At 38.9% G+C, this 144,179-nt stretch overlaps 1 protein-coding gene and 1 non-coding gene across 7 annotated transcripts; one reads left to right on the top strand and one right to left on the bottom strand.

Annotated features, from left to right (window-relative positions):
• Positions 1-26,462: 26,462 nt before the first annotated feature.
• Pls3 (plastin 3) lies at positions 26,463-122,217 on the bottom strand. Of its 6 annotated transcripts, XM_048439227.3 has the most exons (18): positions 122,061-122,142; positions 112,836-112,932; positions 70,879-70,959; positions 56,136-56,299; positions 47,490-47,619; positions 46,882-47,014; positions 44,590-44,671; positions 43,685-43,850; positions 42,455-42,597; positions 41,475-41,501; positions 41,107-41,202; positions 39,307-39,502; positions 38,215-38,293; positions 37,552-37,666; positions 37,151-37,284; positions 35,270-35,393; positions 34,950-35,074; positions 26,463-27,669 (listed from the first exon to the last, which is right to left on the bottom strand). In XM_048439227.3, exons 3-18 carry the CDS (start codon positions 70,949-70,951, stop codon positions 27,537-27,539), a joined length of 1,920 nt encoding a protein of 639 aa, XP_048295184.1. In that variant the 5' UTR covers positions 70,952-70,959; positions 112,836-112,932; positions 122,061-122,142; the 3' UTR covers positions 26,463-27,536. The 6 variants fall into 6 exon arrangements, with proteins under 6 accessions (XP_048295184.1, XP_048295183.1, XP_048295182.1 ...); XM_048439226.3 differs by lacking the exon at positions 112,836-112,932 and having other exon boundaries at positions 122,061-122,217; XM_048439225.3 differs by lacking the exons at positions 112,836-112,932; positions 122,061-122,142 and adding an exon at positions 121,409-121,547.
• A 9,895-nt stretch (positions 122,218-132,112) lies between these two features.
• LOC125403728 (small nucleolar RNA SNORA40) lies at positions 132,113-132,243 on the top strand. The gene has a single exon (XR_007233030.1). It is a non-coding gene; the product is annotated as a small nucleolar RNA SNORA40 (small nucleolar RNA).
• The last annotated feature ends 11,936 nt before the right edge of the window (positions 132,244-144,179 follow it).

Below are 144,179 nucleotides of genomic sequence, written 5' to 3'. Positions count from 1 at the left end.
AGAGAATTAACAGCTGAAGCAGAAAAGGAACTGACAATGGTTGAAGAAAAATTACAGGAGGCACATGCGGGTAGGGTGAATCCAAAGCTTAGTTGTATTCTCCTCATATTGCCTTCCAGAATTTCTCCTACAGGAATCTTAATGCAGAGAGATGATATTATCTTAGAATGGATCTTTTTACCTCGTAAACCAAGTAAAAAATTAAAAATTTATGTGGAAAAAGTTTTAATTATAAAAGGTAAATTGAGACTTCGTCAACTAGCAGGCATAGACCCAGCAGCAATTATAGTGCCTTTCACTATTGATGAGATAAAAAAAAAGTTATGGGAAGACAATAAACCATGGAAAAAAGCTTGTGCTAATTTTGGGGATAATTTAATAACAACTATCCCAAAAGCAATAGGTTTAACTTTATAAAGAGAACTTCTTGGATTCTTCCTCAAATTATCCGTGATGCTCCGATAACTGGAGTCCATACATTTTATACTGATGCTAATAAATCAGGGAAGGCAGGTTACAAATCAGAAGAATTGAGTAAGGTGGAACAAAGTGTTTATGATTCTGTTCAGAAGGCAGAATTATATGCCATTATTATGGTGCTAAGGGATTTTTAAAAACCTCTTAATATAGTTACTGACTCGCAATATGCAGAAAGAGTTATCTTGCATATTGAAACTGCTGAATTTATACAAGATGATACAGAACTGACTTCATTGTTTATCCAGATACAAGACATGATCAGGAATAGGCTTTGCCCTATGTGCAAAACACACATCTGATCCCATATGGGTCTGCCAGGTCCTCTAGCACAAGGTAAAGCAGACATTGATCAATTGTTGATTGGTAGTGTGTTGCAGGCCTCTGAATTTCATAAAAAAAACATCATGTCATTAGCAAAGGCTTGAAGAAAGAGTTTTCTATTACGTGACAACAAGCTAAGGAGATTATTAAGAAATGCCCTACTTGCTCTTTCTATAACTAAATACCACTGCCTGCAGGGACTAATCCAAAGGGTACTCAAAGGAATAAAATCTGGCAGATGGATGTGTTCCACTTTGCAGAATTTGGAAAATTAAAATATGTACATCACACCATTGACACTTATTCAGGTTTTCAACGGTCAACTGCTTTAAACTCAGAAAAAGCTGATTCAGTAATCACTCATTTATTGACACTTATTCAGGTTTTCAATGGGCAACTGCTTTAAGCTCAGAAAAAGCTGATTCAGTAATCACTCATTTACTAGAAGTTATGGCCATCATAGGTATACCTGCACAAATAAAGACGGATAATTGTCCAGTTTATGTCTCTAGGAAAATGAAACTTTTTTTTACTTATTACAATATTAAACATGTTACAGGTATACCATACAATCCTACTGGTCAAGCAGTCATAGAAAGATCAAATCGAATTAAACAAACAGAAAGGGGTGGAAAATACCCCCAGAAATAGGTTGCATAATGCTTTATTAACCGTGAATTTTCTTATCGCTAATGAGAAAGGGACAATGGCCGCAGAAAGACATTGGATAATGGCAAAATCTGTTGAATTAAATCAACCAATTTATTTCAAGGATGTGCTGACCTCACAATGGAAGCCAGGCGATGTGCTGCATTGGGAAAGGGGTTTTGAACTTGTCTCCACAGGAGAGGAAAAATTGTGGATACCATCAAAATTAATAAAGGTTCAGTTTGAAGAAAAGAAGCGTCTTGGAAAAGAATCATTCTTGGAAACCAATTCATTCACAAGGATAATAATCATACCAACAGTAAGAAGAACTTATAGGTTGGGGGCAAGGTTCTCTTCTTATCTTCACAGGAAAACACTCATCTTCAAAGAATTCAAGGGACCCTGGATATTTGAATACTGATGGATGGAAACTAGTTACAGCCCAATATGGATCAGCAAGAAAACTGAATAGGTTAAGTAAGTACAATTATTATGTACATATTTTAAAATATATATTAATATGCATTTATCTGCAAATACAAAGAGATGGTTTTGAAGTTGGATTCTGGCTCAGTCCTTCTCCAATTCCAAGCCTGTGGATAAGAGATATCTCAGAGTTTCTGTCTCATGTCTGGAGTCATGATATGGGGCAGAATAAGAATAATAATATTAATAATAATTGATAAACTTTCTTTGTCTTTCCTCATATTTGTTTCTGTCTTTATTATACCTTTCATTGAATATATATGTCTGTATATGTCTTTGTAGATAATGTTTAACTTTCCTATAAGAAACAATAAATTTTCCTGCAGTAATCTTTGAAGTTTCCAGGATGAAGATGGGGCCCCACAACATCAACTCTACCTGGTTGATATGATGTCATGATGTTGATAGCACTACTATTAGACCTGTTTTTGGTACCAGCTGCACAAGACAGGTCCAAATGGTGCACATCTTTGACAACACTCTGGTCAGACCTCCTCAAAACACTCAGAGACTATTTACAATTTTCTCAGACCAAATATTAATCTTGGAATTTTACCATCATTTACTTTCACAGGACCCTCTAAGAAGAATGTCGCCCCCATGACAGCTGGAAGCAATCTTAGAGGACAACGTCCCCTCTCCCAACAGAGTTTGCCCTCAGATTTAGGGACATCATTTAGGGGTAGGTTATAGGGCTGAGGGGATGAGGGAGGTATTTTATAGGCTCATGGGTGTTTATTGAAAACAAAGAGGGATTAATTGGTGATGGGATAATAATATATTGGTATTTGTGACTTACTGTTTTTAGAAAATTATATGGCATTGATTCTTGTATATTGATACAAAAGTTGAAGTATATTGAATATTGTATGTGAGTATGTTTCTAGCACTGTTTAAAACATTTGTTATGTATTGATATATATGTATATATATAGTATTGTATTGATATATATACATATATTTACCATATTGCAGTGTACATTTCTACCACTGATTAAGAAACTTATATATTATTTTTGTAATGATATACATTGTTTACATTTGGAGGTCATTGTCCTCATTTACTGCAAGTTGTTTATTCTCTTAGTCTTCAAGTTAGATAGGTGTCGAGAATTATAAATCAATAGTCATATATGTTTGTCATATTTATATTTAGGCTAATCAGGTTCTTTAGATACATAGAGATTATATTTAGTATGTATAGCATAATCTTCAACCTCTTTGAAGAGCTGTAGAAAATGGCCTTTAATCTAACCTAGTGAGGCACAATCACGTCTGGCAACACCGCTCTATTCTGGAGAGAACATTGAGCACACAAGACACTCCACTTGGAGCTTGTCTTCTTCTTGGCAGATGTGGCCTTTGGGCAAAGAAAAACCCGTACATCCACCACTGAAAGAATTACCGAGTATCCATAAATGGATAAAACCAGGATGGTCTTATCCTGCCAAGATAGGGTAAGATAGTTCTAAAATGTTTCTTGCCTATGAAAATGGCATGTCAGTTATATTAGGCCTTAGCCAAAGTTGATTTCCTCAACATTGCAAATGAGACTTTGGTTGATTGCCCAGGTAGTCAGTTGTCTCTGACATTTGTTGCACATTTTGGAAGTTTCTCGTTTGTACTTCCTGGTTGCTCAAGTAATATTACTTCCCTTCTCAGATCTTTGATGGAGTTGAAGATTAGATAATTGTAGTTATCCTCCTCATGATTTAGCTAAATTCAATTTCAATACATTATTTAGACTCCTTGAAATAGAATGCTTAGTAAAATTTTTCTTATATGTTTCCTGCTTAATATTGTTTGTTGTTTGTAATTTTATATTTGGTATCTGTTCCTATTGTATATAGTTGTATTGTGTTTGTTTCGATCTTGTTTAGACAAAAGGGGGAGATGATGGGGAAGCTCAGCCAAACACATTCTGTTTAGGGTGTGGCCCCCTGAGGCCAAGAAAAAAGGATAAAAGCTTCCAGGTGCGCTTGCATCTCTCTCTTTGTTCTCTCAGCACTCCTGGTGTTCATTGGATCCTTGGTTGTGTAAGTTTTCCTTTTCCCCAATAATTAAATCTTTTGTATTAAGCTGGTCTGGTTAATTCTAACTTATTGATCGACCACACCCATCAATTCAGGATCAACTTACCCCAGGATTCAGCAATACCACTATTGGGAATATACCCAAGAGATGCCCTATCATACTACAAAAGCATTTGTTCAATTATGTTCATAGCAGCACTATTTGTAATAGCCAGAACCTTGAAACAACCTAGGTGCCCCTCAATAGAAGAATGGATAATGAAAGTGTGGAATATATATGCATTAGAGTACTACTCAGTGGTAAAAAACAATGACATCTTGAATTTTGCATGCAAATGAATAGAAATAGAGACTATTTTACTGAGTGAGATAACCCAGAACCAAAAAGATGAATATGGTATGTACTCAATCATAAGTGGATTCTAGCCATAAATAAAGGACATTCAGCCTATAATTCGAGATCCTAGAGAAGCTAAAATAGAAGATGAACCCAAAGAAAAACATATAATTATCTTCCTGGATATTGGATGTAGACAAGATTGCCAGGCAAAAAATGGAAGCTTAGGGGTGGGGGTCGGGTGGGGTAAGGGAAGATGGGGAGAGTGAAGGGAGAAGGAGAGGATGGGGAGCTTTGTTGAATGGGATGTTTGGGATGGAGGAAGGGTGGATATGTGAGCAGGGAAGTATATATCTTAATTAAGGGAGCCATTTTAGGGTTGGCAAGAGACTTCACTCCAGAGGGATTCCCAGGAAGGTGTCCAAGGAGATGTCCCCAGTTTGTTCCTTGGGCAGCTGAGGAGAGGGTTCCTGAACTGGCCTTATCCTACAGTCACCCTGATGAATATCTTGCATATCACCATAGAACCTTCATCTGGCGATGGTTGGAGATAGAGACAGAGATCCACATTGGAGCACTAGACCGAGCTCCAAAGGTCCAGATGAGGAGCAAAAGAAGGGTGAACATGAGCTAGGAAATCAGGACCACGAGGGATGTACCCACCCACTGAGACAGTGGGGCTGATCTAATGAGAGCTCGCCAAGGTCAGCTTGGCTGGGATTGATAGAGCATGTGATCAAACCAGACTCTCTGAATGTGGTTGACTATGAGGGCTGACTGAGAAGCCAAGGACAATGATACTGGGTTCTGATTCTATTGCATGTACTGGGTTTGTGAGAGCCTAGTCTGTTTAGATGCTCACATTCATAGACCTGGATGGAAGGGGGAGGACCTTGGACTTTCCACAGGGCAGGGAACCCTGATTGCTTTTTGGACTAGAGAGTGGGGTGCGGAGTGGGAGGGAAATGGGAGGAGGGGAGGAGGTGGAAATTTGTAATAAACAAAAAGAAAAAAAAAGACGAGCTTTGCTTTTTTTGCTCCTTCCTTCCTTTCCTTCTTTCTTTATTTATTTCTTCCCTCCCTCCTTCCCCCTCCCCTCCTTCCCTCTCTCCTTCCCTCCTCCCTCCCTTGATCCTTTCTTCCTTCCTAGGTTGCTGAGTCATGGCCAAATGGGCAGTTGGAAGATGAAAGAGAATTTTCATTGTTTTAGGTCCACCGCAAAATGCATTAGCTTGGAAATATTTATAATGTTTTAACAATTTTCTGTAACATCTCATCTAGTTCCAGATTGGTCTCTTGGAAGGTAGTAGCAGGATATTACTAGTGATTGAGAGCAACTCTACCTTCCACACACCAGTTCTGTAGAGGATCACATTAACACCTAACCATGGCTACTTTACTAGACTCCATGGTAGGTGTCATTAGTGTCAAGATGTGTACTGGCATTTCAATTGTATTTTAATAAATAAAGCTTGTCTGTGGATCAGGAAAGTAAAACAGCCACACTGGCCAGCCTTACAGACCAGGCAGCAATGACATACACTTTTAATCCCAGTACCCACACTAGTTGCCATAAAAACCAGGTGATGCTTGTCTTCAATCCCAGTGGTGCACACCTTTAATCACAGCCCTAGAGAGGATTATAAAATGGGAGGAGACAGCTCTCACACACAGTCTCATTCCGAGATTCCTGAAGGGAGGATTGACATTTTCGAACTGAGGTTGAGGTAAAAGCTGTATTGTTTTTCGAGTTTTCAGGTTGAACCTCAATATTTCTCTCTGCATTTATGTCAATCATGCTTCAAAGCATGAATCATACTTGGGTCCCTCCCATCTGCAAAGAACCTTCTTCTGTGTGTGTGCACACATACAAGCGCTTACATATGCATGTTGTAATTTGAGTATTTTTAACAGTTTAGCTAACCATTAAAATGAGTGGAATCTCAGAAAAAAAGAATCTATGAGACAAAGAGTTGGTTCTTTGAGAAAATCAACAAAAATAGACAAACCTTTATCCAAACTAACCAAAAGACACAGAGAGAATATCCAAATTACCAAAATCAGAAATGAAAATAGGGACATAATAATAGACATGGAGGAAATATGGAGGGTGATCAGATCATATTTTAAAAACCTGTACTCCACAAAATTGGAAAACTTAAAGGAAATGGACAACTTTCTGGATAAATATCATTTACCAAAATTTAATCAAGACCAGATAAGCAAATTAAATAGAGCTATAACTGCTGAAGAAATAGACATAATCATCAAAATCATAAAAAAGCCCATAACCAGATGGTTGCAGCTCAGAATTCTACAAGACAGTCAAATAAATAATACCAATACTTCTCAAATTATTCCACACAATAGAAACAGAAGTTACACTGCCAAACAGGTTTTATGAGGCTACAATTACCTTGATACCAAAACCACATAAAGATATTACTAAGAAAGAGAATTTCAGACCAATCTCACTCATGAATATTGATGTAAAAAATACTGGATAAAATACTGGCAAATTGAATCCAAGAACACATCAGAACCATCATCCAACATGATCAACTCGGCTTCATCCCACAGATGCAGGGATGGTTCAACATATGAAGATCTGTCAATGTTATCCACCATATAAACAAGCTGAAAAATGAAAACCACATCATCATCTCATTAGATGTAAAAAAAGCATTTTAAAAAATTCAACACCCTCCATGTTCTTGGAGAGAACAGGGATACAAGGAATATGCCTAAACATAATAAAGGCAATATACAGAAAACGATCAGCTAACATCAAACTAAATGGAGAGAAACTCCCAGAAATTCCACTGCAATTAGGAACAGAGCAAGGTTGTCCACTCCTTCCATATCTATTCAATATACTTCTTGAGGTCGTATTTAAAGCCATAAGACACCAAGAGACGATCAAGGGGATATAAATTGGAAAAGAAGAAGTCAAACTCTCACTGCTTACTGATGATATGATAGTTTACATAAGTGATCCCAAAAATTCTACCAAAGAACTCCTACAACTCATAAACACTTTCAGTATTGTAGCAGGATACAAGATTAACTCAAAAATCAGTAGCCCTCCTGTACATAGATGATAAAAGGGCAGGGGAAGAAATCAGAGAAACAACACCCTTCACAATAGCCACAAATAGCATAAAATATCTCAGAGTAAATCTAACCAAACAAGTGTAAGACTTGAATGACAAGATATTTAAATCTTTGATGAAAGAAAATGAAGAAAACACCAGAAAGCAGAAAGATCTCTCATGTTCTTGGGTAGGCAGAATTAATACAGTAAAAATGACAATCTTATCAAAAGCAATCTACAGATCCAATGCAATGCTCATCAAAATCCCAGAAAAATTCTTCACAGACCTCAATAGAACAGTACTCAACTCATATGGAAATGCAAAAAATTCAGCATAGCCAAAACAATCCTGTACAATAAAAGAACTTCTGGAAGCATCACAATCCCTGACTTCGAACTCCACTACTGACCTACAGTACTGAAAACAGCCTGGTATTGGCATAAGAACAGACAGAAGGAACAATAGAACTGAATAGAAGACCCAGATATCAATCCACACATCTTCTAACACCTGATTTTTGATAAATAGCAAAAAATATCAAATGGAAAAGAAAATGCATATTTAACAAGTGGTGCTGGCATAACTGGATTTCAACATGGAGAAGAATGAAAATAGAAGTGTTGGGGGACATTTCTGTATTCTGTCAATTACACTTTAAATCAATGCTGATTGGCTAGTAGCCAGAAAGGAAGTAGAGGCAGGGAAATGAGAACAGGAGTCTGGGAATAAGGAAGCTCCATCGGGAGTTCTGCCCAGATCACTAAAGAAGCAGGATGTGATTTGCCCCACTGAAAAAGGTACTGAGCCATGTGGCTATCATATATAAAAATAAGTTATAAGAGTTAGCAAGAAGCCTGAGCTAATGCGTCAATCAGCTTATAATTAATATAGTTCTCTGTCTATTTTCTTTGGGATTTATCGGCTGTGGGAACCAGGCAGGAAATAAACCCTAACAAGCAGAGCGTAATGTTACATAGACCCATATCTATCACCATGCACAAAACTCAAGTCCAAATGGATCAAAGACCTCAACATAAAGCCAGCTACACTGAACCTTATAGAAAAGAAAGTGGGAAATACACTTGAACTCATTGGCAGAGGAGACCACTTCCTAAATATAACCCTAGCAGCACAGACCCTGAGAGAAACAATTAATAAATGGGACCTCCTGAAACTGAAAAGCATCTGTAAAGAAAGAACATGGTCAACATGACAAAATGACAACCTAAAGAATGGGAAAAGATATTGACTAACCCAACATCAGACAGAGTTCTGATCTCCAAAATATACAAAAAACTCAAGAAATTGTTCAACAGAAGAACACATAATTCTATTAAAAACTGGAATACAGGCCTAAATAGAAAACTCTCAACAGAGGAATCTAAAATGGCTGATAGAAACTTAAGGAAATCCTCAACATCCTTAGTCATCAGAGAAATGCAAACCAAAACAACCCTGAGAATCCATCTTATACCTGTAAGACTGGCCAAGACCATGAACACTGATGACAATTTATGCTGCAGAGGTTGTGGAGAAAAGGGAACAGTTCTGCATTGCTGGTGAAAATGCAAGCTGGTACAACCCCTTTGGATGTCAGTGTGGTGATTTCTCAGAAAATTAGGAAACAACCGTTCTCAAGGCCCAGTAATACCAGTTTTGGGTATATAATCTCAATCATGCCACAAGGACATGTGCTCAACTATGTTCATAGCAGCTTTGTTTTTCATAGCCAGAACCTAGAAACAACTTAAATGCCTCTCGACCAAAGAATGGATAAGAAATATGTGGTACATTTACACAATGGAGTGCTGCACAGCATAAAAAAATAGTAACATCTTGAATTTTTGCAGGAAAATAGATGGAACTAGAAAACATTATTTTGAGTGAAGTAACCCAGACCCAGAGACAATGATCACATGTACTCACACACAGGTGGTTTTTTAAACATAAAACAAAGAAAATCAGCCTACAAACCACAATCCCAGAGAACTTAGACAACAATGAGGACACTAAGAGAGACTATTCTCCATGGAAAGTAGAAAAAAACAAGATCTCCTGAGTAAAGTGAGACCATGGGGACCTTGTGGGAGGAGTGAATGGTGAGGGGAGAGGCAGGAGTGGAGCAGAGAAAGCAGTAGAGTTCAATAAATATCAAAAAAATAATTATTATTATTTGTATATGATATTCCACAGTGGGCACGTGGAAGGCAGAAGCCAGCCTTGTGGAATTGGCTCTCTCTTTCCACTTTTACATGGGTTCCAGGAATTGAACTCAGACTGTCAAGATTGTACAGCATGTGCTTCACTAGGGAACCATCTCACTAGCTCACATAGATTGGTTTTTATTGGATATGTAGCAAGTTTGAATCAAAGTATTTATTGCTGTACATACATAAATCATTTCATTAAATATGTATGCCAACTCTGTAAGCCCAGTATTGGGATTCTTTCTTATATAACAAAAGCATGAGATGCCAAGAGGTAGGGTGGTTGTCCAGGACCATGCAGCTTACAAGTGAAAGAACTAAGACTCGAAATAGGTCCATCAAGTCAAACGTGGTGGTGTATGCCTGTAATCCTAGCATTTAGGAGAATCAAGAATTCAAGGCCAGTTTTGGTTACACAGCAAGTGTGAGGCAATCCTGGGATACATAAGACCTGTTCTCCAAAACAACGACAACAAAACAAAAGCAACAAACCAAAGCAAAAGAAAACAAAAGTCCTGCTGATTCTTGAAGCCAGGGAAAACATCTTCTCTCCTGGAAATGATTTGGTGAGCACTCTAAATTGCTTTAAGTGGTCATGCACCAAGTTCATGCTGCACCTTTCTTCCACTCGTATTACATATTAATAACATTATCTGAGTATTTTATGTGAGCACACATTATTTCTATGGCTTACAAATGTACACCAAAAAGTTAGTATCAGTCTTGCCATTTGGAAAATATGTTCAGAGAAGCTAAGTGACTTGCTTATGTCCACATAAGGACTAGAGATAGATCTAGGTTTAAAATTCAAATCTAGGGCTGCTGACACGGTCAAATAGGTAAAGGCACTTGCCACCTGAGTTTCATCCTTGTGACTCACATGGCAGGAGAGAACCTTCTATTAGTTGAAGATGTGTTACATTCATTTATGCTGCACAATATTTGCTTAATGATGCAAAGATGTGCTACATTCTCTTATGTTGCATTTGTTTAACTTTGTAAAGCTGTGTTACTTTGTGTGACTAAAACATGCGGTTGGTCTAGTAAAAAGCAGAATCGCCAATACCTAGGCAGGAGAGAGATAGGTGGGGCTGGAAGGCAGAGAGAATAAATAGGAAGAGAAATCTAGAGAAGAGCCAGGAGAAAAGAAAGGAGGAGAGGAGGACACCAGGGGCCAGTCACCCAGTCACATAGCCACCACAGAGTAAGAAGGAAAGAAAGATATATAGAACAAAGAAAGAGTCATGCCTTTAATCCCAGCACTAGGGGGCAGAGGCAGGCAGATCTAAGAATCAGACTCCGTGTCTTTATTTGAGAAAAAAAAAACAGCTAAAAGAACCAACTCCACACATGCCATGAATGGCACATATACACACCCCACCACAACCCTTTCCACTCATTAGATGAAAGTGATACAAAATTTCAAATGTGTCATTTGATACCAAGTCAAATCCTTTACTTTCCCCACCAAACAGCACTTCCTTCCCTCACTTTACATTGAAATTATACATATGTACTTGTGTTACTCAGCACACCAAGGGGCCAGAATGTTGTCTTGATCAGCATATTAGACGGTAGTGGGGTTTTGTGGGTGATGCAGTTTCTACTACAGCTATTGGACTCTCATGCACTATTGAGAAGCTACCATAGATAATACAGAAACAAAGGAGTGTGGTAGTACCCTGGTGAATATCCATGAATACTGAAATTTCATTTCCTATATCTTGTGTAGTGTGCTAGACATGACTAGGACCATGCCATATACTGCTAACTCCTTAAAGACAGAAGGCCATCTTATTCATCATTTTCCCAGGAAAAACCAGTGCTCCTGGTTAGAACCCAGGAAGTATTTGCCTAGAGGCTGTGTAGAGGACATGGACTCATACATCTTACTATGTAACATTTAATACAAAGCTAGGCACATAGCAATTACTTACTAGTATATGTTGAATAAAATATCAAGCACAGGGGGGCTGAAGATATGTATCAGCATTTGTTGCTCTTGCAGAGGATCCAGGTAAAGTTACCAGCACCCATATTGTGGCTCACAACCATCTGTACTCCAGGTCCAAAGGATCTGAATCCCTATTCCGTCTTCAATGAGTCCCAGCCCCATATGTGGTACACATACAGATGTAAAGAAAAATAATCACAAAATAAAATGAATGCATCTTAATAAAATACATGATTTATATTAGCTGATTGTGGAAGTGCATGTTTTTAATACCTTTTTTTATCTCTGCGTTTGAGACCAACCTGGTCCACATAGTGAGTTTCAGGCTAGCTATGGTTGTGTAATGAGAACATGGAGATATATGGAGAGAGACAGAGAGAGAGAGAGAGAGAGAGAGAGAGAGAGAGAGAGAGAGAGAGAGAGAGAGAAAGAGAGAGAGAGAGAGATTTCAAGAAAGGAACATAATCCACATAGCTTGTGATGGTGTTATTGAACACAAAATAATTATGAAAAGCGCTCTCAGTTCTGAAAGGTGGCAGACTCATGTCATTTCAACCCTTAGAAATACAAGACAGGAAGAGCAAGAATTCTATGCTCTTGAGTAGACAGACCCTGTCTCAACAACAACAACAACAAAAATTTATGCCAGGCTACATAGTAAAAACTTGACAAAATAGAAAAAGAGAAAGATCAGTTAGAGTCCATCCTATTCAACTTTTAATATCATGTGAAACTCCCATTGAAATCATTAAGGCATGCATTAACAAACTGCAACCCCAAGGCCAAATGTAGCCAGTTTCTTCTTTTATATAGACTAGCCAATAATGTTTGTATGCTTTTACATCACTGGAAAACAAAAAGGATGGGTTTTTTTTATTTTTGCGATGCATGAACATTACATGACACATAGCTTCCTCCTTCTTTGTTGACACATAGTCACTCTAATTTAGCTACAATTGGTCTTTTGCTGACATCATGCTTTGACAGCTGTGTTAAGTAACAGTAACAGAGTGTATGGCTTGAAAAGCTTAAAATGTTTGCCATTTAGCCCTTTACAGAAAACTATGGCAATGCATGGACTGGGAACCTATTACAATGTGTAAGTTGCATGGGAAAAATCTCAGAATGAGGTAGTGTCTGTGATCAGTACTCAAACTCAGGGTTTATTCTTTGACCTGTATAAGAAAAGGATAAATCAAGACAAATTGTAGAAGGGAAAGAAAGGAAGGTGAATGAAATGAGAATGTGATCAGTCCAAGGTAAGGTTGAGGAGGATTTTATTGTAGATAAGAGGGAGGGTACAGTCAGAAGCATCTGGAAAAGTCCAGAACAGGGGGAGAAGGCAGTAGACTGATCATGGGCAACAGAATGAACCAGGCTATGAGGTGGGGGGGGGGGGCTGGTATATCAAGAGACAGGTGCAAACAGATCAAGAGAGAGAACCAAGAGCCAAGAGAGTACATGGCAGAAATATAGGAATGAGAAGCCAGGGTAAGAGAAGTCCGTGGGCTGGAGAGATTGAGGGCAGGATGACAATGCTGAGAGGAGTCAGGATGCCATCAGGTACTTGCTGAAAGAGCCTAGATCAGCAAGTGCTTTGGTATATTAATGGGCAGCACATTATTCCTGAGTTCCTTTTGTCAGGTCCAAAGCAAGTTTCCTTGATATTTATGGCCCCAACTGTGAAGTCATCGTGAGTGGGAGCCAGAGAAAGTGGACAGTGGTGTTTAGGAAACACCTGGCAACTGATGAATACGGGGGAGCAGCGTTGCAACTGTCCTCTGAGTCAAGCAACTGATATCTTGGGTAGTTCAGCTGTGCCCACCTGTCAAAACTGATCACCTGTTGACTATACACACCCCCTCATCATGGGGTGGGGGTGCGGTCACAAGCGCCACACCTGAGTACCCAACTCCTTATCACTCGCATACTCTGCCTTAATCAGACATGACCTCAAAGAGAGGCTAGAGTATATGGGAAGTGGTGGTGAGGCTTCATTTATGAGGCTATGTAAAAGCCCACACTTCCTCGGTAATGGTTTTCTAGGTGTAGTCTGTGGTGGGGACACCCACACCTCTGTAAGCAAACCCTCACCTATGCTCTGTAAGGCAGCCAGATAAACTCATTTGTTCCCCCAGAATACACTATGGTGGAAATGTGCTTCTATTTGTCAATTGGATTTAGGAGAGGGGGTAGAACTTGGTGATTATATCTCCCTCCTGGGAAGGAATTTTATCAACAAACGGGGTGGGGAGGATGGGAACTGGCCATACCGCAATGAAATAGAAGAGAAAGCATAGCCTCCTGTTCACAGTTGCTCCCTGTGGCTGGACATTGTAGAGCATGGAGTCCACAGAAAGTAGGGTGGCAGCGAGATGCTGTGGAGGGTGGCAAACTTCCCACTGTGACTCCATGGTGATTTACTGTGGGGATGCCTACAAATGCTGAGGCATAGCTGCGAGTTGCTTGGAAATTGAGCATCCTGAAAGTCCAAGGTTCATGGAGGCTCAGGGCAGGGAAAGCACTGGGCTAAAGCATCTCATTTCTGGTTACTATACAAATCTTTGATCTCATCCTTGTAAATCTTCCAGATTCACATTTAAGTCCTCAAGAAGACTTTTCCTTTGAATGCCCTTTGTGAGTCTCTTACACTCAACACTTGATGTGTGGCATTTTGGTCCTTCCTGCTCCTCTTTCATATGCAGGCAATGCCATAGCTAAGGGCCAGAGCTGAGGATCTTGGAAGAGCTGCCTTATGTTCTTATGGCCTCCTTTTGCTTCTTTTGATTGCCTGGAAGGCAATCTTTCAGCATGTCTGCACACAGCCAGCTCTCTTTTCCTGCCCCTGTGGCAAAGGATTCCTGCTCCCCAGTGAGTCACCACCCACTAAGAAACACCACGTGTCTTTCTCTGTCAGCAGCCCTACGCTGTTTTTTTAGAGGTGAGGAGATGGAAAAGAGGACAGGCATAAGGAATGAAAGAAAGTGAGCACACCACAAACCAGAAAGGGTAGCTCTGGTCTTCTACTTCCTGTTTGCCTACAGGACTCTGTGATGTGTTAGGCAACCTTCCATTCAGTGCTCAGTTTCATTTCCCTTGTTCTTTAATTTGTACTCAATCCCTTGTAGATTCGGCAGTTTGGGGTTTCTTATAATGGTTCGGTTCCACGGAGACTCCCAGAGTCACCAAAAAGAGATACAAGACAGCCTTGTGAAAGTTCTCACAGATGTAAGTAAGTGTAGTCTATGCTTAGGGTGTTAAAGATAATGGAGGAACAATATGCAGGCCATTGAAGTGCAAAGACAATGTTCAAAACCCACAACACTTATGAGACAGAATGTGCACAATGCATAACACTTATGGGACAAGACATTTGAAACATGGGTGATGTGGGATTCCCCTCTGTATGCTGGGTGTCCAGGAGACAAATGAGCCATCTCCACTTATACCTGGGTCCTGATGATGATGATTAGGAGGAGGAGGATAATGAGGAGGTGGCAATATGCTCGGCCATTGCCATTAAAGTTAAGACCATTTGTTGCTCTTGCAGTGTCTTAGGGTTTCTATTGCTGTGATGATGCTTCATGACCAAAACCATTTTCAGGAAGAAAGGATTTTATTTGGCTTACACTTCCATGGCACTGTTCATCATTGAGAGAAGTCAGGACAGGAAGTCACACAGGGCAGAAACCTGGAGAAGCACCTGATGCAGTGACCATGGAGGAGTGCTGTGTCATGACTCACTCCTCATGGCTTACTCAGCCTGCTTGCTTATAAAACCCAGGACCACCTGCTCAGGGGGGCAGCCTGACCCACAATGGTCCTCCCCCATCAGTCACTAATTAAGAAAATGTCCTAAAGCTCCTTACATCCCTGACTTATGGAGGAATTTTATCATTTGTGCCTCACTCCTCTCTAGTGACTCTAGCTTGTGTCAAGTTGGCAGAAAACGAGGCAGCACACAGATGACCCTATTTCATTTCCCAACATTAGCATTGGGCAGCTCACAACCAGCTGTAGCTCCAGTTCAAGGAAATCTGGCCCTCTCCTCCGGCTTCTGTAGACTCCAGGAATGGACACAGTCCGCTTATGTACATGCAGGCGGACACTCATACACATGAAAAAATTGTTGAAATAATAGTGAAAAAGTTAGTATTATTAAGATTTATTGATCTGTTCAAAAATTATTTCCGAGTAGACATCCATCAGAGGGGTGAGTTTGCTCCTGACCCATGCCAGAAGCCCAGCAAAGAGGAGCTCAGACATTCCCCGACTTCTTTGACTTCCTGGTCACTTTGCAGGGGCCTCTCTGACCTGCTAAGCTCTCTCGCCTCCTACCCCATCCCAGACTTTACCCAGGTACCCCTTCCTTTATTGCTCTTTTCCACCTGGGGCCATAAAATTCCCCAGCTCAGCTGCCTTGCGCGCTGGGACTGGGCTACAGCAACCCGGCAGGAGGGAGTTCCTGTGTTTAAATAGCCTGCCTGAGGAAAGGTAGGCCTTCTGTCAATGAGGTCCCTGCCCAACAAGGGAACCTGATCTGGTACCAGAAGATCCAATAGAGAGTATTTGAAGGAAGAGATGGGCAGGCACCAAGGCAAGAATTCCTCCAACAATCTGAAAAACAACATGGAAACACCAGATCCCAGCGACTAGAACAGAAGGACTTGAACACCTTAATCCAGAAGAAGTAGGAAAAAGTGCCATTATGAAAGTAATAGAGTCACTTAAGCAGGATATGAATAACTCCCTTAAAGAATTGGATGAGAAGTATAACAAAAAGTTTGAAGAAATGAGTAAAGAAATGAATGAGAAGTATAGCAAAAACTTTGAAGAAATGAGTAAATCCGTAAATGATACCCAGGGAAACCAAGAAAAAACAATCAAACAGGTAATGGAAACAGTTCAAGAATTGAAAACTGAAATGGAGGCAAAGAGGAAAACACAAACCGAGGGAAAGGTGGATATGGAAAATCTAGGTAAACGAACAGAGACTACAGAAGAAAGCATAACCAATAGAATAAAAGAGATAGAAGAATGAATCTTAGATTCTGAAGACGCCATAGAGAAAATAAACGCTCTGATCAAAGAAAACAGCAAATCCAACAAATTCTCATTACAAAACATTCAAGAAATCTGGGACACAATAAAAAAACCAAACCTAAGAATAATAGGGGTAGAAGAAGGAGAAGAAATGCACATCAAAGGCCCAGAAAATATATTCAACAAAATTATAGAAGAAAACTTTCCCAACCTAAAGAACGATATTCCTATGAAGGTTCAAGAAGCATACAGAACACTGAATAGATTTGATCAAAAAAAAGTCAACTCGCCATATAATAATCAAAACACAAAACATACAGATTAAAGAAAGAATATTAAGAGCTGCAAAGGAAAAAGGTCAAGTAACTTATAAAGGTAAACCTATCAGACTTACATAGGACTTCACTATGAAAACCATGAAAGCCAGAAGGTCCTGGATAGAGGTACTGCAGAAACTAAGAGACCATGGATGCAAGCCCAGACTACTATACCCAGGCAAGCTGTCGTTCACTATCAGTGGAGAAATCAAAATATTCCAGGAAAAAGCAAATTTAAACAATTCGTAGCCACAAATTCGGCCTTACAAAAGTACTAGAAGGAAAATCGCAACCCAGGGAATCTAACATTGCCAACATTGCCTACAAGAACTCAGACATCTAGTGACCATTCACAAGCACAACTCAAAAAAGGGAAACACACAAACTCTACTACACAAAAAAAAAATTTAAAAATAACCAGAGTCAAAAACCACTGATCATTAATATTACTTAATATTAATGGCTCAACTCACCCATAAAAAGGCACAGACTAAGAGATTGGATACGAAAACAGGATCCAGCATTCTGCTATTTACAAGAAACATACCTCAACCACAAAGACAGACATCTACTCAGAGTAAAGGGTTGGGAAAAAGTTTTTCAAGCAAACGGACCTAAGAAACAAGTGGGTGTGGCCATTCTAATTTCCAACAAAATTGACTTCAAACTAAAATCAATCAGAAGAGATGGAGATGGACATTTTATACTCATAACAGAAACAATACATCAGGAGAAAGTCTCAATCCTGAATATCTATGCCCCTAAAATAAAAGCACCCACTTAGGTGAAAGAAAAACTTTTAGAACTCAAGGCAGTCATCAAACCATACACACTAATAGTAGGAAACTTCAACACTCCTCTCTCACCAATGGACAGGTCAATCAGACAGAAACCCAATAGAGAAATAACAGAATTAATAGAGGTAATGAATCAAATGGACCTAACAGATATCTATAGAACATTCCAGCCAAATAGGAAAGAATATACCATCTTCTCTGCAGCTCATGGAACCTTCTCAAATATCGACCACATACTCGGTAACAAAGCAAACTTCCACAGGTTTAAAAAAATATTAGTAACCACCTGTGTCCTGTCGGATCACCATGGAATAAATTTAGAATTCAACAACAATTCTAACCCCAGAAAGCCTACAAAATCATGGAAGCTGAACAGTCAACTACTGAATCACCCCTGGGTCAAGGAAGAAATAAAGAAAGAAATTAAAATCTTCCTTGAATTTAATGAAAATAAAGACACATCATACTCAAACCTATGGGACACTATGAAAGCAGTGCTAAGAGGAAAATTCATAGCACTAAGTGCCCAATTAAAGAAAACAGAGAAAGCACACATTGGAGACTTAAGAGCACACCTGAAAGCTCTGGAAAAAAAAGAAGCAGATTCACCCAGGAGGAGTAGAAGACTGGAAATAATCAAATGGAGGGCTGAAATCAACAAAATAGAAACACAGAAAACAATCCAAAGAATCAATGAAACAAAGAGTTGGTTCTTGGAGAAAATCAACAAGATTGACAAAGCCCTATCCAAGAAAGAGAATTACAGGCCAATCTCACTCATGAACATCGACGCAAAAATTCTCAACAAAATACTGGCAAACCGAATCCAAGAACACATTAGAAAAATTATCCATTGTGATCAAGTAGGCTTCATCCCAGAGATGCAGGGCTGGTTCAACATACGCAAATCTATCAATGTAATCAATCATCATATAAATAAACTGAAAGAAAAATGCCATATGATCATTTCATTAGATGCTGAAAAAGCATTTGACAAAATTCAACACCCCTTTATGATAAAGGTGTTGAAGAGATTGGGGATACAAGGATCATACCTAAATAAAATAAAAGCTATTTACAGCAAGCTGACAGCTAACATCAAACTGAATGGAGAGAAACTCAAAGCCATTCCACTAAAATCAGTAGAACGACAAGGTTGTCCACTCTCCCTATATCTCTTCAATATAGTGCTTGAAGTTCTAGCAATAGCAATAAGACAACATAAGGGGATCAAGGGGACCCGAATAGGAAGGGAAGAAGTTATACTCTCATTATTTGCAGAAGATATGATAGTGTACATAAGCGACCCCCAAACTCTACCAAAGAACTCCTACAGCTGATAAACACCTTTAGTAGTGTGGCAGGCCACAAGATCAACTCCAAAAAATCAGTTGCCCTTCTATACACAAAGGATAAAGAAGCAGGGAGGGAAATCAGAGAAACATCACCTTTCACGATAGAATAGCATAAAATATCTTGGGATAACTCTAACCAAGGAAGTGAAAGACCTATTTGACAAGAACTTTAAGTCTTTAAAGAAAGAAATTGAAGAGGATACCAGAAAATGGAAAGATCTCCCTTGCTCTTGGATTGGAAGGATCAACACAGTTAAAATGGCACTTCTACCAAAAGCAATCTATAGATTAAATGGAATCCCCATCAAAATCCCATCAAAATTCTTCACAGACCTTGAGAGAACAATAATCAAGTTTATATGGAAAAGCAAAAAACCCAGGATAGCAAAAGCAATCATATATAATAAAGGAACTTCTGGAGGTATAACCATCCCTGACTTCAAACTCTATTACAGAGATACAGTATTGAAAACAGCTTGATATTGGCATAAGAACAGAGAAGTGGACCTATGGAATCGAATAGAAGACCCAGATATTAACCCACAAACCTATGAATACCTGATTTTCGACAAGGAACTAAAGGTATACAATGGAAGAAGGATAGCATCTTTAACAAATGGTGCTGGCATAACTGGATGTCAACCTGTAGAAGAATGAAAATAGATCCATATCTATCATCATGCACAAAACTCAAGTCCAAATGGATTAAAGACTTCAACATTAATTTGACCACTTTGAACCTGATAGAAGAGAAAGTGGGAAGTACTCTACAAGACATAGGCACAGGAGACCACTTCCTAGGTAGAACCCCAGTAGCACAGACAATAAGAGAATCAATGAATAAATGGGACCTCCTTAAACTGAGAAGCTTCTGTAAAGCAAAGGACACTGTCAGTAAGACAAAAAGGCTAACTTCCGACTGGGAGAAGATCTTCACAAACCCCTCATCAGACAAATGTCTGATCTCCAAAATACACAAAGAACTCAAGAACTAGATACTAAAACTCTAATTACCCAATTAAAAAATGGGGTGCTGATCTGAACAGAGAATTCTCAACAGAAGAACTTTGAACTGCCAAAAGACACTTAAGGTCATACTCAACCTCCTTAGCGATCAGGGAAATGCAAATCAAAACCGCTTTGAGATACCATTTTACACCTGTCAGAATAGCTAAACTCAAAAACACCAATGATAACCTATGCTGTAGAGGATGTGGAGTGAGGGGAACACTCATCCATTGTTGGTGGGAATGCAAACTTGTGCAGCCACTGTGGAAATCAGTGTGACAGTTTCTCAGGAAACTGAGAGTCAACCTCCCTCAGGACCCAGAAATTTCACTCTTGAGAATATACCCAAGAGGTGCCCTATCATGCCACAAAAGCATTTGCTCAACTATGTTCATAGCAGCACTATTTGTAATAGCCAGAACCTGTAATCAACCTAGGTGCCCCTCAGTAGAAAAATGGTTAAAATGTTGTGGAACATATACACATTAGAGTTCCACTCAGTGGTAAAAAGCAATGACATCTTGAATTTTGCATGCAAATGGATGGAAAGAGAAAATGCTTTACTGAGTGAGGTAACCCTGAAACAAAAAGATGAATATGATATGTACTCACTCATAAGTTGATTCTAGCCATAATTAAAGGTCTTTGAGCCTATAATTCATGATCCTAGAGAAGCTAAATAAGAAGGTGAACCTGAAGAAAATCATATAGTTATCCTCCTGGATATTGGAAGTAGGCAAGAGAGCCAGGCAACCTTGGGTGCACGGTGGGGGGGGTGGAAAGAAAGGGAGATGGTTAGAGAGAAGGGAGTAGGGGAGAATTGGGTAAAGCTTGGGGGAATGCGATGGGGGGAGAGAGGAAGGATGGATAGGGGACCAGGGAAGTATATATCTCAACTAAAGGAGCCATTTTAAGGTTTGCAAGAGACTTGATTATAGAGGGGTTCCCAGGTCCAAGGAGAGATCCCCAGATTGTTCCCTGGACACCAGAGGAGAGGGGGCCTGAACTGGCCTTGGTCCATAACCATACTGACGAATATTTTGCATATCACCATAGAACCTTCATCTGGTGATGGATGGAGATAGAGACAGAGACCCACATTGGAACACTGGACTTAACTCCCTAGGTCCAAATGAGAAGCAGAAGGAGGGAGCACGTGAGCAAGGAAGTCAGGATCAGACGGAACCTTCATCCGATAGTGGATGGAGATTGAGACAGAGACCCACACTGGAGCACTGGACTGAGCCCCCAAGGTCCAAATGAGGAGCAGAAGGAGGGAGAACATGAACAAGGAAGTCAGGACCGCGAGGAGTGCGCTCACCCACTGATATAAGGAGTCTGATCTAATGGGAGCTCACCAAGGCCAGCTGGACTGGGACTGAACGAGCATTCGATCAAACCGGATTCTCTGAATGTGGCTGACACGGGGACTGTCTGAGAAGCCATTGATAATGGCACTGGGACTAGTTTCCTCTGCATGTACTGGCTTTTTGGAATCCTAGTCTGTTTGGATGCTCAGCTTCCTAGTCCTGGAGGGAGGGGGGAGGAACTTGAATCTCCCACAGGCCAGGAAACCCTGACTGATCTTAGGACTGAAGAGGGAGGAGGAGAGGGAGTGGGGGGAATGGGAGGGTATTAGGAGGAGGAGCGAAAGTGGAAATTTTTATGAATTAATAAAAAAGGTGTGGGAATTAATGGAATCAAGATATATGATGTGAAAAACACACAGAATAAAATTTTTAATGAATAAATTAAAAGATAAAAAAATTATTTCCATTTTTAGTGATTGTGAGTGTGTGTTATATGCACATCAGTGAAGGTACCTGCAGAGCCCTGAGGTATTGGATACCCCTGGAGCTGAAATTCCAGGTAGTTTTGAGCCTCCTGATATGGGTGCTAGAACTTGACTCAGAGCCTGTGGAAGAATGGTAAAATCGCTTGACGGCTGAGCCATTTGTCCAGTCACCAAATTATTCTTAAAACACTGATTTAGCTGGGCAATGGTGGCACATGTCTTTAATTCCAGCACTCTAGTAGCAGAGGCAGGAGGATCTCTGAGTTCAAAACTAGTCTGGTTTGCAGAGGAGTTCCAGTACAGCCAAAGCTACACAGAGAAACCCTGTCTCAAAAAAAATACACCAACCAAACAAGTAAACAATATAACACAACGGGCTGGCTTGTTGGGGTATCTGTCCTGCCCAGTACCCCACAGCCAGCAAGCCCCAAAGAAAATCACACGCAGTCTACATTAGGTTATAAACTGATTGGCCCATTAGCTCAGGCTTCTTGTTAACTCTTATAGCTTATATTAACCCATTATTCTGATGTATGTTAGCCATATGGCTTGGTACCTTTTTCAGCTGTCAGCTCACATGTTGCTTCTTCGGTTATCTGGGCAGAAATGGAGACGGAGCTTCCTGCTTCCCAGAATACTACTGTTCTCTTTGATCCACCACTACTTCCTGTCTAGTTTTCCTGCCTATACTTCCTGCCTGGCCAATCAGAATTTATTTAAAATATGATTGACAGAATACAGATAATTTACTGCACCACTTCCCCTTCTTTAAAAAAAAAAAAAAAACAAAGGAAAATATCCATAGTCCATTTTTTCTGAAAAACAAAACAAAAAAAAATTGGGTGAAGAGAACCTAAAGGTACTCACACATATCTTCAGTTTGGAGTATACACCAACTTAAGAGACAAGGCTGTGTGTGAAATGTATCTAGTTCCATGCATTGTTCCAAGACTAAATCTTGATAAACTCTGTTGGGTTGCAAAAATTGAAATGGAGATCTATCTTGTTTTCTATTGTTTTTTATGTTAGTTTTTTCCTTTATCATTCTAGAGTATAGACGAAGCTTTAGAATTCCTACGGATGAGTGAAAACAAAGTGCAAAAAAACCAAAAGTCATGGTCGAATGTGAGCATATTATTCATCATAGTAAATAAAGTGGGAACTATATGATATTTTGCTTTTCAGAAATTCTATGTTTTCAATAATTTTGCTTTGGAGAGTACTGCTTCGGGATGATTAACAAGAAATGCAAGGATATATAGGAACATATACCAATAAAGACAAAGCTGTCGTTTGCATTTGGCCTAGTTTTTAAATAGGACTTGCTCATCCTAGCTATATTATATATTCTTACAGAGTTTGGTATCTAAAATTATTTCTTTCATAAAAAATTTAAAATTTAAGCTTAATTACCTTTTTAAGATCCCTGGGAACATGTGACTCTATGACAGGGTAGTTTTATTTGTACAAGCAAGGTGCTAGTATCCACAATCAGTGCTGTAAAATCTTCCTGAATATAATTTCATTTCTTCTCTCGTTCATAAAACTCTAGTGCCTAGAATCTGGATCAGTGAAAGTGTGAATGACCTTTGGTGTGTGTCTTTCATTCCAGCAGTTGAGAGACTTAGGAAGAAGGATCTCTGTGTCGGAGGACAGCCTAGTGTGCAGAATGAGTGAGTTCCAGTACAGTCAGGACTACACAAAGGCAACCATGTCTTGGAAAACTACAAAAAAAAAAAGTGAATGTCCCTGAAATTTTGTGAGAACGGGCCAATGCACATGCAGAAATGCAGCTTTTTTGCTACTTTCCCTGCCCCCACAAAGATCCTCCAAATTAAAAGTACTTCCCAGTAATTTTGGGGAACAAAGCCATTAAAATCTTCTGCCTGCATGTCTGCTTGCAGACCAGAAGAGGGCACCAGATCGTATTACTGATCTTTCTGAGCCATGTTTTGGTAGCTTGGAATTGGACTCAGGAGGGATAGGGCTCTTAACTTCTGTGCCCTATCCCTAGCCCTCTGCATATATTCTTACATTCCAGAAGAGGGCATCAGATCCTATATAGTGAATCTGAAAAACACAGTTTACAATTCATAGTTTCTAAGAGAGAAGTTGGCCTCATTGGGAAGCACTAGGGTGGACTGAGGATGGAGGGTTGATATAAGGAAGTGATAGGTTAGGGAGTAATAGAAAAGTCCCCTTATTGTGATTTCTGTAGGTAGGAAGGATATTAGGCTAGGTGAGCAGGTTAAAGACTGGGTAATTTGAATGATTTCAGTGGGTGAGTCCAGACTTACCTAGTAACTGGCCCTGGTGAGGCTAGGGCTAGGGAAATACTCATGAAGGGGGCGGAGATGGAGGGTGAGATGGCTTCTGCATTTTTGCATGGGAAAGGCACTAATCCAAGGAGTATTTATTATGTCTAGGTCTTGGGCAGGGCATTGTCTCCAGGATCAGCAAAAGCATATGAGATCATACGATCAGAATCACACAGATGAAAAAGCCTGATTAAAACAGGCTACTGTAAAATATTTCCTTAATTTGTTTTTCTTACGAATGTCTGATTCAGGAGTATCCTTTTGAGACCAGATACATGGTAGAAAACAGAGGAGTAAAGACACTGAAATCCCAAGGCAGGAGTGGTTTAAAATGGCCTTTGCTATCTAGAGCTGGGGGTGGAATCTATGCTCTCAGACTTGCCAAGCAGGCTCTAACTGCTGAGCCACACCAGCAGTCTTGCAACTGACTTTTAAAGGCCACCATCAGTGTGGAGTTTGCTGCCTCTGTTTCCTGCAATCCACAGCCCCAGTATTCTTTTCCAGTTGAGCTCCTCTTATGACCACTTGCATGCTTCTGGATTCAGCCTTGGGTCAAAGGTCCAGACTTCACTGGTTTTATTTAACCTTCACTTATTTTCTGGCTACTAAAGTAGAAATAGTATCAGAGGGAAGGGGAAGCAGAACAATAGAGCCCATGATATTCTTTATCCTGACCAAACAGGTGACTTTGTACTTCAGGTCAGCAATATCATCATTGCCTTTCCCTGGAAAGGGTTCATTCCTGTTAGTGATTAAATATCTGTTTGTCAGGGATTGTGCTATGCTTTCATACTTAGCTGTTATTCTTGTTTAATGTAGTCTTTCTATTTCCTTGTGTATTTTTTCCTATTCACTTGTTTTTCTAATTTATTCTTAGAGGAAGAATCTCTGTCAGTGACCTGCAAGTATTCTGTTAAGATTCCTAGCTAGTGAATTCCAATAACAACAAAAGAAATAAAATAAAACCCTTTAATTGTTTTATTTTGTGTTTTGAGACTGAGTCTCTCTTTGTAACCTTGACTGTCCTGGAACTCACTCTGTAGATCAGGGTGACTTCAAACTCACAGAGATCCACCTGACTCTGCCTCTTGAATGAGAAGAATAAAAACATGTGTCACCACCACCCGTTCTTTTTCTTTCCTTCTTTATGAGACAAGATTTCTCTAAGCTGCTGAGGTTGTCTTAGAAATGATCATCCTTATGCCTCAGCTTTCTAAGTGTTGTAACCACAGGTGTCTATCACCATGCTTATTCCTACTATTATAAGATGTTGCCATGTGAGTAGATTCTAAAAGGACTGGATTTCATGTTATCAATCACACAAAACCTTAAAAGGGCATCCTAATTCTGTGATTTCCTGATAAGGCTCATTTGATATCCCAGAAATAAATTGACTCTGATGGATACAACCAGGGGTATGGTCTTTGTATCCAGTAGACAGTGGCTACATAAGGCTTCTAGATGCTTCTATTCTTCCTGTAGTACACAGGATGGCCCACCTTACCTAACCTCTCAGAGAAAGTAATCCACACCCAGTGACAACTGTAAAGAGGTTAAGAAAACCTGCCTTAATTATTTCTCCTCCCTGGCCAGTCAGATTCTCCCCTTTCAAGGTCTGTACATTAAAGAACATTGAAAAGATTAAAGGTGAAGAGGGAAGGGACTCTGGATAAAATATTTTGAGGGGGTTAGGGTTGAGCCCAACACCTTTTGAATATAATGTTCTCTTCTACTGATTGATATACTCCCACTGAAAAATATCTGGTAAGTTTGAGGAAACCATTACATGTACAATTTTTTTTGTTCTGTCCTTAGTTGCACACCTCTAATTCAACCTTCATAATCGAATCTAATACAAATGATTTTATAGAATGCAACAGAAAAAGGAGGAAATTTAGGTCAACATAGTCTTACTGGTATGGGGCAGAAGTACCAAGACCTAAGGCAGGCATACCTGCAAAACTGACACTAGGGAAACTGAAGTGGAAAAACTCAAGTTCAAAACCATTTTGAAGTACACAGGGAAACTTATCTCAAAAACAAAACAGTGAACTGGAGAGATGCCTCAGTCATTAAGAGCACTTAGTGATCCTTCAGAGGATCCAAGTTTAGGAGACACCACCCTCAACAAGCAGATCACAACAGCCTGTAACCCTAGATCCAGGGGAAACAGTGCCCTCTGCAGGCCACAGGCATCCACCCCCAAACACACAATAGGAATAAAAACAAACATTTAAAACCAAACAAATAAAAAAAAACAGAGACGAATTATTATGCAAATGCCTTTATTTGAACTAAGTTGCTACCAAATTACATCACTTTTCAGAGTTAGATTAACATAATAATCTCAAGAACTATAGCAAAAAGCTTGACAAAGCAAGATAACATCAAGTCCGACATACATACTTTCTCTTTCTCATAACCACATCTTTGTTATAGGTGTTGAATTTAAAAATCTATTGTTCATTTGGCATTCTTTGCTTATTGAATCATCATCTAAATTCTGAGCTCACTTCCTCCTCCTAAGTGTCATGTTCAGCAGAATTTTAGATTGAAAGAGAGTTCTGTGATTAAGTTTCAGACCAAAGAAACAAGTGTCGAACTGACTCATTGAAGACAAAATATTCCATTTGATTTGAGCCTGGGTGTGAGGGGAAAATATAACCTTAGGGTCCATTTTCCTCCACCTATAGTCTATGCTTATTTTCATATTTACTTGAAGCCCCTTAAAAAACGTAGCGAATCAGCAGACTTGTTGACTGTAATCAAAATATTCTTAAATGTACAAAAAATAATCATGTAGAAAGAATACTGTAAAAAGATACTGATTTTAAGAATAAACGAATGAGAAAAGCTTCTAGTACATTCCGCACAGCCAGTTACTTCAGATTTTCAGCACTACAAAGTAAGCAAAGGACACTTCCTCTCCACATAGAATCTGACCACTGATAGTAAGAAAGCAAAATGGCAAGCTAATCCTAGTCCTATCTACCCATGTAAGCAAGTCTCAAGAGATGGACATCCTAAGAGTGAAAAGATACACAGAGAGATAATACACAGTGACAGGAAATATCAAGGGCAGCATTCTAGGAGGAGAGAGCAGATGGTCTGTTGTGAGCATGTTCAGGTGTGCTGGACAGATCCAGCTCGAAGGGAAAGAGGAATTGCTTGTTACTAAAAGTCTTTCCAGAAGGCTGTCATGATGAGCTAGTCTTGTTAATCAAAACTGAAAGTCCTTTAAATGACCACAAATTCCTTAAGTCATGAACACTTCACCTGGCAATAGCTGACTGGCTAATCATGCACCTGTGAGTAAGGTTGGTTCTATTCAGATTGGTTATTTTACACTCTCTTCATCCCCCTGCCCATCAAACATGCAAACACGGTCATGACCATCTTGGGTTTTACTTCCACAAGGTCTTCAGGGAGAGCATATACTCTGGCTCCGATTCTTCTAGCCATTGACACTGCATACCTAGGTTTGGAAGAGACAAAAATCAAGATGAGAGTCTTCTTAGTCAAGGGTACCTTTGAATTTTTTTAACCTTTGAATTTTTTAATAAATTTTTTAAATTTTTGTTTTATGTGCTTTGGTGTTTTGCCCACATGTGTGTCTGTATGAGGGTGTTATATATCCCGAAACTGGAGTTAAGGAAGCTGTGAGCTGCCCTGTGGAGACTGGGACCTAAAGCTAAGTCCTCTAGAAAAACAGCCAATGTTCTTAATCACTGACCCAGGTCTCCAGCCCAAAGGACACCATCTATTTCCTCTTATATAATCTGGTGACTGGGATACAAAATTTCTGTATTGAAAGTACAAATCAGGGAACTGGGCATGGCGGCTGGAGGCAGAGGCTGAGGTCCAAGGGTCCATGTATGTTTGAAAGTAGCCAGAACCACACAGTGAGACAGTGTTTCAGAAAAAAAGAAAGTACCTATTAATAATTACACATTTGTTTTCTGTTTTATTTTTGTTTGGAATTGATTTTTGAATTCATACTAAATCAAAATAGGAGATTTATTTATTTAATTTTATGTGTATGAGTGTGTTCTCTTCATGCAAGAATGGGTACCACATGTATTCCTGGTGGTTTAAGAGGTCAGAAGAGGGCATTAGATCTCCTGGAAGCAGAGTTACAGAGGTTTGTGAGCAACCATGTGGGTACCGGGAACTGAATCCAGGTTCTCTCTAAGAACAGCAAGCATGGAGCCTCCATCTTTCCAGCTCCAAGTTATACTAAAATTTTACTGTCTACTATTTTGAACTTTATTTACTCATTTCTTCCAAATATGGATGTGGAGTGAAAAAAAAAAGCTTGAAGCACTAATGTCATATAAAAATGAAGTGTGTGTGTGTGTGTGTGTGTGTGTGTGTGTGTGTGTGTGTGTGTGTGAAGGCATAAGTCACAAACAATCCTACACCAGTTTGGAATTATGATTAATAGAATGGTTATTTATTTAAAGGGGAAAAACCTACGGATAACTGTCCCAGACAACAGCCCTCTGTGCAATGAGGAAAGGAGTCTAGGAGCCGGAAGTGGAGCTGGAAGCAAGAGAGTGAGCACAAGGCTACCGCTGCTTTTTAAAGCAAATGAGACCATGCCCAAGTGGGCTGGTATCTTAAAGTCTATTGGCTGAAGGAGTGGAAGCAGCTCCCACAGCACCTCCCCCTTTTGTTTAAGTAAGAGAGTTCTAAACCACTACAAAATTACATATAATAAGAACAAATATCCTATTCTAACTAGTTTAAGTCTTGTATAATAAATAACTTGGCCAAGTCACGAGAGGAAAGTAACTACATTTATATAGTCTTCAACCCCATCAAAGATTTGAGAAGGGAAATAATGTTACCTGAGTAATTAGGAAATGCAGTCAAACAACTTCCAAAACATGCAACAAATCACAGAGACAGCTGGCTACCTGGGCAATCACCCAAAGTCACATTTGCAGCGTTGAAGCAACCAACTTTGGCTAAGGCCTAACGTAACTGACATACCATTTTCAAAGGCAAGGAACTTTTCAAAACTATCTTACCCTGTCTTGGCAGGATATGACAGTCCTGTTTTATCCATTTACGGATACTCTGTATCTCTGTCAGTGGTTGAGGTATGGGCATTTCTTTGCCAAAAGGCCAGTTCTGCCAAGAAGAAAGGCTCCAGGTGGCGTGTCTTTGATGCTCAACATTCTCTCGGGAGTAGATTGGTGTTGCCCAGAGCAATTGTGTCTCACTACCATGGAACTCTGAGTTAGATTAAAGGCTATTCTCAACAGCTCTTTGAAGAGGTTGAAGATTATCTATCTATATTGAATATAATCTCTATGTATCTAAAGAACCAGATTAGTCTAATAAATGACAAACATAGATGACTATAGATCTATATAATTCTCAATACCTATCTAACTTAAAGACTAAGACAATAAACAATTGTGCAATAAATGAAGACAATGGCCTCCAAATGTAAACAATGTACAAGTATACATTGGAATATGGTAAATATATATAAATACATAAACAATATACAAGTATCTTAATCAGAGGTAGAAATGTCCCCTGCAATATGGTAAATATACCATGTGTGGTATACATATATGGTGTATATATATATACACACACACACACACCACAGAGTGACTGCCCAACATGGTCTGCTAACTCCATATAAAACCTGAGAAAGCTTAAAAAAGAGAGAGAGTTTAACACAGTTTTTTGCTGTTTGTGGGTGGTGTGCTGCAGAGAGAAATTCCTGACTCAGCAGCCTTATAAAGAAAAAAAAATGAAAAAGTCATGCCATTTTAAAACGCGGCTTCCTGGGCTGTGCCGCCAGTGCTAACTCCGGCTATACAGCATTTCAATGACTTTTGTGGGACCAAATGTTTGTGTGCCTGCTTGGGATTGGGAAGAAAGTATTCTGAGACCATGTTAATGGCTCAGAGCTCCCCGCCTGCACCTGGACAGATGGCAGAATCAGGCTTAGGCAGGCAGGAGAGCATGGCAGATTTCTGCCACCATTCAGAGAGATGTTTCCAAGCTGCGCAGTGCTCTGCGTGTCAGATTTGGCTGTAACTTGGATGAAAAGAGTTTCTGTGCAGCACGCTCAGCCTCAGGGTTAAACTGCTGAGTGTGGCTCCTATCTGGCAGACCCAGAGCTAGGAGAAATGGTACGCTCACCATTTTGAAATTGGAGAGAGGTGGAGCCAACATCCAGAGCAGCCCGCCACTTTGCAGCTCAGAGGCACAACAGATTCAGAGTCACAAGTGGCTCCACCATGTTGGACTGGGTGGGGCAAGCCCACCGTACCTATTTTTGACCTAGGAATGTCACAGCTTAGATTCTTAAGCACTTAGTGATTTAAAAGTGCAAAGCAAAATGTTCCTGACAATGCAATAGGACAGATTCAAACATAAAAGACCTCTAAATGGGTCATAGTGTTAGATAGATGTATGTAGGCTTGGAAGAGAGGAGAAAATGAATATAGAGAATAAAGTTAATGCTTTTAAAAAAAGAGGTAAAGTCTTTAAAGAGAAAGAGTACAGATAGTTATAGATTAAAAGATATAAAGAAAAATAAGCCACGTAAAAATGAAAAATTCACAGAGAGTTTGGATTTTGTATATTGTATTTTCTTTGAATTTTTTGACTGTGAAGGAGCTAAATACAGAGAGACATTTCATTGAGTATTTTAAAAGTATCTTGATTTCAGAATTTGGATCTAAGGATATGATGCTTTGGAAAAGTTCCTTTGTTTTCACAGAGGATGAGACCCTGTGGATTGCTTCTACCTAAATATGGTATGATAGACCACACCCTATTGAAAGGTTGCAGTGAACCCCTTCAGAAAATCACTTCACACAACTGCTGACTGAGAGGAACCTAGCACACAGGTTATACCATGAAAGACCTGAATAACAACACCCCCATACAGCATGAAGCAGTTTGGAGAGAAATAACGGCATCCATATTCCCAGATATTGTTTATAAATGTTCTTTTACATTTAAAGGAGGATATGATATAGATATGACTAATTTACATCGGTATAAATTTTACTCTATTGATATAAATTTTAAGGTAAATTTTGTTATATGTATATGCATTTCTGATATTGATTAAGGTATTGTGATTGTGTAGTTCATTTTAAAATGTGATGTATAATTAGGAAATATAGGTTGTTAATGGATAATCATCAATAATAATCAAGCTTGTAGTGATGTTGGTTAGATTTTCTAGATATATAGAGATATATTTCAGTTAGATAGGCATTCTTCATATCTTTCAAAGACTATACAACATGGCATTTTAAATGTCTTAATAACTTAGGGCTTTTCATGACAATGAGACACGTCTGCTCTTGGCAGCACCAGCTACTTCAAGAGGAGGATGGACATCAAAAAGGCTCCTTATGGAGTTGGTTAGCCATTTGGGCAAGAAACTGCTCTTGCCTGGACTGCTTAATTGGACACAAAGAACCCACAGAGAGAGGACTGCTGAACTTGCCTAAAGGTGAGATGATCTTTTGGGGTTCTTGTTTCATGAAAGAATCTGTGAGATATTCTACAGGATACAAAAGAAAGTGACTGAACTGCCTTTGAAATTTCCTACTTCATGGAAATGTCTGCTGGATACTATGGGCCTATAAGCTGAAGATGGATGCCCCAACAGTACAAAAGAACTTTGGGTGACTGTCCAGGCGGCGAGATGTCTCTGTGATTTCTAGAGTTTGGAAGTTGCTTAGTTCTTGTTTACTTAGGTAATATTATATAATTCTGGAGTCTTTGATGGAGTTGAAGAATGGTTAGTTATAGTTATAGTTTTCCTTAATTATGATAAAAGATAAAGTAGATATAAATATTATAACTGTAATTCTTGCTTGATAACTGTTTTGTTATATGTAATTTTACTATAAAAAGAAAGTGAAAGCCTTTCTTTTTTGTTTAAACAGAAAAAGGGGAAATGGAGTAGGAGGGCCTTCTGCCTATGTGTTACTTTCATTGATCAAATAAAGAAACTGCCTTGGCCTTTTGATAGGACAGCAGCTTAGATAGGTGGAGTAGACAGAACAGAATGCTGGGAGAAAGAAAGCAGAGTCAGGCAGATGCCATGGCTCTCCTCTCCGAGACCAACGTAGGTTAGACTCATCCTGGTAAACCATAGTCACATGGTGATATACAGATGATTAAAAGTGGGTTAATTAAGATGTGAGAGTTAGCCAAGAAGAGGCTAGAGCTAATGGGCCAGGCAGTGTTTAAATGAATACAGTTTCCATGTAATTATTTTGTGTAAAGCTAGCTGGAAGCCGTGTGGTGGGAAGCAGCCCCGTTGCTTTTTTTTACAACATATGTGTGTGTGCAATTACCCAGGATGAATGCACAATCAATTACAAAATTCTCTATTTCATGTAATGAGATAACAAATACTTTTCTTTGGTGAGTGTGGTGCTGGGAGTGGAACTCAGGGACTTTTGTATGCTACTTCCCAACCATTAAGTGCCTAATGTAAAACTCAAGTGCTAAGGTCAATGCACCAGGTACTTCCAGATACTGAAATAAGAGCTAGATGTGAGGATTTCCATGCTACATAGAGAATTGTTGGGCCAAGGACAGGCAAAGTATAAGATAAAATGATTAACATGTGCACCTAAGAGAACAGGCAGAATCAAACCTCAAATGATTCAGAAAGGATTTCTAAGATACTGCTACAGGAATCTTTATGGATATTAAAATACAACATTTTCAGTATAAATACTTCTCAAAGATAAAAGAAATGATGTTATAATTTCTGCGATTTTTAAGGCAGCATTTTTGCTCACCTACAAAGCACTGCTGAGGACTGGTTATCAGCATGTATTGGTAGAGTTATCATGGGTCCCTCAGTAAACTAGAGCACAGTCTTGGTCTTTAGTGAAGAAGGGAAGAAATGGTGGAAAGACCTACATATTGCTATAATGTAAGAAACTTCCAAGATTCAGGCTTCTAGTAAGGGATAGCAAGTGTGCCCTGCTGATTTGGGACTGAAGAAGGTAAACTCAACATATATTGCAAGAGTGCTTGACTCATAGCAAGTAACAGAGGCATAATTGGATAATGTGTTGAAAAAAGTTAAAAGATATAGACAAACACTCTAAAGTATGGTAAGCCATCCTTGTACGTGCTTTCTTTGCCTTGTTAAAAGTTTGTACATATTTGCATTAAATTGTCCCAATAATCCCCTAAAGCAGGTGTTTAAAATCTTGAAGGTCAGACACATTACTAATTTCCTTTTGTTTATTTGTTGATTATTTGTTTCTTGACAGTGTCATACTGTATAGCCCAGGTTGTTGTTGAAATCATCATCTTCCTGCCTCAGATGGCAGAGTGCATAGATTAGTGCTATGTCACTATCTCCAACATACATAATTCTTAAAATGGGGTGAGTGGGGTCTAAGGATGGAGCCCAGTGCCTTATTCATTCATCCCAAGCGCTATACCACTCAGCTACACCCCATCCTTTCTTGTGTGTTTTCCTATTTTGAGACTGAGTCTTGCTATTTTGCCTAGGTTGGCTGAGAATCTGCCCTTTTCTTGCCTTACTCTCCTGAGTAGTTGGACTTCTAGGCTTGTATCACAATGTCTTGTTTCTTAATTTTGTTTTTATATATTTAAATCTTAAAGATTGTATTTATTTATTTGTGTGTGCCTGTGTATGTGGAATGCATACTTATGGTGTATGCATGGAGGTTAGGGAACAACTTGTAGGAGTCAATTCTTGGTTTGTACCATGTGGGTACTGGGGATCAGATATTGTAGTAAGAGCATTTACCTGATGATGCATCTTGGTGACTCTTATCATTTTTCTTAAATTAATTTTAAACCTTTGAACCCTGTAAAATAAAAGTTTTCTTCATCCTTTTTTTTTTGTGTGTGTGTGAGATGAACTCTAAGCTTAAAAATATTTCTCTTATGGGCTAGAGAGATGGCTCACTGGCTGCTCTTCCAGAGAACCCAGGTTAAATTCCCAGTACCTACATGATGACTCAAAACAATCTGGAAGTCCATTTTCAGATGATAAGACACAGTCTTGTGGCCTATTCAGGCAACAGGCTCACAAGTGGTACATAGGCATACCTGTAGGCAAAACGCCCCTACACATAAAACAAAAATATAGGTGGAAAATGATATTTCTCCTCACAGAATTAAGATCACACCATATTTGTATTTTTGTGTTTGACATTCAACATCATCTCCATAGTCACCCACACTGTTGCAAATGATAGAATTGCATTCATATAGAGGCTATATATGTTTCATTGTCTTGTGTGGGCTCCACAAAGCTATTCTCACTAAAGGACAGAGGCTTGAGTATTTATGTGAAGGGCTAAAATGGGGAGATGTTGGTGACAGGGATATATAATTTATGGTAAATAGTGAAGAGATGAAATGGTCAAGAATAGGCAAATACAGAGCTAGAACCTAAGTTGTTTGCTGCACGCTCAGGAGTGCTGTGACAATGACGAGTGAGGCTCAGAAAGGTTCTGTCACTATTTGTTAAGTGTTCTAAAATTGATTGTGGTGATGGATATAACAGCATGAACAAGGTCAAAACCATTAGATACTGTACTTAAATGAGTAAATTGTATGTCTGTGAACTGGATCTCAATAAAGCCATCAATAAAGAGATCGTTTCCAGATGCCATAACTATCCAGGGAGAGAACCCAAATTAGAGTGGATTCCCTGGGTATAATATCAGTGTTCTTTATATGACATGGAGCAATTGTTCTTACTTGGCATTATTGTGCTTGTCATCTTCAGTAAGATTTCCGCTCTTAACAAGGTCATAGTTAATGCAGCCTGGCTGGATGGCATCAATTAAATCCACAACCGCCAAACTGGAGCTGATCGTCTTGTCCTATTAAAAAAGGGGGAAACAAAAAAACCTAAGAATTTCAATACTTACAAATTATGTGTTCTTGATGTAAGCCTGGGCAAGGGAAGAAAAATCTTGGCATAGCTCAACAATAATTCTTACAAACAAACCCAAAGTTATCCTTAAAATAATTGCTACTATCTAGCAAATATAATGTATAATAAGCAGTATACTGACCTTAAAACTCTGAATGGAAGTTGACTTTCCAGCTTCACTCAATGTTCGGTTCACCCAGTTTACAATGATGTCATCATTCGCTTTCTGACCTTCTCCAAGATCTTCCAGAACATTAAGGGTGTATCTAAGGGAATTAGCAAAGAACATCAATTTATTCTAAGAAGAAAAACGCAAGCAACAGAGAAATGTCTCATGAACACTTTTATCATGAAGAGTTCATGGGGGCTAGCAAGACGGCTTATTGGGTAAAGCAACTTGATGCCTGTGTCTGACATCCTGAATTTCACTCCCAGATCCTACAGTGAGTGACGAAAGGTGATTCTCAGCAGTTAATCTCTGACCTTCATCTGAGCTGGTATGAACCAAGCTATACTCAGTTACACACATACGCCTCATACCCTGTGCTTTGGCTGGTACCTAGGCAGAATGAATGCTCTGGCTGTTATTTTTAAGAGATGTTCATTTTCCAAGTGGATGGGAAGACCGCAAGGACCAGAACTCAGAAAGGAGTGCTGAGAAACAGCGTCATCTGGACCTGTTGCCCTTAGAACTCGACAGTGGCTGTGGTTGCCTGCAGAAGCCCCACAGAGGATCATTGGCAGTTTATGCCACTGGGTGACAGACAATATTCTATCATGGTGTGTGGCTCCTAATAGTATCCCATGCTCCAGATGACTGTCCCACACTGTGTACATATGGGCAGCATTAATCGAACTCTGTGGGCTATTTTAAAAAAGCATTAAAGTAGGAAGGGGAAGTGGGGGAAATCCAGCAGGAGTTTGAAGGGCTAGAAGTGGGGTTGGATATTATTAGGGCTCATTGTATACATATATAAAATTCTCAAGGAATTACTAAAAATATACCAAAATAAAGGACTCTTTAATTTCTTAAAAATTATAGTTATTATATGTATGTGGATACATGTATGCCAAAGTATACCTATGGAAGTCAGAAAACAGTTTGCAGGAGACAGCTCTGTTCTTTCACCACATGAGTTTCAGGGACAGAACTCAGGTCAGTCAGAGAACAGTTTGCAGGAGATGGTTCTGTTCCTTCACCATGTGAGTACCAGGGACAGAACCAAGGTCCTCAAAGGCCTTTAACCAGTGAGCCATCCTGCTGGCCCAGATCTTCATTTTCAATTAGATACATATAAATGTCCCTATTTCTTCTTATATTTTTTGGGAGGGATTGTTTCTTTGGGGCAATTTTTCACTCTATAGTTTAGGATGTCCTGCAATTCTCTATGTAGCCCAAGCTGGCCTCCAACTATCCATCCCTCTCCTCAGACTCCTAGGTGCTGAGATTTCAAGTATAAGTCACCATTCTGGTTTCTGACAACTTATTTGTTTTGGTGGTCTGAAAACAGCCTCCATGCCAGCTAAGTATATCCTGGACCACTGAGCTAGAGTCGTACCCCAACTGACAATTTTGTTTGTTTGTTTTCGATTTTTGAGACAGGGTCTCTGTGGGTAGCTTTGGAGCCTGTCCTGGAACTCACTCTGTAGACCAGACTAGCCTTAAACTTACAGAGATCTGTCTGCCTCTGTCTCCTGAGAGCTCGAATTAAAAGTGTGTGTCACCACTTCCAGGCCCATCTGACAATTTCTTGAGTGACCCTGCATCAGACTGAAGTCTACACAGCAGACTTCTCTGAAAGATTGGCAACAACTACAGTTCTGTCTAACTCACAAGGAGGTATCTCCCAGTAAAGATCCAACATACACTCACAGAAAACCCATTGCAGAGCCTAAGCACAATGAGCTCAGAAATGTATTTCATGAACTAAATGATTAATTAAAATCTGTGAAAATATACTAAGGGTGAATTCATAGATCCATATTACTATGAAGCTTCAATGGCTAACACTGTACACAATACCTTCTCATCAGCTGCCAGACTAAAGCCAAGGTTAAAGTTGGGTTCCCATCATTCAGGTCTTGTCCTCCAATGCCAACAAGGGAGAATTTAGCTGGATGCTTCCCTAATTCAACTGCATAGTTGCAGTTTTCTAACTGCAAATGTTTAAAAAGAAAGAAATGGTTAAAGATTGACATTTGTTCAACCTACATGAGCTCTGTCTCCCACCCCTCTGTGAGTGTACGTGCACAGTGCATGCGTGTGTGCGTGCCTGTGCATGTGTGTTGTGTAATGGCAGGAATCTGTTCAAAATCAAGATGCAGTTCCTATCCTCAAGAAGCAGCTTATGGTCAAGAAGTTTTAAAGCAAAAAAAAAAAGAAAGAAAGAAAGAAAGAAATGAAGACGATTCCAGATGTGCTACCTTTTTCATGTTGGCTCCCAGCTTTGGGTATGGAGGCTTGTTAACTTTACTCCAGTCCACAGGAACTTTAATTCGTTCATAAAGCTGTAAGATGACCAGGGCATCTTGCAGGTCACTAACAATTCGAAACATAACTTCATCAATAATTGTAAGGAGTAACACAAATCAAACAAGATCTATAAAGTCACAATACCCACGACTCATACTTTTCTCAATCAGTAAATGCAATGAACAAAACTAATACTAGGGTTAGTAGGTAGTGAATGGCAGAAGGTAGGAAAATAGTGAAGAAAAAGAATCCAGTTAAGATACACACCATTGCATGTCAGCAAAAACAGTACAGGAAGCTAAAGGCCTTAGGGAATCATGGGTAGTCAGCTACAACTATTCCCAAACTGTTTAAGAAACTCAAAGTACCTGTTCCCTAAGGTACCATCAAGAAATTTATATATTTTATTTCTTGCAGTCCATGATCAGGCAAAGAAAGAATTTGGACTTTCATGCATTAGGAAAATAATGATTGAAATCACTAATATGAAATATTAATAAGCAATATGAATAGTTGCTACAAATGATCATGCAGAAAAATTTCAGAGTTGTCATAATTTATGCTAAATCCATTCATGATGTTCATAACTTCATAATAGCAGTAGGGTAGCTTACGCATAGAGATGGTTTACATGAGGATTAACACCAAGAGAGTTCATCCAGTTACGAAAGGTTCTTTCTTCACGAGTTTCTCCTATTAAAACATCCACAAAAATGCATTCAGTCATTAAATGTCTTCTGTATAAATAGAGAGGACCAGTGCATATATTCACTTATTTCATGGGCTTTATTCTCATCTAATAATTACCACATGATAGTGTGCCACTGTGACTGTGGGTAACTGAAATACACTTACTAAAACATAGGTTAAATTCAGCATGTAGTCGTTATCTTTCTGGTTAGAGGTTTCAAAAGATAATCTAGTTAGACATGGGACTCATGTCTATAATCTCAGTCTTCATGAGGCTGAAGAAAGAATATCGCCAGGAGTTCGCGGCCAATCTTAGACTACGTAGTTTGTTTCAGACCAGTTTCCACTATAGGATAAGACACTGTCTCACCGCTTCCGAGGCTCTGGGGAATGTAACTACTTTTGTAGAGTGCTTGTCTAGGGTGCATGAAGTTCTGGGTTTAAACTGTAACACTCTTAAAACTGCAGATGATACCTATAATCCCAGCACTTGGAGGCAGGAGAATCAGAAACTGAGGGCCATTCTTTATGACATAGTGAGTTTGAGGTCAGTCTGAGACACATGGAATGCTTGACTCAAAATAGATGACTAGGTTAAAAAACTCAAACAAACAAAACAGAAGACTCTTTTCTCCAAATAAATAAATATGGGGGTTAATAAAACTCAAACCCGCATTACCAGAAAAAAAAAGATATATCAGTAAAAACTGAAACAAAACATTTGTTTCCTAACTGGTCTCATGATAGTACCCTGGATTTTTATTTTTCTTTTTAGTCTTGGCTGTGCTAGACAAGAGTGCTGGCTGGCACTGAGCCACACTAACAATTTTATTTGCAAATTTTATTTCTGTCACCATCTCCATCCGGCAGTTTCCAGTTCTCACTCAGCACTGCATCTGCTTTTAGCAGATTCTTGCAAAAACCAAATGAACAAAACAATTCACTGGTTGGCATCACAGCATGTAGGTTTTTATGCCACAGACTGCACATTAGCGTTACAGAAACTTTTACATTACCTTCTAGTAGAGTCCAGTCAATGTCCTGGTTTTCAGGCTTAGTAAGTGCTGGGTATTTATTAAAGAGGTTAGCTACAAAAGCTAAGTTCAGTTTGGGGTTTCCGCTGACAACATCAGCAGGGGTAACGAACTGTCTGCAACCCAATTTATCTGCTTGTTGAAGCATACTTTCAGCTCTCTTTAAGTCATCTGTTTCCTGTTTAAGCAAAAGAAGACAGCTTTGAAAGGCCATCCTAAAATATATATAAATTGCCCCTATAATCATAGGCTGGGAAATGGATTGTACTTTCAGTTAACACATGGTACTTTTTATACAATCATTTATAAATGTAAAACCTGCCGGCACAGGTTTTGTAGTACCTTTAATTTCCCCAAGATGGCGCCAGAACACACGTCTAAAGAATGAATGAAGCACTTACTTCACTGAGATTATTTCTCATGCCAAAATGCAGAGGAGGAAAAAAGCTGTTACTCATTTTTTGAGCCATAATTCTTTGAAGATTCAATTTTAGATATGTATAGTTTCAGAAAAACCTTTTTTTAAAAAAAAATCACTTCCACCCCCATATGTCTGAGCACGATAAAGATTGTTGTGAGCTACTTGAAGTGGGTGAGTGTTGGGGCGATCACTATGGTCTCACCAAGAGTAGCAAGCACTCTTAACAGCAGAGCCATCTCTCCGGGCACTTATTTCTTACTTAAAGAAACATATCTGAAAAAACAAGCAAGCACACCCTTGGAGTTAAAAGGGATGTTGGGGCTGGGCAGTGGTGGTGCATGCCTTTAATCCCAACACTTCAGAGTCAGAGGCAGGAGTGTCTCTGTGACTTTAACTTCAGCTTTGTCTGCAGAGCAAGTTCCAGCACAGCCAAGGTTACACAAAGACACCCTGTTTTGAAAAAAAAAAAAAAAGAACAACAACAATAAAGTAAATAACTAAAAAAGGGAGCGGGTGTCTGGAGCAGTAGAAGACAGCTGCATGAAGGTGGGAAGAGAGGTTTGTAGGGGCCAATTGAAAGAAATGGGCAATATTTTGTAAGAATTTAGGTCTAAGAAGATCAATTTAGCCCAAATTCTAGAGCCAGTGACGAATCCTGGATGGCTATTCAGGGAAGACACAAAAGAATGTAGTAGGAAAAATCAAATAGGGAGGATTTGCTGGTGGGATGGCTATTCGGGCAAGACACAAAAGAATGTAGTAGGAAAAATCAAATAGGGAGGATTTGCTGGTGTGATGGCTCACCTTGACTGTCAGCATGACTTAGAGTGACCTAGGAGACATACCACTGAGCATGCCTGTGATTGTATTTCCAGAGAGGGCAGTATTCCCCAAATAGTTCCTCATAATGAATAGACGGGCCTTTAACCATACTCACGGTGAATAAACCAGAGTATGTATTTCTCCATACTCGCTTTGAAAGTGTTACGTCATTCATAAAATCCAGTATCACCATAATTATGGAACTCATAAATGATCTAAATAAGTCAGGATACTTTGTCTCTTGTGAGTCACATGTACCACATCCTTTAAAAAATTCTTAAAAGTGTCAACACCACTATATGAAGGTACATAGAAACTTTAAACAAAATTATTTGGGTGTGGCACTTGCATTTAATCCCAGCAGTCAGAAAGCAGAGGCAGGTGGACCTCTATGAGTCTGCCAATCCGCTCTACATAGCAAGTTCTAGGCAGGGTAGGGCTACATAGCAAGACCTTGTCTCAACAAAAAAAAAAAAGGAAAACAAGAAACAGACAACACTAGTATAGGACGGTAGAATTTAAAAAATACCCGTACTTACATTGAAACCTGACATGTTAATGTCTATCCGTGGTTCACCTTCCTTCTGTCCTTTTGGTGCAATTTGGTTGAGCAGATGGAAATAGGCTTTAGAGTCCTACAAAAGAGTTGAAGATATCAGTGTGATCACGTGTGCTGAGAGGAACTACATCTTACTGTCCTGTGGTGACAAGGACATTTGGATCGTGTGTGTGTGTGTGTGTGTGTGTGTGTGTGTGTGTGTGTGTGAAAATAGATAGCATTCTTCTCTGTCTTCTTATTTGAGAGATCTTTACCAAGAAAAGTCCATCTGTCTTGAATTTGATTTTGTTAAAGCTTTCCAATGTATTGATGTCATCAACACAATAAAGCTAGTGCGTGTTTCTGTACCTTCACTGAATTACTGAAGTCAAGAAGCTTGACAGATAAGACAAGCATGAAATAGAAGAGCAGACATCCCGGAAGCATAAGGAAAGAGAAAATAAACACATTATATCACTACAAAGCACAATAAATAGCAACCTCTAGAGACAACATCTGCCATGCTAATTATATATTTAATTAAAAGTAGAACTGAAAGTCTTAAAAGAGATACAAATATGGTTGGTAAAATAACATTTAACCTTTTAAGATTGGAATACACGTAGCAAAACAAATTCATTTCTCCCCCTCACCCACTGTGCCAGGTACTGAGGTTAAGGCCTCACATGACCAACAAATTCAATATTTTTTTTGCTTTTCAAAAACATTTTAAAAAGAGATTTCCACTGACTATGCACATTGGTAAATGTCTGTATATATTCTTTAGGAAGATGCAGGAAAATTGCAAAATCTGAAGCCAGCCTGGCTGACACAGTGAGCTACAGCCCCACCTGGAATACAAAGCGAAATCATATCTGAAAAAAACCCAACTGGACTCAGTTACTAGAGGGCTTGCCTGGCATGTGTGAAACCCTAGGTTTAATTCAGAATCCCTCACAAAACTGAGTATGGCAACTCATATCATCCTCAACTACATAGCTGATCTGAGGCCAGCCTGGGCTACATAGCTGATCTGAAGCCAGCCTGGGCTACAGAAGACCTTGCTTCAAACAACAAACACAAAACAAACAACAAAACCAAGAAAAATAGAATCATATAGCTATGGTGGCACGTGTCTGTATGGCAGTACTCAAGAAGTAGAAACAGAATCGCAGTAAGTTTGAGGCCAGCCTTGTCTACAAGAGTGATGCCCACTACAGCAAGAGTCTTTCTCAAAGCATAAGAGGCAGCAAGGCTTGGTGACACCGAATAATTTTTGCTTTGTTAAAATGGAATAAAATCTCCTGAGTCATTACAACTCCCCAAATGCTGGTACTTTGCGTAGTTACCTTGATGTCAGCACTGAAGTTGTTGATCTTTTGCCAGCCTGAGTTTTCCAGATGAAAGTTGGCCCATCTCAGCAGAAGCTCTTCTGGAGACAATTTCATAAGCTCCTCCAAAGTCTCACCATCTCGAAGCAAAGCCGCCAGTGCTTGTAGACATAAACCCTTCAGTCATTATGTGAAGTGCTAGTGGCCATGCTCCCCCCTACTTCTTTCTCTCTCTCTGAGTTTTTCTTTGAGACAAACTCATGTCAGCCTCAATCTCATGATCTCCCTGCCCCAAACGCTGGGGTCACAAGCAGAGAGCAGCATACTTAACTTCACCCAGTCTTTTGACGCTTTGTTCAGTGGTAATAGAGATGTAAGTTCTACTACCAGCGATTTCTAGCTTTGAGACAGCCAGAATCTGTGCTGAGGAGATGGGCTCAGTCAGCAAAGGAGCTCTTGTGAAAACACACAGGGGCCCGAGTTCAATCGCTAGCACCTACAGGAAAAAGTCAAGTATGGCGGCACAAGTCTGTACCCCTAGAACTGCAGAAGTGGAAGCAGGGGCTGCTCTGGGGGCTTGCTGCCCAGCAGTCTAGCCAAACTGGTGAGCTCCAGATTCAGTGATAGACCTTGTGCTGGGACTGGAGAGAGGAACTTGTTGGTAGATTGCTTGCTGTGCAAGTATGAGGACCAGAGCTTGGATTCCGCAACACTGGAGAAAGCTGGCTGCAGTGGTGTGCATCTGTAATCCCACTTTTGGGGAGGTGGAGACAGAAGGATCCCTGGGGCTTGCTACCAAATTGGTAAGCTGGCGATTCAGTGAAAGACTCTGTCTCAAAAACTAAAGTGGAGAGTGCTTTAGGAAGGCACCCTATGTTGATTTCTGGCCTCCACTCACATATGCATACACACTTGTAAATCACATGTCCTCATCCCCATAAACACATGTACTCACATGTACTCACCCCTATGACCTCCCCACACACACACAGAAAAAAGCCCTAGGTGGAAAGAGACTGAGGTAGACACCAGTGTCAATCTCTGCATTGTTGCATCTTTATAGTAAAATCAAATGTGAACTGTCATGCATATGCTCGCAACAACTAAAGAACAGAGGTCTACGGGTTGTTTTCCTGAATATCTCTGTGTTTGCTCTACTTAACATGTGCTCACTTCAGCTAAATGCAAGAGAAAGAGGAAAAAAATCACTCATAAATATCTTGCAAAATAACAACTGGGTTCCATTACCTTCATTCCTGCTTAATTCAATGTCAGCGAACAAGCCAATCTTAATAATCTGCCAGAGCAGTCCCAAAACCAGATGAGGTTTCCCCGCCCGCAAATCTTCAGCTCCAATGTTCACAACGTGACACCCAATGGCAGAAGCGGAGTTCAGTGCCAAGTTCAAGTTTTCCTGCAAGACAGCCAAATTATACCCTTCTTGACCTTTCTTCCCCCACTCAGTCTACTTTTGCCTTCACTGAAAATAACAGTAAGAAATCAATACGAGGTATTAGTTCCATCCACCCAACATTCACAGCAAACAGAATTCTGAATTAAAAAGCAAAGTGGCAAATCTCCGCCTTTTTCCTATTATTTTTGTAGAATACTACAGGAAGTGGACTTATATATTTTTTTTGGTCGACTTGAATTCTGCTGATTTTAAAGTAAAAAGTCAAGTAACCAAAGTAAATCTATCCATGTGACTAGTGTCACGTTTCTAAAATTGTTTAAATGTGAATTCAGCAGCACATGGCATACAACTTGCACATCTCAAGGGACAGTCCTGCTCCAAGAAACTTAGGTATACTAATCTACTACTCACTCGCGAGAAAATGAAAAATGTTCCATCCCTTCAGCACACGAGATAAGTAATACCTTATGTCATTTTGTTTATTTCGGCAATATCTTAACACAATAGGTAATAATAAAAGGAACATAGGACTTTAAGTTCAATGAGGATCTGCGCCTCTGTGAACTTCAGCAAGTTCTCCAAGCCTTTCTGAGTCCCAGCTCGACGTATAAAATATCCAGAATCATTCCCCACTCAGTGCTGCTCTTGAGGATTAAAGAAGAGCAGATAGAACACAGAAGCTATGACCTCTATTTCAAACCATGATATCATTTAGGAGGACTCAGGGAACATGGCAGACCTGAATGATGAAGGGCGTAAGTTTCTTCTTGTTGATTGCTCTCTCATCAATTGTATCAGGAACTGAAAGGTTAATCATTTTGCTGAAACAAACAAACAAAAGTTGATCTACTTTTAGAGTCTCTAAAGTTAGGAGAAGTAGTTCACTTTTTAGAGTGCTTAACTAGCTAGCATACATGAGGCCATGGGTTTGATCCTCCAGAACCACATAATTGGGAAATGGAGAAGCTTTGATTCCCAGCACTGGAGCATGGAGGCAGAAGAATCAGGAGTTCAAGGTCATGTGTAGACTATGTAGCAAGTTGGAGGCTAGCTTGAGACACAGGAGATCCTGTCTCAAACAACAACAGTTTGTAAATCTTCATCATCGTTAAAATTTATTATAAAATACCCCTCATTCAGTCTTAAAAATACAGTAGATTTGGAACTGAAGAGATAGTTAAGATCATTTACTACTCTTGCAGAGGTCCCTGGTTTGCTTCCTAGCACCCACACTGAACAGCCCACAACTGCCTGTAAGTGCAGATTCAGGGGATCCTATGCCCTCTTTTGGCCTCCACAGGTATCTTTACACTTTTGGTACACATAAACCCATGTAGACACACACACAATAAAAATAATACAAAATGTTGTATTTTGTATCCATCATGTTCACCACAAGAAACTACATGTGTCCAAAATGCATATTATACATACATAATGACATACTGGGGTATCCTAGTTCAAATAAACATTTTATTCATATTTAATATACATATACACACATACACATATACAATTTGAATATAAATTTTGCTTTTTGTGTTTTTTGTTGTGCTAATGTTCTGTTGTTGTTTCTCTTCTTTCTTTATCTTTTTATTTTTTTTCTTTTGAGACAGGATCTTTCTATATTTCCCTGGATGTCCTGGAACTCACTATGTGGTCCACCAGGCTGGCCTTAAACTCACAGACATCTCTCTATCCCCACCTCCTGAGTGCTGTGATTACAGGCATATGCCACCACGCCCAATGTAGTGCCAAGTTTGGAAACCAAGGCCATGAACATATTAGGCATACACTATGTCACTGAAGGCAATTTTATGCAGTATTTTTGGAGCACCTATGTTTTGACTATCATTTGTCACCTGAGGCCAGCTGTGGAGTATTCCACTGTGGCATCATTATCAGAACTTGAAAAGTTTCCTATGTTCCTGTAACTAACCTTTAACCCTTGTCCTGTAAGTAAGCCTGTTGAAACTCACTGGGTCACTAAAAAAAATAAGATAAGAAAGTAGAAGGGGGTGAGATGGGAAGCAGAAGGGATCAGTAGGAGTGGGAGGGGGATAGAATAGGAAAGGACAATATTTAGGAATATGATCAAAATTGATTGCATATATACTATATGTATATGAAATGTTCATAATGAAACCCGGTATCATGTATAATTAGCATATGCTAATAAAACATAAGCAAAAATTACACAAAATTTCAGATTTGGGTTTTTGCATTAGGGATGCTCAAATTGTATATGATACTATGACGCTCACAGCAGCAACTGAAATGTAAAGGGTTTGACTATCTAAACTCCAGCCACAGGGTTACTGAGCGGGAGGGTTTGCACAGAAACCCAGTATTTGACCAGGCCATGGTGGTGCATGCCTTTAATTCCAGCAGAGGTAGGGGGCAGAGGCAGGCAGATCTCTGTGAGGCCAGCCTAATCTATAGAGCTAGTTTCAGGATGGCCAAGGCTATACAAAGAAACCCTGTCTTGAACAACCAAAATGAAAAGAAAAGAAAAAGAAACCCAAAATTTATCATGGAGCATATTTTAGACCACCGTGGAAAGCTGTCTCTGAGACCAGGAGCCGTAATGGACAGTGTTGATAATCTTACACCATTTTTGCCAAGATACAGCTGGCTCTGGGGCAGCAACAGGGACAAAAGCATTTCTTTCAGAATTAGGGCACTGAAGAATGAGAACTGAAAGCTAACCTCTTTTTTCCCTTTGGAAGTCAAGGTATTTCAGAATAAATAGATACTGACATACTTAAGTTTGACAAAGTTGCAATGTCCTGTTTGCTCAGTGATGAGGAGAAATAGGAAGCTGAGAGTTCTATCTTATAAAGACGTCTCTACATTACGGCTGATTTTTACTTTTACAGACAGCTTTAGATATTGAATGAAAAAGACAAAACCTGGGTAATTGTCCTCTCTCCTTTCCGGACATCAAACAGCCAAGCATGCATAACCAAACACATTCATTCTGTAGAGGTTGTCTTTGGAAATCTGGAGACAAAACTAACTCGCATCTTACCAGAGCACAATTCCATCACCAACTGCTTTGAACAGATCATCAGTATTTGGGTTCATGGGTATAACATGTCTGCAATCGGGATCATTTTCCAAAGCTTTGTTTATCCAGTTCACAAAAGCATATTTTTCTTCCTCTAAAATTACATTAAGTAACAATAAATCAGTTCATACTGTTAATTAACTCTCTGTTAATCATTTGGCCTCCAAACCTACGATTGCTGGATAGTTCTGCTATCAGATACCACAAATATGTGGTCATACTCTTAGGACACTTGGAAGCAACACAGTGGCTATAAGGAATAAATTACAAAATTAGTGAGAACAAAAAAACAGGCTAAACAACCTTTAGGGAAGTTACAAAATATTTAAAAATATTAATATTACCACATAACTCCATGATAATAAGGACTATCATTACACAGATTTCACTATGTGACTTACAAGCTACAATTTTCTATCATGACTTTCTGGCAAATATCTGACCCAAGACCAATTATACCATCAAGACTACTTAGAATATTTAATCAGAGAAACAAATTTTTTAGGGCAACATAATATGTACCTGCTAAGTGCACTGTATTGACCTAAGCACACCCATTCCATTATTACCTGAGTAAGAATGCTGTGTTCCTTCACTGGACAACTCTGAAGTTCCTCCCAGAGCACAAATTCCTTCTTTCCTGTTGATGGCTTTGCGGAAGGTTTTAGCAATATCACTGCTCTTTACCTCTTGGAAAATCTATCAATTAAAAGAGTTTCATTGATTCACAGTTTTCAAGGCAGCACAAGAAGAAGCACATTTAACTCCTTTTTACCTGTCCATCAACTACAGCGTTCTCCACAGGCGGTGACATGTTAAGAAGGAAATTGGCTGTTTGTGCAATGCTACAATACTGCCTCTAAAGATGAAGCGTCAATTGCACACACTTGCCAAACACATTCAGTGCTGCATGCATTGAATCCACTTTAAGTTTTTTTAAAAAGTGTGGGTCAAAGGCGCGAGTAAATCTGTTAATTTCCCACTGTGAAGCAAGGCTTTGTTCTTTTCTTAGAGAGAAGCTGAAGAACTTCCCCTTCTTCAACCACAATTCTTAGCATTAAGACAAAGATTCATGAGTCAACTAAAAAATATTCTGTAGTATAATGTGGTAGCTCAGCAGTTCACTCAATGAAAAGCAACAGAACAAATAAAAAATTGTTAGGTTGGTGGCAAAGATGACTATCAAAAAGATAAATAAGTACTAAGCAGGCAATGGTTTTGATAGTACAGAGTTCATTGCACTACTGTGGCAACTCGATTAAAATTCTGAAAAAATAAATAAGGATGGAGACAATAAAAGCAGCACACGGTAGTGCACATTTGTATTCGGGAAGCAGAAGTAAGAGGATCTGTACAAGTTTGGGATGAACTGGGTCTAAAAAGGGAGCTCCAGACTAGCCAGAACTACATAGAAAGACTTTATATTAAGAAAGAGGAGGCCGGACAGTGATGGTGCACACTTTTAATCCCAGCACTTGGGAGTCAGACACCTGTGGATCTCAGTGAGCTCAAGGCCAGTCTGGTCTACTGACAGTTCCAGGACAGCCAAAACTGTTACACAGAGAAACCATGTCTCAAAAATCAATAAAAGAAAATGAGGGGATTGGGAATAAGGGTGTAGACACTAAAAAAGAGCTGGTGTGAGCTGGGCGGTGGTGGCGCACACCTTTAATCCCAGTAACCGGGATTAAATCCCGGATTAAACCGGGATTAGGCAAAGACAGGCAGATCTCTGTGAGTTCGAGGCCAGCCTAGTCTACAAGAGCTAGTTCCAGAACAGGCTCCAAAGAGAGAAACCCTGTCTGAAAAACCAAAAAAAGGAAAGAAAGAAAGGAAGGAAGGAAGGAAGGAAGGAAGGAAGGAAGGAAGGAAGGAAGAAAGAAAGAAAGAAGAGCTGGTGTGAAGTAGAAGGATTGCAAGTTCATAGCCACCTTGAGCAACACAATGAGATCTTGTCTAAAAATAAAAATGAAATTAGCCTGGCAAAGGTTGCACACACTTTTAGTTCCAGCACTCAGAAGGCAGAGGCAGGTGGATCTCTGTGAGTTCAAGACCAGCCTGCTCTACAGAGTGAGTTCCAGGATGGTCAGGGCTACACAGAGAAATTCTTGTCTTGAAAAAACAGAATCAAAACAAAGAAAAGGTGAAATTAGAACTGTGAAGATGGGTCAGCAGCAGAGCACTTGCCCTGCACACACAAGTCCCGGAGTTTTGTCCCAGTTACGTGAAGAAAAATAGAAGGAGGAGGAGGAGGAGAAGAGATACACATAAAAGGCTTTTTATTAGTTGTCCTTTTAGAACATTTGAATATGACTCTTTTTCTCATCAAAGAATCTGGACAACAGGGTAACTTTTAAGTTCTAATTGCATAATAACAAATTAGAAGAATGCAAGTTTCATATCCTGGTTTAATAATGTGAATGAATGAGCATTCTAAAAGAAATCTGTCTCTATACTTTGGAAATTCTCGAATTTGCCTCACCCCAAATCTTTCTTCTGTTTGCCAATGCACATGCCAAAATTCGTCACTGTCAACTAGGGACAAGTCTGGCAACTTTCTACATTGGAGGAATACGTGCGTGGAAGTCTCAGGACAACTCTGAGGAGTCAGTTCTCGCCTTCCACCTTTACATGCATTGTGAGAGATCAAATTCAGGTCAGCAGGCTGGCTAAGCAAGGGCTTTACCCATTGAGCCACCTCTCAGGCTCACAAAACTTTCTCTAAATGCCTTTAGAACTTCACTTTATGTGAAACAACGTAACAAAAATTGCTGAACAAAGTATAACACATGTCAAAGGCTTTTAGCTTGCTGCCTCCATTCTCCTCCCTAGGGGAGGGCACCTCTAGCTGAGGTTCACACTATGTGGCAGTTCAGACTGGAACAATCTAACCCGTGCAACACTAGCCCAGCTTTAGGTAAGACACTTTAGGAATTAAGTCTTTCTAAGAGGTGCCCCTTTTGTAATTAGTCTACTTAAAGAAAGGGACGTTTTTGCTGTTTGTTTGATTAGACTGCCTCTGTTTCCCAAATGCGAGAATTAGAGGCATGAACCAGAAAGCCCAAGAAGAAAGGGATTTTTGAAATGGATATTGTCACTGATGATCACAGACATATTATCCCATTGCCATTCTCAAATCCCAACTTTTTTTGGTCTTATAAAATACTTTCATTTAGGAAAATACTATTCTATCAGGGTTTCTCTGTGTAACAGCTCTTGGCTGTCCTGGAACTCACTCTGTATAGCCCAGGCTGGCCTTGACCTCACAGAGTTCCACTTGTCTCTGCCTCCCTAGTGTTGGAATCAAAGGTGTGTGCCACCATGCCCACTTTCTCTATTTTTGATGATCTGTCCTCAAAACTTGAAACTTTATGCTATATCTACAATTTTACGAGATTACAAGATGAACAAATGTATAGGTGATTATCACAGAAAGGGTGGCTGAGCATGTAGGAAAGCCTAATTCACGCATTATTGGAATGCTGTCCCTGCCCTTTTTAGAATACATCTGCTGGGCAGTGGAGAGATGGCTCTGTGGTTAAGAATATTTGGCATTCTTCCAGAGGACTCAAGTTCCATTTCCAGAACCACATCAGGTGGTTCACAACAGCCTGGAACTACAGCTCCAGGGTGTCTGATACCTTCTCCTGGATTTTGTGGGAGCCTGTATTAACATATGCACAGGCACACATACACACACAATTCAAAATAAAAACAAACCTTTAAAAAGGTCCCTGAAAACACACATAAACTCACAAACACACATCACAACAAAGAAAATAATACGTATCTTCTGTGGCTGGAGTTAAGCAGTTAAGACCACTGGCTACCTTTTCAGGGGATCTTGATTCAATTCTCTGCACGCACATGGTGGCTCACAGTCATGCACAGCTACAGTTCTAGAGGGTAAGATTCTCTTTGCCCCCAAAACTTCTACAGGCACCACTTATGCACATAATGTACATATGTGCATGCAGATATAATACACTCACTCATGAAAAATAAAAAAAAACTAACAAAATGTTGGCAGACACTTGCAATCCCAGCAAATGGGAAGTTGATGCAAGAGGATTGCTGTGAGTTGTAGGCAAGCCTAGAAAACAGAGAGAGCATGAACTACGTAATGAGCTCCTGTCAAAAAAAAAAACACTAAAGAAACATAGTTTGGCATGGAGGCTCATACTTGTAATCCTACTCAGGAGACTAAAGCAGGAGGATTGCCAGGAGTTCAAAACCAGCCTGGTTTACAGAGTGAGACCCTGGATCAAACAAAATAAAACAAAGTGACGTAAAAAGAAAAGAGTGATTGTGACCTCCACTCTAGTTCAAAATAATGTGGAATACATGAAAACTGGACAGGTGTGCATTTCCTCATACCAAGCATATCACACATCACTGCATGTTCCAGCTTCAGAAGAAAACAGGAAAAGCTGTTTTTCTTAGTGTGTGTGCATTTGCTTCAATCATCAGAACCTTCGAATAAATTAAGTTGTTTAAATTTTCATGATTCTAGCTGAATGATAAATTCAAACTTATACACATTATGGGAAAGTGGGATAATTCAATTGAAAACATCTTTGTGATAAAATACCATATTCTTTCATGGGACCTAGAGACTGCTTGGGAATAATGTGGAAAGTCTAATTAAATTTGTTAAGTGTCTTTTTTTTTTTTGGTCCTGAGGACTGAGTCCATGTTTACCACTGAGTTATATTCCTAATCCTACATTCCAAATATTTCTAAACAGATTATGTCAGCCAAACTCAATTTGGTCCCATAACATTTTAGCCTGTCTCTTAGAATAAAACTTTTAAAAAATAAGAGAATTGAAAATACATTCATCAGATTGGTTCACCAGATGGAAAATCTGCCTTTTCTTTTCTACTTCAGTAAAGACATTACTAGATCAAATTTTACAGGAATCTCAGAAATCAGAGCCAGGCAAGACTGTACTAGTCTTTTCAATGAATCTTTTCAAGGTTGACTTGTGATCCTAATGAGCTCAATGTGTTCCTTCTTCTGGAAACTGTTGCAGGCCTCAAGTTGGAAAAAAACATTATTACTTTTATTATTATTACTGTTATTATTATTATTATTATTATTATATGTATATTGGTGTTTTGCCATGTGTGTTGGGTCTCCGGAATTGGAATTACAGACAGTTATGAACTGTTGTGTGGGTATCAGGAATTGAACCCAGGTCCTCTGGAAGAGAAGTCAGTGTTTGTGATCCCCCTACTTTGCTTTGTAATAGGAGAAATATCAGAGTATGAGGGGGCCTAGAGTCCCACAGTTGCCACAAAGTTTGAGCACAAAAGAATCATTGAGCCCTTGAGGTTTGCCAAGTCTGGGTAACTTGGTGAGACCCTGGCTCAAAAGATTCAATCAATAAAAATAGAAATAATTTTTCAAACACTAACATTTATGGAACATTTATTCCATGCCTAGCACTGTTTTAAGTACTTTGATTGTTTTAAATGATTAATCCTGTGGGTCAATTCTATTAGTAAAAGATTAAAGATTTATTACCATTATGTAAAAGCAAATTTCTCATTGTGAAAACAAGAAATTAACACAATCATTTCTGTTTAAATATATATTGGCCCATCAGCCTTTTACAATTGAAGAAAACAATTGTGTTAGTTTCTACCTATAAAAACCTAGTGTTCAGGATACATGGCTCAGTGGTACAGCATTTACCTAGCATGTGCAAGGCCCAGAGTTTAATCCATAACACAAGAAAACATAACACAAGATAGGAAAAATAGCAAAAAATAGAAAAGATCCAATAGCACAGCATGGTAGCACATGACTTTAATCCTAGCACAGGGGAGGGAGATAGAGGCAAGCAGATCTGAGTTCAAGGTTAGCCTGGTATAAGGAGTGAGTTCTAGGACAGCCAAGGCTACACAGAGAAACCCTGTCTTGAAAACCTAAAATCTAAACACGTAAACAAACTATAGTTTCAGCTTTTAATACTTAAAATGAAAACAAATAATTAATTATAGTTCTGCCTTTGAAATTTGTATACAATATTTGGAGCCTTTTCTGTCATATATATATATATATATATTTGAAAATTAATAGAAACTAATTTTGTTTATACTTAGTTTACAGTGAATACTCCTTTAAATCTTCATCCACATAAAACTCCAAAACCTAGCATGTGAGAATACATGTCTTTCTCTTTCAATATGCTAATAGCTGACAAGAATTATAGTCTCCATCTCTTGGTGAGTTAAGCCATAGTCTAAATTCTGTAACAACTTGCAAGGTGTCATATTGGGGGCAAAGCCCAGGAAAGCAGAGAGTCATTTCAATGTCCCCTTTTCTTTAAACAGTCATGGCAGCAGCATTCTGAAAGATTATGTGGGTTACTTTACCATCATAGCTCAAGTTTTAAAACACTACTGTTTCATGTGTATGAGTATTTTGCCTGCATGTATGTCTGTGTACTACATATGTGCTTGATGTCCTTGGAGACCAAAAGACAGCATCAGATTCCCTGGAACTGGAGTCACGGATGTTTGTGAGCTGTCATGCGGGTGCTGGCAATCCAATCTAGGACCTCTAGGAGAACAGTCAGTGTTGATGAGCCATTTAGCTAGGACACAGCTCAAGTTTCTTGATTACCAGAGTCTAACTAGAAAGGGCTACTCGCCCTCTGGACAATGCTTGTCAGTTCACTTTTTTTTTCAAGACCCATACATGCTTGTTTTAAGTTGAATCAGGGCAGATTGGTCACACTTTTAATTCTAGCACTCAAGGTCAAAGCAGGCAGACCTCTGAGTTTATATTAGCCAGGACAACTTAGTCTGTTACAGGACAGTCAGGGCTGAGATCCTGTTTCAAACAAAAGTGAGTGTAAATCCTTGTACTTCTAAAATATTACTTTGACCTAAAATGTTCTCTTTAATATTTTAATATGTAATAGGAATTCTAGAAAATTCCTACTGTTGCCCAAATTATTTTAAAGAACATACTAAGAAAACTTCAATTATTGATTAAAAGTCACTAAAAATGTGTGGAAGGTGCAGTGTTTCAAAATATACAAAACCGAACGTTTTCCCAACATTATTTTCTTTGTAAACATGTTGATAATTTTGTCCTCAGCAATCCCAGTTAGAATACAAATCCTAATAACTTAGGCTGCTTCTTCCTAGCAGACACAAAGATTCTCAGTGTAAGTTGTATCAAAAGCAACTGACCACACTTCCCTGCTGCTCTGGCCTGCTTTAAATTCTCAGCGACCCATGCAAGTTACATACAGAGACATGCAAGTGCTCAAATCACAAATCATTTGTAACTTACTATTGAACACAGAATTCAATGCAAAAGACTTTGGCCAGAACTGGAGACAGAAATGACGGGAGGAAATCAGTTTCTCAAAAGAAAATGGCAAGAAATTTTAATGGTAATGATGACATGCGCCTATAGTTTTCAAACAACAGCAACCTTCCCTCCCCCACCTCTGATGATTGATTACATAGTCTATTTGTTTCTGACCATATGGTGTGTTCTTTGAGTTAGCTCTAATCAGAGGGAACATATCTGAAATTCACTTGTCATAGTGAGTCATGGCAACTCATAATAGCATATGTTCTAATAGCAGCTGTCTTGCTGCCAAGATAAAGTATAGAAAAGGAGGGTAGGCATGTCGAATCTTGGTGCCAAATATTAAATACAAATCACTAGTTTGCAGTAAATTGAAGAGAATGCCTAATAACATCTAGTCAAACTGAGACTTACAGTAATAAATACTCAGGCAGTATGGTATGCTACTGTAACCCCAGCACTGGAGATGCTCAGGCAGGAGGGATCACAAATTAGATGTCAATCTGAGCTACATAGCCAAAGGTAGTCTTAAAAACCAAGTAAATCAGCTGGACAGTGGTGGTGCACACCTTTAATCCCAGCTGTCGGGGAGGCAGAGGCAAACAGATAGCTGCAAGTTCAAGGCCAGCCTGGTCTACAAAGCAATTTCAACAGTCAGCGCTGTTACAAAGAGAAACCTTGTCTTGAAAAACCAAAAAAATAAAATATGCCAAGTAAATGAATCAATAAATAGTAATATTCATAAAATCTTAGGCCAGTTACTGTAGTACATGACTTTCTTCTTCAGCTCTCTGGAAGCTAAGGCAGGATAACCATGATTTTATAGTTAGACTGTCTCAAAAACAAAACAAACCCTAACCCAAACAAAAACATAAAACATGCATGTTTGTTTTTTGAAACAGGGTCTCACTTTGCAACCATGGGTGGCCTGGAATTTGCTATGTAGACCAAGCTGACCTTGAACTCACAGAGGTCTACCTGCCTCTGCTCTTAGAGCATTCTTTTTCTAGAATTACAAACAGCCTGAGCTGCCATGCCTGTGCTGGGAGTTGAACTTAGGTCCTCTGAAAAAGCAGTCAATACTCTTAACTATTGAGCCATTTCTCCATCCCCTTAAGGGTGTTCTTATCTATAGCTCTTTAAAGGCATCTTACAATAATTTCTTAACAAATATAGACTGAAAATCTGTAAGTCAATAAAATCTAGACTGTAATTGCTAGCAGCCAAAATAGTTAAATCTTGATAAAGAACCGCGTGCCTGTCACACACGCTGAGCTAAATGCTTACAGGGGAGAACTGTTATGCAATCAGCCAAGAACCTTGAATATTTGATGACACTAGACAAGAAAACAAAAATTGTAAGTGCTTCTTCCAAGAGACTGAAGGAGTATGCTTCTAGCTGTTAATTATCACGATGCTCACCCTGGAGAAAACGGTACAGTTAATACTACTAGTACAGGGCTTAAGAAACACCTTTCAATCAGAACGTTCAGCTTAGGAAACTTCTAAGACTGAGTCATATGATGTCATTAATCTTGTGAAGCACTCTGCTCTCTACAGGGGAGAGAAAGAATGCTTCAAAAATGTCATTTAGCACCTTGAAAGATGCCCTCTAATGACGTTCCTGAAGGAGATTTTGTGCCCACTGTGAGCATTGTGATATAGCTTCGTTTCTGTCAATGTACCTTCCTTGATGTTTTGTTAAGTATTCGGGTGGCTGTAAGAATTAAACTGAGTAAGCAGAATGACAAAAATGTTACTTGGTACCAGAGTATTAATATGAGGTATTTAACTATTCAATACAATAGTATTTACATTTTAAAATTCCCACTAGACAATGGAACAATGACTTTTAATAATCAGATTTTTCCCATACTTACATAAACAAATTCATTAAAACTTATCTTCCCATCTTTGTTTCTGTCACCATCCAGCATGAGTTTTTGAATAATTTCTCTCACTTTATATCCTGGCAATGGCATATTAGCTTCCTTGAAAAGCTCATGAAGTTCATAGTCGCAAATGTATCCATTGCTGTTGAGATCTTTGTAGAAAGGAAGAAAAAACAGCCAAACAAACAAACAAAAAGAGAGAATAAAAAAGGTTAGAAATAAATTTTTGAGATTATTATATCAAAAAGAATATTATCACTTCACAAGCTTGCCTAATTGCAATCTTTTTTTCATTATTTGAAATATAAAAATGTTTGGAAGGGAAATGTCTATTTTAACTGAAGGGCAATGCTTTGTTTATATCATGAGTCTTGCATTTTAATTAATGTGTACACAGCTTTACCTAAAAATAGCATTCCTGATTATAAGAAAATATAGTTTCTGGTTAATAAAGCTATTATTAAATCACAGAACCAAGAGGAGTCTTAAAAACAATAACTTATATACCAACAAAATTTTGTCATGGCATAGCATAATTTCTACTGTACCTACACAGGAGTTTCTCATTTTTTTTTCTTTTTGCAAAAGAGGTTTTATGGCATAGCAGTGATTCTGTCTCAAAGCACATCTGATGTGAAGCAACTGCTTTCAGAGTCAAGTTTGTTTAGTTCATGTAAACAAATGTTAATCTAAGACAATAGAGAGTTCACAGAATAAATTCAGTACTAAGTAAAGCAGATGTTTAAAATGGCTCTATAAATGTCATTTTTATTTTGCGGCCATTGCAGTTTTAATAGGATATGCAAAACACTGATAAAAGAATCATGCTTATTCAAAACCATGAAAAAATGAATGCAAAACCATCAACAAATGATTACAAGCTGGCTTTTTGAAAAAGATGCCATGTGTATGCCTGTATGTATGCATATGTGTGAATAACTTTTTACTTTCACCAGAAATAGCAAATAGGTAAATTGAAATCTAAAGAAAGAAACAATCTGCAAATAGCCCAAGATGACCATGCCATGCCACTATTTATGGAATTGCTTCATGACCAGGGAATTTACTTAAAAATTCTGCCAAGGCACGGTGAAGTGGTGCACACTTTTATTCCCAGCACTCTGGAGGCAGAGGCAGACAGATTTCTGTGAGTTCAGGGCCAGCCTGGTCTACATAGTGGGTTCAAGGACAGCCAGGGCTACAGCCCTGTCTCAAAAACAACAAGGATAACAAAGGCCATGCCAAGTATCGTTCTTGGAACCAAAGATGCCACAGAATGTCTTGCACTTTTGGATCTCACAATCTAACCAGACTGCATACATAGAGCAGCAAGTGTGACTGTAAGACACAGAACAATATAACAGTGCAAATATTACTTAGATAAAGAAAATTAGAAGCAGACAAGAGGATTAGACTAGCAAGTATTCTCCTGACTGTAGCTGAGAAATTCAGAAATATCTTTCCAATTTTGCATTGCTTGTGAGACAGGATCTTACAATGGTGTCCTGGCTAGACTAGAATTTGCAGTAGTGATCTATCGTTCTGTCTCAGTCTTGTACGAGCTGGGATTACAGTCATGTACCCCAACACCCAGCTCAGGTTGAAGAAGAGGCACCTGGTATCCAGTGAGTAAAGTCTAAGGATGCCATGAAATCTACAGCACATAGGACACCCTTGCTCCACTAAGCAACACAGAATTCTGCAGCTCAAAACGTAAACAGCACTGAAGTTGAGTGACTCTGGGTTATAATGATATTGTGGGGGCTGCTGTTTAGACAGAATGGTTAAGGAAGGCCTTTGTGCTGAGGTTCTATTTGAATACAGACTTGTATGAGGCAAAGGCAGACATCTGGAGTTAAGAGATTTCAAGTAGGAGAAAGAGCCACCACAGTGTGTAATGCAGACGTGCATGTGGTGTGCTCTGGGAGATTTAGCATGCCTCCAGCAAAGCAAACAAAGATAAAACAGGGAGGGTCATTCGGTGGGTTATACACATTCTTCTAGATTGCAGTACATACTAACTAAAATATTAACTATTTTATGTCTGCACTTTAGTTTTGTGTTTGAGTTAGGATTATAGTTATAGTTTTGGCTAGTCTTGTAGTATAGTGATTCTCCTTCCTCTGACTCCCCAAGTGCTGTGCTTATAGGTATACGCCACCACCACTTACAAAAAAAAAAAAAAAACATTAACTATCTTATCTGAGACACTTCACCAATCATTTGAAGGCTGATGAGTAATTTTGTCTTTTTGGTTGGTAACTGGGTCCTAAACCAGGGCTACATGCTAGGCAAGAACTTCGCCGCTATCAATAGCAGCACACTTAGTCCAAAACCTCTTGAAATTCTGTTTAGTTGTAATACAGTATATCTTTACATTTCTATTGATTTTTGCATTGGTAAAAATTGATCCAAGACTTCATGCATGCCAAGTACGAGCTCTACAACTAGATCCCAAGTTCTAGTATTAAATGCTTTTAAATACTGATTACAAGTTTTTTTACTTATTTTTACACTTGAAAGACTATTTTCTCTGTGTTTATGTGTATGTGGTCATGCATACCATGGCAGAGGTCAGGATAACTTGAGGGAGCAGCATCTCTCTTAGCACTATGTGGGGTTCTAGGAATTAAATTCAGGCTTGGCAGCAAGTGCCTATACCTGACGAGCCATTTCACTGGCCCTTATTTAACTGTATTAACCTTAGTTTGTGTATATGGTAATGAGGAGTGAATTTGGGGACATATTGCTTGCTACATAAGCACTTCCTTCATTGAGTTATTGACATACCCAATGTCACCTTTTCGCTTGTCTGTTCTGAGACAGAATCTCAGTAACCAAGACCAGCTTTGAACTTATACCATAGCCCAAGTAGTCTCTGAACTTGTGATCCACTTTCTGCACACAGTACTCCAATGGAGTTGATATCACAGGCCTTCACAATGGTCCAAAAAGCATTTAGAAATCTATTGGATGGCTGGGGATGTAGAGTAATTTGTAGAGTATTTGCCTACCATGCATGAAGTCCTGGGTCTAGTTCTTGCCATTCTATAAACCTGGGCATTGTGGTGCATGCCTGTAATTTCAGCACTCAGGAGGATCAGAAATTCAAGATCACCCTAGGCTACACAGGGAGTTTGAGACCAGCCTGGGCTGTATAAATCCGTACCTCAAAAAAAATCTACCAGCAAAAATATCTGTATTTTTAAAGCACTCAACATTTGTGCAATCATTTATATTTCTTCCAAGGTAAAACAATTTTTGTTTTTGTTTTCTCTTGCTAAAAACTTTATAATTTTTAAAAATTCAACATACAAACTAGTAGGCTTCTTTATGGTACTTGCATGTACAATATTCATTATACTTTGTTCTAATTAATTCCCCTTCTCCTTTTGGGTGGTTCTCTCCTCCCTGAAATAATACCCACACTTGGTAAAATAATTTCTTTATGGCCAATTCTCACGTACTTTGTGTTGAATTTAAAAGTGTCAAGCACTGAACTAACTCTTTGCTTATACATATGAACTACTTATATACAGAAATGAAACCAGAAACATGTACAGTTTCTAAAGAAAACAAAGCAATTTGAATGGGACTGTGGAAGAATTTGTGTAACTGAGGTATAAGAATATATTGGATTTAGATGTGTCTGCTCTTGAGCATATATTCATCTGATTCTACTTCCTTGATAAAGTTAATATGGAGCTCAGTACTATGGACTCCATTAGACATAGTGAAAAGTACATTGCATAGTTGAAGGGCAATAATTTAATATAATAATTATATAATATAGGATCTGACTGGAACTTGGCCACTAATTTGAGTATCATCTCCTCAGGTTTTAGTGTTTGCCTGTGTTTTATTCAGTATTTCAGATAGCATTTGTATAAGTCATACTCCAGATTAGAATACATGGGAATTCATCATGCTGACTGAGAACAAATTTCTGAAGCCAGAAGTAGAAAAATAATGCTTACTAAATACAGACATAGATGCCAACTATATACTACCTACTACTTCTCATGACCTAAATACAATATTCTTACCTTGGCGACTCTTCCTTGAGAAATCCACACCCATATTCTTGGGTGTGTCTTACTTTCTCACAAGTGCCTCTCTTTTTCTTAACTCTTTCATTTAAAACTTTACATTCAAATATTGGTCCTTTTCTTTCCGTTTTATGAATTGTTTTCTCTTTTCAGTGCTGGAGATGGAACCCAGCACCTTGCACATACCGGGCAAGCGCTTTGTCACTGAGCTATATTTCTGGTTCGTGTGTGTGTGTGTGTGTGTGTGTGTGTGTGTGTGTGTGTGTGTGTGTTTGAAGATGAGATCTGTGAACACAGTCCAAGATGACCTTGAATTCATGAGTCTTCGGCCTCCTGAATGCAGGGATTATAGGGGTTATAGTAGTATGTCACCATACCAAGCTATCTACTCATTCACTTACTTATATCTCATTCACTTATTTATATATTGTGAGACAAAGTTGGAATTTCTTTCTTTTCTTCACATTTTTTTGAGACAGGGTTTCTCTGTGTAAAAGCCCTGACTGTCCTGGAACTCAATCTATAGACAAGTCTGGCCTCAAACTCACAGAGATCCTTCACCAGTGCCAGGATTAAAGGCGTAGGCCATCACCGCTTGGTTAAAATTGGAATATCTATTTTTAAAATTTATTATTTTTTATTCTTCTCATATATATTACATAAAGTTGGAATTTCATTTTATCTATCTATCTATCTATCTACCTACCTATCTAATTATCTATCTATCTATCTATCTATCTATCTATCTATCTATCTATCTTGCTTTTTCCAGACAGGTTTCTCTGTGTAACCTGGGCTGTCCTGGAACTTATACTGTATATCGGGCTGGCCTTGAACTCACAGAGATCCTCCTACCTCTGTCTGGGATTAAGGGTGTGCGCCACCACTGCCCAGCCTTGAGAATTTCTTAAAAAGAGATTTTAACGTACTTTTAATAACATAGTGTTTGTCACTGCCTTTTATTTTCTGTATGTGTACACATATATGGACTGGTACATATGCATGTGGAGGTGAGAGGTCAATGTCAGGTAACTTCCTCAATCATTCTCCATATTTTTTAATTTTTAATTACATTTTTAGTGTGTGTGTGTGTGTGTGTGTGTGTGTGTATACTCATGTGTGCCCTCAGTCATAGAACAACTTGTAGGAATCAGCTCTATCCTTCCTCAATGAGTGTTATGTGAGTTGAACTCAGGTTATTTATTTATTAGGCTTGGCGGCAAATGCTTTTACCTGCTGAGCCATCTTGCTGGCTAGAGATTTTCAGGAGATTTAAGTACAGGCATTAAGGAAAGGAGGGAGGTACTTAGGTAAAGGCCAGAGGACACGGAGTACATGGGTGTGGGATTCTTGGGAATCAGCCCAAGTCATTTTTCCAATACTTTTGGAGAAAGAAAGAACTTGCTCCCTTTAACTAAGAAAACTCTGGCCTCTTCAGTGTTTGAAAGGAAAATATTTTGAAATGTATTTTTCTTTTCTCTGACTTGTGAAAGAGCATTAATCAGAACACAATTTAACCTTTTATTCTTGTTTTCTGTTTCCCTCCCCCCAAGGTGAGGACTGAACCCAGTGCCTTGGGCTAGCTAGACAAGCCCTCCACCACTGAGCTAAGTCCCCAAACCCTTAAACTTTCATTCTTGATACCAGTTTAGAGTTGGCATACACCACCAGCTACTCCAGAAGTGTTCTTTTGGTATCATAAAAGCAGAAGACTGACAGACTTAAAGATAAATGTCGAAACCATTATATGGATTCATAGCATCGTGAAGTTATCCTGAAAGTCTGTCTGGCTTTTCTTTTATTAGGTGGAAATGGATATTTGAATAGCACAGAGAACCGCTGTTTGCGTAAACTCCATCTGTAATAACATCTGGATAGCACAGCGAACCACTGTCTGTGTAAACTCCTTCTGCAATAACATCTCTTGAGCATTAATTAGAACACAGGTCAGCGATGTGATTAAAAGACGCCGGGAAGTAGCCACCTCCAAATATAACCACAAAATAACCACACATGGAAACTCCATTTCAGAGTTGGGTAGGAATAACAGACAATTTTAGCAAAGGAGAGGAAAATTTAAAAGGGGGGTTGGGGGAACAAAAATTTGCCATTTTATGGCAATTCTCCTTATTAGGTTTCACACTTCTTGACAAGTTTTTTTTTTAGCATTAATCTCCTTATCTTTCTAAGCATTTTGCATACCACAGTCCCTTGCATATAGCCAGCAACAGGAAGAATTCTGCCTAAAGAAACTAATTCTCAGACATTAACCAGAAAAAAAATGCTCTAATCCTAGATGAGTGATTTCAAAACAAAACTAAGCAGCAAAGACCAAAAATACAGAAATAGCACCAAAAAAGATGGAATGCCAGTTCATCAGGAAACCAAACCTAGACAGAAATATCTCTTAAATAACATTTAATCTCTCTCCCTTTGTTCTAATCCTGTCCCCACCAGGCAAAGTCAGATCTGTAATTTGGTTTGCTAAGTGACCACAATCATCAAACGGGACCTAAGTGCAGAGAGCACAGACTACTATCAGGGTCTCTTTTCCAATGCAGAATTCGGCTTTGCCTTTTGTCAAGAAGTATCACTGAGCTAGGGGACTTTGTGGCTGCCTATAATCCTGGCTACTCACCTGACTGGTCATACAGAGGTGTCACTTAAGTCAGGAGTTCAAGATCAGTCTGGGAAACATAGCAAGACACATTACAAGTCAATTTATGCTAATCTGTCACAGACACTAGCCTGGAACCAAATGAGAGAAGAAAAGAATCAGAAAATAGCCATGGATTTCACTTAAACCAATGGCTTTCAAATTTTTGTAAAGCTTTGGAATTCCTGAGGAAGTTTATCCTTTACTTCTCCCGAGATTAGAATGCATATCATCTTTCTTTCATAAATTCTACTTGGCTACCTCAGTTGATGTTAATCCTATTTACACTATGGTATTTTAGTGTTAGCATTAGCAAATCACATTGATCCTTCACTAGGACATGGAAGTTCTACATTGGAAGAGAATAATTTCAGTGTCATTAAGAAGGCAGAGCTATCCTTAGATCAAAAGGGAGGGGAAAAAAGCAGAGCTAGTCTGAAAATGGCAGCAGCTAGTAATTAATTTTACAAAACCTCCCAGCTGGTAAAGTCCTTGGAAGACACAACATAGTGTGTAATTATTTTCAAAGCATTTTATGCTGATTTTATTTTCAGTCTCCAGTTTAAAAAGAAAAAGCAGAAACAAAAACACATCCTTCAGCAGTGACAGTGATCTGAAGTGCCAGAAAACGAGGGAGTACATGCTAAATAGTACTTCTTGTCAGAAACAGCATTCACCAAAAGCTCAAGACCATGTTTGATGGTGAACTTTTCCCATTATGAGTTTTGATATAAACCATAAGATTTTAATAATGTGTGCATGTGAGAAACAGACCCAGATCAAAAGCAGTTTTAACTTGAAACTAAAATCAAAAACACCAGACACAAAGGTAGCTTTTTATTTTCTCATTAAAGCTGCCAACATTCTGGACGACATTTCTAGCTCATTCACTGCTTCTATACATTGGCACGATGCAGAAGAGGCTTAACATTCGGAAGACTCATCTCTTCTGCCATCACACTTCAACTGACTGATTAAAATCATAAATGGTTTACATACAGCTTATGTATGTACAACACTCACAACACTACAGTGAGCATTTTCATTCTGGAAATATGATCAGTATGGGTAGACTAACAAGCCACGGGAAAAAAAGAAATGCCACCTAACTATCAAGCAAGTGCTTGCACAAGGTAAAGAGCTAACATTTCACTAATATACCAAGTGTATTTAAAAAACAAGCACAGAAAAACATTCTACTTAAAAAAGAAATCACTAGGAGGCACTCAAGATGGCAACAGACTGGTTGCTGAATTCATCAGAAACGAACCAAATGTTGGTTACAAGGAATTCACTCTCTGTCTCTCCCTCCCTCCCTCTCTCTCTCTCTCTCTCTCTCTCTCTCTCTCTCTCTGTCTTTCTCAGATGACACACGTGGAGTCACATCTGCATTTTGTTTTAAAGGAAATCATATTATTCTCTTTTACCAAGTATTAGTTTAAATGCCAGTTACCTCCTTCAACACCCTCCCCCAAGTTAACCTCAAAGTAAATAAACTTATTATGCAGCCATGTTCCTGCAGAAGTTGAATCACACGAAGAATGCATAACCTTAAAAGGAAATGTTTTCCCTCCCCTTGCATCCTGTTATTTAAGCTATTTTAAGTCCTTGTCTGGAGAAAGCTGAGCCAGAATTCAAGTGGTTTTGATTTTAGCTGCTGTTTTACACTGCCCTTGTCTAGGGGGTTGGCACTATAATCCATCACTTCAAAAGCATCTTTTGGGGTGCTACTTTGCCTTATAAATCTAACAGTAAGAAAGACGAGGACTTCCTTTCACCCTTAGTGTGTGTGTGTGTGTGTGTGTGTGTGTGTGTGTGTGTCTGTGTGTTGCTCTAATGTTCTTTGAGTTCATCTAAATTTGGTGATTTTCTTACAAAAAGTTTACAACTATATGCCCTCATATGCAATACATACTTGGAATTTACACTAAACCACTGTGGATAGTGCTCATTACAATTTAAAGAAGAAAATCAATCAAGTACAGACTCACTTTTTTTGGAAAGGCTAGGGTTAAAAAGTTCAATTTAGCTTAATAAATGTATTTTAAATATATTTTCAATTAGAAAATTAATGATAAAATTTTAAATCTGACTCAGAGAGGCAGAGGCAGTCGGATTTCTGTGAGTTTGAGGCTAACCTGGTCTACAAGGCAAGTTCCAGGACACCCAGAGAAACACAGAGAAACCCTGTCTCATAAAAGCAGAAACAACAACAAAACAACAACAAAAAAGAATTTAAATGTGTAATAATGGATTTCCACAAAAACGTTGCTTTAAAAACTTAACCAGGGGCTGGAGAGATGGTTCAGTGGTTAAGAATACTTGCTGCTCTTGCAGAGGACTCAGGTTCAGTTCCCAGTAACAAGTTCCCAGTAACAACCTGGTGACTTGCAATCATAATTTCTGCTGACACCCTCTTCTGATCTCCAAGGGTACCAGGCACACATGTGGTGCTTAGACATACATGCAGGGAAAACACACAAAACAGTACTCAATAGTGGATTCCCAAAGCACTTGAAGACTGGACGAGTCTAGAAGACCTAGGCTGGGCAGTCAGAAATATTTAATCTTTTTTTTGCATATTTCTAGCAGTTTGGCTATAGTTTTCCACCTGCTGCCACTCTTCCCCTCTAAAAATATTTATATACACATGCTCAAATAGACATGTTCTCATATGTGTGCAGTACTGTTTACACTCTCACACAGGTACTTGTACAACTTTACATTTGTCAGGCTTGTTCTTCAGATTACCCCCAAACTTACAGAGTGGAAAGTTGTCACTTAATCTTGTGAGGTAGAGTCTCAGGTAACACATGTTGGTCTTCTACTTGTCAAGTAGCTAAGGCAATTCTTGATTTCCCCTTCTTCTTGTCCCTACTTTCAAATTTTGGGATTATAGGTTTGTACCACTATGACCAGTTTTATTTATTTGTTTGTTCACTCATACATTTTTCTTCCCGTGGGTCTAGAAGTGTGTGTATATACATGTGTACATATACATATAAATATGTGCACAGACATGCACATGCATATGCACACACACATGATTACCCAAAGTCTTCTACATATTAAGCAACCACTCCACCACGAAGCAGCAAAACTAGCCTCGTAGTTTTTGTATTTTTATGTTCTAAGGTATAATTAAGCAAATGTGCAGTGGTGTAGTTTTATCCAAAACTGAAAGTAAACTGGACTAAACCGACAGCCACGTTTTGTGGCACTGTGATGCGGTTTTTATATTCTAGAGGATATCAAGTAATTGGAAACAATTCAACTTTCTGGGCTGCGAGAAATCTGGTACAACTAAATCACCACAACCAAAATGTCTTGACTTCATTTGGTGGGCAACCTCAAAGGAATGCAGCACACTATTCCCAGTCACTCAAGCATCCCAAGTAGTCTTGTGTTTCAAAGATCCTGACTTTCATGTTTATAAAAGTACACTATAGCATGCTTTGGGGAAGAAGGAAAAAAAAGTCATATTTTATTATTTTTAATAGATTTATTTTTAATTATGTATATGTGGGTGGTATATACATATGTGATTGCAGCTGCCCAGAGTTCCTATGAGGGTGTCTGATCCGCTGAAGCTGGAGTTATAAGAGGTTGTGAGTCCCATTTGTGGGTGCTGGGAATTGAACCTAGGTCTTCTGCAAGAGCAGCAATTAGTTATAACCAGTGAGTCACCTCTCCAGCCCTCAAAAGTCCTATTTTAAAGAAAGTTGTTGCAAGTCTAAAGCCAAACTGAGGATTTGAATTACCTAAGATTCATTGTTGGAGGTAAATAATCTAAAATTAAAGTCTTAGAATATGAAAGACATGTTCTCTCATCTGGTTAATATTCATTCACTTGGTAAGTGAATGAAAATATATATGTATTAGTGTTATGTTTCTTGAGACGGGGTCTTACTATGTAGTCCTGGCTGATCTGGAACTGTCTATTTAGACCATTCTGGCCTAGAAGCCCAAGTAGTGGGATTAGGTGTTTGCCACCACACCAGGCCTGAAAATATATTTTAGAAGTGGGTTTTGCTATCCAGTCTTGGCTAGCCTGGTACTATTGAGATTATCCTGCTTCAAACACCCTAGTACAAGAGGTATAGCGCACAAAGGCAAGAATTACAGGCAGGCACCACCATGATAAGATTTATTCTCTTTAGAAAAGAAATCACGCAGGAGGGCAGCATTTAAATGGAAACAGAAACATTTGTTATGTAGAGGGGGAGGGGACACTACGGTTTCCACTAACCCAGAGGGAAATACTGAGACAATAGTTAAGATAATTAAAATAATTACATACGATTAGAACTTAACAGTAAGCAGGTGCAAAAAGCGAGAGAAAGAATTTTAAAACCTAATACTCAATTTATTGCTAGTAAAGAGAGTTTCAAAGCACTATTAATTGATTGCACAAAACCTGTGATTAGTCATAATTACAGAGATTTTCTCTGCACACTATGATTTTGCTGAATTTCTAAGCAGATAATCAAGGCTATTATTGTTAATAGATGAAGAAAATGATTTCCATATTTTGTCACAATTGAAGTGATACAAAGCAGTCTTCTCTGCTCTCCCCTACTACACAAAGTAGGAAACAATTATCCTGGCCAGGAAAATAAGTTCTAGAGACTTTTCAAACAAATAAGTGATCTTCAAATGAAAAAAATTGAGAAAATAAGTTTCACAACACCTTTGACAGTTGCCTTAGGGCTCTGAAACTAACACCACCTAAAAACTACAAAGAGGTTTGAAGGAAAATCAAACAATTCAACTGTTAATGTTTGAAGGAGTTCCTGAAAGGTAAACCTCTACACAAGCATTTACCACACATATACTTACCTCCAAAAGACAGGCAGGCAGGCAGACAGACAGACAGATACATACATGCACACACACACGCGTGCGCCAAAAATAACTTTCATAATAAATTTTTCACAACAATGACCCTTTGTATTTACAACAGATATTGTTAAAACCCCAGTACATCAAAAGACTGCTTATGGTTCCTTGAGATTCAAGTAATTAAATATTTAAAGGGAACCTAACATGTATGCAACGTTGCGTTAGATATTCAGATGGAGAATACAACTCAGAACAGGCTAAAATATTGGCCTCATGAGTTTTAGCTAGCAGCTTGTATGTTAGTAAAATGGGGTATATTGAAACATGTGTCTGGTATGGGATTCATAGTTCCACCTCCTGCCTACGCAAATTTAAGAGTTCCAAAGTGGTAGGTTGTTGTTGTTCTGGACGTTTTGCACTCAAACCTCTAATTCAGCAGCTCAACAAGGGTTGCTTAGGATCATAGGAAAATACAGTTATTTACATTGAGATTCATAACAGTAGCAAAAATACAGTTATGAAGTAGCAATGAAAATAATTTATGGTTGGAGTCACTACAACATGAGGAACTGTATTAAAAAAGGGCCATAGCATTAGAAAGGTTGAGAAACACTGCTCTAAGTGATCCTGCACTTACTAGATAAACTTTAACCTTGTTTCCACAATGGCAATAACAGGTCAACTATTACTTTGTCTTAACAGAGTAGTTAAGCTGCTTAACTCATAAAAACTTCTCCAAGTCCCATCAAGTGACTCACATTTGAATTAATGCTAATGTAAAACAAACAGTGAACATAAATATTTCTATGAGGCCACACATGAAGTCAATGTCATTCAACAGCAAGCATTTCTTTCAGGAGGCTAGGCAAAGTGATTAAGCAATGCAACATTAATAAGTCATGGGCCCTACTCTAATGCTCTATTCATAAACAAACTATGCTGCTGCTAATACCAAAAAGTAAATGTAAGCAAAAAACAATGGTCAAGGAAATACATTCCTAAAGCATTTATGATAAGAACAACCCTAACGAATATTGACAAAAGAGAAAAACTTAACAACAAAATAACCCCACCTGTTATGACCAAGAACTCATTTGCTAATTTTCATCAATTAAATATCTGACTATGTGCTTCCATTCTTCTCAAGTCATAACTATAGCAACTTAATTTATTGTTTTGTCAAATAAAATTAAGAATCAGAACAATTTAACCTTTTCTACTTAGGCATAGGATAAGATATGAATAGCCATTCTAGGTGGGTGTTGTTGTGCTCTCCAAGGTATACTGTTTCTATTAATATATATGCTTTTATAGAAAATGTGGATCATGTATCAAGGATGTAGTTCGGTTAGTACAGATTTTGCCTAGCACACACAAAGGCCTGAGTTCAATCCCCAGCACCACATTAAGCTTGGTGTGTTGGCAATGTTTGTAATCCCAACCCTAGGGAAGCAGAGGAAGGAGATTCAGAGTTTGAAGTCATCATGGGCTATTTGGAGTGAATTTTGAGACTAACCTGGGCTAGAAGAAACTATGTCTCAAAAGAAAGAGAGAGAGAGAATAAATGAATCAATCAATAGGAAACATAGATCCCCTTTTTCCTTTTATGTAAGTGGGATTTTTAAGCATATGTTTAAGAGTAAATCTGATTTAAGTAATAAACCATTATGTTCTAGCTTCACTGCTTTTAGTTTAGGCAATGCTAAAAAGACATTGCTTACCTTAAGCCAGTGGTTATCAACCTTTCTAAATGCTGCGGCCCTTTAATACAGGTCCTCGGGTTGTGGTGGCTCCCAATCATAAAATTATTTCTGTTGCTACTTCATAACTGTAATTTTGCTTCTAGTATGAAATGTAGTGTAAATAGTTTTGAAGATGGACAATAGCCAAAGGGGTGATGACCCACAGTTTGATAATCCATGCCTAAGCACACACTGGCTCCTGTGAGTCTACATGTAGTTAGCTTTTATTCCATCTCACTTTATCTTTTAACCACTTGCTCCTTTATCACTTGTCTAGTATGTATACAAACAAACATACAAAAAGGAAAACAAGTCATGCATGTTGGCACATGCCTAGAATCCCAACTCCTTGGGGAGGTGGGAGGATTACAAGTTTGGATCAGCCTGAACAGCTCAGTGAAATTGTCTCAAAATATCAATGGCTATGGATGTAGCTCAGTGATAGAGCACTTACTTTCCAGGCATGAGGGGGTTCAGTACCGTGTTCCATATGAAAACTAGGCCTTTGCCTCTTTGCCTGATGCTATATTTGTATTTATTGTTAGAAAGATGGGTAGTTTACACAGTGAGTTCAAGGCTGACTAGCCTAGGCAGGATACAGAATGAGACTCCTTTCTCAACCAATAAATACCACAGGAACGGTGAATTCCATTTAATGCTCCAATGTTCACTCCAAACACTCATCTCAGAAAAACAGGATAGTCCAGATGGATGTTGTGGTGTGCGCCTTTAGTCTCAGCACAAGGGAGGCAAAGCCAGGTGGATTTCTGTGAGTCCAAGGCTAGCCTAGTCTACAGAATGAGTTACAGGACTGCCCTGTCTCAACCCATCCCCCTCAAAAAAACCCAACAACATGATATTCAAAATACAAAATTTCAAATGATATAGCAACCCCAATTTAATGACTAGGGCCCTGAGCAAAAAAAAAAAAAGAAAAAAAAGGAAAAGAAAAAGAAACTTGTCCATATTAAATAGTAGATATAATTAAAATATTTTAAAAACTAAAAATTTATATATACAAAATAATAGAGAAGATAAGGTTACGAATTTGAGGGGGAGTTGGAGTGGAAAGAAGGGACACTGGAAATGATACAAATGCAGTGCTCATATAGAAATACTAATAAAATTTATGGCATTTCTTTCTTCCTTTCTCTGTGTGTGTGGGAAGGGGGGGTTCAGAGGACAACTTGAAGGAATTAGATCTTCCTTCCACCATGTGGGTTTCCAGGACTGAATCGGGTAAGTATCATTAACCTTTGGGCAATGCCTGCCCGAAATCATACAACTTTCACTCTAACTTCGAAATCTTTGTCCATCTTAGTTTTGAAGTCAGTCTCACTATGTCATTCAGGCTAAGGCTGATTCATGACAATTTCTCAAGATATAACAATAAGGTCAAATAAAAGTACCTTTCCTGTGGTTATAGTATAAAATACACTCACCAACTTTTGCAAAGGCCTCTTTGAGTTCATCAAGCTCATCTTTGGAAATCTGAGTGGTTGCCATCTCATCCATGTAAAGATCTACAGAAAAGCAAATAGTTTAGTTCAGTCTTCAAAAACGTTTGGGAATATATAACATCAGCATTCTTGCTAAACTACAAACACACTAAGTAGACTTGCAGACTACTAAAACAATTTGAATAGGTAATCATATAGCTATGCCTAAAATAAAGAAAATAAACAGGTGACGAATCATCATTTATCAAAAGCTATACCGGAAAAATGTCTGAATCTATCCCTTTAAGTTACATTTATTCATTGTGTGTGTGTGTGTGTGTGTGTGTGTGTGTGTGTGTGTGTGTGTGCGCGTGCGCGCACGCATGTGTTTGTGTGTGGGGCCATGCACACATATGCGTGCACAGCCATACATGTGTTTGGGTGCACACATATTACAGTGGACATGTAGAAGTCAGAAAATAGCTGGTACAGATTCTCTCTCCAACATGTGGATCCTAGGAGTTGAACTCATGAAGTATCACTTGATGGTAACTTTGTCCTCCTAAGGTAAAATCTTCAGCTACATTAGATGAGTATAAGAAAAGTACAACAAGAAAGTGACATATAACAGAATCTTGTTTTTTTGTGCCAAAGTGAAGGCCAAAAATCACTTGGCTAGCAATTTCTATAAAATAAGTCACTAATTTTAAACAGTATACTGATATCTATCAATCACTCTTCTTTAAGGAGAGATATAACAAATATATTTTGGGTGTGATATAGAATCAAAACAAGTATGTGTTTGTTAATATACACATGCTATATTAAATTATTGATATTATATAGTAGATATAATTTTATAAATTTTTAAAATTTATAACTTAAATATACTTCTATTTGCACAATAATAAGAAAAAGAAGAGGTCATGAATTTGAGAGGGAGTTTGGGAGGGACATAGAGTTGAGAGAAGAAAAAGAGGGGAAAATGTCATAATTAAATTATAATCTTGAAAATAAAAAATGCTTTCAGAAAAGAAAGAAATATCTCCATTAACAAAATTGACATAAAAAGTAGCAACTTTGCTTAAAATAGTAAAATTTTAAAATTAAAATTTAAAATTAATAACTATATGGTAATAATTCTAAATTCTATGCATCATAAAAATGTTCAACAGTGTTAATCACAAGAATACTAAGTAAGATTAATTGCAGTTTTATTTATATATATTTTAAGCAATCATTTTGGTTTGTTTTGAATTGGGGTCTCATTCTATAGCCCTTGCTGGACTGGGACTCCCTATGTAGAGCTGGCTGACCTTAAACTTTTGGCAATCTTCCCACAATTACAGGCCTATGCTACCATGTCCAGTCAATCATGGTTTTAATGAAAAATTATTACCCATTTCCATGAATTATATGTGCAGAACAATGGCACAAAAAGCTTGGGAGTTGAGAAAATCCAAAACATGTGGTTGACCTCTGTCTCTAAAGCCCCTTTCTAGTTTGGGTAGTTTGAATCAGTAATCATTTAAAACATGTCAGTAAGAAAATTTCCAAGCAACATCAAAACCTTATACAGCTTATTTCATTCATACACTACATATCATTTCTGTTTTAAAAAGACAATTAGGAATTAAGCGGTGACATAAACCACCCTGGCTCACCATCCTTATTCCAGATGGCAGGAATGTACATCTTTCTGTCCCACTTCCTCCCTTTTCAAATCTATCCTCTACAGGCCTTTCAACCCCCTTTTTATCATCACACCATATTTTTAAAATATTTTATTATTCTTTTTGAATTGTGTGTGCATGCATGCATGTGCACAATTGTGCAGTGTCTGTAGAGACTAGAAGAAGGTGTCAGTCTCTTGAAGCGGTGGGTATATGCAGTTGTGCTGGCCCTCTAACATGGGTACTGGGAATAAAACGATGGTCTTCTAGAAGAACATTCTGTGCTCGTGGCTGTGGAGACATCTCTTCAGCCTCAGCACCACACCCTATCTTCAATATCTGTTACAGGCCCAGTTTTTGCCTCTGAGGAATTTACAATTTCAGGAGGCAACCAAATAATTATAATAGGATAGACAATTAGTTGCTGCAATGAAAGGTATAGATCTCCATTTTGAAGAAGCTTGCAGGCTCTGGAGATAAAGGGCTAGTGTCTTCTCAAGACGGCCAGGGAAACAGTTCCTTTATTCTTCCTATAGAATAAGGAAATGCTTAGATCTCAAAGGCATTTCAATTTTTTTTCTCTATTTTGAATATTTCATACAGGTTCTCCCAAAGAAACTAAAAGCATCCCAGACTGATTTACAATTGGACCAGAAAATTTGATATCCTTTCTGCATCTGGACACTTCTTAAACACTAGTCATGCCCAGCCATTGCTTATCGCCCAATGGCATAGTGTATTCTCACTGGGCAAGCAATGAAACCACTGATCAGTAGCTTGGTGCTGCTACTTCCTAACTGTATGTCCATGGGTATGTTTATTTCATCTCTGTGAGCCTCCGCTTCTCATTCGCAAATAGCACTAATAATAGCTGTTTCCCGGGGAACTCTCATAAAGATTAAAAGTGACGTATGTGAAGGCACATTATGAACTACAAAGCATTATACAGCAACTTCAAACCACAGTGAAAGAAAGCCGGGAATAAATAACCCCATAAGTAATTGTGAGGGGCTGTAAATATTAGGCATCAGTCTACTAAGACCTTTTAAATGGCATGCATGAAGAGTTGTCTCGTCTCCCTATAATTATTGACTACAGAGCCTCCCTCATATATAAAAATTACAAGCCTTCAGTCAAAGTAGTTTAAGAAGGATGGGCCTAAAGAAAACCTGTCAGCCATATTTTACCTATGACTCAAGATAGGCTCTTTCACAAGGCCAACTTCTAATACAGAACTTGAAGTGCAGGCAAGTGATACATTTTAAAAATAAAAGTAATTTTAGTTTAAACGTTTCAAAATCATCCACAGCTTGTTAATATTGTAGCATTCCTCCTCATTTGCATTTTCTCTTGAGCAATAATACAAAAGAAATGTTAAAGTGGTAAGACTAAGATTCAAGTTTAAATACAATTTCACATTGTGTGATTGGCAGGGCTCTCATAACATCTTTCTTTGCCCCCTAAGTCTGAAGTCGGTCTTACCACAAAAGTGAACTGAACTCTGTTTACATAACATGAAAGATAACTAATATTCAAAGAACAGAATTTCCCTCCATTTCATTTCAGCAAATGAAATACTAGTCAAGGATAAAAGAAAAGCCCTTTGTTCTGCCTGGGTAGTGTCGTTCCCCCCCCCCCCCCCCCCCATGCTCCGTCTGCCTGATTCTTCTGTACAGAAAAAGCAGCCAGGAATTAAAAAAAAGAAAAAGAAAAAAAAGGAAAAAAAAGCAACCTCTCTTTCCTAAACATCTGAGACACAGGAAAACAGATTCTCAACTCAGGGAATAAAACAAAAGAAAATAAAACCTTGTTTGCTTGTTTTTTTCATAAAAGGATATGGTGTTCAACTGGGTATGAATTCAGGGCGTCACCCAGAGAAGAATCTTATGCCTATGAAGTCATCCCCAATTACAGCGTTTGACTAACAATACAGCAATTATGAAAGCACTCCACTGGCTCATTTAACTATACAGAAACCCTGGACACAAATCCTTGCTGAGAATGTTTTACCTGAAACTATTACTCAAAATTTGAAAGCTGTTTGAGGGAGAAAAAGGAAGTTCCTGATTTCTTTTCCTCGGGCGCTCACCTTTAGAATATAGCCTTACTAATGTGTGTCATTCTGTACCAAGGCTGACTCAGGAGGAAGGGTGCCACATTCAGGAACTCCTTGATGGGTAATCAGCTTGGTTTAGGAAATATTACACACACACACACACACACACACACACACACACACACACACACATTTCCTTTGCAATTAGACTGAGCAAATAAAGTCTAAAATGGGAAATGGCTGGGTTTGTGTTAGGGGGCCTGACAATCAAGTGTCCCAAGTTTCATTCCCAACACAGCAGAGAACAAATTGATCACCCACCCAAGCAACCCATGGGGTATTCACCTGAGACTTTGTTCCCATAATTTACTAGTAAATTATGCAAAATGGAATTTGGAAAGATGTTGATTAGTTACAAGATTGCATAATACACGACTTAAAATTCCTGAAGAAAGCATTAAAGGGTGAAGAAAACACAGAAGAATGTATTATTTTGTTATAAAAAGGAGGAAAACCTAAGGATGTAGCCATCATTGCGGGCAAACAATTCAAGAGCAAGCAACAAAAAAGGGGGATATTATTTGTCACCTTCTTCCATTCAAAACAGGCAGTGCTTTGGAGCGCCCACACTTCACATTCCTACCTGTACCAACAGAAACTGCCACCCCGCCTCCTCCTCAGTTAGGTAAATCAACAGCACCAGTCTCAAGGTTGGACGGGTGTGTGCCATTCTGTGGGCTAAAGCTCACCTTCTCTTCCTGCGATTACTCAAACTCCAGTGTCGTATTTCCTAATGAATTTGGAAGAATTCCACCTGAATATCTAGCATGTTCATGCCTTACTCATCTGCACACATCAAGCCTTCTTCATCGAAGGCTTAATTAATATACGCTCGGCAGTGTGTCAAGCGCCACTGATAGAACAATTAGGACCCTCGAGCCTTTCTTCTCTAGAAGAGCTTATTGTCCACTGAGGGAAACAGATAGCAACTCAAAGGCATCATACTAGAGCTATCACAGTCACTTGTGCTGAGTGGTGTATTGTCAGGGAACATTTTCTATGAATCTGATGCGACCTTTATCTTCTAGGGTTAGTGTCAGAAAGAGAAGATGCTGTCTGGGGCTGCGAAAATACAGGATAGCTAGGGGAAAGCCTAGGGTTACTGGCAAGACACAATTACAGAAGGTCAGAGACCAGCTGAGATGTAACCAAGGGGATGAAGGTTGTTAGCAAGAGTAATCCCATTTGGCCTCATTGCCATTCCCTCTCCTTCTTTTCTCAGTACTATCAATCCCAGGGCCTCAAGCATGCTAGGCAGATGCTCCATCAGCGAGCCACATCCCTGGCCTCATTACCCACCACCAACTCTCCTTTCTGTTATACCAGGCCTCATTTCCAATTCCTCCTCAGTCTCTAGGTAACTACATTTGAAACTACTGGTTACCCACAAAGTTTGTTCTTTATGGGTGAGTCAGTCAAACTTCGAGATTCTTCCATCAAAGCCTTCTTTCATTTCAGGTGTAATCAGTTGTAGAAGTTTCAGTAGTCTCTCTCCTTGCTGACAGGGTTTGTAATATAGCCCAGGCTGGCACTGAATTCGCCATCTTCAACCTCTGTCCCTAGGCTGCTTTCATTACCAGCATGTACTACCATGCCCAGGTAACATTTATCTATTCATCTGTCTGTCTGTCTGTCTATCTATCTATCTATCTATCTATCTATCTATCTATCTATCTATCTATCTTTCTAGGAAATATAGTTAATGTAAGAATAGCATTTAATACTCTTTAACAGAAATGTCCATAGCTCATTCTCATTCACCATTATCACATCTCATTGGTATCTGCCCAACCTCTATCACAGTACTTGAGGAATATGGAATAATATTTTAAATGAAATATCAGCACATCCTTGTAAGTTTCTACTTTAGATCCATAACTGCATAGAACTTATTTACTGTGGGGTAAGCTACTTGTTGCATATACAAATATTATAAAAATGGAAGTTATTTCTCAGAAAAATCTCTATAAGCTTGGTAGTATTGCTATTCAAATTAAAAATGATCTTGTTACTTTTGTATGTTTGTTATTCACATTGAACAGAGGAACTGGCTTTAGATAAGCTTGGTCACTTCAAAGACACACAGCAAGAAAGAGGTGAACCAAGTCTCAAACCCCAGACCTGTCAATATTCTCCATCAGTATCTGGTGGAGCCCCTCAACAACTTACTGAAGGGTAAAAATAGAACTTATTCATTATTGTATTCCCTATAGCATGGACACAGTACATTTAATTCTTTTGTATTCAAAAAATAGCCTGTAACTAGCATCTGCAACCATTTGATTATGCCTGCTCCCAAATTTCAAGATATAATTGCTTGTGCCTAAATTAATTGTCTAACATCTGCTTGGCATTTCAAGTCATCCTTCATAGTTTTATGTCTATTTCAATAACCTTCTGCACACCATTTTCTTTCTCTAATTTTGAGACAAGATGTCACTATGTAGCCATGGCTGGTCTGAACATGGTAATCTTCCATCTTCCCTCCCAAGTTTCCCCAGTGTTTGGTTTATAAGTGTTTGCCACAATGTCCTAGCTTTGAAAATGCCTTTTGATCCACAGTTTTCCTTCTGACCACTCCACCTTAACTCCCACGCCACTACCCTGGTTTGACTCTGGCCTTTCCTCTGAAGACTTCTTCCCTTGACATCTATTTTTCCTCTCTCTCTCTCTCTCTCTCTCTCTCTCTCTCTCTCTCTCTCTCTCTCTCTCTCTCTCTTCTCTCTTTCTCTCTCTCCTTTCCTCCCTGACTAGCTTGGTTACTGTCAACCTCCAAGTTTCTACAGGTGCGTTTTCTTCCCCAAAAGCCTGATGTCCAATGCTCTATCCCCCTCTTATCTTTCTTTTCAACCACACAGATTTTAGAATCCTGCCACGAAGTTCAGCAATTTGATGATAGACTTCCTCTTTAGTTACATAAGTGGGGGAAAATATGGCCGGGATGTCTATCATTCTATTTGATTCCATTAATCAGCCTCCTCCAAGTCTCAAGTACGACCCTAAATATATTTTTGTCAATAAATCAGAATCATTATTTGACTAAATGTTGGTCAAATTCCTCACTCTGTACGTCTTATTTTAAGGTAGCTTATTTCTGGAGACTGGAATAGAAAAGTATTTCCCATGTACACTACAACCATTGCTTGCTTGATGCTGGATACACAGATGTAGTATCAAAAATGCTGCAGCTAGCTGTAATTTTTCAAGGATAATGAAAACTCCCAGTATTCCCAATAACCAATAATCATAAAAATTACAAAATATAAGCTAAATCTTTAGGATTCTGGTACATTTTTCTTTGAGATGGGGTCTTAGGGCATCCCAGGCTGGCTCAAACTTATTATGTAGTAGAGAATAATCTTCAGCTTCTGATTCTCTTGCCTTCACCTCCAAAGTATTCAGAATACAAATGTGTACTACCAGGCCCAGTTTATGGAGTGCTGGTGATTGAACCCAATGTCCTAAGTATACACTAGCAAGTACTCTATTAACTGAGCTGTATGCCCAGCTCAGATTCTATTATTTTATCATCTAAATTGTTTCAGATGTGTGGCAAGTGATCTAAACCAGTCATAAAACTTTGCCTAAGACACAGTGCTGCACATCAAATGTAAAATTAAAACAACATATGGGGCAGGGTGGTGGTGGCACACTCCTTTAATCCCAGCACTTGGGAGGCAGAGGCAGGCAGATTTCTGTGAGTTCAAGGCCAACCTGGTCAACAAAGCAAGTTTCCGGACAGGCTCCAAAGCGATACAGAGAAACCTTGTCTTAAAAAACACAACAACAAAAACAAAACAAAACAAAAACCTGCATAAAGGAAAAAAAGTGATCAATTGTTCCAACTATCCAATAAACTGCTTTTCAGAACTTTGGACTCATAGCCAGCAGAACCTATGGAAGATAATTCAAAAGCTCTTAGCAAATATAATTATGCTATTGAGAAATATAAACTTTTGGCAGAAAACATATATAGGAGTTCCTCTAGCTAATGCTCTCTTGCTCTCATTGGTTAAAGTATAAAGGAGTCACTTACAAATTCTGTGATTTTATAAAATATTTAGGATATAGGGCTGGAAAAATGGCTCAGCAATTAAGAGCACTTGCTGTCCTTTCAGAGGACCTGGGTTTGGTTTCCAGTTTTCACATGGCAGTTCATATTCCAAACTCCAATTCTAGGATATTTAATGCCCTTTTCTGGTCTCCTCAGGAAGCAAGCATGCATGTCATGCACAGATATACATGCAGGCATAACACTCATACATATAAAATGAAAATAAAAAATAAATCATAAAATATCAAAAACATACACAGAATCTAGACATCATGCTGAGCAAAGACTATACAGAGCATGCCTTTTCCAAAACATTGAGCTCAAATAGCCTTTGACTATAAAATAATTTCATACGGTCCATTGGTACAGCTCAGGGGTAAAGAGGCCCTGTTTTCAAGCCCTAGCAACATAAAATAAATAAAATAATAATATAGTACACAAACACTTTTCTTGCTGTACACTCATTCCTATATGTGAAACTCTTCGGTGTAACAGTATTACACATTGCTTAATTTTTTGAAATTAAGACTCTCCAAGGCTCAGTGATATGAACAGCCTCCCCTTTATATTGATTTTAATAACTCAGTCTTAAGGTAAACAAATGCAAACAATTGTGTATCTATGTGGTCACTTTTTGCATTTTTATTGATTTTATTGAGTTATATATTTTTTTCTGCTCCCCTCCCTTCTTCCCCCATGCCCTTCTACCCTTTCCCAAGGTCCACATGCTCCCAATTTACACTGGAGATGGTGTCTTTTTCTACTTCCCATGTAGATTAGATCTATGTATGTCTCTCTTAGCGTCCTCATTTTTGCCTAATTCTCTAGAATTATGGTTTGTAGGCTGTTTTTCCTTGCTTTATGTTTAAAAACCACTTATAAGTGAGTATGTTATGATAATTGTCTTTCTGGGTCTGGGTTACCTCACTCAATATGATGTTTTCCAGCTCCATCCATTTGCCTGCAAATTTCAAGATGTCATTATTGTTTTCTGCTGTATAGTACTCCATGGTGTAAATGTACCACATTTTCCTTATCCATTTTTCAGTCGAGGGGCATTTAGGTTGTTTCCAGGTTCTGCTATGACAAACAATGCTGCTACGAACATAGTTAAGCACATGTCCTTGTGACACGATTGAGCATCCTTTGGATATATATCCAAAAGTGGTATTGTTGGGTCTTGAGGAAGGTTGTTTCCTAATTCTCTGAGAAATCACTATACCGATATCCAAAGGGGTTGTACCACCTTGCACTCCCACCATCAATGCAGGCGTGTTCCCTTTGACACAGTCAACAAGATAAAATAGCAGCCTACAGAATGGGAAAAGATATTCACCAACCCTACATCAGACAGAGGTCTGATATCCAAAATATACAAAGAACTCAAGAAATTGGTCATCCAAAGAACAAATAATTCAATAAAAAAAAATGGAGTACAGACCTAAACAGAAAACTCTCAACAGAGGATTCTAAAATAGTTCATTTGTTTTAAAAAGATTTGTGTGTGTGTGTGTGTGTGTGTGTGTGTGTGTGTGTGTGTGTGTGTGTGCGCGCACATGGAAGAAAGAGCTGATGGGTCCCACTACTACAACTGGAGTTACAGGTGCATGGCAGCTGCATAATGTGGGTCCTGGAAATAGACCCTATATCCTCTATAAGAGCAGTATGTGTTCTCAACTACTGAGACACCTTTCCAGCCCATCTTCTTGTTTGTTTTAGTTAAAAATAACATAGGCTGTGTGGCATAGAACTATAATCCCACCTACCTGGAAAGTTAAGGCTAGATGATTCTAAGTTCAACACCAACTGGGGCAACTTAACAAGCTATGTTTCAAAATAAAAAGTAAAGAAGATGCTGGAGATATGGTCCAGCGATAGTGTGCTGGCCTAACATTCATGAGACCCTAGATTCAATCAGCTATACCACCAAATCACACATGAATGACAGTATACAAAAATATGTCAGATAATATAGTTCAGGGACACTTGTGACATAACTTAAAAAGTATTATTACTTGGGACTGGAGATATGTCTCAGCAGTTAGGAACACTGGTTGCCTTTGTAAAGGACCTGGGTTTGTTTCCCAGCACCCCACTGCAGATCAAAGGTGTCTATAATTCTAGTTCCAGGGGATCTGAGATCCTCTTCTGGTCCCTAAGGGCACTGGATTCATGGAGTGCACAAACATATGTAGAAGCAAAATATGAACACACACATAATAAAAATAAATACATATTTCTAATATTAATTAATTTTATTTTGCCTACATGTCTGTCTGTTTGCCACATGCATACAGTGGCTACAATAGGCCATAAGAGGGCACTGGTTCCCCTGGAACTGGAGTTACAGATGGTTAGAGTAGCCATGTGGGTTCTGGAAACTGAACCAAGGCTCTCTGGAAGACCACAAGTGCTCTTAACCACTGAACCATATCCCCAGCCCCAAATAATTAAATTTTAACAAGAGCAAGTCCTTTACCCCCCTTACAAAGCATGCTTTCATTTCCAAATCAAATGATACTGACTGGAAGACTTTTGCTGAAGGCTTCCTCTACCCTTTGCTCTGTCCCAAGTCCTTTAATTTTAACTTAGATGTATCTAAAAACCTTTACAGAAACTTAAACATCCATATTCTGTGAGTAATAAAGAAGATGTGGCTGTCTTTTGCATGACCCCTGCAGATGAACAAATGACCTGTACAGGTTTCTGAGAAGGACAAGAGAGCACAGATGGCCATTTTGTGAAAACTCATATACAGATTTAGTCTAAGCTATTTTTGCTCACTTTCTATTTCCTTAATACTGGCAACCAGCTAAACCTTCCTAAGTTTGTTTTTTTTTTTAAATGTGTTTTGTTTATTTAGCAGTAAGTATGTTCTGTAGCCTAGGCTGGCCTCAAATTCACTGTGTATTGAAGATGGCTCAGAATTTCTGATCCTCCTGCCTCTGCTTACCAAATACTGTGATCACAGATATAGAAAACCATGCCTAGACCTCAGATTTTCTGTTTGAATGATTTTAAAGGAGATACATGACACAATCATGTATCTCATAAAAGTCAGTAACCTTTTCTCTAAAATTCTGTAAGTCACTCTCCCCCACACAAACAGTGTGGTGACTATCTTCTGCCTTCTATGTCTCCTCCGCTCATCTGTGAGTTCCTGGAAAACACAGATGATATCCCCTATGATTTTGTATCTTTGCTCACAAGTACCCACCAAATGCTGCTTGAAAACAAGAATTGATGGGGATGAGTTGGGTGATTGAACAGACCTACCTATCAGGCAGGCTATCTAGTCATCTTGCGTGGTTTACAAAATGCATATTCTTGAGCTGAGCATGGTGATACCTATAATTACAGAACTTGTGAGTGTAAGGCAGGAGGATCGTGAATCCCAGGCCATCCTGAGCTGCGCAGAAAGTTCAAAGACAGGCTAGGTGACATAAGGAAACCCTCTCTAACAAAGGAAACAAAGTCTCCCAAAACAAACAATGCTAAACTAGTCACACTCCAGGTGTAGGTTAGGGGTAGAGTGCTTCTTTAGCATGATGGACTCAGTTCTTACAGTCATCAGTGCCAATAAACAAGAGAATGAATGTCTAAATAAACAAAAAAGGTTGTAAACATTATTAGAGAAAACTGAAATAATTAAAACCCAAGACCATAACAAACTCACATTCTTTACATGCAATTGGTCTATGATTATGTTTTCCTTATTTACTCTGGTTTCATACTTCAAGCTACTACAGAACTCCTCAAGATGTTTGCACCCTATTCTTTGAATGTAACTGAAAGTCAAACAGAAAGAAGTTTAGAAACAGTTCCTACTGGCTTTTGCCATATAAGCAGACACCCTTATAATATGGCAAATGCATGGATCATGTTTTGACAGGCTTGTCATTCATAGGTAAAACTGAATGTTTACAAGTAGACAGGTGGTCAAAAAATAGCTCATTATACTTAAAGTTTTGTATCCTGATTTTTTCAATATGTAAAATCAGGAGAAAACAGCCAGGCATGGTGGTGGTACAAGCCTTTAACCCCAGCACTCAGGAGGCACAGGCAGGTGGATCTTTGTGAGTTTGACGCCAGCCTGGTCTACAAGAGCTAGTTCCAGGACAGGTTCCAAGGCTACAGAGAGACCCTGTCTCAAAAAACCGAAAAAAAAAAAGAAAGAAAGAAATAAGAAAGAAAGGAAACATTTAAAAACAAGAAAGAAAGAAAGAAAGAAAGAAAGAAAGAAAGAAAGAAAGAAAGAAAGAAATTCATCTTCTGAAAGTATTTCTACTCTATTCTAGGATAGTATAAACTAGATCCTAATTGATCTTTTTCAGTACCAATGTGCATGAGTCACTCAAATCCCAAAGGGTGCCCAATGCTGTGTCATTTCCTGTAGGAATATCAAACACTTCCATTTAAAGTAAAAGTTTCCTTTCACCTTTGGTGCTTAATAAACCCAGATAAGATCTCAGAGCAATGGCTACTTAAAAAGAAGTCACTAAACTGTTCCAATAACAGCAATGTTCGACTTAACGTACATTGAAGACATTCTTTAAATGCTTGCTGCAGAAAAATTTTATAGGTTTTTAATGCAAGTCATAATAATGATTTAAATATGTCAAGCTCAAAAGACTCCACCCAGAGGGAGGAAATAAATAGAAGAAATTGTCTTATAATCTCAAAAAATAGTAATAAAAAAAAGACTTAACTGATGTAACTCCATTTTACCCTATTTGTTTACCAAACCAATGTGTACACTAGACTGAACTAGGACATATCTCCTTTGAAAGTTTTCATTCCTTTTGCATTTCTCCAGCAAATTTTTACACCTCTTACCCATAAATTGTGTAAAAATCATGCTGTTGCTCATGAAATGAATTGCCCTTCATCCCTGAGGGGTCTCCAGCCTCCTGTCCTGAGAACATGTTTTAAACATGAACATGAACATGTTTAAAAAGTCAAGGTTGATCTCCTGGGATTTGTGTTTGTACATATGTGTGTGTGGAATATCAGAGTAACTAACATGTTCCAATTCAAAACAAAAATACTACTAAGTCCTATCACCTACAATATAGAAGTCACCAGATACAGTTCCAGCTCCCTCTTCTGTCAGCAGGGTATCGGCCACTAAAAGTGCCTGCCTCAGTATCATATACCTTCCCAATTCAAACGCTGTACTCGAGCTGCAAACACTCGACTCCTGTCTCATACTAGAGGTGATGCTTCACTCAGAGTTGCGATTGTCCTATGACTGGCTATAAATCTTTCTGTCAGAAACTTGGAGAAATAAGTCTTTTAAGAGCCACTGCTTTGTATGACTGAAAACCATGCTGGCAAGATGAGCACTGTGAGTGACTGCCGCTGCTTCGTTACAGTAACACCACCTATCTATAGCATGTCTTTTGTGAATTTCAAACGTCAGGACAGCTGGTTGACTTAAAGCCAGTTTGTAACAACAGAGATACCAATCTCATAGTGACATGTTCTAGCATGACAAGCCACCTCAACTTTTATTACAAAATACAAAACCCAAAAGCCTTTAACAAGAATCAAAGGCATCTGAAATCTCATTTCTTCTCTCTTCCACTCAAAAAGCCACAGATAATAACTTCTACCGCTTAAACATTGAAGCATCGGACTTGACAAGTAAAGATTATGTAAGTAGAACTTCAAAAGTAAAATGTAAAAAAAAAAGAGAACATTCCCTACATTGAAAGAGAGAGAAAACAGAAAATACACAGAAGAGGTTAAATTCATAGATTTCTTAAAACAAAGAAATCTGACTATACTTATACAAAATTTTAAAAGTGACTACAGTGCTTCACCTAAGAAGAAAATAAGAATTTTATATTTTTACAAAGTCAAGCTTGGCTTAAATATTCTGTAACCTAAACGTTAGCACCTACAGAAATTATATGAAAATAGTTACCCTTTCCGACGGGAGCAAACCTGTTTCTTCTCCTGAAGCACTCACTAATAGGACCGTCTCCCACGCCCAGAACTTGAAATCTGGAAACCCAACATTCTTCTTACAATTGCATCTTTAAAGAGCAAGTCACAACACTTCCTGCTAGCAAATGAACACCCTGACAAAGGAATGATACAATACTTACGAATCTCCTTCCTGGCTGCCAGGCAGTCCTTTGCCAGAGGTGGAATAAATTCGAACTTAAGCACAACCTTCAGAGAAAACTTTATGCTTTCATTTTGGCTGCACTTTTAAAAGACAGGGAACCAAGGGAATTGCAAGTTGGTTCAGGTCAAACAGCTACAACCCTTATATACCTATTTAGAGTTTGGGCAGTAGCCAAGTAACCTGCTTATTTTAGAACACAAAGAACAGCTTCTCCCCAGTGTCCAAGCCACTCATCCACAGTCAAGTACATTACTTGGAAAGGCAAATTAACTATCTCGGGACACTTATGCTTTCTATTATTCATTCCAAACTACATCCAAAATTTATATTCCATATTCCAGCTGGTGTAGCATTTATTTTACTTCTGGTTCTGTTAGAACACTAAGCTCTGACATGGGACAAATTCCAGGATCTACCAGCTCAGTACCACAGAGTTAAGCCAATACTTGCTGAACTGAGTACTATTCTATCAAAAAGGCCGTCTCACTTTAGTAAAGAGTCAGACTGGGTATGAAGTCCAGCTCCACATTCTAATAGCTTTACGTGTTCTTAGGCAAGATGTTTAAACTCTTCAGCCTGGTTTTCCCAGCCAGGATGATGACGACCATACGTATTTTGGGCTGGAGCTGGGGCTCAGACACAGTGCTGACCCAGTATACAAAGACTCTTAGGTTCCATCTCTAATAATAATAATATGAAATACTTGCTGGGTTTGGCAGTCCACACCTTTAATCCTACCACAGGGGAATCAGAGGCAGGTGGATCTCTGTGAGTTCAAGGCCAGCCTGTTCTACAGAGCCAGGGCTGTCACACAGGGAAACTCTCTCTTCAAAAAATGAAACAAAAATATAAATAATAAAAATATTAAGTACTCCACATTACAGTAACTATTTATACAGTGTATAGCATTTTAAATGAAGATCATGGTAATTACTAGATGTGGATAGCCACCCTTATTTTAAAAAAAACTTATTTGCACTAGCAATCCTGTACTGACTAGGCTCAGAACATCATTTCTATAGAAGACCCAGTGCAAATTATTAATGTGAGAGGAATTGAATGGAAGCATGGGAGCCTTAGATGTTTGACAGTCTTGAAGTCTTTGTGACCCTAAATAGATCACTTAGCCTCCCCGAGTCACGCATCCCTATCTGTGAAAATGGAGGTAATTCTAAATACCTTTAAAAGGCTGCCTGGGAAGATGGGAGTATGCAAGAGTGTCAGCATCCAGCATAGTGTTCAGTAACTGGAGGGCTGTATTGTAATGCGCCTAGATAATAATACTTGTTTACTAATATCTGCTCTATCTACCATATAAGAAGGAAATAAAATGAGATCACAGACATGCTGGATCTTTCCAAATAACATAAACCCAGCGATGCATCTTAAAATCCATTAGCTTCTTGGCACACAGATGTGACTCACAGTGCATTCACTTGTGAAGAGGAACTGTCACTGGAGAGTCCCCATTAAGAGGCAGACAGCGTTCTGTCCTCCGCACTTCCCACTGCCTACCAATACTGGGTTACACTTCATTGCCTTAATGGACATGTTTCAATGCATTACAGCCAGCACCCACCAAAAACCACATGAAATACCAAAAAAAGCAACACAATCCAGAAGACACAGAATGTACCAGGAGACTCCAGAGGACATTTTTTTTTTCGTTCCTTTTTTTCGAGACACTGTTTCTCTATCTTAACCCTGGCTATCCTGGAACTTGATCTGTAGACCAGGCTGGCCTCAAGCTCAGAGATCCAATTGCCTCCGTCTCCTGAGTGCTGGGATTAAAGGTGTGCGCCACCTTCGCCTTACCTTATTTTTTCATCTGCCTTAATTGCTGACTCCCATATGAATTTCTCAACTTTTAAAATTCTCCACCTGCAAAAACAAGCCTATCACTATCTCCCTAAGGTCTGTATGGGTGCCTAGTACTTCTGGAGGAGCTACAAAGCCCCTAGTATTACCTGGAAGAAAAGTGCCTATGCTAGTATTGTGTATTTTGCAGGTAAAAATACTGGCACAAAGGTAAGGAAACAGTAGAGAGAGACCAGAAATACTGGATTGGTTTTCGAGCAGAAGCTGTTCATCAGCCACACCAGCTGCCTCAAATCACTTAGATGGATCTGTCCCAACTGCTACATAGCTACCCTTTTCGGATGTGCAACATTAGCACTGGGTGAAGTAATGTTTTAAACTAACAATGTGCAGTTTGAGAATTGACTGTCTTTTCTCTTTTACAGATGGCTCTAATAGGTTACTTAGAAAGTGTATCCCTGACTTTTTTGGCCATAGGTAAGTGTATATTTTTCCAGCTTTTCAAACTCAAATGCTAATCTCTCTTCTCCCCAACACCCACGAGGTGCTAGGTCCCATTCCCAGCACTAGAAAAAAGAAAATTCCAAAGGGAAAAACAAAACAAAATAAACAAAAAATCCCAAACAAACTATCCCCATACCTTTCCTAAAAGAAACTTCTTTAGTATTACTAATGCAACCTTTTTTACTATTATTTCTTTAAGTATGTGGCTCACTTTGAAAATTTCTTTCTCACTCACTATCTGAAAGGGGGCTCTATGAGAAGAGTTGGGCCATGGTGAGTTTATCTGTTTGCATGTACCCATTCTGTGACTGTGTGACTAGAACCTGTTTTTACTATGGGTAATGAAAATTGGCTTGGGAAGAGAAGACGGTGGCTAGGGGTGAATAATGAGCTTTACATTTGTACAAGCAGGCAAACAGAATGAAAACAAGTTTCATATTACATTCTCAATTCATCCTGATGAATGGAAAGCCAAGGGAAAGCACGTGCAAATTGTCTCTCAGATCTTACAATCAAAACAATGAGGTTCACACACACCCCTCAGGGTGGAAAAGAAATATTAAGAGGCACACCCAATAACGTCACAGGAGAGTTTCATATACATAGCAGTGTAATGTGTAGCTAGAAAACAAAATCGAGACCATATTTTTCCAACTTTCCCTCAAACGTCATGCTCCCCACCACACCCACTGCTGTGTTATTTCTTTTTTTTCTGCTTGTGACTGGTACCTGGGAAGCCCCTCCCACGCTGCTTAATGACGCACCTCAATACAATGATCTAATTTCCTTTTAAGAAACAAGAGATCACCCATTTTGTGACTTAAAAACTAACACAGTGAATGAAGTATTCATGAATAGGGATCTAACATATAAAACAGGAGCCCCTATACCACATAGGAGACTACTACACTACTGTCATTTTTAATCACATTTGAACATTTTAAAAATGCATCCTAGAAGCAGTATTAGGTACACTGATTTCCTGTTGCACAAACAGGGCTGGTTGTAACACCCAAATGGATCTGCTTTCAGGGATCTTTTTCTTTTTCCTCCCTGCCACCCCGACAGTTCTTGGACTTGTATCTGCCATGCAAGTGATTTACACAAGGCTCTGTCATTTTTTTCATATTTGGAGAGTTAAAGAAGGCATAACCATGCATCAATTTAAGCATTCTGAGATACCAAAGAATGACAGTCCATCTCCATAAACAAAGGCTGCCTCATAGATACTTATTTAGTTCATATCCTAATTCACTTTATCTTCTACAGACTTGACCATAGCTGGGAATTGACACTGGGAATGTAAACACTTTACAGTGATTCCATAGCTGCTCAGTTGTAAGGCATGTGATATGATGCTAAATGATAAACAAAACTCACTTGGTGGTCCTGGCCTCTAATTCTATATCTATTGGGGAGGCTGAGGCAAAAGGATGGCAAATACAAGGCCTGGAGGAGATATGGAGTAAGTACAAGGGTAGCTTGGCTAACTTACTGAAGATCTTGTCTCAAAATAAACCCTCTTTACTTAGTAGTAGAGGATATATCTAGTACATACACAGGTCCTAGGTGTAATCCCCAATATTACAAAAGGTTTATATACAAGCAAGCAGGTAAGCAAGCAAACAAACAAAGATAAAACAAGCTCTGTGTGGAGGCAGATGCCTATAATCCTAGTTACTGAGGATGAAGTTAGATGTGAAGGAATGGAAAGGTAATGAGGCAGAAGGATCAGAAGTTTGTGCCAGTCTGGATAATATCTTGTCTCAAAACAATATGGTTGACAGGACTGTTGAGAAGACTCAGTAGCATTTGCTGCTCTTCCTGAGGTTCTTAGTACACATGTTGTGCTGTAACTCTAGCTCAGGTGATCCAATGCCCTCCTCTGGCCTCTTGGAGAGCTGAACTCACCTATACACACCACATACACACACACACACGCACACACACACACACACACACACTTTCACATTTAAAGGCAATTTTATTCGTGCAACTACAATGACAAGTCATTTGAAAAATATTTTCTCTTCATTTATATCTCCTTTAGAATCTAACAAATGGTGGCACAAACTATGCAAAGACTTTTAGACATTCTGATGAGTACATATTTTTCCCTCTTCACATGCAAAGTTCACTCAACCCAACCCATTTTTCTATTCAGTCCACAGAAAATAGTGTTCTGGTCAATTATATTTAAAGACTAAAAGTATTAGTTGCACATATTATACCACTGTGCTCAGTACAAACCTAGGTTTACCCAATAAATAAGTAATACACGGATTTTTGTCCCACTAATATAAAAAAAACACTTTACTGCATGCTTGCCTTCAGATACTTATCTAGTTATATATACACACAAATCTTTTTTTAAAAAAGCAACTAAGGAATGCTGAGAGTGGACAAAAATATTCTTTCCCAGGGAAGAACACACCAGTTATTGTATACCAAGTGGTAACTCCTGAAATCATATATATACACAAAGAAAATTATACATACCAAAAATGCTATATTTAAATATTGAGAAACATATATACATACATGTACATATATATGCAACAATTTAAAAAACAGAGGCCATGAATTTGAGAGTAAGACAGGGATACACTGGAAGGGTTGGAGGGAGAAAAAGGAATTGGGGAAATGATAACTAATTATAACTTTTATTTTTATTTCAAAAATAAAATATTAAACAAAATAAAATGATTGTGAATGTAGCTAAGTGGTAGGACATTTGCCTCTCATGTATGAAGCTCTGCGTCCAATCCAAATAGACACAGGGGAACAAACATCACAAACAAAACACCAAAGTCAAATGCCTTAACAATGTGACCTTGCAGCTTACACTGATACTATAATTTATTTAAAGTGTGAAGGTGGAAAAATCTACACCATTCAAAGGCCAGAAAGATCAAATAAAAAAACTTTAATATGAAGCTAATGGGGGAGTAGCTGGATATGGCGCTATAAGTCTGTAAGGCAAGTACTTGGGACGAACATATGGCCTTGTGAATTCAAGGCAAATGCTTTTACACTGACCTACAGCTCCAGCCCCTGGATTTTTTTCACATTTAAGGAGAGAAATGGGACGCAAAAATATCTTAATTTTAGAGGACAGACAGTTGGAAGTGTATGATGGTAGGGTTGGATCTGGCAGGAATTAAAGAAAGAGTTGGGGGAAATATGATCAAAATACATTGTATAAAATTCTCAGAGAATTAATAAGTATTAATCCCTTCATTTCAACATTCCCAAGATGACTCCATGTTACTATAGATTTATTAGCACTGTTTCAATAATAAAATAACATGTTCTTAAATAAACTAGGATTCTAATTGTATATTAAATTACATCCCCAATGCACTAAAACTAAAGGTTGAAATAAATCAGTCAAAACCATCTTCAGATGAGACAGGGTCTTGTCTTAGAGGTTTGCTTCAAACTCACGATCCCCCTGTCCCATCCTCCGAAGTGCTGAGATTACATCTGTGGTTCACCATTATGGACTTTTCTCAGTGCGAAATATAAGTTCTCAGAAAAGGGTTAGCTGTGTTTCACATAGAACAACTTTCGATTTAAGACATCTGCATTCTCTTCATCACTAATAAAAACATATAAAGAAATAATTTATATGCTCTCCATCTTTCTACCTTGATTGTCTCTGAATCAGAAAGGAAGGGGAGGAGGAGGAAAGGGAGGAAGGAACAGGAAGGGAGGAGTAGGAGTGTGGAAGGGAAAGAAAACAACAGCAAAATCCAAGCAACTAAATAGTTCCCTCATCTTTTTGGCTTGGACCTGAAAGCCACAAAGAACTTTCTGATGCATGCATTAAATCAACGTAATCATCATATTAAAATTACAGCTGGGAAAATGTTAAGATTTAAAAAACGTAATACCACTCATTGTATGCTACCATATAGTATTTTTAAAAAGCAACTATTTATTATTTTAAAAAGCAAATTGAGAATTGTGTTGATTTCCTTTTCAATTAAATCCTTTTTATGTTAGTTGCATTCTGAGTGGGACATTTCATCAATATTTTGTTTTATAAAATCGTGCACTGATCACTGGGAAAAGATCATTTCATCAAGCTATATAGATATTCTAAATGCTGGTATTTGTGTGATGCCTAGAAATCATATTAATTAATGACACCATATATCTCATTAGAAACCCGTATGTATGGAGCCAGGTGTGGGAACTCATACCTCTTTGTAATCTCAGTTTTTGGAAGGCAAAGGCAGGAAGACTGTCTCAAGTCTTAGGCCAGTCTGGCTCCATAATGAATTGCAGGTTACCCTGGGCTACATACAGTGCAAGCCTCTGTAAGTATTAATGAGGCTACACTCCATCCTTAGTAGTGGAAGGGGGAAAAAGGAGAAAGGAAATCAGTACATAAAACGTCCAAATATTGATAAGTAAAGGTGGCCATTACAAATCTCAAATAATTTTCAGTTTAACTTAACTAATTTTTTCCTTGTGAAACAAGTACTCTATTGTTCCTTTCATGTCAAGAACATTCAATTCACTTATTTACAAAACTTTTGAATATGTATATGTGCACATGTGTGGTATATGTACATATGTGTGTGTACATGTTTACATGCCTGTAAGCTCACATGGGATGACCAGAGGAGGATGGTGGGGTCCTGTTCTGTCATGCTTCACTTTATTCCCCATACTATACTATTATACTATAAACACATTAATATAGTAATATTGGGTGGAGAATGCAGGTTAGATGGTAAAAAGCTTGCTTAACAAGCATGACACTCAGGGATAAGTCCTCAGCATCAAGTAAATCAGGCGTGGTGGTGCACACCAATAATCTTAGCATTTGGGAACTGGAGGCAGGAGGATCAGAAGCTCAAATCCAATGTCATCTTTCCTATATTATGAGATCAAGACCAATGTACCGTATTTATTAACCCTGATTCCCAAAAACGGGGATCATATTTCTATCATGACTATGCTAATGTGGCACGCATGCTGTTACAAAACACAACGTCAGCTGAGCAAATTGCAAATTATTAGAATAGAATTTTAAAAAGAAATAAAAGAGAAATGCTAGGAGAAAGAAAACATGAAGAGGAAACATAAAAAGGAAAGCGAGACTCCTTGGTTTCCCTCTATAAAAGGAAATGAACAAGGGATGTGAGCAAATATGGACATGAGCACATGGTTTTTCCACCACCGCCTGTCATCTTATTTTCCTTCAGGACAGGAACCATCATGTCATCTCCTTTGAGTCAGCCCTTGCACTACTCACACGGGCAAAAATAACTAAGTCATCTATTCATTTTCCATGGTGACTATTAAGTATACTTGAGGATCACAGAATTCTTCAAATGACAGAGACACATTTCTGAATGAATTTACACACTAATTTGAGCCTCCTGTGTCCTTTCAGTCCCCCACAAAAAAAATGGAATTAAGCCCATCCTAAAGGATAAATCCACAAGTTCAGCCCATAGTATTCCTCAGTGAAGAGGACAGGTGCTTGCAACACTTGCAAAGGATGGTAGTGATGATCAAAAATGAAAATATTTACTTTAGTTACCAGCTTCTGGAATGTATTCCAAACAAATCATCCAGTTTTCCCTATTCAAATCAGATAAAATATTCAAGAATTCAACACACATTCAGTGGAGGTTTAAAACGGCTAAGCAATGGCATTAAATGACTTCAAATAGTTCTAGAGCCTTAACCTTGAACAAAGAATATGAGGGCAGTGATTTTTTTTTGGTGTACTTCCTTTAGTAATCTACTTTGGCATCTAACTCAGTGCCTGGCACACAAGCAGGCACTGAACAAACCAATCTTGCCCACAAGAAAGAAAAATCTCATTTAGCTTTCAAGACATCACTGTTCTGGCTTTGCAAACTTTACAACTGCTTTTTGACCTCACAGGGAATAATGAAAGAAATCTTCAAAAGAAAGCGCTGTTTTAGCATTTCCTGCCCGCATGCCCTAGTCCAAGATTAACCTTGTCAGTTCTTAGCAAGGCATATAAAATACCCTTTAAATGACTCATTCAGATGAAGTGGTAACATGAAGCCAGAGCTTCTAAAATGCCGGTTTCTACTTGTTCCCAGATGTTGCTATCACTTCGAAGTGCTAAATGCATTCATGAAATTTCACATGTATTTGCATAGGAAATATAGTCTGACTTCCGCTACCATTGCAGTGACAAGCTCACAGAGAAAACTTGTGGCCTTGTTGTCTAATAAAACATTCAGGATATTGCCAACATTCATTCCGCTTAAGAACTGCATAATGTCAGCTCAAATCTTCCTTGGAATTCTTGCAAATATACACATGCTTTCAAAACACAAACCAAATAAATTCTGTGTCATTAGGACTTGGCAGTGCACAGCCTGCATTGTATCTCTCCAGAATATTATTTTTGGTGCTTTCACAAAAACAACTAGCTAAAAGATCCAATTTTGGTTGTGTGTGTGTGTGTGTGTGTGTGTGTGTGTGTGTGTGTGTGTGTGCGTGATTTTGGAATTATTCTTTTAAATAAGTAAGCAATTCTTAGCTTTCTGTATCCTTCAGGCATCCTTTGCTAGGTCCAATTCAAGAGGCTTCTATTTTGTTTCAAATCACTGTTCACTAGTTAATTTATTTGGTGTGCTACCATCAAGGTTTTCTTCGCTTCATTTAATTTCTTTTAATCTTCAGAGTTTAGTACAGCAACAATGGTTGCTATTTTCTACATATAATGGTCATTGTTAAATCTTCCTCAACACAGAACTGTGAACACAATGTAGATTCATTTCTAAGATTGGCCACAAAAAAATTCCAGTCTCATAAAGAGTTTATATGGTCTGACCGTGCATATATATGTGTGTGTGTGTTTGTGTGTGTGTGTGTGTGTGTGTGTGTGAGAGAGAGAGAGAGAGAGAGAGAGAGAGAGAGAGATGATTTACAGGTTTTATTTATTTCAGTTTTGCCGAGAAGCTTCATTGTATATCTTAGAGGATAGAGCAGAATCCATCAACACACTACCAGGCTGGCCCAGATTGTTACATTCAGATTTTAACCAACCAGATTTGTTTGATTTGTATTTCATTTGATAATCTGTTAACCTGGTATAGCTAAACACATCTCATTACAATGAATTTTGCCACAAGTCAAAAGGTTCTTCTGATCTTTCCTTGCTGAATACCACATTTGTGTCAGAAACTGGCTGAGACCTTCAGAGTTCTTCCACTGGGGTTGACTATTCTAGGTTGACTGTCTCTTAGAATTCATGGTTTTTCAGGGTGATTGTTTTTAATGTGCACTGGCATTTTCATTCATGAAGCTGTTTGGTCCCCTGTAACTGGAATTACAGACAGTTATGAGTTGCCATGTGGTCCTGGGAATTGAACCCAGGTCCTCTGGAAAAACAGTCAATGCTCTTAACCACCAAGTCATCTCTCCGACCCCCTGCAGGGTAAATTTTTAAAAGACAAAAGTAAAGGCTACTGATACCACTCAGTGGTCAGAGTGACAGGCTAGTATGTGCAAGGCTCTGGTTCTATCTCCATCATTGCAAATAAAGAAATAAATAACCCTGAAAATAAAAAAATACATAAAAATGCAATCAATTATGTGAAAAACAAATTGAATACCTGTTTTTGATGAGTACCATATCATTGCATCTTAAAAACAACAGCAACAAGTTTTTGTAGCTGTTGTACCCAACCACTGAACTAGACCACAAGCTACATGTAGTATTTTAACCTTTTGTTTTCTTCTTTAGATATATATTGAGACAGAGTCTCAACTATGAAGCCTACCATGCCAGTCTTGAATTTGCTAAAGCGGCCAGGTTGGCTTCATCCTGTGATCCTCCAGCCTCACTCCCCCACATCACAGGTGTGAACTGCTATGCTTCACTCTCTTTCGCAGATTTGATTTTTTCTGCTAAAGATAGGTCTTTCTGAAGCTGTACCTATTTCCTCAGCCATTACACGTCACTGGCCGCAGTGATAGTAAACAGCACTGCGACGAGTGTCACTAGGACCCATGAGCTATGTTATAGAAGCTTTAATTACAGAGCAATCATGTTGCGACCTACAGAGAGCAGGACATTTGAACTGTGATTTCGCTGTTTCTGATCTCTGAATCTAATCACTTAATTCTGTCTCCCAGCGTTCCAGGGCAAATAATAAATTTTACTAAATGAAATAAAAGGCAATGAGAATAAAAAACGGGATGGAAAAATGAGCCCTACAGTTTTGTTCTGTGCCACCCCCGTTGAATTATTAAATATAAAGAGAGTATAAAAGCTCTTCTTAAGAAAGCAGGGCAGAAAGGAAACCATGATGTTGTTTCATCTTCCCTCACCCCAATGCAACAAGGTGACATCTTCTTTCCAGTTCCCCAGTCACAATCAGTCTGGCAGGCACCATTGTTTTGTTTTGTTTTTGTTCCAACCTGACAGTAAATTTCCCAGTGTTCTTTTAAGTCAACCAGCTTACCAGATGCTTTTGTAATTGTTAAGGTATTATTTTTGTATAATTTATAACGAAAGCCTGAGAACGCACAAGTGTTTTCATTTAAAAATTTTCGATTTACTACTACTTCCCAAACAATAATACCCCAAATCCCAGTGGTTTAATAGCATATCCCATTTAGTTATTTTGAGACACAAAATTGTTCGAGGTAAATGATGGGCTAAGCCATACTTCCCTTAAGGCATGCACAACAAGAAGTTTGGAAGTCTCATAAGCAATTGCAATGGGTGGTCTTTATAAATTACAAAAATAGCCAGTCACTGTGGCTTGTGCTAACAATCTGAGTAATCAGAGGCTGAATCATGAGGACTACCTGCATAAAGGCAAATGGTAAATTCCAAGCCATCTTGGGCTAACGAGTATGATCCTGTCTCAAAAACACCCCCCAAAAAAATTTAAAAAAAGAAAAAAGAAAAACATCCACAAGTAAAACTTAAAACTTTCCTTAAATTCAAGCAAAGATCTGTGATTTAGAAAAGCTAAAGATCAACAATTTAGAAAAGCTACATATTCTAAATCAAGAAACGCATTTGCTCTGTGTGGCAGCTAACATCTAAATTCAAGCCCATGAGAGGATGAGTTTGAGGCCAGCCTATGCTTCAGTGTGACACTTTATCTTATCCTGGCCCCCACCTACCCCAGAGGGTGCATAATTCCTGGGCTGGGGCTCAGTGGTAGCATATTGCTCTGGCAGGAATAAGACTCTGGGTCCCATGTTGACAGCTACAAAACAACAAAGGAGGAAAGTTCCGTTCCTTTGACAAACTTCAGTTCTTGGCAACTCCAAGGGCATTCACATTATATTTTAAGACACTTTCATTCGATATTTTAAAATTTATAAAAATATAAGAATGTGTTTGCCATAAAGAAATGATAAAGAAGCAGCAGTTGGGTGTCATATGCACATAACCCCAGCCCTCAGAAAGAACAGGGAAGAGAATCATACGAGTTCTAGCCTAACCACGGTACACGCAAGCAGTGTACATACAATCAGGGTAAACACAAACAATGTGCACACAACCAGGGTACGCACAACCAAGGTATACACAACCAGGGTGCACACAACCAGTGTATACACAACCAGGATACACACTTGAAAAAAAAATACATGGCTGAGGGGCAGGTACCTGTATCTTGATATATTATACAACACATGAATGTATCAAATCATGTGGGAATATAATTTTTATATTTCTTTTTGTCAGTTAAGGCAATATATTTAATTCTGGGATTAAGGGCATGTGCCACCACGCCTGGCTAAAGTATTCTAAACTATAAAAATAGGTATCACTGGGGTTGGTATGGAGCTCGGCTGACAGAATGCTTGTTTTGTACGCCTGAGTCCCTGGTGACAGTCCCCAGCACTTCCTAAAGCAAAGCTGGGATCACACCTTTACTTTCAGCACTCTGGTGGTAGAGGCAGGAAGATCAAAAGTTCCAAGTCATCCTCAACTACAGAGAGAATTTAAGGCAAGCTTGTGCTACATGACATTTCATCTCTTAAAAAATGGTACAGGGTTAGAAAACAAGAGCAAGGTAAGAGGTATCTTGAATGAGAGAACTATTATAGGGTTAGCAAGAAACCTGGTTCTAGAGAAATTTCAAGAAATCCACAAGAATGACCCCAGCTAAGACCCTAAGCAATAGTAGAGAGGCTGCCTGAACTGGCCTTACCCTGTAGTCAGATTGATGACTATCTTAAATGTCACCATAGAACATTCATCCAGCAACTGATGGAAACAGAGGCAGAGACCCACATCGGAACACTGGACTGAGCTCCCAAAGCCCAGTTGAAGAGTGGGAGGAATGAGAACATGAGCAAAGAGGTCAAGACCATGATGAGTACACCCACTGATACAGTTTGCCTGAACTAATGGGAGCTCACCAACTCCAGCCAGACAGGGAAGGAACAAGCATAGGACCAAGCTAGTCCCTCTGATTGTGGTTGACAGTTGCATGGCTGGGGCAGACTGAGGGGCCACTGGCAGTGGCACCAGGATTTATCCCTACTGCATGTACTGGCTTTTTGGGAACCTATTCTCTTTGGATGGATGCCTTGCTCCGCCTAGATATAGTAGGGAGGGTTTTGGACCTTCCCCAAAAGCAATGTGCCTTTCCCTCTCTGAGGATTGGATGGGGGTGGGGTGGGATGGTGTGTGGAGGGGATGGGAGGAGGAGAGGAAGTGGGAACTTGGATTGAGATGTATAGTGAAAAAAAGATTGTTTTCTTTTTGAAAAAAAAACAAGATTTAGCATTAGGATAGACAAGGAACTAAATTGTTTTCCTTGATGAAATTACCATTTGAAAATGCATTGTCATTTATGTATACAGTCTCTAAAATTTAATTCATTGATTTAATTCATCTAAAAAATTCAGTGAAATTTTTTTTCCTGTCTTTTGAGACATGGTTTCTCTGTGTAACAGTCCTGGCTGGCCTGGAGCTAGCTCTGTAGACCAGGTTGGCCCCATACTCACATAGATCTGTCTGCCTCTGCCTCCCGGGTGCTCGAATTAAAGGCATGCACCACCACTGCCTGAGAGGTGCAATTCTTTATAGTTACAAACAAACTTTTTCCTAAAAAAATATGATAGCAAGGAACAAACCTAAAATTAGCTAAAACATATAGACAAGGGAGAGTACTGACTTTCCCCAGTGTTAAAGTTATATTATGCAACTACACTTAGTAGTTATATGATGTATAATGATGTATATGATGTATCATAGTATATATGATATATACTTAGTAGTATATGATGTCTACTACACATCAAGAGACACTGTTGATGTCAGAGCATCAATACTTGGAACACCGGACAGAAGAGAGAACTTCTCAGAAACACTTATATAAGTATGTGCAACAGATTCTCTCTCTCTCTCTCTCTCTCTCTCTCTCTCTCTCTCTCTCTCTCTCTCTCTGCGTGTGTGTGTGTGTGTGTGTGTGCGTGCGCACGCACACACACACACGCACATCTGTGTTTATTCTGTATGTGTGTCCCAGGACAGGAAGCTACTTCCCCCATGGCCCAGAAGCCCAGAAGCAGTGTCAGAGAGTGTATGCAAGTATTGCGTACTGTGGATGTAACCCAGCATCTATTGCATACTAAGAATATGGCCAACCATTAAACTATATCGCTATTCCATGAGCCAATGACCTTTTTTCTTTTTACAAGAATGCAAAAAAGCCTACCAGTGTAGGAATAGTGGTAGAACTGGTAGATAAATGAAAGCAAATAAAGGAAGGGGAGGAAAGATTACAGGAGTCAGGGGGTGAGTGGATCTAGGGGAGAGGGGAAGTGAAGGATAGGAGAAGTGGAGGTAACAAGGAATGTGCTCAAGATTTATTGTATGAAAGAAGAATATTTTCAAAAATAATAAAAAAAAGTCAGGTGTGGTGGCAATGCCTGTAATTAGGAAGTGAAGGCAAAGGGATCACAAACAATTTTAAAGTCAGCTATAGTAAGCTAAAAATCAGAATGAGCTACATAAATTCTATCTCAAACAAAAACACAATTACTTAAACCTTATACAAAATTAATTAAAAATGGCTTAGTATGGTGTATTATACTATAATTTCAGCACCCAGGATCCTAAGAAAAGGGTGTATGTATATGAGTTCAAAGCCAACTTGACCTATACATAACAACTTCCAGACCATCCCAATCTATGTATCAAAGACCTTTATCAAAGGGAAAACCAAAACAAAGCTGTAGGGATGGAGATATGGTTTAGCAGTTGAGAACACTGGCTGTTCTTCTAAGGACCCTCAGCTTGATTCCTAGCATCCATATAGCAACTCACAACCATATAGAATTCTAGTTCCAGGACATTTAACACCTTCCTCTGGCCTCTAAAGGCATAAGGTGTACATGTACATGTACATAGACATGCAAGTAGGCAAAACACCCAGACATATAAAATAAAAACAATCCAAAATCAGATTTGGTAAAACGTTTTTGGACATGACATCAAAAAAAAGAAAATATTGCTCACTTTTTAATTTTCAATATTGCTAATAGGAAAATATTGGGAATCGTTAAAATTCTTTTGCTTTTGCATGGTGGGTGTTTGTGATCATGCCTATAATCAAAACGCAAGGGAATTAAAAGCAGGTGAGTAGAGAATTAAAAGTCAACCTCAGAGACAACTGGGTAACCAGTCTCAAAGTTTTTTCATTCTGTGAAAGACCTTGCTTATGACAGACAAAATAATGCATATCATAATCTTAACAAAGGACTGATATCTATAACATATAAAGAACACTAAAAATTCAACATCACACAATAACTCAATTACAAAGGCAAAAGGCACGTGTAGACATCACACAGAAAATAATATATAGTCAGGGTTTCCTGTCCTGTGGGGAATCCAAGTTCCTCCCCCCTCCCTCCAGGTCCAGGAAGGTGAGCATCCAAACAGGCCAGGATCCCAAAAAGCCAGTCCATGCAGACGAAACAAGACCCAGTGCCATTGTCAATGGCTTCTCAGTCTTCATTTGGACCTCGGGGGCTGGTGAGGGAGGAGGAGAGGGAGTGGGGGGAGCGGGAGGGTATTGGGAGGAGGGGAGGAAGTGGAAAGAGTGTTTTCGGATACTTGAATAAACAAAAAAAAAATAAAAAAAGAAAAAAGTAATGTTTAATATTAAAGGCTCTCCCAGAAAAAGAAAAGAAAAGAAAAGAAAAGAATATATAAATGCAGAATAAACCCCTGAAAAGATGTTTAAAATCATTAGCCATTGGGGGGAGGGAAGGTTTACCACTACACTTTTGATGGAATGAATAAACAGTGATATCGTCAAGGACAGGCAAATACAGGGGGAAGCTGGACTATTCACACATTACTTGGAAAAGTAGGAAACAATATAGTTGCTCTGCCAACATGGTTTGACAGTTCTTTATACAACTGACATCCAACTACCATTCAACTCAGTGACTGTACTCTTCAGATAGTAATCTCCATGTTAGACTTTTTGTTAACTGTGACAAAATGTCTGACATGAACGATGTAAGTGAAGAACAAAGTATTTTTGTTCATGATTTCAGAGGTTTCTGAGTCCATGGTCTTGCCTCCATTAATTTTTAGCCTATGGTGAGGCAGAACGTCAGGACAGAACAAGTGGCGCATAGCAGAGACTAGTCTCTTCATAGTGGACAGGAACAGAGACCAAGAAGTGTGCGGCACAAAATATAGCCCCAACGACACATCTTCAATTACCTATTTCCTCCAGACAGGTTCTACCTCTTAAAGTTTCCAAAGGAGAACCATCCAGTATTCAATATATGATCCTATGCAAAACATTTCATATTCATACCCTAACAACTTCCCCAAAAGAAAACTTACACTTGGGCAAGTAGTTGCACACAAATGTTTATAGCACCACATATATATATATGTGTGTGTGTGTGTGTGTGTGTGTGTGTGTGTGTGTGTGTGTGTGTATAAAACTTGGAATTAGCCAGGAGTGTAGATCCATAGTAGGGCATTAGCTTAGGGTGCTTGAAGTTAACCCCCAGCAGGATGATTCCGTGGGTAGAGTCTCTTGTAACCAAGGATGATTTTAGTTCAATCCCTGGGACCCATATTGTGGAAGGAAATTACCAACTCCTGCAAATTGTTCTCTGAACTCCACTTGTGTGCTATGACGCCTGCATGCCACCCTCCAATAAACAAATAAAGGTCTATTTCCTAGGCATGAGTGATTGTGCAAAACAAACCGTGTACCAGACAGCCAGGGTGTGGAGATGTTGGAACACTTTTTTAAGCAACAACAAAATACAGCTGGAAATGGTCCAGATGCCCTCGAATGGATGCATTGTTAAATAGCAATACACCCACACCCACAGACTGCTATTTAGCAATGAAAAGGAACAAAGAATGGATATGTACAATATTCTGGAAGACTCACCAGAAAAATACACTGAATGAATAAAGCCAATTCCCAGACTTGGTAGCCTATGGCTGAACAAGCGCTGACGGTGAATGATCAAGCTAGGTCAGCCTAGCTCATAGGAAGGCATTGCATATAAATAAAATAAAAAACAAAGAAATAGAGGGGGTAGAAGGAGGGTGGGAGAAGAGAGGGACGGGGAGGGAGGGAGAGAACTCGAATTCCCAAATGTCCCATTATATAGATTACAGAATTGACAAAAAGTATAAAAATAGATAACATATTGGTGATTTCCGGGTTTCAGGAATGGGGTGGAGGAAGGAAGGAAGTATGTGTTATTATAAATGGAGAACAAAAGACACTTTGGAGGTGATGGAGTGTTATACATCTTGACTGTCTGTATCAATGTTAATATCCTGGGATAGATATTATTATCTTGTTTTAGCAAGCAGCTACCATGGGAGGAAATTGGGTAAGAAACACAAGATGTCTTTGTGTCATTTCTTACATTTATGTGTGAACCTACATTTATCTCAAAATAAAGTGAATAAAAATCAAATTAAGAACGAAATAAAGAAGCCAAGTGTGGTGATGCACACATTTAATCCCAGGACCTAGGGGGCAGAGACAGGCAGTTTTCTATGTCTTTGAGATCAGCCTGGTCTACTTAGGGTGTTCTAGACAACACAGGGATTGTCTTGTGAGACTCTTTCTCAAAAAACAAAAAAATAAATAAATGAATAAAATATATACAGTAATCCAACTAATATCATTTAAAAAAATTTTCCCATAGTCTTTCCAAAACATTAGTATAAATATTAATAAACTATTCCCACTAAATTATCAATAAAAACCAAAACCATAAAAATCCAAAACATAATCAATTCCTGAATCCACTAGGGTATTTAACCTGTATAAAAAATTTTGATCTATACCAAAATTCAAAGCAGCTAACATAAAAAAATTATTCCAAGGCTAAAACCCATCAGTATGTTTGATTATTAAGATAATTAGAAGTGATTTTTAGGCCAGACAGTAGTGGTACACACCTTTAATCCTAGCACTCGGGAGGCAGAGGCAGGAGGATCTCTGAGTTTGAGGGCAACCTGGTCTACAGAAATAGTTGCAGGACAGCCATGGCTACATGGATAAATCCTGTCTCAAAAAAATAAACAAACAAAGATGGAAATAATTTTTATTTGCTGAAAAGAAATAAAGTTCAGTATGAATCGGGAGTCATAAACTCCTAAAACTAATTCCTTCCTGAACATTTCCATGGGTCATTCCTTGACCGCCTTCATTCCTGCCCTGAAATTTCTCTCAGAGAAAAGTTCTTTGATTTCACAATTGGAAATGCTAATTCTCTTTTTCCTCCTCCCTGTACCCCTAACCCTGGTTTAACTTCCTTCCCAACACAAGAGCATCTAACATATTACATGTTAGGGTTTTGATATGAAAAGATTCATCATGAGGGGCTGAGGAGATGGCTCAGTTGCAGAAGTGAGTGCTTGTCATGCAATAATGAGAACCCCACCTTGGCTCTTCAACACACATGTAGAAGCATGGTGGTGCTTTGTGCTAACCTGTAACTCTAATGTTATGAGGAAAGGCGCAGAGATAGACAGAACCTCAGCCATCACGGATCAGCCAGCCCAGGAGAATCAATGAGCTTCAGGCTTAGTGAGAGACTGTCTCAGATATTAAATGAGAGAAACCGAGGAAGACACCACACATGTATACGTGCTCATCCACTTGTACATATACACACATCCACACTAACAAGTACACATGCAAACACACACCACTTTCCACAAAAGGGTCATGTGTTGAAGACGTTGTCTCCAGCTTGTGGAGTCAGTCAATCACTGAGAAATAATCGGACCAGAAGGCCTAGATGTAATCACTAGATACAACCAATGATGGATTCATAATCTGATGGCATTACTCAGGATAATAGAAATTTTTGAAGACCAACAAAAGTGCTGAAGAAACAGGTCAACGAGGCCACGTTCTTGATGGAAGTATACAGTTTCGGGTCTCTTTATTTCTGCCTTTTCTGGCTGACATGAAATAATCTGCCCCATTCACAAGGATCTACTGCCAAGTTACTCTGCCCTACCTCAAGTCCAAAGCAATGGAGTCAGCTTCCCTTGGGTTGAAATCATGGTCCAAAATAAATCTTTTCTTTTAAACTGTTTTTCTAATATATTTGCCACAACAGCAAATACTTGAACATACTTTACCAATGTTATTTTTGTTGCCACCTCTACTAGAAGGTTAAGTTTCTTTCTTTATTTTCTTTTTTTTTTGTCTTTTTTGAGACAAAGTTTCTCTGTGTAGCTTTGGAGCCTGTCCTGGAACTCACTCTGTAGCCCAGACTGGCCTCGAACTCATAGAGATCTGCCTGCCTTTGCTTCCTGAGTGCTGGGATTAAAGGTGTGCGTCACCACCACCTGTCAATAAATTCCAGTTTACTAAAAGCCAGAAGTGATAAGATCCTCTGATAGACTTGTAACATATTGAATTGGAGTTTTCAAAACGTTTTGGATGGATTAACCATATTGGATTATGAATTTATGCCTGTTAGCACACCTAGAACTATTGACTAAAGAGAGGACATAAAAAAGATTTCACTGTTCATCACATAACTATTATTAAAGCAGTTCTATTAGCTAGGAACAAATTGTCTGGCCTAAGCTGCTTTGGTGATATGTTGTTGAGTTCCAGGAAGTTAATGGCAGTTTTAAAACATGTCATAGTATCTGCCGTTCTGTTAGTATCGGAAAGAAAACCGCAGTTAGTATAAACTGTTTCAGGGAGGAAGAGGCAGTGCTTTTAGGCAGTTTGGAGCATGGGTGTGGTATTGAAATGGACAGAGAACAGTGCTGTACTAGGTCTACTGCTAAAATCTGTATCTTTTGTGACAAAGAGGTGCTCCTCCACCAATAACCTCAACAATTGTAAACTGAGGCTAGTCACAATCAGACTTCCATGGCTTCACCTGTAAAAATCAGTGCCTGAACTGAACCCCCAGCTCAAACGCTGGTATATTGTTTGATTAATCTTATTATACCAGACACATTGTAGACAATTAACAAAGGTGTGTTACAAAAAATTAAGTAATTATACAGGAAGTTCAAAATAGGTCTCCAGGAAATGGTACTGACTTCTAGGCTTCCTTACACAGCGAGGCCTCTCCTTTCCTGCAGTTTTAAGTGTCTGGGAGATTTAGGAGCTAGGACCCAGGAAGTTTTCTTTTCTCTCTTTCCTCAGCAATCTTTTAATTAATCATTTGTACCCCATCACTGGCTTCCCATTCCTCCACTTATCTCCACTTATCCACTCCCTGCCCCTCAAAACCCACCAAGTCCAATTTGTGTCGCCCATAAACTCACTAGAGCATGACATGATCATACTTGCAATGACCAGCCCCTTAAAGATAAGTGAGTCCTTCCCCACCCTACCGCCCCAGAACCCACCAACAGGGACGAGCTACAGTATCTTTCACAGTTCTTAAAGACTATTTTCAATAGCTTCCCAGGAAGTATTCTTACAGATGAAGTCAGAAGACAAGAGCAAAATACTGTTCTAGGGACTCTCAGCTATTTTCTTTTCTTAATTCCTCTAAGGGTTCTTGAGATAGGATCTCATAACAGCCCAGATTGGCCCCAAACTTGTGGCAATCCTCCTGTGCCAGTGTTCAAGTACTGGGGTTACAGGAGTACCCCATCGCACCTAGTTTGCTATCATCTACTTCCACCTGATGTCACGTGGTGAACCTGATATGCTCGAAGCTGAAACGGTTCATCTTTCCCTCTCATATTCACTCCTATAAAGTCAACAGAGTCCTCCCACCACCGTGCTTCTGAACCACAAAACACAAATCTCTTTTGCAAATGTCAAGCGTTAAGAGGATTGATTCCTCATTATATATTATGGTCCTTTGTAGCTTTTGAATTTTTTGTTCTATGTGAGCACATTTGAAAAATAAAAGCATTCAGTAATTCTTTAGGTTAAAGATAACCATTGTTTTCAAGCATTTATTATTAAACATTGTTTATCTTTGCTCTTCAGTAGTCAAGAATGCAATGAAACAAATATGTGTCTGGGTGTGGAGGTGTGCTTCTATTCCCAGTTACTGGGGAAGGTGAAGCAAAAAGATCATGAGTTTGAGGCCAGTCTTCACCACACAGGAGGCTAAAACAACAATAACACATATTTAACCGAACATTCTAAACATCTACCAAACAGTACATTTTAAAGACCTGATGGCACTGGTTTGGAATCCCAGTTACTCCAAGGGCTGAGACAGGAGGATAAGTGTTCAAGGCCTGCCTGACCCCACCCAAAGAAAACTAAGATTTTTTTATTTACCTTGCATTACTCAAGGAAAGGGAAAAATTTACTGGAAGCAAAGGGAAAAATTTACCGGAAGCAAATCATTGATAAATACATAGGTAAAAAATTAATAGCCAAATAATAAACAATAACAAGAAAATAATAGCCAAAGTCATTCACAGCTAAGATTCACATTAGCAGCAGAGGAGGAATAAATGAGGCATTCTTATCAGTATAACCTTTTAACTCAGAATCTTGCCTGTAGTAAATGTTTAATACTGATGTGTTCCACCATTTGTATTAATTGTAATGTAGAAACAATTCAAATGACCACCCCTGAGTGAATGGTGGATATAGCTATATAACCAAACATTGATCAGGCACACAAAAACAGTGAAGTCTAAGAATGTGGGTAACCTTAGATAGCACTGCAACAAGTGGAAGAAGCCAGATGCAAAACAGACTTAATTCACAAAAAAAAAAAACCTAAGTCATATAAAAATCCAGGAGAGGTAAAAATTATGAAGATGCATAGTAGATTAGCAGTCCCTTAGGGATAGGAGTGTATGTATCTTGGGAGAATTATGGGTAGAAAGTCCAGCATTTCTGTCTGAACTAAATATATATATATATATAAATGGATTGTAGGGGGCTGAAGAGATGGCTAAGCAGTTAAGAGCACTTGTTCTTGCAGAGACCCAGGTTTAATTTTCAGCACTCCTGATGTGGGAGTCCCCTCTGTATGCGGTGAATACCAATGGTTAATTAAGAATCTTCTTTGAGCTTATGGCAGGGCAAAATAGAGTAAGGCGGGAAATCTGAACAGAGATATATAGAGAGAATAGGCAGAGACAGGGAGCTGCCATGTAGCTGCCAAGGGAGAAAGACACCAGAATAGACAGAACTTGAGCCATTCGCCAAATAGTGTTGTATTTAATATAGTTTCTGTGTCATCATTCAGGTCTGAGCAGCCGGAAAACGAACGAACAGTCTCTGCCTACAGACTTCCTTGGCGACTCACAACTGTACCTAACTCCAGTTCCTGGGGATCTGACACCCTCATCTGACTTCTGTAGGGACATGGCATGCATATCGTACAAAGACATACGTGAGGGCAAAACATCCATACACATAAAATACAATAAATAAATATTTTAAAAAAGAAAATGGATTGTAATGATGGGGGATAGACTAATAAGTGTTGAACTGTATTTATAAAGAAGAAAGAATGGGCACATACATGCAGTTTTTCAATAAACCTATCAAAATGTGAATATATCATAGCTTCCTCTTTGATAATGAAGTTTAGCAGTTCTTACCATGTAAATGCCATCCACACTGAGGAACAGAAAGATGGCTCAGCCAGTAAGAGCACTCATTTTTGGAAAGGACTTGATTTTGGTTCTGAGCATCCACTTTGGGAAGCTTGTACCCAATCATCTCTACAACAGCAGTTCCAAGGAGTCTGAGACCCACTTCTGACCTCCATGGGTGTAGGCACGCATATTGTGCACATATGTACATACAAGCAACGCATACATAAACTAAATAAATTAAAAAGAAAAGAGAGAAGATACTATTCATATCTATCTGTAGGTAATGGAACATGCCTGCAACTTCAGCATACAAAGAGGCTAAGGCAGGAGAATTATAGATTATAAACTAGCCTGGGCAGCATCCCAAATTCCAAGCCAGAATGGGGTTACATTGTGAAACTCTCTCTAAAAACAAGAAACAAGCTGGGTTGATAGTGGTGTACACCTTTAATCCTAGCACTCTGGAGGCAGAGGAAGGCAGTTGTCTGTGAGTTCAAGGCCAGCCTGGTGTACAGGACAAACTCCAGGATAATCAGAGCTGTTCCACAAAGAAACTCTGCCTCAAAAAACCAAAGCAAACTAAACCAAAACCAAACCATAAAACAAGAAACAAAACTAGGTATATCCAAAGCATTCACTCATAATCAATCATCTGTAATAGCTAAATCCAGGTACGGTGATAAACTCCTGTGATCCCAGTCCTTAGAAGGCTTGGGCAGGAGTATTTTGAGTTTGAGACCAGCCTGAATGTATAGCACTTGGTAGAGTACTTTCTTAATGCATGAAGCTGTGGTTTGACTCTTCAGTACCACCTATACCAGGTGTGGGGGAACATGCCTATAATCTCAGCACATGAGAGATGGAGGCAAAATAATCAGAAGTTCAAGATCATCCTTAATTACCTAGCAAGCTTGAGGCTTGAAGAATCATGTGCTACATGATTCTTCCTAAAAGAATAGATAACAAAGTTTGTTGCCTGGGTTTGTACTTCAATTGTTTTTCTGAATTTCCTTCTAGCAATTTGCATGCATGTCTCACACACACACACACACACACACACACACACACACACACACACACACACACGATGTGAATCTCAAAGGATTATTTGGGAAGAGTAAATAATCCTGTGGGAGGGTTGGAAGTTGAGGAAAGGAGAGGGTAATGGGGTGAATATTGTCAAAGTACATTATGTATTTGCATAAAGATTTCATGGTTAATTCTTTCATTTTGAACAATGAACTTATGCCAATAAAAGTTTTAGTAAGTAAATAAATTAGCTAAAAAGTAAATAAAAGCAAGAACATCATTTGATTATTGCCATGGCAGGAAGTCATTGTGTCATAAATCAATGGTCTTCCAATTTGGGTTTTTTCAATATGATTTTTTGCCCCCACCTTTATTTTTTTCTTTCTTTTCTTCCTTCCTTCACTCCACCATTTTTTCTTCCTGGGAATCCAATCTAAACCCAGCACAAATTCTCCCACTAAGCCATACCTCCAGACCTTCAGGTCTATCAGCAGACAATTCAGGGTCATTCCTTTTCACCAACACAAGTATAGAAATAGGTATGCTCTATCTATATGCTCCATATGGGTTCAACCAACACCAGCTGGAAAACATTCAGAAAGACCTGTGACTGACTGTATTGAACTTGTATAGATCTTTTCTTGTCCTCATTCTATAAACAATCCAATTAACAACCATCTGCTAAGATATTCTATGAGGTATTGAGGAACCTAAAGATGATTTAATGTATGCGGGAGAGGGCTGTGAACGTAGCTCAGTGGTTAAGTTTAGAATGTGAGATGCCTTTGATTCAGTTCTCACCTCCTCACACAAGGATGATGACCATGCATGGGTTATACGCAAATACCACCTTACTTTATTTAAGGGGCTGAAACATCTGTGAACAACAGTATCCGAGAGAGTTCCTGGAACCAATTCCTTGTGAATATGAAGGGAAAATTGTAAATGGCACCTGCTGTGTGTCAGGCCACTATGAAAGAACCAGAGTAGAGGTTTTCCTTGGGATTTATTTGCATAGCTCATCAGTTGGCAGGACTTTCTCACTGCCCTTGTAGAAAACCATATGTATTGCTTTGATTCTGTCCTACCAGAGGGAGCAACTGCCAGATCTGAAATCCCAGGTACTCCTCCTACCCAATCTAAGATCTGTGAAAACCATGAAGTGCAAGTTAGAAAATTAACACCATCAGCTATATGAGCTACTTGCACTTTATATACAGGTCAGACAGAACCTAAGAGAACAGGAGCTACAGAAAGGATGAGCAGTGCCTGTACAAGCCAACTTTTCTAAGGGCTTCTGTACACATGAATATCTGGGTATTTCCACAGCAGCAGAACCAACTACTACTGTAGTTGGACACAGCATCTCCAATTTAGTAAAGCTGGAAAGAATTTTAGTTTTGTAAAAACAAAATGGGGTGTGGCGCATTTTCTAGCCAAAGGGCTATTTTATTCCAAGACACTGGTGTCTGCTGACCTTCATTTATAGGCTGAGCAATGTTCTATTTAAGTAAAATTAACTCATAGTGGGCTCCTTTTTTAGGACGTAATAATTATTGCAAAGAAATAACAATGTTTAAATGTGATTTGTTCTTAGTTTAGATTTGATTATACTGGGATATAAGTAAATGTCTTTGTCCATACAAAGTTTAAATTTAGAAATTATTTTATGTTCAGGAAAAAGACCATATTTAAATTCATTTCTCCATGCAAAATATTTCTAAGAGGAAAAGAAGGTGTCTCAACAGGTAAAAGTGATAGCCATGTAAATCTGATGGCCCAAATTCAATCCTGGAAAGAATGTAAAAAGCCAGATGTAGTGATCCACATCTGTAAAGCCATCACCCCTACAGAGAAATGGGAAGTGGAGAGAAGAACCACCCTGGTATCATCCATCTGGACTGGAAGAAGCAGAGCTGTAGCAGAAACAAGAGAGACACTGCCTCAACAAGGTGGGAGGCAAGAATCATTTCCCACAGGTTGTCCTGATGTCACATGCACGTATGCACACACACACACACACACACACACACATTAATTAGTATAATAAAAAATTTTAAATTTTGTGAGAACCAATATACCTTGTGCCTTATTCTTCTCCTAAATTGCAGGAGTTATCTTCTCCCTGTTTGTCATCTCAGCACATAAACAGTCTTAATTAAATACTTTTATTAATGATAGGGCTGGAGAGATGGCTCAGCTGTTACCAGCACTGGCTATTCTCTGGGTTTGGTTCCTACCACCCACATGGCAGCTGTAACTCCAGTTTCAAAGAATCCAGTGCTCTCTTCTGGGCTCTGTGGACATTTATGTATGCAAGCAGTGCACATGCACACATGTGGACAAAACACTCATACACACAAAACAATTAAAAATAAACACTTTGGTTAACTGAATGGATTATAAAACCACTCACAGGAGATGTTGTTCATATTACTTCATGAGTGATTTATGTATAGTATATATCTGTCTAGATAGATAATAGATAGACAGACAGGCAGAGATAGATACTTAAATGTACTTGAGTACATTTTATATATTACCCAAGTTTCTATTTATTAGTAGTCTAAAGGCCTTTTTAAGGAGAAAGTGTCTTATGTATTCTAGGCTAGCCTAAAATGTAACCTTGAACTTTTGACCCTCTTCTTTCTGCCTCCAAAGTGCTGGGATTTACAGGCTTGTGCTTCTGGGGACCAAACACAGGGCTTGCTATATACCAGACAAGTACTCTACCACTGAACTATATCCTCAATCCTCCCCTGCCTCTTTCTTTCTGTCTATACCTATAAACTTCAATTTACTAGACATACCAAACTTCCTTCATCTTTCTACAGATCTCTAGTTTGGGAAGGTTTCACTTGCTGGTACCATCAATACTGCCGGTACTGTCAATACAACATGCTGGCTTGAGTTTCATTTGAGAGCTAACAGAAGTTAGACTACTTGAAGTTTAGATTTAAAAAAAAAATGCTTGAGGTTACTTGTATTTTTGAACAAGCAATCTGTTGATATAACTTTAAAACTTCATTGCATTAAATTGGTTCTATCTTTAAATTATGATAGGACAACTATTAGATGTGATTATGTAAACCATGCCTGTTAACTCATTCATGCCTGCAATCCCAGCTATGCCAGAAGTTGAAGCAGCAGGATCAAAATTTAAAGTTTATCAGGATCTTGTCATAAAATTTAAATAAATAAACAAATAAATAAGAGCTGAAAATGTAACTCAGTCATATGGAGTTTGCTCAGCATACACAAAGACCTGGGCTTAACCACAAGAAACATACTCAGACAAATGATAACTTCCTTATAACCACGAATAAAAATGGTTCAGCTATAGCTGCAAGCTGAAGCTTCATAAGTTGCTTAAACCTTTTTTGTTTGTTTGTTTGGTTTTAGTTTTTTTTGAGACAGGGTCTTTCCACATAACCCTAGCTGTTCTGAAACTTTGTAGATCAGGCTGGCCTTGAACTCACAGAGATCCACCTGCCTCTGCCTCCCGAGCGCTGGGATTAAACTCATGCACTACTATGCCCAGTTTATTTAAAATAGTTTTGAAAGTCACACAAAACCTTTCATTTCCTGGACTTCACATTTGAAGACTTCTACCAGGGGGAAAATGAAAATAATAAATTCAAATTTAATATTTAAATTTATCAATTTTCTAAGACTGTATGCTACCTTGGAAAAAATACTGAGATAAGTGCTTGCAGGAACCATGACGATCTGAACCCAGAACCATGGAGGGAGGGAATTGACTCCTGAGAGGATTCCTGCACCCTTGAGCAATTACAAACACACACAAACATTTTTTTAAAGAAAGGATACTGATTTAACTTCTAATCCTATGTCTTTTCAACATTTCAGTTTTCACTCATTTATCTTGTCTATGCTATTTTTCTCCAAAGCAATCTTTCCAACATTGGTATTCTATTTCTGTGAAAACTGCAAAGTCTTGAAGCCTCCTCTCCCATCTTCCAAACCTGACCTCAACATTAACCATTACCTTTCATCCTTGTTTAAGCTATATTTGCGAATGGCTATAAGTTTATTGCAAATAGTACATGTAACTTATTAAGAGTCATGTTTCCAATTTTCCTTTGAAGAGAAGTTCTTTAGACTGCTGGATAGTATATCGTCATAAAAAGATGAATTCAATGAGAAACAGGTTTCTGAGCTAAGCAAAGCTGCCTCCACCTTTGCTAAAATCATCTGCATTCACAATGAAAAGCAACAGAAAATGGAATTTTCATATAGCATTAAGTAAAACCAACAAGGGCTGGTGAAATGGCTCAGTGAAGAAGAATGTTTGCTGCCAAGCCTGAGGGCCCAATTTAAATCCCAGGGACACCTACAGGGTGGAAAAAGAACTATTTCCCACAAGTTATCCTCTGATCTGTGTGCTTCACACACACACACACACACACACACACACACACACACACACACACACACATACACATCAACGCAATTTAAATCAAGTCAAAAAATTCCAGTCTTTTCCTGTTTCCGATCTATTTTTAACTTAATTATGTTTGTATTTTGGGGGGAGGGGGATATGTGCATATGAGTGTATTTACCCTTAGAAGCCAGAACAAGATGTTGGAGTTCCGAATCAGGAGTGACAGGCGGTTGTAAGCCACCCTACGTGGGTGCTGGGAATGGAACTCAAGACCTCTGTAAAAACAGCAAGCAACACTCTAATTGCTGAGTCATCTCTCAAGCCTCCCCCACAGCCTATTTTCTTAGTAGCAAATTGTAGTAAGAAAAGGGTTCAAATTAGTGGAAAATGAACAGATCCAAATCTCTCACAAAGATAGTGCAAAATATTAAGCTATAAATGGAAACATTTGTTCAGAGTCTATTGCACTTTATACAAAGTAAGGACTTTCTATATTTACATATAGTTATAATGTGTATATGTATTCATTTTTCGTATGTGTATCAAAACTTAAGCTAATCAAACTTCTATTTTCAATGCACTAGTTTCAGAATTACACAAAATGCCTTTCCTAGTGAATATTTTAAAGCACAGATGGTTGAAGGAAGAGGACACAATTTAGAAATGAAAATGATTCTTAGGAGTAAAAATAGCCTACTCTTATGAACTAGTCATGATTCTTGGTTATTCTCAAGTTATTGAACTGAGCTGGCCTGATGGCTCAGCACGTAAAGGCATTTGCCACCAAACCTAATGACCTGAGTTCAATTCCTGAGACCCAGAGGATAGAAGTAAAGAACTCCACCCTCTCCAGCTTGTCCTCTGACTTCCATATGCACCATGACAAAGGCACACACACAAAATAAATAAATGCAAAACCTTACATTAAGTCAGAACTCCCATGACTCAGCTTTCATCATTCCTGGCAGATACCAAAAGGGCACTGTATCCTACCACAGAGATACTTCTATTTTTATTGCTGTTCTATTCCCAACAGCAAGGAAATGGACTCAGCCTAGATGTCCAACAACAGATAAATGGGTTTAAAAAAAATGTAATACAAACATAGTGGGTATTTTATTTAGCTATAAAGAAAAATGAAATTTACAGAAAATGAATATCTGGAAAACATTTTTTAAGTTAGATCGCCCAGATTCATATATGCATCTTATATGTTCCCTCATATATGCATCCTACACATAATATTTATACATATGTAGATAAGCGGAAGGTGAGTGTGGCCATGAGCTATGAAACTAGAAAGGAGACTATTAAGTGTGGGGAGAGGTAATGAGGAAGGGGAAACTGATACATATGAGATGAAAGCAGAAAGAAGCTTGAGGAAATGGGAAAGGGTACAGGAGGAAAGGGGACAAGAGAGGTATAGGAAAAGAAACAGAAATAAATTGTCCAAAAATGACATAATGAAACCTAAATGTGTGCAAGCTAATTAAAAATGTCAAAAAAGAAAGAAGTAGAAGACAAGAGACTCAGTATTGACAACCAATAAAGAAAAAGAAACATAGATTTGCAAGGAAAAGAAATCAATTGATGACATTAATGCATAATATTTGAAAAAGGAATACAAAAAATATTACATGTAGGTTTTTATTCTGCTATTATTAGATATTTCTGATTTTCCATTACCTTCAACTGATTTAGTAGCATTCCTTTGTAAGCTGGAGATCATATACATTCAAGTATAGACATGTTCGGGGCTTAAATAATAAGAACAGCCTCTGTGTGTATATGCAAGAGAGAGAGAGAGAGAGAGAGAGAGAGAGAGAGAGAGAGAGATACTGGGGAATGAATCCAGAGCCTCACGCATGCAAAGCAAATGTTTTTCCATTGAGCCACACCCCAGTCTCCTGAAAGCCCTGTTAAAGCCCTAGCATAGTCATGATCTACTACAGTACACTGGATTTCTATAGCACCTGTCTGCTGAAGAGCCAAAGTTTCACATAGCTCACTTATCCTTTCAGCAAGCTTATGAAATGCACAGATTAAAAACAGATGCCTCAAAAATCAAGTAAGCTCCAGATACAAGGACAACAGTGATTTACTAAAAAGGGCCTATCTGTCCAGACAGTGGAGGGATAAAAGACCAGGGATTCCATACCCAATGCCTTATTAATAATAAACATTGCCATGCTTATCATCAATCACATTTGTAACCTTTAAGGGAAAAAAAATTGTTTGGTTTTTCGAGAAAGGGTTTCTCTGTAGCTTTGGAGCCTGTCCTGGAACTAGCTCTTGTAGACCAGGCTGGCCTCGAACTCACAAAGATCCACCTGCCTCTGCCTCCTGAGTGCTGGGATTAAAGGCATGTGCCACTACCACTTGGCTAAAAAATTTAAGTTTTACATATTATAAAGTCAGTCTGTAGCCAGGCCTAGTGGATGCAAGCCTATAATCCAGAGTACTTGAGAGGCTGAGGTGGAAAGATTACAAATTCAAATGCCTCCTTGGACTACAAAGTGAGTTTGAGACTAGCCTGTGCATTTTAGCAAGACTCTATCTCAAAATAGAAAGCAATAAGTGGGCCTGGAATATAGCTCAGTAGTAGAATTCTTGCCTGACATGAGGAAAGTCCTGACATCCATTTCCAGGCCTGAAAAACAATAAAACCAAGTTAAATGATAATATAACTGGGAACAGGGGCTAGAGTGATGGCTCAGTGGTTCAGAGCATTGGCTGATCTTCCAGAGGACCTCGGTTAGACTCCTAACACCCATAGAGCAGCTTGTGACTGTATTTAACTCCAGATCTAGGGATCTGACACCCCTATCTGGCCTCAATGGGCACCAGGTACTACAAGTGATACACAGGCAAAACACTCATACACATTTTTTTTAAAAAAAAAAAAAAACTACAAAACAGTGAACTGAGAATGGCCAGAATTCTGACATTTTTGAAAAGAAATTTCAGCCAACTAAAATCATTTAGCTACTCCATATTTCCAAAGAGAAAATGCTTTGTCTAGTGCATGTATAGACTAAATGCTGTTTACCAACATAACAATTTTATTTGTTCCTCAAGGTTAAACTATGGCTCAGCAGCAATTCCTCTGAGACCATGTCCAATATATTTTCCACTTCATATTTTTGGGTTTTTTTTTGCTTTGCTTTTTGAGACTAGATCTTATGCTACCGAGGCTGGCCTGGAGCTCACTGTCTGCACTCACATCCCAGGTGCTGAGATCACAGTCCTGTGCTGGCAAACGTCTCTCCTCTCACAGCATTTTCTTTGAAATGTAATGTTTCTTCATGACTAGAACAATCCATACTCACATTTTTCTTACAAGTGAATGGCATTTAAGGACTAGGGAGATAGTTCAGTGGTGAAGTGTTTGCTGTGCAGGCTTGAGGACCTGAGTTCGGATTCCTTAGCACTTATGTAAAAAAGACACGGGACATAGGTAGCACACCTTTGTACTGAAAGCACTAAGGAGGTGGAGACAGGAGGATCCCTGGGGCTCACCAGTCAGCCAGTCTAGCAGTCAGCCAGTCTAGCCGAATAGGCAAGCTCCAGTTTCAGTTAGACCCTCTGTCTTTTTTTTTTATTTTCCTCCGAGACAGGGTTTCTCTGTAGCTTTGGAGCCTGTCCTGGAACTCACTCTGTAGGCCAGGCTGGACTCTGTAAACGGAGCCTAGAACTCAGAGATCCACTTGTTTCTGCCTCCCAAGCGTTGGTATTAAAGGCGTGCACCACCACTGCCTGGCTTCTAAATTTCTTCTAACCTTAGTTTTATTCTTTATCCATCAAACTTTTCCCTTTAGATCATATTCCACCAATATCCTGTCATAGTAACAAGTACAAAATAATTCTAAAAACAAGGTACTCAAGCTGTCCTATATTGATAGATTTTCATTTTCAAATTTGATTTCATACCTGCTACTTTTAAAATCAGCTATAAGTAAAAAATGGCCTGGTATATAGACATTCCACCCAGAGTATACTAGACTGGATACAAATACAAATTCCTGCCATTGTCAAATATGATAAGAATATGATATCAAGAAATATGGAAAGTCAAGTAGAAATGACACCTAAAACAGACATGGAATAAGAAGTGGACTTTATTCTTTTTTGCAAGAGCATCTGTCACTTTAGTGTTTAAGCATCATTGCCAAACTGCCATTTTTTTCTCAGTAGCAATCATACTGTTTTGCTTAGGAGGAAAATTACACCCAGTTTCTTGTTGTAGGAGGCCGCTTGTTCATTCCTGGCTGCCCAGACTTGAAACAACCGCCAGAAACCATATTATTTGCAAAACTGTTTGGCCAATACCTTAAGTGTATTTCTGGCAAACTCATACCTTAAATTAATCCATCTCCATTAATCTGTGTATCACCCCAAGGCTGTGGCTTACCAGGTAAAGTTCTGGCATCTGCCTCTGGCAGGGCTACATGGCTTCTCCCTGACTCCGCCTTCTTTCTCCCAGCATTCAGTTTAGTCACCCCCCCACCAGCTGAGTTCTGCCTTGCTATAGGCCAAAGCAGTTTCTTTATTCATTAACCAAAAAAAGAAAAACATTGACAGAAGGACTTCTCACACCAGTTTCTGATAGTGCCCTGGATACTAACACTTTGCCAGAATAGTCAAGGTCAAGGCTACCGTGTGTGTGTGTGTGTGTGTGTGTGTGTGTGTGTGTGTGTGTGTGTGTGTGTAAAGCATTTGTAGAAGAGACTTATTTCAGGGGCTAGTGGTGCACACCTTCAATCCCAGCACTCAGAAGGCAGAGGCAGGTAGATCTCTGAGTTTGAGGCCAGCCTGGTTTGCAGAGTGAGTTCGAGGACAGGCTCCAAAGTCACACAGAGACACTTATCTTGAAAAAAAAACAAAACAAAAAAAACTTATCTTGTTTTAAATACTACTCAATCATCATAACTAATCCTTGTACTTCAAATGCCACAAACCTAAGCACATTTTAGCAATCAGACTCAAAAGAGTGTCAAAGAGATTAGACACTTCAGATTTCAATGCTATTTACAATATTACAAAAGAGGCAAAACATAATTTAGCTTGCACTCCAGGCAACTGGTTAGGTCTAAGGGTATGATTTAAGAATTGGACTCACACTTGGTAGTTGTGGTGCACACCTTTAATCCCAGCACTCAGGAGGCAGAGGCAGAAGAATCTCTGTGAGTTTGAGGCCAGCCTGGTCTACAGAGCTAGTTCCAGGACAGCCAGGGCTATACGGAAAAAAAAAACCCTGTCTTGAAAAACAAACAAACAAACAAACAAACAAAAATCTGAGTTAATTAAATAATGCTAAATCACAAATCAGCAGCAATGAGGGTTGTTTTAAATGTATGGGCAATTTAAGAAGTGCTGCAGACCTGAAATTAGTGGTGATTCTGTTTAGCATGGATCGGGATACAGGACATCTTACTGTGTCTTGGCTCATATGTGGAGGAGGTGAAAGAACAACTTTCAGGAATCAGATCTCACCTATCATGTGGACCCAGGGGATCCATTTCAGGTTAACAGGCTAGGTAATATGTGCCTTTACTTACTGAGCCATCTTACAGGCTCATGATTCTGGCTTTCTATGATGTATAAAGGCTGCAGTTAAGTTTGCCAGTATTCCACCTCTTAAAAATGATTTAGATCTAGTATTTTTTTGTCTGAATTGTGTTGATATTTATTTTGCTTTTGAAGAAAGAGAGAGAACAAATGAAGCTGAGTGGGTAGGATCTGGGAGGAGTTGGGGAGAAAAAATATGATCAAATTGTATTGCATAAAAAATTAAATAATGATTAAAGAAAAATACTTCAGCATAACTCAAAAAAACTCTGTAAAATACTTTTCTTCCCGACTTATTTAGACAGGTTCTTATGGAAACCAGGCTAGGCTCAAGCATGACCTGGAATCCCTGATCCTCCTATGCCTGCCACTTAAATGCTGGAATGAGATGCATGTTACCATAACCGGCTTTAAACCAATTTTGAAATAACTTTAGATTGACAAAATAACAACAACAATCATACAGACTGTGTTAATCTTCACCCAGCTATAACTAATATCATTTCATATATCTATCTAAACATTTTTCAAAGTAGGAAATTAACAATGGTTATTAGTGTTGAGTTATAGCACATAATGCTGAGTTTCATAGACAATTTCTTTGATTTTTTAAAGTTAAATTTGTATTGGAAATTCAGTCAAGAAAAAAAAGAAAGAAGAAAGAAAGAAAGAAAGAAAGAAAGAAAGAAAGAAAGAAAGAAAGAAAGATTAAATCGGTCTAAAATTAACCAGGCAGTGGTAGCCCATACCTTTAATCCCAGAACTCCAGGGGCAAAAACAGGTGGATCTCTATGAGTTCAAGGCCAGCCTGGTCTACAAAGCGAGTTCCAGAAAATCAGGACTGTTACACAAAGAATCCCTGACCCCCCCCAAAAAAAACATAAATAAATGAATAAATAAAGTCTAAAATTATATTGTCACTTCACTTCCACTAGGGGGGCTCAACTCTACGAGTTCAGGTACAATTTAGATTTCTTCCGAGCTAATCAGAGCAACAGGCTGGTCGGGAAAACAGAACCGTATGCTTTAAGATAGCTATAGTTTTCATGCTCAGAACCTCATGCACAGCTGACAATGGGGTACAGAAGTTCTTCAGTGTTTAACAGAAATAAAAAGTCTGGAAGGAAAAACACATGCAAAAATCTCTTAAACATTCCAGTTACTTTTAAAAAAATTTAGTGTGTGTGTGTGTGTGTGTGTGTGTGTGTGTGTGTGAATATATGCACACACAAAGCCAAGGAATGATATGTAAACGTTAGAGTACAAATTGCAGGAGCAATTCTTCTACCCAATAGATCGAGATTAGACTCAGACAGTCAGGACTGCCAGCAAATGTTTTATCATTTGAGCCATCTGCGAAGCCTCCTCAACCCCTACCCCTCATTTCATTTTTGTAGCTTCTGCATTATTGTTTTTAACAACTAATATGTACAAACAGCCTATTTTTAAAAGTACGTGAGACTTTTAAGCTCCTTACCTTGGAGACGCCTCTATATGTTTCTTTTCTTCCATTTGTTTGTTTCCATAACTTATTTACTTATGTTTTCAATCATGTAGTTCTTCTAGGTTTTGGATTCCTGATTCTGCTGCCTCTAGCTTCTAAGAGCTGAGATTCAGTGTCTGCCACAGCCACACCTGGCTGCTCTACCTTGTTTCCATAGTTATAATATACAATTGAAATAATGAAACAGCCATGTTTTCTCCAAGGAGCAATTACAATATAGGATAATATGGGAAAGTCATTTCATAGTCTTCTAACCAAACCACTCTGGAACACAATTCCTAACCAACTATGGAAATTTTGTGTCAACTAGTTTTGGCTAGGATTTCTGAGCCAATTTAGTCCAAACTACAAATAACTGATAGCTAATTTTAGCCAAGGGATTATTCACCACCTTTAAGTAGATGCCCAATATAGAGAAAAGTTCAAAGGAAGTATAGGCCAGACCAAGGAATATGGGCATTCTTTATATTTTTAACACTATCTTGTGGGATATGGCTTCAAAATTAGAATTTAGCAATGAAATGGGACATGAGTTAAAGGTTAGCTTTCTTAGAAAATTATTTTAAAATATTTTTAAAATTTAGAAAAGCCATATGGAATTGTTGGGAAGCGGATGTCATGTATTTCAAGCTTTTGTTCTTAAAACAGTGCCTCTTTTTTCATTTTTAAAATATTTTGGTTAATTTTTATTTTGTTTAAAAATCAGAGCCACAAATCCTCTTCTGTTCCCTCCAGCAATTCCAAGAAATCCCTTCAGTGGAAGCTAGCTGACACACATTGTCCCCTCCCCCTGTTTTGTCTTGGTAGTTTTTGGAATAAGGGCCTCAGCCATTGCATTCCCGTTTTAAATGAAGTCATGTGACCATTACCCTCGGGGCATCAGACACTTAAGGCATGTGATGTCAAAGGCATGTGTGGGACCTCAGCCATTAAGTTGCAATTCACAGTAAACATCTCTGGGATAAATTTTTAGACTCTCAAACACATAGTGATGTTGAAATGGAGCAAATGCTGACTGTCTGGTAGGTTTTAACTTCACCTACATCTTCTAACTACTGTGGCCACGCAAAGTCCCTCACCCTGTCTACATTACCCCTAACAGGAAGAGCAATAGCAACATCCCTACTGTATGGTCCTATACAGTTAGGCTCCCCAATTCAAATCCAAGTTAGACCTGCACGACTTGGGTAGTTAGTTACACAGCTCAAATGAAAAGCAAGAAGTCTTTAGGATGGAAAGGGTCAGCCAAGCTGTAGCAGCTAGCTAGGGCCTGGAGCCAGGCGGAGGTTCGGAACCGCCAGCACTTGACCAAGCAGAAAGGCAGCAGCAACTTTGGGACTGGCGACCCGCCAGGGCGGGGGTAGTCTGTGTCCCCAGGCCTCTCATTAGGTCGCTAAAGTAAGGCGGGTGGAGAAAAGTAAACACAGGCAAGTGCAGCTGTGCCAGGGAATGGGGTTCCAGCCACCCTGTTTGCTCAACCTCCCAGGGATCCTAAGCGGTCCCCGGTGCCGCCGAAGCTGGGTTGTAGAGCCTGAGCAGTTAGGACGCAAGAGGACCGCCAGCGCGTGGCTAGGGGAGAGAATCGAAAGGTACCTCTGGGCTAGCCTGGAGAGGTTCTGCAACGGAAAGAAAAAAAAAACAAACAAAAAACAACAACAACAAAAAATAAAACTGCTTACTCATAGGGAGTCGCGGCGCGGTCCCGACGCCCAGTGTAAGACATAGAGAGGTGAGGGGGCGGAAGGTGGGCAGCCAAGGCCAGGTTCCTTCCAAGGGCCACCGCACTCTCTAGGCGTCCCTCCCCTCCAGGAGCCACGGGGTCCTCAGGAGCTTGCTGGGTCACCCTCAGCAGTTGACCGGAAACTAGCAGAAGGCAACCTAGGCTGCGGGCTCCGGGATTTCCCAGTGGCTGAGGAGGGAGGGAGGGATGGATTGGGGAATGGCAGTAGCTGAGAAAAGGACGGCGGAGGCATACGGTTTCCACTTCAGGGCAGTTGCTGCCTTAGGGAATCTGGGTAAGGGTTGGCTTCTAGGACCGAGAACCTCCCGCTGGCGGTGGGCAACATGTTAAGAGTAACCGGAGAGCAGCAACAGTAAGCAGAAAAAGTGGTGGCAGCGGGTAGGGGATAAGGAACCCTGTGGAGTTCCCACCCATCCTGGAGCCTCAGACCCCAGATGAAATTTTCCTCCGTCTCCCCCTTTGCCCAACCCCCGCCTTCTGGTGCAAGGCACGTTCCTGCTGAGGTTCCGGGAGATGCTCTCGCCAGGACCCACTCTTGCCTACGCCCAGAAAACCCTCTTCCCCTCGCGCCGGAGCTGGAAAGCACTTACGTAAAGTCGCAGACTCGTGGATCTGGCCGGAAAGCTTCCCACCAAGCACTCAGACAACTTCTGGCCCTAGGAATCTCTGCAGCTGTGGTTCTAAAGCCAGCGCTCCCACCCCTCCTGCCAGCCCCCTCCGCCCTGCGGCCGCAGCCATTGGCTCGGGTGGTGTTCACCAGCGGCCTGGGAACCAGGAAGAGGATTGGGCCAGGAGCCTGTCACATCAACTGGACTGGGAGCTGAGAGAATAGGCACAGGGATGGGCACTCAGGAGGGATGAGAACTGGAACTCTGTGTTTGCAAGTCTTATTCTTCATTCCCTACCTGGTGTAAGAACTTATTAATCTATAGTGCCTGGCTTGGAATACATGTTTTGAAAAACATTACTGAAATAACTGTAAGGTTAGGGGTTTAGGAACGTGTTTGAATGTTGCCTATTTACGTCAGTTATGGGGGTGAAGGTGCAGTTTTTCTCTTCATTAGGAAGGTAGAGTACAGAATTTTGCTCTGTCCCGATCTGGCGCCAAAGAACTTTGCGGAGGAAACCTCCACTTTCCCTTTGTTTCTACATGATACGTTTTGAGAGAGGGTCACACTATGTAGCCAAGGCTGGCCTCAAATTGGTGATCTCAGGGCTCAACCATCTAATACTGGGAAACCCTCCTAGCGCCTCCACACCCATTTCATCATAGTCAGGGCACGGTCCATGTGTATTTGGCTCCAGCCAAATGAATTGTTGGCCTAAATCACCTGTCTGGTAGCTTTGTACTTGAAGCGTAAGAGGTAGGTGAAAGAATGAAGAGATAGTAGAAATCCCTTGACTGCATTGCAAGAGTCACTAGGTCTTCTCCGTGTCCTGGCCCCTGAGAAAACTTGGAGACATGTGTGGTTTCATTTCAACTTCTCCCTTGCCCACAGTTCCACCTCCTTGTCACTGTCACTACACGTTTCCCCTCCGGATCTATATTCCAATCTGCTGCTCATCCTAGGTCCAAAATCAGTCTAGAGGCCCAAGGTGAAAGTGTCCCCTGAATCCTGTCTAAATTGAATTGTAGGAGAACAGTAGGAAAAAAAAAACCTGAGTACTTCCCTGTTCATCACCATTCCAGTCCTAAACATTTTTGTTGTTGTTGTTGTTGTTGTTCAGGAGGTGTGTGCTTGGTAAGTTTGGTAAAAATTTAAAATTGGCTCAGTTAAGTTCTGTGTTACATATGCCAGGAAAGAACTGGAAAATGAGAGAAGCTTAAAACTTGGATGCAAGTGCCAGAGAGATGACTTAGTGGGTAGAGGCGCTTGTCAAACCTGTTAAATGCTGAACCCAAGCAGTGGAAGCAGGGAACTGCTCTCTGCTGTGTGACCTCCGTTCTTGGGCCTTGCTGCATGCACACACACATACACAAACACACAAACATACACACACAAGTAAAGAAATAAACATAATTTTTTAATTAATGCAAATTATATGCTATATGAAACTTTTTCAAAGATTTTATTATAGAAAGTGTTAAGGTAAAATTAAGTTAAATAATGTATGCTTTCTTCCAATATGTTTAAATGCTTTCATCATTGTACTTCTCTATCCAAGAGTTACTTTACTGTGAATTTTCCCAGAGAAACTAATCTATTCTGGGTGTGGCATTTTTTAGCTGTGACCCCAGGATTGGGCAGGATGAAAGAGGATTGTTAAAATGTTCAAAGCTAACCTGTACTACACAGTGAATTGAAGGCAAAGAGAATGGGGGAGAATAGGGCTTGTAGTGAATCCAAGGCCTTTTTTTGGCTTAAAGACAGGGTTTCTCTTGTATCCCTGGCTGTCCTAGAGCTCACTTTATAGACCACACTGGGCTCAAAGAGATCCGCTTGCCTCTGTCTCCTAAGTGCTGGCATTAAAGGCAAGTGCTACCACTTTGGCTCTAGGCCTTCTTAAATGAGGGGGGTACACAGTGCCTACAAACTAGACTAGCAGGGAAAGACTTGGCACTGGAGAAAATTGTTAAATATTAGTCAATGATTAGCCAACTACGAGACCTTAGGAAAGGCCCAGAAAGGTGAATAATGAGAGTGCTCTCGTGCTTTTAAGAGACATTAAATTTCTGTTATGTGTCACGTTGCACTGAGTCAGGCAGTGTGCTATCACGCACATTTACAGGAGGCTCCAGAGGGAGATTTCTAGTTTTCCGTAATTAGCCCAAGGCTTGGTATGGTCACTGGCACACTTTATACTCCATTTTTGGGCACACTAAATAGGGAAGTTTTGTTCTCTACCTTTACTATGCCTGTCACTACTGAACAATTCCTGCCTACTTTGAGGTAGAATCACTAACTTCACAACCGTGCATCAGGTTTCTGTGTTCCAGTACAGGGGAGTTTGTCTAGTTTAACTTTGTATTTGATTTTATTCTGCTTTTCTAGTTCCAGAATTTAAAATAAGGTAGAGAGGGACAGCAAGGTGGCTCCATGGGCAAAGGCGCTTGCCACAAGGTCTGAAGATGAGAGCTCAATTCCAGAAAGTGATCTAAGAAGAGAACCTAATCTTCAAAGGAGTCCGCTGACTAACACATAAGCTTACCTCACAAGCAAATTGCACTTGAATGTGTATAAGCATGTGCTTAATGAATGAATTAACTGTAAAATAAAATAAGACAGACTGTAGCAATTCTGCGATGTAGAATGATGGTGCTTATCTATAGCCCCAGTGCTCACGAGGCAGATGCTAGTTTGGGTTACAGAGCACAAAACTTCTCTCAAAACAGGTAGAAAAAAAATTTTAAATGTTAAGTGCATGTTTTATTTACAGGTATCTATTTCTTAGTAAAAACAAACCAAAACCTTACATAGCTAGGGAGGTAGTATATTTGGTAAGGTATTTGCCTAGAATTGGGAAACCCTGAGGTGAATCTCTGCCTGAAATCCTAACACCTTGAGATCTGGGCAGGAGATTCAAGGTCATCCTTAATAGTAATAAGCAAGGCCTGCCTGGGGTACTTTAGGCCCTGTAAAACAAACTAAACAGAAACCATGTTGTTCATTTTCAGGTTTTATTTGTATGCCCTTGTGTGGAAGTCAGAGGATCACCCCAAGCAACATGCCTTAAGATATGGTACCACACATCTTTTTTTTTTCTTTCTGCATGTATGTATATGGGGTGTGTGTGTGTGTGTGTGTGTGTGTGTGTGTGTGTGTGTGTGTGTATGAGTGGTCACGTGTAGTGGTAGAGTTCGTATGCATGCACATGGGTGTAGAGGCCTAAAATTAGCCTCAGATGAGTTCTTCCATTACCTTCTCTTTGTTTCTTAAGGCAGGTTTCAGGTTGAACCAGAACTTAGGCAGCTTTTCCCATGAATTCTGTCTCCACCTCCTGAGCACCAGGATTTTCAGGAATTTGCTACTTGCACCAGCAAGAGCTTTATCCAAAGAGCCATCTTCCCAGCTATGCCTTTTTTTTTTTTGAAAAAGACCTCTAACTCAGGTCCCCAAGTTTGTCAGGCATGCCCTTTATCAACTGAACTATCTTTCCACCAGCTCTAAGTCTCCAAGTTCAGTCAAAAGAGGTGAGGTGTGACTCCGTGGTAGAATGTTTGCCCACAGGGAACAGCACAAGGGGTTCAATCCTCAGCACCAAAACAAAGCATTCTCTACACACACACACACACACACACACACACACACACACACACACACACACACAAACCCCCAGTCAAGCTTCACTCTTTAATGGCAAGTTTAGCAGTGCATACTTTTAAAACCGTGGTGTGAGACCTCATTACTTCAGTAATTCCCAAGAGATAACACATGCCTTACGCGCACAGAAGCACACTTTTGCATTGTAGTTGAGATTCCTGTTTGACAAGCCCAACAGTATAATCCCAGTAGAATTCCTTTGCAATGCGTACCACGAAGATAGCCAAAGATATAGCCAAGCTACCTTTCATTCCAAGGGTATTTTCAAAGGTCAGCATTTTGATCCCTGGAGCCTGACTCAGGAAGAGGTGTTTTTAGACTGCTTTCCTTTCTGCCCTTTCACTCCGTGAATTGAACACACAAAGGGTAGTTTACAAAGGTAACCTAAAGTTGATGGTTTTCTTATCTATGTAAATCAGCCTGTCCAGATGATCCTTGGTGTCCCCTCAGGTGCTTACAGGCAGGTAATAGGCTCTAAGTCCTCTAACAGCTCCTTACAAAGTCCTCTGGTCTGTAGAAGTTCAGTGAATGTTTATTGTACTAATGGTTATTTTATGGGTCTATTCTTGTAAAACAATAGTAAGGAAAAGCTAAGTATAGGTCTCTTAGGACCTTGTGAATCAATAACCTAAGTGTTTTTAGCTCTTTCCTTTTGTCTCCAATTTTCTATCCATCATAGCTTTATGATAAATAACTTCAAATCAATATTATAAAAAGTTGAAAGCATTTCCTCCTGTCCTTCTTGAAGCTCATAAAAGGATTCAATTTCTCTCTGTCCTTTCTACCTTTCTGCATGTGTGTTTCCATTTTCATATTGCTTTTCACAACACCTTTTCAATCTAGTCCACAGGTTTTCTCTGACATTTTCTGAGGGTCCTGGTCTGTATAGTTCTATACCAATGTGTTTGATGTTATCTTATATCTTGTTTTGCTATTAAAGAGTAAATTAAAAAATAAATAAATTATTTAAACTGGCATGATGGTGCTTGCCTTTAGTCCCAGAACTTTGGATGCAGAGGCAGGTAGATCTGTGAGTTTGAGGCCAACATGGTCTACAAAGAGAGTTGTTAGGATTCAGGCATTATGCCGGCCCCTGTTACCTGGCAAGATAAACCAAGGCAGTACCCTGGCCAACCCAGGGTCTTATGGCTGCGGCATCACTACGTATGTACACAGGTACAAAGGTCCCTTTAAGAGACAAGCTCTGCCCACTCCCCCTCTCTGTTTTCTGGCAGCTCTTCTTCCTCTCTGAATTTCTCTTTCTCTCTTCCCTTTCCCACTCCCACATAAGATCTTCCTGCATGGTGTATTTGTCTCCCAACCATGGTGAGGCCTCTGGCTCCCACCTCACAAGGTCCATCTTGCACCACTTTACAAGTAGAGTTTAAAAGCAGATAGGGCTACACAGAGGGGGAAAAAAAGAAAACAAAATAAAATAAAAATACTATTAGTAAACCAATAAAAGGTCTTGAAAGATCATGGCTCAACAAGTAAAGAAAGGTGTTTGCTACCAAACTAAATAACCTGAGTTGGATACCTGGGACCAACAGGGTAGAAGGAAAAATGTCCACTGACTTCCATGGACATGACAGCACGTACAACTGAGCTCACACACAGTATTTTTTTTCTTTTTTGAGACATTTTCTCTGTGTAACCCTGGCTGTTCTGAAACTCGCTCTGTAGAGCAGGCTGGTCTGAAACTCAGAGATCTGTGCCTGCCTCTGCCTCCAGAGTGCTGGGATTAAAGGGAAGTGCCACCCCCATCTGGCAATAATAAATTAATAAATACAAAAAGTTGAAAACTAATAATAAATTAAGAAAATGGTATCTTTCTTTCTATACTTTATTCCAATGTGATTCGATTACACAAACTTCATATAATAAAATCTTAAAAGAATCTTGGTCAGTTAAATACTAAATTATTTATCAAACTAATTTACTCTATTGGTTTTAAGTTATAGGGTGTTTTTGTTTGTTTGCTTTTGAGATTGAACTTGAGACTTTGAGCATAGCTGGACAAGCACTCTACTTTAGAACCGCATGGAGTCCCAGTCCCAGTTGCATCAGTTAATTGTAGCTATTTCACAATTTATTTTCAAGAACTCAATATTTTTCTGGGTCGTAGTGGCACAACACTCAGGAGGCAGAGACAGGCTGATTTCTGAGTTTGAGGCTAGCCTGGTCTACATGGTGTGTTCCAGGACAGCCGGGACTACACAGAGAAACCCTATCTCAAAAGAAAAAAAAAAATGAAAACCATCATTATTTTTAGCAATTATGTCTTATATGAGAATTGTATTCTGTGTATAATGAATTAGATTCTTGGACTAACTCTTGAGTCTATATTTCTATTTAACATATTCTGATATATCATTTTTATTAAAATGAAATGTGATTTTAAAGATTTCTCAGGTAATCAAAATATTAGTCGTGGAGTATCTTGGTAGAGCTGGAAAAGTCTTTAAATTTTTTTGAACTGGAGAGTGATAATTTCAATAAGCAATCTTATTGTTTACTGGGGACTGCTGTTCACATTTCTAACTCAAAAACATACGTGAATCACGGATGCTAATTCTTCGACTTGGCACTTGTGAAATATTTTTCGAGCTGCAGAGGTTACACTGAGTCTGAAGGTCTTGTAATGCAGGCCGGTTGTTCCATAGACACTTTGTCAAAAAAATGACTGAGACATATCTGTAGCTACTTAAGAATTTTGTTGAAACTAAGAATAAAAAGCAAAATTTGGCTGAAATACATTTGGTAGGATTTGGGCATTTTAAACCAACATTAGCTTTCCATTCTACAGCTTCCCTGGAAGTCATTGTCATCACTGGGTGTGTTAAAATTTCAAGTGTCCCTGTGCCCATTGTCTTCGTTGTCTGTTAAAAGATTGATTTAAGCAATGGGCATGGGGATACACACCTGGGATTCCAGTAATTTGGGAGGCTGAGGGAGCAGCAATGAAGGTTTGAGACCAGCTTAGGCAAAGTTGTCCTCTCCATGAACTAACTAATGAATAAATGAATAAATAAATAGATAGCTAAATAAATGAGTGGGCAAATCTATGACTATTCTTTTATAAGTGCTTGCTAGGTACTACCCTTGAATTATCCTAAGAAGAATGAAAAAAAGCATATTTGTAGAACACAAGGACTTTGTCTTCTATACTAGTTCAATGGCAAAATCAATGCAAGTGAAATAGTGAGAAAACAATGTAAGACAAACTATATTAAATGCATGCTGTAGGGATTATGAAAACAATGTGTGAAAACAGGGCTGAAAACCCTAGAGGATGATCGTTTGTGTGGCAAGCTCAAGGAGGTTGGGAAAAAGGCTAAAACATTAAAAGCTAAAAAGAAGCACCAGAAGTCCTCTTATGATGAAAAAAAGGGGGTGGGGAGTTAGGTGTGTTTCTGGGATTGGATTGGGCTTCCTTTCCGGCATCCTAGGTTTCCATTTGCAAAACAAAAGCTAAGGATTTGCCCAAAGTAAAGCACTCCTGATACCATCAATGGGTAAACAGATTGCTTGAGCTGTCATCTATTCAATCCATTGAAAAGATAAATTACCGTGGGTGCCAGGCCTCCTATCAGCCAGATTCAGTCAACTGCGAGCAGCAAATATTTTTGGATTTTATCTTTTACTAACCACATAGAGACCTTTTCCCTTGTCACTATTATTTTCTAAATAATACAACTGCCATTTTATCCAATGATTTAAAGTACCCTGGAGGATTCATATAGGTTAGATGCAAGTGCAAGTGGACAAGAGTCCAGCAACCAATCTACAGATGTGCTCTGGAGACTGTATTGTATACACACTTACTGTAGAAACATAAAAGACTTGAGACTTTTGTCTTACAATCATTGAACACTACATTGCAGAATGTCTTGCTTCTGTCTACAGATATTGTGCTACTTTTGATATAGGGCTATTAAGTACCTCATGCTGTTTTGACACATACTACATTTTGTTTTCATTATTTTTAGGTTTTAATAGCTTTTGTTAAAAAAAAAGAGTCTCTCTATGTGGCCCTGGTTGGCCTGGAGCTCACATAGATCCTCCTGCCTTTTCCTCTTGAATACTGGAATTAAAGGCACATGCAACCATGCCTGGTATTGTTTTATTTAAAAAATCATCATCATCATCATGGTTATCACTACATGTTTCACTGTGTCTAAGTTCTGGGTTGCCTTGAAAAGTCAGCTTGCATCAGAAAAATGAGAATTGCCTTCTCTTCATCAACCCAACACTATGACCACCAAATACAGCCCATCTAAAACATACTCAGAAAAGCTACTGAGTATGCCAGTGCATATATATAATTTAGTTGACTATTTCTAGGAGTTTGCTCTCTCCTGTCAACATGAGTTCCAGACATGGAATTCAGGTCATCATTAGGCTAGTATTGCAAGGTTTTTGGCAGCTGAGACATCTTGCTGTCCTTTTTTTGTTTGTGTTTTGAAATCTGTCCTTGCGCTATAGCCTAGGTTATCCTGAAACTCAAGGTGATATTCCTGGTTCAACTTCTTAAATGCTAGGATTGTAACACTTTGCTTTTAGAAGACGTATGAACAAGGCTGTAACTTGTAAGAATGTCAAGATAGGTGAGTGTGCTAGTCTCTATCGATCATCATGTGTGTCTAGGTTATATTCTTTTGAGTGAAATATTCTAATTGAAATCTTAACCAGAATGTAAATTTCAAACACTGAAGGTTTCAGGAAAAAAAAAAAGTTCTGCTAAAGATATCTTGAATAATCTTGGGAATAAATCATAAAGCACATTTAAAAAAACTCATAATGGTGATGCTTTGGGGTCTTAAATTATGGCTTATCTGTTAGAAATGGTTGCTTAATTCTTGAATATGTTCAGACCACACTTTGGTGAAGTTCAGAGTCTGTGTCTCTTTTTCTTGGGATTATGCTTGTGTGTGTGTGTGTGTGTGGGTGTGTGTGTGTGTGTGTGTGTGTAAGAGGGAAAAAAGAGAGAACATTCATATATAATCATTTAAAAATACTATCACTATTTATTATTTCTGCAACAATTCTAATGTTTCAATATTTGAGTCTGTATCTACTAAATATGCAAAATAACATGCTAAAAAACAAAGATGTTGACAATGTTGAATGAGTGGATGAACTTTGCACCATCAAGCTAACTCAAAATAAAACCAGCTACAAAGATCATGTGTTGTTATGATTCTAGTTACATGCAATTTACAAAAAAAGGAAGTTAGTGGTTTATAGGGAAAAGAAGAGTTGGAGGAAAATAAGAAATTAGAGATCATGGGGGAAGGGGTTCCTTTTAGGGCAATGGTTTTCAACCTGTGGTTTGCAACCACTTTGGGACTTGCATATCAGATATCCTGTATATCTGATATTTACATTATGATTCATTAACAGTAGCAAAATTACAGTTATGAAGTAGCCATGAAGTAACTTTATCGTTAGGGTCACTACAACATGAGGAACCGTATTGAAGGGTCACATCATTAGGAAGTTTGAGAACCACTGCTTGAGGGTTTGAAGGAAAAGATCCAAAAATAGATTGAGTTTGTTGCACAATGAATTGGCTAAAAATTATTGAGTTATACCCTTAAAAAGTGAACTGTGGTTTCTTTTTTTTAAAAATTTTAATTCTATTAAAAAAAAGAAAAATAAAAAAAGTGAACTTGAAGGTTTATGGTAGCATTACTCATAAGAGCACCAAGCTGGAAATTACTCATATGTTCATCCACAGGAAAATGAATAAATCAATCCTATTGTATTTAAAAAAAGTGAACTGTATGGCATAAAAGTTAAATCTCAGTTAAGCTATTGCTGAGAGAGAGAGAGAGAGAGAGAGAGAGAGAGAGAGAGAGAGAATGGCGAAGTGAGAAAGAAAACGGGAGAGAGAGTGTGAATGAGGGATAGGGGAGCTTAGGCACAAAGCAAACAATACTAATGAGGCCACCACATGATGACAGAAAACAAGTAGTGGATCTGAAATCACAAGACGTTTCTGAACTCATAGAACTCAAAAGGGCCCTTGAAGATAAATAATCCATTTCTTGATCAGTGTGAACCTTTGTTTGGCAGATATTGGGAAAAAAAGATGCAATTTAGTTTACCAAAAATGAGAGTTAAAATAAATATTACAAGATTATTTTAAATTAAACTGAAAGCAGAATTCTGGTAGCAAAAGATGACATGTTTTTTTCTTTAATATTTTTAGAACAGTTTGAGTCACCATATGACTAGTTCAAAGATTTAAATCATAGACCATTTTTAATGTAACTTGCAGTTATAAAGTTAATTGGATATTTGTCTAAATATCAGAGACGTTCTATTACAAATGTCATAGAAGGCTTACCTATAAGAAGTTTCGCTGGCACCGGGCAACATCTCTTGGTAGCACCTTTTGTTCAACTAGTGGACAAAGGCAAAGAAGACAGGTGTAAAAATAAATCCTTTTTTACAACCTAGAACCCATTGTTCAGTATGAGTTTTGACACATATTAAAAGGAACATGATACTTACACAAGAGGAAAGAAACATCTCTGGGTTATTTCAACATCAAGGATGTGCTGGCTGGGTTGTTTACCAATGTCATCAGATTACCTGGTAGAAGGGTGCAAGCAGACAGGAAAGCTGTCTTTCCACTAGAGCACCCCATTCACATACTGAACAGGCAAGATGACCTTCAGGTAGTGGACGAGATCCCATAGGCTTTTAACTAAGCCTAACAAAGTGCCACAAACATTTGTGTTTATGTAGACAGAAGGGTGAACGTGTGGGAGTGCTTCTGTATGAGGCCAGCTGTCATCCTGTGTCCTTGTCCACCCATAGTTTTTTGAGATAAGATCTTTCACTGTTAACTGAGGCTCTCTCATTAGACTAGACTGGGTAGTCAGCTAGTCCTAAGGATCTACTTGTCTTTCTAGCACCAAGATTACTCATGGGTGCCTCTGTGCCCAGTTTTTTAAATATTTTTTTTAGTATTTTGAGATTATACTAATGTGCTGTCTAATTTTATGTCAACATGACGCAAGAAGGAGTCATAATCTCAGTTGAGAAAATGCCTCCAGAAGACCAGACTGTAGAAAAGCTTGTAGGGTATTAATTAGTGATTGATGGGGGAGGGCCCAGTCCATTGTGGATGTGGATACTCCTGGGCTATTGGTCCTCGGTTCTATATCAAAGTAGGCTGAACAAGTCATGGAGAGTAAGCCAGTAAGTAGCACCCTTCTTGCCCTCTGCACCAGCTCCTGTGTACTGGTCCCTGTCTTGTGTGAGCTCCCGTCCTGATTTCCTTCAGTAACGAACAGCAATGTGAAGCATAACCGAGATAAACCCTTTCTTCCCCATGGTTTTTCATAACAGCGATAGTAACTAAGACAAATATTTTAATCCTCAAACCTTTCCCATGTCTCCCCTCTCCTTGCTGCCTCTCAAATTCATGGTCCTTATTGTTGTATGCATGCCTTTGTGTGTGTGTGTGTGTGTGTGTGTGTGTGTGTGTGTGTGTGTGTGTGTGTGATTGTATTTTGAGACAGGTCTCATTGTGCAGCCTGGCTGGCTTTGTGCAGCAAGCTACCCTTGAACTCATAGAGATTGTCCTGACTCTGCCTCTTGAAAGTTGGGATTAAAGTCATGTAACCATCATGCCCCACATATATACCTAAATATATAAATAAAATCTGCTCGGTCTGGATAATGTTACTTGCATGTATGTTTTCAAGGCTGACCATATAGTATTAGAAAATCCCTTTGGCAGTGAGTGGGGAGAGTGTTGTTTAGGAAGCAGAAGAATAGGGATAGGACACAGAAGATAGAAAAACAGAAGGGAAGATACGAGGAAGGACATCAGGCTTTTAATGTGGGTGATAGGAATCTGAAATCAGATGCCTATGCTTGCTTGATGAACACATTACTGACTAAGCTATCACCTACTCTCATACAAAATTAAAATAAAAAAACATGGGCTGGAGAAATGGCTTAGTTGGTAAGAGCATATCATTGTTCTTATAGAAGACAAGTTTGATTCTCAACACCCACACTGGATGACCCACAATTGCCTGCAACTGCAACTTGAGGGCATATGATGACCTCTATAGATAGGAGCACTCTTGGTGCACATACACCCCGCCTTAATTAAAAATAATATTAATTAAAAAATAAAAATTCAAGCACATTATAGAATCCCCAATAAAGTATATCATATAAGATCATATTACTAAGAAATATTTTTAAGTCAAGAGTCAGCAATATTTATTGAAAAGGACGGGGATCTTTGCTTGTGTTTGTGGATGATGGGTGGGAATGCTAGCCAAGTGTTCTGCACTCGAGCCACACCCCAGCCTATGCATACTAAGTATTCCTTGCAAAAGGTCATATAATCTCTTTTAAAAACTCAGGTCTGTTGTAGTAACACAGAAGCAACCATACAAAGCAGGTAAGCAAATGGGTGTAGCAGTGTAGCCTACAATAGATAGACCATCTATCACCAAATGATGTGTCCTGTCTAGAGCTGTTTTCTATTTCTAGTTCTTTTTTGTTTGTTTATCTGTTGTGCTTTAGAGACAGGGTCTCCCTGTGTAGCCTAGGATTGCTTCTTGCTCACTGTATAGCTTGGGCTTGCCTGTACATACAGAGACCCTCGTTTTTCATTTTTCTCAGTATTGGGATTACAGACACTGCTACTGGCTCCAGAAATGTATGTTTTTTTTAATGTTCTTTTAAAAATTAGTATACAAAGTATTGGGTTTTGTTATAGCATTTTCAAACAAAATTCTACCCTACATAATCTCCCCCATTCCCTTTAGTCCCCTCATATCCACTCCACACCCTTTCCTGCTTTCTTGTTTTACATGCCCTATTCATCTTCTCTTTCTAAATACCTCTCTTTCTCTTCTTTGTAGCTCATAGGGTATACTCACATGGTAACCATTCATACATATGTCTATTCATTGATAAGTATGATCTGCATATGCAATAAAATGGAACTTTTGTCTTTAAGACTCTAAATCACCCCACTTAATATTTTCCAGATTTATCTATTTTCTTAATTTTGTTTTTCACTGAAACTGAGTAAATTAGTAGTCTCAAGGGGTATTCATCTAAGAAGTGTATCATTATATGATATGAAACAGATTGAAATATGAATTAGAGCCTGGTGTGGAAACTCATGCCTCTAGTCTCAGCACTCAATGGCCTGTGACAGGAAGCATACGATGACTGAGGCTAGCTTTGTATGTCAAGGTTAGTTTGGGCTTTAGTGTATTACCATATCTCAAACAAACAAACAACAACAACAACAAAGGCCAGAATGATAGAAACGACCACAATCTCAGCACTCAAGAGGTGTATAGGGGAGTATTAGAAATTGAAAGTCACCCTTGGTAACATACTGAGTTTTTGGTTAGTCTTGGCTACATGAGACTGTTTCAATTAGGCAAACTTTAATTAGTGAATCAAATAGAAATGAGCATCCTTGCTTTATCATTTATAATCTTCAATAGCAAACTGACAGATGATTATCTGCTTCCTTTTCTTTTCACTTTTAAAATGTCAGTGCAATCCTGTAACATGAAGGGGCCTGCTTGTTGGGGTTTCTGTCCTGCCTGATATCCCACAGCTGGCAAGCCCCAAAGAAAATCAACAGAGATCTCCATAAGTTATAAAACTGATTGGCCCATTAGCTCAGCCTACTTATTAGCTCCTGTAGCTTATATTAACCCATTATTCTTATCTATATTAGCCACAAGGCTTGGTACCTTTCTCAGCAGGGCAGCTCACATCTTGCTTCTTCGGTGATCTGGGTTGGACTGTGGAGAGAGCTTCCTGCTTCCCAGAATACTCCTGTTCTCATCGCCCTGCCTCTACTTCCTGTCTGGTTGACCCACCTATACTTCCTGCCTGGCCAATCAGCATTTATTTAAAACATGATTGACAGAATACAGAAAATTCTCTCCCACCACAATCCTACTGGTAAAATTTTACTGGAGAGAAAATGCAAATCATAACTATAATCACTACTCGTTATGAACATGTGTCTCTATGACATGGTCCTTCAGGAATTTTATAAACATTGCTGTGCTTAATGGTAAGATTTCTTTCCCTATTAGTAACATTATTCCCCTTTTCAGGTGAGAAAATAAGGTTTACAGAAACTTCAATCAGGCGTAATGGTACAAACCGATAACCCCACCATGTGAGAGGCTGAGACAGAATAATCATGAATCCAAGGCCAAATTAGGCTATATAGTAAGTCTGCCTGAAAGTGCAATAATAGGGCTTGGGATGTAGTTCAGTTGGTAGAGTACCTGTCTAGCATGCACAAATGAATCCTTAATTTTGACCAAGGTCACTATGTAATGTGGGCACAGTAGCACATAGCTGTAACCCCAGTACTCAGAACATGAAGGCAGATGGATTTAAAAATTTAGTGTCATCCTTGGTCACATAAAGTTTGTAAGGCTATAAGCCAGGGAGAATTCTCAGTGGTTATACATGTTTGTCACCTAGCTTGACTAGCAGAATTCAATCCTAGAAACCCACATAGTCGAAGAGAATTGACTTCCCCAGATATCCTCCATAAACCTATGTAATATACATATATGTACACACAAAAGATAAACAAATGTAATAATAACAATAACAATAACAGCAATAAAAATAATAATAGAAAGTCTGAGGCCAACTTGGTCTACTTGAGGTCTTATCTAGAAAACAAATAGACAGGCCTGTGAGACGGCTCAGTGACTTTAAGCTACTTGCCACCAAGCTTGATAACTTGTATTCAATCCCTGGAGTTCAAATGGCAGAGAGAAAGAACAGACTTCTACATGTTTTCTTTGATTTGTAGATGCATGCCGCAGCATGCATGCATTCTGCTACACCAGCACTTCTAGCCCACAAAATAAAGTAGTACTTTAAATAAACCCAAATTATAGCACTACTTATGACTCCACCTTTCTTCTCAATTCCATGCTCAGGTCTGGATGTTAGTAATCACCGCCCCCCCCACTTCCATTTAAGGGGTTGGTATTAAAAAGTGGGATATTTGGGAGGTCAATAAATAAACAATAAATGTAAATTTTATTTAAAAATTAACAAGAAAAAGTAGACAAACAAAAACACATCAAAAATCTGTGGAGGCAGAGGCAGGAGGATTAACACAAGGCTATTCTGGACACATAGTAAGTTCCAGGACAACTTATCTTACATAGGGAGATTCTGTAACCCCCCCCCCCAAAAAAAAATCAAGTGAAAACAATGAAATAAAATGAACTAACAGACTAAATAACTTTTGCCCAAGATAAGTTTAACCAATGAAAGAAGACTTGGGGTATATGGAAGCAATGATTCTGTCTCATGTCTGACTATATAACCCATACTTGCAGCCAGGGGATTTTATAGAAAACATTGCTGAACTTCAGTTATATGAAACAAAGCATAACACTGCATATGACTTTACCTTTCTTCTCCCTTCCATGGAAAATTAACTCGTTTGTAGGCAGTAACTTTTTTAGCTAAGCACATTGATTTCATGCTTTGATGTGAATATTAGTAAGTTTTCCACCCTCCATTCAACTTTTGAATGTTTAATGAAAATTGGGGTATTTGGGAGACGATTTGGTCAAACGGATGGAACTCTCATGAATGGTATTACTGCCCTTATAAAACTGACCCCAGCGCCAGTCCATGGTGGTTCATGCCTTTAATCCTAGCACTCAGGAGGCAGAGGTAGATGGATCGCTGTGAGTTCAAGGCCAGCCTGGTCTACAGAGCAAGTACCAATACAGGCTCCAAAGCTACACAGAGAAAACCTGTCTCAAACAAAACAAGAACAACAAAAAGTGGCCAGTAGCAGCTGTCTTGTCTCAGCCATGTGAGGACACTTGATGGCATCATCTATTCTGCCGAGTCCTAACATGACCTGCAGTCTGTCTACTGGAAGTTGATCTTTTTTAGATGTCTTACTCTCTAGTTTGTGACCAGTGAATTTCTATTGTTTAGAAATCATAAGTATTCGTCTAAGACAGTGGTCCTCAACCTTCCTAATGATTCAATCTTTTAATACAGTTCCTTATGTTGTGGTGAGCCCCAACAACAATTATTTCATTACCACTTCATAACTATAATTTTGTTATTGTTATAAATTGTATGTAAATATCTGATATGCAGAGTATCTGATATGTGACTCCCAAAGGGGTTGTGACCCACAGGTTGAGAACCACCAATCTAAGGTAATTTATTAGAGTAACACAATCAGGCTAAGACATCACATTTATAACTAGACTGCTGTTAGCTGTGTATAATAGCATTCTTCTTACTATGTCATCATTCACCCATGGCATTTTCTTTTTACCAAATAAAATTCTTAGTTTTCAGCAAGTTAAAAAAGCACTAAGAAGGAAAGTAGAACTATATTCCTCCTGCTCAGGAATACTAATGATGTGGGACAATGATCTTGTACCATGTCACTTGTATTGTTTTAATAAAACCCTGATTGGCCAGTAGCCAGGCAGTAAGTACAGGTGGTGGGACCAGGCAGGAAGTGTTGCAAGGAGGGAGGCTTGTTGATTCCCGGCTGGCCCAGCTAGCTTACACCCAAAATAATTACACAGAAACTGTATTAATTAAATTACTGCTTGGCCCATTAACTCTAACTTCTTATTGGTTAACTCTTACATCTTAGTTTAACCCATTTCTAGTAATCTGTAAATCACCACAAGGTCATGGCCTACCAGCAAAGTTTTAGCACATCAATCTTTGGTGGTGGCACCATAGCGTCTCTCTGACTCTGATTTCTTCCTCCCAGAATTCAGTTCCATCTTCCCTGCCTACCTAAATTCTGCCCTATCAACAGGCCAGGGCAGTTTCTTTATTCATTAACCAAAGAAAACTGCACATAGACAGAAGGACACTCCCATACCAAGGAAGTATAGGTGGGGTGACCAAAGCAGGAGGATTCTGGGAAGAGGAAAAGGTTGGTCTGCAGTTATCACCCAGACACAGAGGAAGCAAGATGATAATGCCTCGCTGATAAAAGGTACCAAGCTACGTGGCTAACACAGACAAGAATTATTGGTTAATGTAGGATGTAAGTATTAATAAGAAGCCTGAGCTACTTGGCCAATCAGTTTATAATTAATGTAGATCTCTGTGTGTTTCTGTGGGACTGAACGGTTTTGGGAGGGGTGGGACAGAAATCTTCTGTCAATATACTAACAGTGTTGCTTTTGTACTATTAAGACTAAAAGCACCAAGCATGGCAGTGAATATTTGTAATCTTAGAATGTGGAGGCTGATACAAGAGCATCACTGGGAGTTTAAAACCAGCTAGGGCTACAAAGTGAGACTCTGCTCAAAACAACAACCACTGCAACAAAAACTAGAAGAATGAAAAGTTTTAGGTTTCAGGCTGTATTCTATAAAATATTAATATATATATATATATATATATAATTTTAATGAAAGGTTTAGCCATATCTGTTATTTGGTACAAATACAAACTGATAGATTCTCATCTGTACATTAAACAGAATAGAGACAGGAAGAATTTACTAAAATATGCTGAAAAAACAATGTTGCAGTCCAGTTTTCCCCACCTGATGAACTCTATATTATGGATCAGATCAATCATTACAAAGGGGTTTAGCAAATTCAATACACTCAAGAACCAATGTGTATAAGCAAAATGCCTAAATCTCACATTGCTTTCACTATATCTAATACAGAGGCTCTTTCCACATCAGATTCAGCTGATAATGGAAACAATATTGTTTCAGTCAAAGAATCATTATGGATCATCTGTAAGAATCTAATGACTTCTTATGAAGCCTGTTTGCAAAGTTGCTTTAAGTAATTCCATTTCACTGCCTGGTGGTGGCATATGTCTAGAGTCCCAGTACTGAGGACGCAGAGACAGGAGCCCTGTGATAAATTCAAGGCCTCTGTGATCCTGTCTCAATGTCTGTTCTCCCAAATTGTGGTATCCTGGAGGATTACAAATTTCTTTTTCTACACTGGAATTTAGAGAATGGTTGTGCAAATATGCTAGTTATACTTTCCTATTTTACTGGCTCATGTCTTAGAGTAGACTGGAATGAGAGGTCAAACACCCAAAGTTGCCCTCTGACCTCTACAAGAATACCAGGTGCATGCATACTCTCACACACAAAGATGTATACACATAAATAAATAAATACATATTAAGAAAAGATGAGAGAGAGACAGAGACAGTCAAACAGACAGTTCAACAAACAGGGAAAAGAAAAGTGGCTGAGCTTCAAAAAGAAATCAATTCCAAGAAGAAAATATAGGCAATACTTAAGAAGACAAAGGTGCAGAAAAGGACTTTTTGAACAGGACTCCATTCACTTAGGAATTAAGGGCAATAGCTGACCAACTCATGAAAGTAAAAGGCATTTGTCCAGCAAAGAAAACAATCAACTGAGTGAAGAGAAAGTCCCTAGAGTGAGAGAAAATCTTTGCCAGTTACATGTGATAGACAACTATGCAGATAATTAAAAAGCAAAGAAGGGCCTATAGAGGTGGCTCAACACTTCAGAGCACTGACTGCTCTTCCAGAGAACACACCTTTATCAGGCAGCTCACAACCATTTGTAATTCCAAATTCAGATGATTTGAGGCCTTTTGCTTCTGAGGGCACCTGTATTCATGTGCATATACTCACTGTAGACACACGCAGTTTCACATAATTAAAAAGAATAAAATTAAATCTTAAAAAATCCTGAAGTATCAAGAAAACAAATGACCTAATTTTCAAAAAATGGGGGGCTATGGATGTGAAGAGAATTTTTTTCCAAAACAAGGTTTCTCTGTGTCTGCCTCCGTCTCCCAAGTGCTGGCATTACAGAATTCTCAAAAGAAGACATAAAAATCACTAAAAAATATATCTTGGAAAACATTCAGCAGCCTTTAAAACTAGGGACGTGCCAATTAAATGTACTTTGAGATTTCATCTTAACACCAGAATCAGAATAATCAAGTTCAACAAAACAACCCACCACTAATGCTGGAGGAGGTGTGGGGCAAAGGGAAAAGGACTCCCCCCCATTCACTGTTGGTGGGATTGCACACTGGTCCAAGCAGTCTGGAAATCAGTGTGACAAATTCTCCAAGGGATGAAACTAAATCTGCCATATGACTCAGCTCTACCATTCCTCAGCATATATTCAAAAGAGTTGATATCTTTTCACAGAGACACTTGATCAGTCATGTTCATGGCTGTTCTATTCACAATAGCCAGGAAATGAAAACAACGCAATTGTCCTTCAGTTGCTGAATAGATAATGATAATGTGGTGCACATACGCTACAGAGTTCTATTCAGCTTTTATAGAAAAAAATGAAATTTGCAGTTAAATGGATGGGGCTGAAAAATAATGTACTGATTAGGGTAACCCATGGCAACCCAGATCCAGAAATACAAATGCTGAAAGTTCTCTCTCATCTGTAGATCCTAACTCTGAAAGAATCACATAAATCAGGGAAGCAGAAAGTTACCATGGGAAGAGGAGGTAAAGGAACTCTAGATAGGGGGTTGGATGGGTAATAGAACACAGAAACTATGAAGGGCAAAACTAGGAAAAACTGAGAGGGAGGACAATAGAGAGGAGGATAAGAGAGTAATATGCAAAGGGAGAGATTGTACAATGAGATTTCTTTAGGAAGGCATTAAAGATGATTGCAAACGCCATAGAGAAATATATTATTTTATAATGCTCACATAAAAATATATACATAACATATATTTAATTCAGACTACTAAGGAATTATATATACATATAACTGTAAATTAAATTGAATGGAATTAAGCCACATGTGATGATAGTGCTCCATAGAGTAGCTAACAAACAGGGATGGAAAACCTCCCTCTGAGTCGTTGGGCAGAGGTGTCTGTGAGAGTGCATGCATGTGTCTGTGTGCTATGTGTGTGTTTTGTGGCTGCAGAGGCCAGAATAAGACACCAGATCTTCTAGAACTAGAAATACAGAGGGTTGTGAGCCACCATGTGGGTGCTCAGAGTTGAACCTCCATCCCCTGGAAGAAGCAACCAGTGCTCTTAACCACTGAGCCGTCTCTTTAGCGTCCCATGTATGGCATTCGTTAAATAAAATAAAATGCAGGAAATCAGGAAAAGTACTGTCCTAGTTAAGTTTCCATTGTTGCAATCAAACATCACGAGCAAAAGCAACTTGGAAAGGAAATAATTTATTTCTACTTACACTTCTGTGTCACCGTCCATCACGGTGAGAACTCAAGGCAGGAACCCGGAGGCAAGAACTGGAATGGAGACCACCGAGGAACCCTGCTTATGGGCTTGCTCCCGTGCCTGGCTCAGCCTGGTTTCTTATATCACCCAGGACAATCTGCCCAGTTGGTTTGGGCCTTCCACACCAATCATTAATCAAGAAAATGTCCCCACAGACTTGCCTACAGCCCAATCTGATGGGAGCATTTTCTCAACTGAAGTTCCTTCTTTCCTAACAACCCTGGCTTGTGCCAAGCTGACAAAAACAAAACAAAACAAAATCCACACACACACACACACACACACACACACACACACACACAAAAGCCAATCCTAACTCCCACAGGAAATGCAAAATGCAAGCTTTAAGGAACTAATCCATGGTCAGTGGAAGCAAGGCAGCTCCAAGGAAAGCTGAAGAGGGGATAAAGGGAGAGTTGATGATTTGTTCGGCTTAGACAGCTTGCCTGCGGATACATCAAAGCATGCAAAGATCTTTTCTTTGTACTGTCCTTTGAGTCTGCTCTTCACTAATGACTGCATCGTACTGCATGCATTTCCTAGGGAGGCTGGAGTCAATTATTCACTTCATTTAAAGAAACTCTGAGTCTGCAAAGAGGTCGCTAGCCAGGTCATTGTCCCACACAAAGCAAAGACTTAATTAGCTTTCTTTCTCTCCATCTCCTTTCTCTCTTATCTTTGAATATATAAAATCCTCTCCTGTTTGGTAAGTGCAAAGCCAGGCCTTTTCCCACAGTCAAATCTGAGCAAGGTGTCTGACATGTGGTACTTTCCTGTAATCCCAGGCCAGGTGAGGCCAGCCAGGCAACACACAGACACCCTGTTTCAAATACTAAACCAAAAGCAAGCAATCTGGGAGGCAAGATCATGTTGTATCTCTATTCAAGCGCATTACGAGTTTTTAGGTCATTCCAGCAACCAAACCCAGGGTACCATGTGAGTTAGGCAAGCCCTCTACCAACTAAACTACATCACCTCTCTCTCTCTCTCTCTCTCTCTCTCTCTCTCTCTCTCTCTCTCTCTCTCTCTCTCTCTCTCTCTCAAACTTTGAGTGAAGCAAGTCCTCTTCAGTAGGTTGGCAGCAACACTAGAATAGTGTAAACTTCAAAAAGTTCACGAGGAGCAAAGGTGAGTAAGGATTGCTAACTGTTGGCAGTGCTTCCTTTGTTACTTGTTTGTGAACACAGAAGCAATACTATGCTGGATCACAGGGCCCCTCACATTCTAGATGATCACTTCATCACTGAACTCCCTCTCTGGTATTCAGGCCCCAAATGATGCCCAGCCTTTCCTTGCTTCCAGCAACATGATTATGTGCTGGAGTGTCCCAAGACACCTATGGATGTGCAATAACTCAGTTGTTGCCTAGAATTCTTTTAATTTGGTACTGTAATTTTTTCAAATGTCTTATAGGATTTTATTCATAATTAGTAATGTAAGTTTTGTTTCTAAAGGGAAAATTTATACATTAATTATGATATTCATGAAAGCAAAAAGTATTATATATATTCAAAATATGCACAATTGTTAGTAGGTTTTACAATTATCTAAAAATTATATTAAGTGATAGTTTCCTATTTATGATTTTTGTTTCAGTTATTTATATTAAATTATTAAATATTACATTAATCTATTAAATTTTAAATTAATCACATTGACTAGGTTCTAAATGTTTGCCTGTTAGCAAACCAAAACTCAACATTTTCAATCTCAGAAAGCGCCTCCTTTTGCCCCAGTGATCTCCTAGATTCATGGTTTCGCTTACAGTCCTGAGGCTTAATACATATCCTGTATAAGGGCTGTGGGTCTGTCCTGCATAACAACTGGATCTTTTCCGATAAAAACACTTTCTTTTTCTGTGTAGCCCCAGTACTCTGCCAGATCATTCAGTGAGATTTCTTTCTGGTAGTGCGACTTTTCATGTCCTATGCGGAGTCTGACAATGTGTCTAGGACTGTGAGAACATGACATAACCATCCACAGTACAGCTCCGATTCAAGGTGCAGGCTGTTGCCTGTGCTTGGCACTCATATCCTATTTGCTTCAGAGAGCTGTTCTCTTATCGTTGCTTGGGTTCTGGCATCTTATCTGGGAAGCAATGAGATGCATAATCATGATTCATGTTTTAAATTAATTCCAAGTAAACATAAATGGCTGAATTGA

Source organism: Myodes glareolus, chromosome X (assembly GCF_982192425.1).
Source record: "Myodes glareolus chromosome X, mMyoGla1.1, whole genome shotgun sequence".
In the NCBI taxonomy this organism is placed as follows: Eukaryota; Metazoa; Chordata; class Mammalia; order Rodentia; family Cricetidae; genus Myodes; species Myodes glareolus.
The sequence above is the reverse complement of the archived record's forward strand: the minus strand, read 5'-3'. Positions and strand labels throughout refer to the sequence as shown.

Excerpts from the sequence above, each read along its gene's own strand:
- Pls3 (XM_048439225.3), bottom strand. Across the intron at positions 47,015-47,489 it reads AACACAGCATTCTTACTCAG|AGGAAGAAAAATATGCTTTT; the intron begins GTAATAATGGAA and ends ATGTAATTTTAG. Across the intron at positions 41,203-41,474 it reads ACTTCAGTAATTCAGTGAAG|GACTCTAAAGCCTATTTCCA; the intron begins GTACAGAAACAC and ends ACTCTTTTGTAG.